Raw genomic sequence first — 120,624 nt, forward strand, 5'->3', positions numbered from 1 at the left:
ATGCCCCTGACCGGAATCGAACCTGGGACCTTTCAGTCCGCAGGCCGACGCTCTATCCACTGAGCCAAACCGGTTTCAGCTGATTATGCTAATGTTTTGCCTTATTGACTTTAGGTGCACAGTATCCAGGTATTCATCATATTACTCTTTCATTTCTGTATGTGTGAAATTTTTTAAATTAAAAAAGCTGTGAATAGCCGAAACCGGTTTGGCTCAGTGGATAGAGCGTCGGCCTGTGGACTCAGGGGTCCCGGGTTCGATTCCGGTCAAGGGCATGTGCCTTGGTTGCGGGCGCGTCCCCGGTGGGGCTTGTGCGGGGGGCAGCTGATCGATGTTTCTCACTCTCTATCCCTCTCTCTTCCTCTCTGTAAAAAATCAATAAAATATATATTAAAAAAAAAAGAAAAAAAAAAAGAAAAAAAAAGCTGTGAATAGCCGAAACCGGTTTGGCTCAGTGGATAGAGCGTCGGCCTGGGGACTCAAGGGTCCCAGGTTCGATTCCGGTCAAGGGCATGTACCTTGGTTGCGGGCACATCCCCAGTAGGGGGTGTGCAAGAGGCAGCTGATCGATGTTTCTCTCTCATCGATGTTTCTAACTCTCTATCCCTCTCTCTTCCTCTCTGTAAAAAATCAATAAAAATATATATTTTTTAAAAAAAGCTGTGAATAGTAGTTATACCCCTATTCTGTAGCAGGTACCTCACTGTCAAGGTGGCCTGGTAAGTCCCCCCATGGAGGCACTCCCAGGTAGGAGGGAAGCCTGGAGTGGGGAAGACGGACCATGTATGCTGGGGTGGAAAGATGAGGAACGGGATCAGGATTGCGATCAGGAAGTGACTGTAGGGCAGTGGAGGGCAAGGGGGCTGGGGCAAGGCACAAAAGCCTGTCTACTCTGTATTATAGGCGTTTTCTAGAAAATGATGGGAAACCATGTTAGAATGTGTTGTTGCTAATCCTCACCTGAGGATATTTTTTCCTCGTTGCTTTCCAGAGAAAGAAGAAGGGTGGGAGGGAGGGAGAGAGAAAACCTCCACGATGTGAGAGAGACACCTCAATGGGTTGCCTCCTGATTGTGTACTCTCCACCCCCAGGGCAGAGATCAAACCCACAACCCAGATAGGTGCCCTTGACTGGGACCCATTAGTGCACGGGCCAACACTCTAACCACTTAGAGCTTTTAAGCACAAGTAGTGACACGATCCAATCTGTTTTAGAAAACCTAGTTTGGATGGATAAATTTGTTCTGGGAGGAACTGGAAGCAGGGAAACCAGTTAAGAGGGAACACAGCAGTCCAGGCAAGAGGCAGTAAAGGCATGAACTGAGGCAGAGGTCATGGAAGGATGGGAAAGAAGCCAGAACCCAGAGGCATTACCAGGAATCCTACAGTAATTCTGGGTTACAGACACACTGCAATGGCAGTGCCCAGGGTCCATCTGGGGATACACCTGGCTAGTGTCACATGCGTAGCCTGGGGACCAGGAGAGGTGAAGGCCAGAGACAGGAGCCAGGAAGGCTTCAGCATGAGATACATATGTAACCCCCTGGGGGGCGCCAGCATGAAAGGAGGGGCCCCCAGAGCAGAGGCTGCTATTAGAGTTTTGGAGAAAAATGAAGATAAAATGGTGCCTTTGAGTCCAAGAGATGACCCAAATGCTGGGTCAAACGAATGAATTTTAAGTGCTCATTAGGGTTAACTAGTAGTCATTGATGACACTTAGAAGAAGCTTGCCAGGAGTGTTGACACATGATGGATCTAATGCTGAAAAGGCAGCAAGAAGGCAGAGGCCCTGAGAGTCAGTTATTGGTTCAAGGAGCTTGGTAGGGAAGGGAAAGGAACAAAGAATTAAAGGAGAGTTTAGACTTTAGGGTTTTTTTTTTAAAAGATGGGACTGAGGCTGATGGAAACATCAAGAAGGGAGAAAGAACAGCTGATAAGACAAGGTCCCTGAGCCCTGGCCAGTGTGGTTCAGTTGGTTGAGCATCGTCCCATGGAACAAAGGGTTGCCAGTTCAATTCCTGCTCAGGGCACATGCCCAGTTACAGGCTCCATCCCCAGTAGAAGGCGTGCAGGAGGCAGCTGATTGATTCCCTCTCATCATTGATGTTTCTCTCTCTCTCTCCCTCTCTGAAGCATTTTTTTTTAAAGTTTATCATAAATACCTTTCCTTGTCAATAGATGCCTTTGAACAATATCTATTATTTGTTAAATAAACAAATAAAGGGCCGTTTTCTCAAAACAAATGTAGTGAGTACACTGGATTATAGTAGACTTTTATGCTGCTAATATACAAGTGAGGAGTCCATCAGAAAATCCTACAATAAACATACTCGCTACCATTAATTACTCCAATTTAATTTGGAGTTTTCTAGTGCGTATTTGCACCTGATTTCGGTACATGTTTTGAGCTAAACTGAAAGTTGAAACTCATGTATAAGAAATACACATGAGTACATACAAGAAGCAAGAACTAAATAAGATACACATCGACATCTCGAATAGCGGGACATACACGACCCGTGTCTGGACGGAAACGGATGGGGTCATCTACGGACTTGCCCAGCCCAGGACACCCCCTCACATCTCCGTCTCCACTCGTGCGGCAGCAACTCGAGTGAGCCTCCGAGGTTCTCCCCTTAACGGCTGACAACAGGTCCTAGAAGGTGCAAGTCACAGCTGGCACTTCCTACATTGTTGGGGGGCGGGGGGTGCAGCGGGGGGTGCAGTTAGCATTCAGTTTCGTACGGCGAATGGGAAAGGAAATAACTGGATCGCGGCTCGGGGCCACCAGGCGACGGCCTCAAAGCGGAGGCACCGGGCGGCCCGGCACGCCGACCCGAAGGCCCCGCGGGGAAGAACAGACTTTGTCCCCGGACTCCACGGACCTCAGGAGATGATCCCGCACCAACGCCCGGGGACACACAGCGGAGCGAGGCGTCCGTCAGGCCGGCGCTGGGGAAAGCCCCCGCGGGCGGCGTGCCGCCGGAAGCCCGGCCAGGACCACGCCGCCGGGAGCCGCACCCGCTCCTCCGCGGCCCCCGCCTCCCTCGGAGCCGGCGTGCCCACGTCGGACTCTGGGACCCGGCGACGGGCTACCGCCCAGAGTCGGCCGAAGGGTCACACTACCCAGCGCCGGCCGCGACCCCGGCGACCGCGGGCCGACCCCGGGCCGGAAGTGACGCAAGCGCGCCGAGCACTTCCGGAGTTGCGGAGACCGCTCCGCCGGAGGAAGCAGCGCGGGCCTAGACCGGCGTCGGCCCGCCGCCTCCGCCGCCGCCGCGCCTGGCTCCGGTCCCTCTGGCCTGGCTCGACCCGGCCCGGCCCGCCCGGGCTCAGCGGCCGCGGGGCCGCGGCTCCCGGTAAGTGTGGGGAGCGCGGCGCGGCCTTGTTTACCCGGCGGCCGGGGAGGGGTGGGCTCTCCGCGCGCCTCCCCAGCCCGTCCGGGGCTCCGCCTTCGTCGCCGCCCGCGAGGCCCCAGCGCCCCCGGCAGCCGGTACACGGTCTTAGGTCCCGCTGCCGTGCGCGGGGGGCGGCTGAAGAGGAGGCCGAGGAGGGCGGGCGGGCGGGCGGCTCTGTCTTTCCTCCTCGAGGCGCCGCAGCTCGCGGAGAGGTCGGAGGCCAGCGCCTCTGACCGCCCGGCGCCTGGGCCTCCCCAACGGGCGCCGGGAAACGCGCCGCCTCCGGGCTCCCCACTCGAGTCCTTGCTGGGAGCCGTGGCCAGGCCGCCCGCGCGCTTAGTTAACGTCCGCCCCGCCGGGAAGGGTCCCCAGCGCGCGGGTCGGTGACCTCGCGGCTCTCCCGGCGCCTTGGAAGGGACGTGCGGCCCAGGAGCCGCCTCGCCCGTCGCCGCTGTGCCCGCGGGACAGGCGGCCGTGGGGTCGGGTGCCTTCCCCCTCAGGCCGATCGGTGGTCGCTCAGCCCCGTAGGACTTGCGGCCGCAGGACATGCTGTGTCCCTTTGCTGCTCAGTGGGCGAGCCACTAGCCACGTGTGGCCACTGAGCATTTGACCTGTGGCTGGGGCGACTGAAAAACCAAGTTTTAAATTTTATTTTTTTACGTTAAAATTTAAAAACCCCGTGTGGCTCAGCAGCTGCCGTATTTGACCGTACGAGACGTAGTGCGGAGTTTTGAAACTAAGTTGTTGGTTCATATTTCTGTGCCAAGTCGTTTTCTTCGGAGATGCAAGCTTGGTAAGTGGCCATTCGGGGCTAAATGCTGTATCTGGAATAAATGTCGTCGGACTCCCCAAAAAGCCTCTGTTCCTGTGGACTTTAAACTGAAAGGTCTTCAGTCTGGACCCTTGAGCCCAGGGTGGGTGTCAAGGTCTTTGGCTCTGGGGCAAATAATATATTTTACTCCTTTTCTGTCTAGGATGTCGGGATAACATTTAACATCTGAGGAAATCGAAGTTGTCATCAATTCTGTTCGCGAGGCAGTGACATACTGGCCCTTTGAGGGTTGTCAGCACTCTTTCAAGTAGACTAGGGATATTTAACTTTGGAAAGATTAAAACTGCCCTGGCCGGGTGGCTCAGTTGGTTGGAGAGTCATCCCATGCGTGGAAAGGGTCTCAGCTTAGATCCCCTGGTCAGGGTGTGGGCGGGACACAGCCAAAGCCTGCACAACCTCTGAGCCAGTGATGGCGAACCTATGACACGCGTGTCAGCACTGACACGCGTAGCCATTTCTGATGACACGCGGCCGCTGAGGTGGCCGCATGCCGAGGATGAAACATTTCCGAAATAATGTTTTTTCCTCAAAGTGACACACTACCCGAGTTATGCTCAGTTTTTTGGCGAAGTTTGACACACCAAGCTCAAAAGGTTGCCCATCACTGCCAGATCCTGGGAAGGAATTCCAGAGAAAGGGAAAAGCATGCTTTTTCATTGTGATTCTGGAAGTAACTCTGTAAGAGGGATGGGGGCCTGACCAGTGCGGCTCAGGGGTTGAGCATCATCCACCTATGAGCCAGGAGGTCATGGTTGGATTCCCAGTCAGGACACATGCCCGGGTTGTGGGCGCGATCTCCAGTGTGGGGCGGGCAGCAGGCAGCTGATCCACGATTCTCTCTCATCATTGATGTTTCTCTTTCTCTCTCTCCCCCTCTCTCCCTCCCTCTCTCCCTTCCTCTCTGAAATCAATTAAAATATATTTTAAAAAAGAATGGGAGTTAGGAGTCACCATAGGCCATGAATCTGGTGGAAGTAGGACCCTGGCTCTCTGGCTGCCAGCTGTGTGGTCCTGGGCAAGTAACTTAACCTTTTTGAACTCTAGCTTCCTCATTGGTAAGAAGAAGATGAAAGCTACTTTGTAGGGTTGTGAAGATTTACTGAGAATCATCTGACTTGTAATTGGCTCTCATTGCATGAGAGTTGTTATTGGTAGTGATATTTTGTAGATAGGGGCAATCAATATTCATAGGTTGTTTGCCTGGTAAGCAGTATCTCTTACATAAAAGGTCTGTGGCCCTGACCGGTTTGGCTCAGTGGATAGAGCGTCGGCCTGCGGACTGAAGGGTCCCGGGTTCGATTCCGGTCGGGGACATGTGCCTTGGTTGTAGGCACATCCCCAGTGCGGGGTGTGTGGGAGGCAGCTGATGGATGTTTCTAACTCTATCCCTCTCCTTTCCTCTCTCTGAAAAATCAATAAAATATATTTTTTTAAAAAGGGTCTGTGGCTGTCACGCCGTAATGCCGCCGTCATGACCAAACGAGCAGTGGCTCTCACAGCAGGCGGGCCATGACTTACTAGTGGTGGAGAACCATGTGCAGCAGAGAGCTATGAGCCGCAATGGGCGGGGCGGCCAGCTGAGGCAGGTGGCAGCGAGCTACTTGCGCACGATTTCGTGCTTGCTGGGCCTCTAGTTTTACATAAAAATACAAGTAAAAGAAAAAAGTGTTGTTTTTTAAAGTCAATCGTTCCTCTACTATTTTGAAAATAATCATCCACTATAGTTTGGACTTTGGTTTTCACTTAATTTATATTTGCCTGTCTATGTTTGAAAGTTGTAAGCTCTGGTTTTCCAAGAAATCCTAAAGGATAAAGAACTAGACATCCTATATAATATCCTCCTGTATAATAAAAGGCTAATATGCAAATCGACCAAAGGGTGGAACGACCTGTCTCTGTGATGCACTGACCACCATGGGGCAGACGCTCAACACAGGAGCTGCCCCTTGGGGGTCAGAGCGCTCAGCCAAAGCCAGGCTCACGCTGGCAAGCTCAGCAGTGGTGGCGGGAGCCTCTCCCACCTCTGGCAGCGCTAAGGTTGTCCGACTGACGGCTTAGGCCCACTCCCCACACAGGGCGGGCCTAAGCCGTCAGTCGGACATCCCCTGAGGGCTCCTGGACTGGGAGAGGCAAAGGCCAGGCTCAGACACCACCCCCCCCCCCCCCAGTGCACAAATTTCGTGCACCGGGCCTCTAGTAAAATTTATAATTGAGTAAGCAAGTAGTACTTAGTCTTGGATAGTGGGATCTGTATCTCTGTGACAGTTGGGTGGCCCTTGAGCATGTCAGAAGAGAGGTAGGGAATGGGTGTTAATACTGCCTAGCAGCATCCTAGAGGAGACATTTTTTAATTTATTGATTGTAGAAAGAGAGAAGTATCAATTCGTTGTATGCATTCCTTGGTTGCTACTTGTATGTGCCCTGATCAGGGATCGAACCGGCAACCTTGGCTTATTGGGATGGTGCGCTAACCAAGAGGGCCTGACATTTTTTATTTGAAAATAATTTTTTTTTATGAGTAACGTGAGATCTGAAATAGTGGCAGTATTCTGTGTTAGACTGCCACGGTGTAGGTGACTTTATAGTAAAAGTCCAGTTTTAATTCAGTCACAGTTTACTCTGTCAGCACTTAGAATTGAACAATACGAGTAAGGTGGTTGTCTTTCAAACTGAGGGAGGGAATTGGGTATACATTTCTATCACCAGTACCGCAGTTTAGATCACTGTCATCAGTTTACTTTGAATGCTTAGTTTTTTTAAGACCGTATAACTTGTCAATATAATTATGACAAGTGGATTTCTGTGGGGCATATAAGAAAATACAGTTGACCCTTGAACAATGTGGGGTTGACCCTGTGTGCAGTCAAAAATCTATGCATAACTTTTTATTATTATTGACTTTTAGAGAGAGAGAGAAATTGATTTGTTGTTCTACTTATTTATGCATTGATTGATTGCTTTTTGTATGTGCCCTAACCAGGGATTGAACCTGCAACCTTGGTATATCAGGACAGTGCTCTAACCAACTGAGTCACCTACCCAACCAGAGCTATGTATAACTTTTTACTCCCCAAGTACTTAATTGGTAGCCTACTATTGACCAATAACAAACATCAATTAATATGTTTTGTATGTTACATTTATCATCTATAATAATAAAAGCATAACATGCTAATTAGACCATATGTCCTTCAGGACGACCTTTCGGACAAAGCCAGGGCTGCGAGGGGAGCCCAGGTCCTGGGTGCCTGCTGGCAGCCAGAGGGAAGCCGATGCCGGCAGCCGCAAGAATGAAGGCCTACTCTTGCATGAATTTCATGCATTGGGCCTCTAGTATACTATATAGTAGTGGTCCAGTGCACGGATTTGTGCACATTGAAAGGAAATTAATTAGAAGAAATATTTTAATATCGCTATTCACCCTTTCTCTATAATAGAAATGTCAACCAAATTCATGATTGACAATGACAGATCGAAACACACACGTGATTGATGCCAGCGAGAGCTTTATATGTATGGCGTATGCATGAGTCAACTTAGCCTTTTATATATATATATATATATATATATATATATATATATATAGAATAAACTTGCTCAACTAAGCGCCAAGCCTGTTTTGTCTTCCGGACAGAAAGTATAGTGTCAGTCACCGGTGACTGACATGGTGCTTAACGTGTTAATTAGACCTGCTTTCTGATGTAGCTAAACTTTTCCCAGCCCAGTGAAGCACCCCAACTTCTCTTTCAGGTAGTTGTCAGCAACACAGCAATAAATATCAACATAAAGCAGATCATTATTATTATTATTATTAGGTTGCAGGGAGAACAAAGGGTAAATTATTTAACTGCAGCAGTGTTTGACTATATTCTGCGCAGTGAGAAAACCTGAAGTCATTTTCAGGGTCCACCATTTCTTCTTTTCAGTCGGGTCAAGTTTCTAAACTTTCTAAATCTTCATTTTCTGGCTAATGAAATGAAAATAGGATTCTACTGAGTCACATATCTACCTTCTCCAGGACTTCTGTGAGGATCAAATGAGATGAGGCACAGGAAAACGCTTCACAGATATTGGTGAAAGTGTAAAATGTTTCCACCTGGCTATAAAGCAAGTCGTGTTCCTGGTCTGAAGAAACTCCAAGGAGGCTAGTCGCTAGGGAGAGGAAGCTGGGTGTTGCTACGTGACATCATTACCTGGTGCCCACAGCAACTGTTTGCAGGCTGGATTGGGCTGTGGGCCACATTTTGTGCCATGGGGTCTTGGCAGCATTGGCTGCGATTTGGTGGGGTGTCTCTCAGGGGTGGTGGTGCGGCCTGTGTCCCACTTGGGGGAAGCCGAGTATTGCTTTGTCAGCACCAGGTCTCTGGTGCTGTTTCTTTGTAAATGGCCAGTGCGCATCACTCCTGCGTTGAGCATCTGCCCCCTGGTGGTCAGTGCACATTATAGCAACCGGTCGGATGGACACTTAGCATATTAGCCTTTTTTATATATAGGTTACTATAATAAAGTAAGCTAGAGAAAAGAAAATTATAAGGAAGAGAAAACATATTTACAGTATTTATTGAAAAACTCCATATAAGTGGACCTGTGCAGTTCAGACTCATATTCAAGGGTCAGTTGTAATTTCATAGTTACTCTGGTCCCTTGCTGCTTATCCTTTTAAATGTCTTTACTTTTAATTTTTAAAAAATATTTTTGTTGATTTCAGAAAGGAAGGGAGAGAGAGAGAAACATCAATGATGAGAGAGAATCATTGATCGACTGCCTCCTGCTCGTCCCTGACTGGAATTGAACCTGGGACCCTTCAGTCCGCATGCCAGTGATCTATCCACTGAGCCAAACCAGCCAGGGCTAAAATCTTTGCTTTTTAAAAATAAATTTGTAAAAGTAGGGTATCATTTTAAAAATATATAAATAGAATTCTCTTTTCATTTTAGATGGAAATTATATGACAGAATATTTGGGTAACATCTTCCTGAAAGATCTTCGAGGACTACAGGTATTTTTAATTTAGAAATTAACTTTTCTTCTAAAGGAAAAATATCATAGTTAGGTTCAGTTGTGAATTGGTGGTTCTGCCATATAAACCAGTTTGTTAAAAGTGAAATTGCAAGTATCCTATTTATTGTCCTCTTGTGATTTTTAAAAACTGGGCATTTATAGTTAATATCAAACAGATTCATTGATTTTTTAAAATTTATTTTATCATTAAAACATGGCTCTAACCTTTAGACTGCTTACATATTTATATGTATTCTAAATCTTTGTTTTAATTATGTTTTTTTTAAGAGAAATTATCTACTTCAAATAGCCTTTACATTTGTATTTAATCCAGATTTGGTTGTGTAAATTATTTACATACTATTCAAATGCTCTTGCATTTTAATGTTCTATTAATTTTTAGATGTAAGTCATTATTTGATACTGTTCTTTGCAAATGATCACTTGAAATAGTACTTGTGCAGACAAGTTAACGAGTATTTGCCAAAATCTTCTTTGAGTTGAAGTTAGTACTTGTGATTATTTTGCTTTCTCAATTAGTGTTCTCTGTTCCTTTATATGTAATTGAGTAACGTTCTGATCTGAGAGGGTTTTTCAGTAGCTGTTTTCATTTGAACTCTTCACCCTAAATGGATTCTGGTTTTCCCTAGCCTTGATCCTGCTAAGACAGAAGAATACCCATAGTTTTCCTTCTCTGTTAGGCCAGTTTCTTTTCCTCTAAGCACCGCTTTTAAAGGATCAGTAAAACACTTTAAGACTGAGTCAGGCCCTGGCCTGTGTGGTTCAGTTGGTTGGGAATTGTCCAGTGTACTGAAAGGTTGCCAGTTCGATTCTGGTCAGGGCACATGCCCGGGTGTCAGGCTTGATCCCTGGTAGGGGGCGTGAAGGAGGCAGCTGATCCATGTTTTGCTCTCACATCCATGTTTCTCTCTCCCTCTTCCTTTCTCCCTCTCTAAAAAATAGTAATAATAATAATAATAATAATAATGATAAATAAATCTTTAAAAAAAAAAAAAGACTGAGTCAGTTAACTTCGCTGACTAGAGGAGGGTGTTGAAGAGCTATGTGGCTTTTATTTTCCTATACTATCTATGCACCTGCTTTCCAGATATCTGAGAGCGATGTCTATGAAAAAGTCACATCCTTTCCCTCGTATTATACTTGGAACTGTGTCCCTGTTTGTGTGCTGTCTGTACCACCACTACGTGGGCATGACTAGCAACGAGATTTTAAGCTGTGGTAGTTCAGCCTTTCGGTGGCTTCCCCTGTGGGCAGCTGTGGGATGTGTGTCTCAGACTCTGGCAGGAAGGACAGACCCGTGGGAATGTGACATAGAGCAGACAGCCTTACTCTTCCATGCCAGGCCCTTCACGTGAAGGTACCACTGTCAGCCACCTCTGCCCCTCCAGGAAAGGGTTTCCCTGGGATATGCTTGGGCAGGGAGATGATGTTGAGGTTACCTGTAAGAGACCAGAGTTGGGAATAAGTTATAGTGGGGTAGGGTCAGGGCTATGCCATTTTGATTCTTGAATGACTTCTGTTACAACTTCTCACAGTGAAAATAAGTAACACACATTTTTTTCTTTTTCTTCCTTAGAAGACGAAAACACTAATGCATTTGAGAAAGTGGTAAAGTTGGGGGGGGAGGGGAAAAAACCCTGCTTTCCTGATTTGCAACTTGGCTGGATGCTAAGATGTCGGTGGACATGAATAGCCAGGGGTCTGACAGTAATGAAGAGGACTATGACCCAAATTGTGAAGAAGAGGAAGAGGACGAGGACCCTGGGGACATAGAGGACTATTACGTGGGAGTAGCCAGCGATGTGGAGCAGCAGGGGGCCGATGCCTTTGATCCTGAGGAGTACCAGTTCACCTGCTTGACCTACAAGGAGTCCGAGGGTGCTCTCAATGAGCACATGACCAGCCTAGCCTCTGTCCTCAAGGTGAGCAGTGTTGTCAGTTCCACGTGTAATCCTGCCCTCCTCCAATTAAAGCTAAACATGAGCTGTTGTTAACTAACTTTTCCTTCAGGCCGATGGGATGGCTCTGTAGCTTGAAGCCAAATTTGAGTATATGTTGCATCATTTGGACACATTTTTGATGCATTTACTTTGTTTTCTGGTATATGCATATCTAAGACCCTCAGATTCTCAGACTGCTAAGAATTACAAAGGAGGGGTGGGATGGATTCAAGAAAGATAGACCAGAAATATATAGAAGCAGAATTGCACAGATAACACTTGTTTAAGAAAGTGAGTCTTATGAAACTTTATTGGGTAAAGTCTGATAAGCATCAGAATCACCATCTTCTACACAACCATGTGTGAGTGACTGATAAATGTTTGCCCTAAATAATCAGTGCCTCTGGGCTAATGATCTCATTTGTTTCATACACTGGTGACTAATCTAATGTTGGAAGAAATCTTATAGCCGTAACTTTAAGAATAAAGTAAGTTCTCATAGCTTGTATTTCACTGATTTGAGGGGGTTGTTAATACGGAAATTTTAAGGAATTCACGAAGTTGGTTATTCCAGCAAGAATCTTATTTTTAACACTTAACTAGCATACTTTTCTCTTTCTTTAAATTTTTATTGGTTTTAGAGAGGAAGGAAGGAAGAGAGACAGAGAGAGAAATATCAATCGGTTACCTCCAATACATGCCCGTACTCGCCCCGTATGCGCCCCAACTGGGGATGGAGCCCAAAACCTAGGTATATGCCCTGACTGGGATGAACACGCAGCCTCCTGGTGCCTGGGATGATGCTCCAACCAACTGAGCCTCCCGGCGAGGGTGCATACTTTGCAGCGTCTTGCCCCTCAGCCAGTTCTTGTCCTCACTGTACATTTTGTCGTAGGTAATATTACACTCGTACGTAGTATGCTCACATAGGACACTGCACTATTTTTACGGTCCTTTAGACAATTTCCCAGCTTGTTTCTTTCCCTTATTGTGTTGCCCACTATGTGAAAATGGGGACATTTTTCTTATTTTACTGTTTTCACTGACTTTCTTTTGGGAACTATTATATGGACTTGGTTGTGTGCTCGAGGTTGAAGTCAAAGGTACATTGGCTTGATTTCAACCCAATAATCTTCTTGTTAGTATTGGTAAATGGAATTAACTGAGGTGTGCTGTGTATGATTTCTGTAATAGTTTTCCAGTTTAGGGATTTTTCCCCCAAGGTGGTCAGCAAAGCCTAATAATACCTTGGATTTAGATACTCAGGGGTTTATAAACAACTAGCTACAAGCTGAATGCTAGACTTTTTGTGTAACTCATTCCTAAAAGTGATTGCCGACTTTCTCTGTGCTCAGCAGAAAACTCGGGAGAATGGAGACCATTGGAAGCCCTGGGTTTGGCATTTCTGCACCATAGCTCCAGCACAGCTGCTGGGACTCTGCTTCTAGAGGCCATTGCCCTGGGAGAAAGGCGGATCGGGTTTCTTTCCTCCTCACCCTGCACACCTCTCCCTGCCTGGTCAGCTAGCTGCTTTTGCTTTAATCATATTGTCAGGTTACACACAGCGTTGGTATTTACAATTAGAAAAGGAATTGTGTGTGACTGTGAGTGGTCCAGTATCACTTGACTGAGTTCATCAGAATCTTTCCATCTAGGCATAGGAATTCCGTTTGCAAGCCCTGCTAGAGACAGCTAGCCGAGGGGCCCAGGCACCTCTCTTTCCATCTTTGTGTGTGTGTGTGTGTGTGTGGCGGGGGGGAGGGTAAAATATATGTAACGTAAAAGTTATCACTTTACACTCTCCCTTGTTAGGCTGACACATGGCCAGCCCTCTGAAAAGCCCTTTCTCCCTAGAAAGCTCGCCTGACCTTGTAGGACCCTCCGGGCTCCTTCAGAGTCCAGCTTGTGCTTCCTCTGAGCGAGCTGGTTAAGAAGCCCTAGAACACAGTGGTGGGGCGCTCTGTTGGTCTGTGCCCCGAGGGTGCAGCCCCTTGTATGAGGTCACACACTGTCGTCTCCTGGCCACTTTGTGTTGTTTCACCTTTTACACATATTTTTGCATGGTCTCTCCAACTAGATTGTTACTTCCTGGAGGGCAGGGACCGCTTTGCACATTATCGCCCCCATCCGTCCTGTCAGTATTGCAGCCATAGTAGGTATTAAATAATTTCTTGGATACTTGTGGGTTTTGTCAGCTGTTGAGAACAGCTGCTGATGCTATTGGTGTGAATTAGATTCCCTAGACTCTGCTGTACATCCTTGTCTAATGTCAGGAAAGGCATGTTCTGGCCCTCAAGGTCATGAAAATAAGGAAAAAGAACTTAGAATGGAGATGAAAGGATAAAAAGAGAGGAAGAAGTTAAGACACAAGGAAAGAGGTCAAGCGAAAATGGGGCAGGCTCTAGCTGGTTTGGCTCAGTGGATAGGCCATTAGCCTGCGGACTGAAGGGCCCCAGGTCCCATTCTGGTCAAGGGCACAGGCCCAGGTTGCGCCTGAGTCCCCAGTAGGGGGCGTGCAGGAGGCAGCCAGTCAATGATTCCCTCTTGTCGTTGATGTTTCTACCTCTCTCCCTCTCCCTTCCTCTCTGAAATCAATTAAAAAAAAAAAACACTAAAATTTTAAAAAAAAGATCCTCTCTCATCATTGATGTTTCTATCTCTCCCTCTTCCTTCCTCTCTGAAATCAATTAATATATATCTATACACACACACACACACACACACACACACACATTTTTTAGGAGAAAATGGGGCAAAAAGGAAAGTAATCCATGGAAGGTAGATGATGCTAGAACATAGGTTTCCCCCATCCTGGACTTCACCGAGGCGCATGTTCAGACCACTTTCTCTCTGGGGCTGGGCCACGAGGGGCCTGGCTCTTCTGGTGGCTTGGCTGCCCATGAAGGACGCAGTGGTGTGCTAAGTGGTTTGGGGATTTGACCCAAGAGGCCAGGCAGAAATCGCATGTTTACTAATAAAGGAGATGCATGGGCTTGGGTGGGTGGCAGGCCCGTCCCCGGGTCTCATGCCCCAGCGCAGAGCAGGTCGTGGCCTTGAACCATGCCCAGCCTCTGCCCGCAGGTTGCAGGCCCTGGAATGGGTTACACGGTGGAAAAGAGAAAGAAAGAAGGAAGGAATCACACGTAATCTTCCTCTCAGGCTGGCTAAAAACTAGCCTTCCTATTTTTATGATGAATATTTTTGAGACAGAAGGGAATGCTTTAAGTGTTGAGGTGACAGAATGGTGTTCACAGGTGTTCTGGCTGCTGTAGCTCCCCTGCTGCACGTCTGTCTGGAGATCATGACTGATTTCCCCCTTGGTCATGGCACTGTACAACTCTGTGACACACAGGTCTTTCCTTCTTTCACATGTTCAGGAGCTGTTGGGGCCGGTAGGGAGTGTCACAGGTGTGGCGTTGAACATTACAGTTCGGGAAGAGCTGCCTGTGAACAAAAGCTATTAACTTCGAGGCGTGGCTTCAGTTTGTCACTGTTGTTCAGGTCTGTGTGCCTCCTTTTGTGTGTCTGGCAGTTGCCTATGCATGCGCCATCGTCCAGCATAAAGTTCAGCCTTTTGCTGCCTTTTGGGATTGGATGTCTCGTAGGTAGAAAAACCCCAACTGTCTGACACACTGAGCTTTTGGTTTAGTGCGGACCTCGGGTGGGAGGATAACTTCCTGTGTGTGTTCTGGACTAGTCCATGAGTAACATCATTAATTGAGAAAGGAAAGCGGCAGGAAATCAGACGAAGGACTGAGGCTGGACAACAGAGAACATGCTTATCTGTTATTGAGGGGAGACTACTCCTGTTCCCATCATGGCAAACAAGGGGCAGAGTTTGGAAAAGGAGCTCATCGTACACCAGTGTAGTGGAGATGTGATGATTGCCCATGGAGTGTTGTAGGAGGGAGGAACATCTCTGACAAATATTCTAAGCCATCATATATGAGCTTTTAAAGAAAACAAGGTAGGCCAGCCGGCGTGGCTCAGGGGTTGAGCATCGACCTATGAACCAAGAAAACAATGTTACCTTTTTTACACACCACATTTATTTCTACATGAAACTTATACAAAGATTAGTTTATTGTTATTGTTATAGATGAGAGAGGCCCTTTCTAGTAACAACAGGCATTTAAAATGCAATACGTGGACTAGTTAGCCGAGAAGAATTTTGTCCTTCGTTGAATCCTGTCAGTACTGCGCCGTGAGCCTCCTGAGCCATTTGCTATCAGGCTGCTCAGAGAGGGCTCGCTTTCCCTGGGATGGGCCCGCTCCTCCTCAGCAGCATGTCGGGGTGTGGGCAGAGCGGGGGGATGCTGTGCTGGGCCCCACCCGCTGCTTAAGAAGGGAGAAGAGCGAGCTTACTCTGGGCTCGGGCTCGTGTGCAGTGACTGAGCTTTGTGTGGACAGGAAAACCTTGAAGGTGTGATCGGAGGGCAGTGCAGGTAACAAATGCGGACCCAGCGGTTTGAAAGCAGGAGGGTGGGAAAGGGACTTTCCGGCTGGGGTGGGGGACGAAGACGCACAGGAATAAACTGGAAGGTGGTCGTGCGGTCGGTGTCTTTACCACCGAAAGGAAGGGACAGATGTTTTTAAACTCCTGACGCCGAACGGCCTGCTCTTCTCAAGTCTGGTATTCCCGGATAGGACGGGAGAAATAAGCTGGTGACTTTACGTGTTTTCACCACAGTTCCTGCTCTTTGAATTGCTGTGTTAACTGCAATAGAACAGGGAAAATGTTCTCTAGAACACTATTCTGCCCCTCTTACTTGGATTTGTTTTAGAATCTAGTGTTTGTTAGTCAGCAAACTATGGCTGGGAAGTGTCCTAAGGCTCTTTGGTGGGTCATCACTCCCCTTGTGGGCGGATTACAACGAGAGTCAGGGCTTCTGACGCGTCAGCGCCGTCTATGGTCCCAATTTTAATCCTGGTTTCGATGCATTGGCCACTTGTAACAAGCAATTGATGTTCTTGTTTATTTTTAATTTATTTTATTTTTAAAATATATTTTTATTGGTACAGAGAGGAAGGGAGAGAGAGGGAGAGAGAAACATCAGTGGTGAGAGAATCATTGATTGGCTGCCTGCTGCAGGGCCCCTACTGGGAATCGAGCCTTTAACCTAGGCATGTGCCCTGACCAGGAATTGAGCCGTGACCTCCTGGTTCATAGGTTGGTGCTCAACCACTGAGCCGCACTGGCCGGGCTGTTTGTTTGTTTTGTAATAGATTTTTAGACAGAGAGAGGAAAGGAGAGAGAAACATCAATTTGTTGTTCCTTTTATTTATGCATTCACTGGTTGATTCTTGTACATGCCCTGACTGGGGATAAAACCCACTTGGCATATCAGGATGATGTTATAACAGACTGAGCTACCTAGCCAGGGTGAGCTATTGATGTTTTTAACACCAAGTACCTCTTTTTAGCCTTTCTTTTTAAGTGGCACCATGTTTTTTATATACTATCTGACAGTGACTTTGATTTATTTATTAAATTAACTTTTTAATATCCTGATTTAGCAGAATTTTAATACTTTTATTTATATAGTGATTAATTAACTAAGTAATGGTGTTTTTTTGTTACTACTTACGGGAAAGTGTCTTTAAGCTGGGCATAGTAACACTGTTTATGTGGTGAGCAGCCATCTGATTTCTATTTTTATGACTTGATGTCAGGTTTCTTTGCATGCCTGTATCTTAGAATCTAAATGAAATTCCTGTGTTCCAAATTGTGGGTGGTTAGTGGGTGTGTTTATATACTCACGATGCTATAGTCTGGAAGTCGGGTGTGTTGCACTGATATATAACTTTATTTTTAGAAGGGAGATGAGAAATGTCCAGAGTGACATTGAGAATTGCCTAAGCACACCTAGTGCTGGAGTTGTCCCTCTCTTGCCAGCTTACAGAGGTTATTGTCATCACTGACTTCGTGTGCTCACTGTGGACTTGGCACGACATACAGCCTGCTCACCGCCCTCCAGACAGAAAGCTCTTCATCAGCACCAGGGCAGCTTTCCTCGTCTCTGTTGTGTGTTTACCCACCTTAGGGACCATGTCAATCATGTGTAATCAAGGGATGATTCTAATCCACACTTGTGTTCTAGTCCTGGATTTATTTATATTTAAATGTTTTTGTTGATGTTACTGCAATATTAAAGAAAGAATATCATTCTTAATTCCATTAACCTAATATAAGTTTTTTTCCTTGTTTATTATCCTTCAGGTATTATCCATATTCATACATAATATTACTGTGCTGCAGTTCATTCATTCAACCAATGTTATTGGCTACCAACTATGTGCCAGGCACTGGAAAAATAGCTGTGAACAAAATAGATAAAAATCCCTATACTTGTCCACATTGACTCGTTACAAAATAGATAAAAATCCCTATACTTGTCCACAATCATTATGTACATGTATTTTCATGTACATTTCAATGTTTCCCAATTTTTACTGCACTGTCATGGATTCCTGTAAGTGGCTGTATTGTACACCATCTTACTCTTGAACCGTCCTTTTCTCAGGTTCCCCGCTGGGCTGCAGGTGCTGTTTCTGTGTCACGGCTGTGGGGACGGTTGTGTTGCGATGAGCGTGCTCATGGACTGTGGCCTTTGTCTGCTGGGACTTGGCCAGAGCCGTGGCTGGTCCCTTTCTGCGCTCAGTGTGACACGGCCTTGGGCAAGTCCTCAGCATCGTTACACTTCCGTTCTCTCATCTAGAGAGCCATGATGGTAATACCTTCTTCACGGCATTCAATGCGATCATGCATGTCAAGCATCTAGCACCTGAATGTTCAGGTAAATGGTTATGGTGGAGGCAGGGCAAGAGCAGAACAGCGGGAATGTTGTTTCCACATGTTGGCTCTGGTTCCTTCTCAGGATTGTGTGCTTTGAGTCGTAGAGGAGAAGCCACGTGGAGGAAGGATCTAGATGGCATGTTGCTGCTGCTGCCTCTGCGTGTGCATGGAGTAGTTGGGTCATGTACTTTGGGTTCTGTTGCCTTCATCCGGAGCCTCTGGTGCCCTTCTCCTTGGCCCCACTAATAAGAGAAGTAAAAACTATGCAAAATGAATTTTGAATTGGGACCAGGAAGGAGATACAGGGACATATAGCCTGTCTGTTGTTCCTACATTTCTGGTTGACTACAGTGTGTTTTTTTTTTTTGTGTGTGTGTGTGTGTGTGTGTGTGTGTGTGTGTGTGTGAGTGTGAGTGTGTGTTTACTTTGTCTTTGCCCCTATTGCTCTAGGAAAAATTTAAAGGATTTTAGATTTTTCTGCCCAAAAGAGGGAAGATTTGAGAAGGGCACAGAGTGAGGCAGCAAGAAGTTTCTTATGTTGCTCCTTCTGAAATGTGTCTGCTCTGTGTCTTGATTACTTAGACTGACATGAATTGTCAGAATTTGTAGCTTATGTTGTGTTCCCTTGTCTTTGAACTATCACAAACCTTTATAAACATGAAATGTTTTCACTGTGAGAATCACAAGTTTACCAACCATAAAGAGAAAAATACAGGCAGGATGAGTGAGAGGTTTGTTTGAATATTTTAACAGGAGAACAAAGCTGTTCTTATAATACTGAACAAAGAGTGGTCCCTGTATCTGGGAAAAATGTTCTCTTTGACTTGAATGCTGTCTCTTTTCTGGCCAGTACTTGCTCTACCCACTTTCATTTATCCCTTATTTTAGGCTTTTACCAGTCTCTTCAGTGCTCTCACAGTCATTTTCCAGAGTCTGTATTTAGCTTTGCATCCTTTTACAAGAAATAGCTCCAATGCTATTAAACTTCGCTTCCAGATTCTCTCTCCTAATTGGTGATACCACCATTCACCAAGCTGTAAACTGAAGATTTACCCTTGACTGCTTCTACCATGAAGCCCTCCCTGATCCCCAGGCAGAGTCCGACACTCTTGTCTCTGTACCACTGTGTGCATGTTTTTGGTATGTACTTGAACTAATTGCAAATTAGTTGTTTGTAAACCAGGGCTTGAAATCTTTGAGATAGAGGTCTACATTTTCCTCTTGGCATATAGCACCTAGCAGAAATGTCTGGTTATATTTTGTTCTTACTAAGTGTTGTTTATTGTTGATCTGTGTAAACCCAGTCAATAAATGCAAAAGTTGAGAATTAACCCCAGAACTCTATTTCTGCGTGCTCCCATTTGTAAATAGAGGGCATGCTTGTCAAAGGGCTTCATGAAGGGAGCTGACCTCTAAGGAGAGCTAGGATATACTGGTACCTGCTGGACGTGTGGTTCCCAGCTTGGGGTGCACGTCAGAATTCGTCTTGGCAATTCTGATACTTGATGCAGATGTAATGACAGACGCTTCAGAGGCGAGGCCAGGTGTTTGACATTATACTCACGGGGACATACAGGAAATGGGTGCAGTGATGCAGTATCACCGTGAGGAAGGAGGAGGGCGTCCTTGCTTTGGCTGCGGAAAGGATGTGTCCAGCATTCAGAGGCACTGGCTTGTACCCACAGTGGCAGGGGGTGTCTGCTGCCAGCTGTCAGGTGGGAGAGGTTTCCTGTAGCATTTCTGTCATTGATGAAGGTAAAAGTGGGTTCTTAATCCATGTTGATAATGAGTAGCACTAAAAATGACTGATAGTACATGCAATCATAAACCCAATGTGAATGTTTTAAAAGTTGTGAGTTTATGACACTGGAGTAGAGCAGGTCAGATCTTTTTTGCTTGCTTATTAACATTGGCTTCTGATTCAAAATGATTGGCTGCCCTCACCTGCCTTTGGCCTCCCTCCATTTGTTTTTATTTTCCTGGTATTCAAATGTCTGTAGCAGTTTTATTAATGTAAGAGCCCCAAACTGGAAACAACTCAAATATCCACAAACACGAATGGACATGTAGTGGTATGCCTGTAGAACAACATACTTCCCACCGGTGTAAAGAGAATGAACTGCTTGCATAAGCATCATTGATAGATCACAAAATATACTGCATGCAGGAATTCAGAAGGAGTAAAGAGTAAACACTATGATTTCAATTATATGAAACTCTAGAAAACGCCAACTAATCTATTGAAAGGAAAGTAAATCAGTGGTTACCTGAAGAGTTGGGGAAGGCAGGGAGAGAGAGAAAGATTATTAAAAAGCATGAGGTAGCCCTAACTGGTTTGGCTCAGTGGATAGAGCGTCGGCCTGCGGACTGAAAGGTCCCAGGTTCGATTCCGGTCAAGGGCATGTACCTTGGTTGCGGGCACATCCCCAGTAGGGGGTGTGCAGGAGGCAGCTGATCCATGTTTCTCTCTCATCGATGTTTCTAACTCTCTATCCCTCTCCCTTCCTCTCTATAAAAAATCAATAAAATACATTTAAAAAATAATAAAATAAAGAGCATGAGGTAGCCCTAGCTGGTTTGGCTCAGTGGATAGAGCATCAGCTTGCGGACTGAAGGTTCCCGGGTTCGGTTCTGGTCAAGGGCACATGCCTGGGTTGCGAGCTCAATCCCCAGTAGAGGGTTTGCAGGGAGCAGCCAATCAGTGATTCTCATCATTGATGTTTCCCTCTCTCTCTCCCTCTCCCTTCCTCTCTAGAGTCAATAAAAATATTTTTTTAAATGTGAACTTAGTTAAGGATATAAAATGCAAATTCTTAAAAAAAGAGCATGAGGTACATACGGGGTGCTCCTCCATTTTTAAATATGATGACAAGGAAAGGAAAGGCATAGACATGTTACTAACCACAATAACAAAGAGAACAGGCTGTGGGCACGTCATTGCACAGATGACGGCCAGTGTGTCCGACATCTTTGAAGGGGCTGTGGGCTCTGCTCTATAGGACTGACCAAGGCTGGAAGAGAGAAGTGTGCTGCAGTGGGGCATTAATTAACGTCTGTCTGGAGGACAGTCAGCTCAGCCCCCGCTTTGTGGGTACAATGATCTCCTTATTTTTATAGAATAGAACCACCAGGGAGAAATGGGGCCCTTGGGTGTGTGAGATTTGGCCGACCTCATTGGTCATTTGGAGGGTTCTTGAGTAATAGCTGTCCCTGAGGGTCACCCTAAAGAGAAGGCCGCTCACAGACTCTGTCCCTGTACTAGTATACAGAGTGAGGCTCGTTTTCCTGACACACACAGCCTCCCCTGCCTTTTAAAATTGTAATATTCACTTAAAATTAACCATTTCAAAGTATACAATTCAGTGATAGTTAGTACATTCACAGTGTTGTGCAACCATCATCTTGATCTAGTTCAGTGGTCGGCAAACTCATTAGTCAACAGAGCCAATATCAACAGTACAACGATTGAATTTCTTCTGAGAGCCAAATTTTTTAAACTTCTAACGCCACTTCTTCAAAATAGACTCGCCCAAGCCATTGTATTTTGTGGAAGAGCCACACTCAAGGGGCCAAAGAGCCGCATGTGGCTCGCGAGCCGCAGTTTGCTGACCACGGATCTAGTTCTAATATCCCAAAAGGAAGCCTGGTACCCATTAAGCATTTACTCTCTACTCCCCCCTAACCCCTGGCAACCACTAATCTGCTTTTTGTTTCTGTGGATTTACTTATTTTCTATATGTCATATAAATCATGCAACATACGGCCTTTTATGTCTGGTTGCTTTAACATAGCATTATGTTTTTGAGGTTTATCCAAGTTGTAGTGTGTATCAGTATTTCATTCTTTTTTTGGTGACCCTTAGTTTTTTTTTGTTTGTTTGTTTTTAATGTGAATGGCTAATCAGGAATCACTAGACATTGAGGAAAATTGCAAAATGAAAGAAACAGAAAAATTGACCTTAGCTGAAACAGACCATTAGATAATTTTACTTGTTTTTAAGAGCATACTATTTAGTATTCTCCCAAAATATTCAAGAAGATGTGGCATCTATAAAACAATAACATGCCATCAAGAAAAAACAATTAAAATAAAAAGAGCTTGTGAAGATGAATTATGGGCTTGCCAAGTTAAAAAAAATTCTGTAGATAGATCAGAAGATAAATCAAGAAAATCTCTCGAAATACAGCCAAAATAACAGGCAAATAATGTGTGTGGGAAAGACATAGAGGATCAATCTAGAGATCCAGCATCTACTGGAACTTACGGGAAGTGAGAACAAGGAATTGCAAGGAGGAAAACACTGGAAACTGTGAGAAGAAGAACATTTCCAGGTGCTAAAGAAGAGAGCAGCCTGTATCGGAAGGGTCTGTCCATGGCCCAGAAGAATAAAGACCTGCTGCTAGAATTGTCCCTGATGCTGCAGAGAACAAGGACGGACAGAAAACCCGGGAAGTTCCCATAAAGACGTAAGGTCTTCTGAAAGACCTGAGAACCAGCGGGCGCAGCACGGTGACAACCAAAAACAGCCCTGCAGCGTCTTCTCGAGATGAGTAAAGTGGTTTTGAACCTAGAACTCTGTCATTGCAAAGTAAGCTCATCTGCAGACATCGAGGACTTTCGATATTTCCGTCCCTTTGAACTGTTCTGATGTATTTACTTACAGATGAAAATTTAAAAAGAGGAAAATAAAGATTCAAGAAGTGGTTGAACTAATCCAGTAGTCGACTGAAAAGTCTCATGATGCTGCCTGTGCCCCAGGCGTGCAGAGGAGCCCACATTTGAGCAGAACTTTGGTGGGATCCAGGGAAAACCTCTTCAGGAACACGAGTGGGGTAGGTTCCAGGCAGTAAGAACGAAGCAGCTGGAAGATGGTTGGGATACGGTGAAGAAACCACAGAACTCTTTTCAAGGGATGAGGGAATTAGAATTCCCATGCAAAGCAGAAAAACTGCACACGAAAAGTCATGAGCCAGGTGTAAAGCAAACACACGTGGCACAGGTGTGAATAATTGGCGTGACTAAAGATAATGTGTGAACATTCTCCTTTGAGTGGCCCAAGGGCAGTAGCATTGGAGGCACAAAGGGAAAAAATGCAATTCTGGTCTTGTAAACAATGTCTTAAAGTAATCAGCAGAGGAACTGGAAATAGTGATTTAAACATTAAAAAGTGGGGCTTGGAAGGGGGAGGTAGGGAGTGGTGTAGGTGACCTGCACCTGGCAGTGAACTGTGTGCCTGCTCAGTGACGTTGGTGCCAACCAGAAGGACCTAGACCAGTGATGGCGAACCTATGACACGCGTGTCAGCACTGACACGCGTAGCCATTTCTGATGACACGCGGCCGCATGCCGAGGATGAAACATTTGCTGCTCCTGAGGATGAAACATTTGCGACTAGAGTCTTGGAGTTAGTTTTTTCCTCAAAGTGACACACTACCCGAGTTATGCTCAGTTTTTTGGCGAAGTTTGACACACCAAGCTCAAACGGTTGCCCATCACTGGCCTAGACAGAGGCTGGCAGAGCTTTCTCCTGGATAGGAGGACTGGAGGGGGGGGGGCGGGGTTGGGGGGCAGGTGTTCTCTTTCATAAAGTGCTTTTTATGAGCCATTTGGGTTTCTTCGTTCATGAGTAATTGGGATAGGTTAAGAGTTTGTTTATTCCCAAGAAACAAGTGTCATCTCTACCGTAAAATAACTTAGGTATCTCTGCCTTTAGCTTCTGCCCCTTCTTTTTTAGAATGGAGAAAGAGGAGGTATAAATAAGTGAAACTTGCTACTTCTTTTTCATACTTTTCCTAGATATCCGCGAAAAGCACTACGTTGATGATCTTGCTCTGTTGAAAAATTTCAAGGAGGTCTTCAGCCTGACCTCCTTCCTGACCCATGGTTCGTTTTCGCTGCCTCCAACCTGTCAGCATTGCTGGCCTTCCTGCCACCCTTTTCCTTATAACCTTCCTCAGAAGAGCTGTGGTGGCCTCTTCCTGCGGCCCCTGCACCGGGAAGACCGTGGTGTCCGCCTGGGCTATGGCGAGCATTTGGATGTGCCGTGACGTGGTTAACCCACAGGACACAGGCACAGGGTAGGGTCAGCAGGTAGGACCTAGTGCTTGCACAGGCATTGTTCCAGGTGCTTGGGTGTGGCAGAGAAGGAAAGTGTTCTTGTGTTTTGTTTTTATTGATTTTATAGAGAAGAAGGAGGGGGGGAGAAATATTGATCTGAAAGTGAAACGTCGAACGGCTGCCTCTTGCATGTGCTCCAACCGGATTGAATCTGCCACCTTTTTATTTTTATTTTATACTAGAGGCCCGGTGCCCAAAATTTGTGCATTGCCGGGGGCGGGGGCAGTCCCTCAACCCGTCCTGCACCCTCTCCAATCCAGGACCCCTCAGGGGATGTCTGACTGCCAGTTTAGGCCCGATGCAGCCGCAGGGTGTCGTGGGCGGGTGGCTTTGCCTGGGCCTCAGCTGCAGCCGCTGGCGCCCGGGACCGCGGTGTGGGCAGCTTGTCCCTCTCCTGGGCCACAGCCGCTGGCGCCTAGGACTGCGGGGTGGGCTGCTTCTCCTGGCCCGGCTTTTGTCAGGATGTCTGGAAGGTCATTCGGTCTAATTAGCATATTATCCTTTTATTAGTATTAGATTTTTATTGATTTCAGAGAGTCAGGGAGAGGGAGAGAGAGGTAGAAACATCAATGATGAGAAGAATCATTAATTGGTTAGCTACTGCACGCCCCCCCCCCCCCCCCCCCCCGCCACTGGGGTTGAGCCTGTAACCCAGGCATGTGTCCCTTACCAGAACCGAACATGGGACCCTTCAATCCGCAGGCTGACGCTCTATCCACTGAGCCAAAGCAGCTGGGGCAGAACTCGCCACCTTTGTTTGATGTAAGGGATGGCATTCCAACAGGGTAGCCAAACTGGCCAGGGCAGGAAATTGTGAGCCAGGAGGTCATGGTTTGTGCTCAATCCCCAGTAGGGGGTGTTCAGAAGGCAGCAGATCAGATTCTCTCTCATTGATGTTTCCATCTCTCTCTCCTCCCTTTCTCTCTGAAATCAATGGAAATATATATTTTTAAAACTCCACCCTCAAGGAGCTTCCATTCTGATGGACATTTCCATAAACAGAAAGGTTATAAAAATAGCATTATGTGCTTTGAGCATAGTGGAGGACAGCAGTCACTAGCTCTGCCTTTGAAGCACGCTGTTGGAGTCTGTGGCTGTGTCAGTGAGGTGTGCTAGCCTCAGGTGTCCCCAGGAAGGGGGACCTGGGTGGCATTTGGTGTTCCTGCTCCTTTGCCTCTCTCCACAGGAGCAGCAGCCAGAAGAGACCATTCTTGGGCAGGATAGGCTTGTGGCTGTAGGAGCATGGCAGGAAACTTGGCTTTTAGTCCTGCTGTGTGCAGTTTATTGCATATCAACCCTTGTGTGCCTTTACTTAGGCTGTGGTTACTGGGCATGCCCTTAGTTTGCAGAAATGATGGTCATCTTGCTTATATGGCACCCCCCACCCTGAAAACTTTTCAGAATTCTAGAAGGCTGTTACCAGCATTTTGTACTAAATACTTCCCCGAGGATTTTCATGGAAACGCACCTGGAAGATATGCCGGCTGGGATTTACTTCGCATTAACCTAGAGGGCAGGGACGGGTGAGGCATAGTTATAGCAGGTTTGGCCATGAGCTGATGTTGGAGCTGGGTAATGAGTACGTGGTTTCATTTCACTCTTCACTGTGTGGTTTCTTGGAATTTTTCATAATTAAAAAAAGTACCCTCGTGGTCAAAGAATGATGACGTTCATATTTTTTGCACAAACAACTTTGTTATATGAGGTCTTTAGTTTTTTTAATGATCAGAGACCATATTATGTTTATTAATAGATTTTTTTTTAAGAGCACGTATAACATGTAGGTGCCTCGATTACATGTCAGCCCTCCCTCCATGGAGACCCTTAAAGAAAAAGTGAAAGGAAACAGTTATGATCATGTGCCAAAGAGATGACCTTTTAGAGGCTGAGAGCGTGTAGGTGCGAAGTATGGGCGAGGTGAAGGCCTCCCCGTTAAATTAGACGTTAGGGGTGAGCCTTGCCTCAGGTCAGAGCCTGCTGGAACCACTCGCACCGTTTTTGCCGATTTTGCCCCATTCTAGGGTGGTGTCACTTACTCCTTTGTCTCTGCTGTACCCTTGTTTCTTCCTCTTGCCCCTTTAGTACCGTCTTGCCTCACCCCTGATCCCCTGAGACCTGCCTCCTTCCATCTTGATCTCATTAGACTGGTTTTTCTGTGTCTGTCCCTTTCTACCCCAGTTCACGCCTTTCCTTCATCTCTGCTGTGTAGTGAGTGACTCCGAGTGTGAACAGATGTCATTGGGCCACAGAGTGGCTTAACACAGGCTGAGACATGGAGACCATTCCTGTAGCCTTAAAAGATTGCAGGCAGTTGGCAAGTAAGAATTCTAAATAAAAATTGAAACTACCACCTGTATTTTTTCAGGCCGTTGATGCTCACTGCCATCAGCTGCACCCTCCCTGTGGCGCTGGTAAGTGTGGGACGGGCTGTGACAGTGTTGGCGGGCTGCTGTCTTCTCTCTGGGGAGAAGTCTGTCTGCAGGCTGTGTTGTTAGCTTGTTCCCATGGCCGGACGGGTGAACCAGCTGTAGGAGGCCGACAGAGGAAGAAGCCGCTGACTGTACTCGGGTGTCCGTGGGGAGGGCAGAAGCACAGGCTGTGCGGGAGGTGCCTGATCCGTGCACAGTTAGCCTTTCCTGGGCGTTATGTTGAACAGTAAACACACACTATCCAAGTGCTCCGGGGTGTCAGCAGCCACGGTTAAATTTCCTGAGTTCTTAAAACATTTTCTTCAGAGGTAGATGGCTGTGCAGTAGACAGGGTCCAGATGCCATGTGTGCTTACTTTTCCTTCAGGGGAAGGATTCCTCTCCCTCTGGTACTTTAAGTTCTTTGTGGTCAGGGGATCAAAAATGTTTGTTCCAATGATGCATATGAAATTCTGATAGAGACTTGACTTTTTGGGGGGCGAGGATTGGTGGAAACTAGAGAAGAAATTTGTGGCTCCTTGACTAACATACTTCAGGAGGACTTGGGGACTTGTGATTTGAAAAATTATTTTACCACAGTGCTTCCTGCTTAGGGACCTAACAGAGAAAACACACACAGTGAAGTTGAAACAGAGCGGGGGCAGCAAGTCCTAGAATTGCTCAAGTGTGAGCTGATCACCTGATTGCTTCTGGAGTTGCCTTATACAAGCTCTTAAAGTCCTTCTGCTGTTTCCTGCTAATGAGTGGCTCAGAGGCCACACAAATTCAGAAGATTTATCTTACCAAGGTGGTCTCCATTCCAAGCCAACAGTTAGATGTTTAGACTATTTCATTTCTCTAGTCACTGAAGCACTTAGATCATAAAAGAAAATGCCTCCAGAATAGCTAGTGAAATGCTGTGGACTTGTGCTCTGTTAACCACATCGGGAACTGCTTGCTGGTAACAACAGCAAATGCATTCATAAATACTGAGCATCATTGATCCCTATCCTGGATTTCCCCTAATTAGGAAGGAGAAGTGTGCGGCACATTTACTACATTATTTTATTATTATTATTATTACTAGTAGCCCGTTTGCACGAAGATTCGTGCAATAGACCTTCATTCACCTGGCTGCCTGTACCAGTTTTCTGCCTGCACCAGGGACCCAGGCCTTGGCTGTGGCCACCGCCTTCTGCCTTCTTTCAGGGTTGGGACTTGGCCCCGGGCAGTGGCCTTGGGCTCGGCCGCACCCAACATCCCTGCTAAGGATCACAGGAGCCGACCCCCAGTGGTTTCCTGCGATCGTGCAGGCTCCCCTCTGGTGCCCAAGGCCGGGAAAGCCGCCGCCCCGAGGCTTTCCCGGCCTTGGGCTCCGCCACACCCCAACGTCCCTGCTACGGTTTCATGGTGGGCGTGGCTTGGTTGGTGGGCGTGGCTTGGTTGGTGGGCGTGGCTTGGGCATAGCGAAGGTGCGGTCAATTTGCATATTTGTCTATTATAAGGTAAGATTATTATTATTTACTTACTGATTCTAGAGAGAAGAAGGAGAGGTGGAGAAAGAAACATTGATTTGTTGTTCTGCTTATTTATGCATTCATTGGTTAATTCTTGTATGTGCTCAGACCAGAGATTGAACCCGCAGCCTTGGCATATTGTGACAGTGCTCTAACCAACTGAGCTACCTACCTGGCCAGAGCTCCTGCGTTCTTTTCTTTAAACAAATAAACAAACAGCCAAACAAAGGAGAACCTGACTCGCCAGCATCTGTCTCTCCTAGGTATCTATGCACAGGTAGTAACTACTGAACATGTCTGAGGGACTGTGTCAGGGAAATATCTTTTAAGTGTCTGCCCTAAACACAGAATATAGAGGATGACATCAGATGTTACATGCAACCTTTGGGAAATACTACTGACCAGCAGCAAAGTCCTTTTTGACATGCACGTAACCAAGTGCTGCTCTCTGAAATAAAGATCTGGGAATGTCTGAGAGTGCTGAGGTTTTGAATGCAATGGCAAAACAAAACCAAATTGTAAAAACAAAACAAAACACACACAAAGCTAGCGACCCTCCCAGATGAGCACAAAGGAAAGACAGATTGGATGGGAAATGCAGAGCAGTGTCCGGGCAATGACAGCAGGTGATGCCCGGAGCCTTTCAGGCTTCCCCAGAGGCTTCCGGCCCGGTGGGGGTCAGGTCCTAGGGCCCCGGGGGAGAGGGGGAAGGGCTGAGGTGCGCTGCAGTAGGCCTCTTTTCTGACCCGTCTCTGACTGCGAAAGCCTTCTCTGGACCACCCAGAGACTTGAGGGCACCCCTCCTTCTCTGGACCACCCAGAGACTTGAGGGCACCCCTCCGTCTTGGTGAGCTTTATACCACAGCTCGCCCTTCCTTTCCCACCCTTTTCAGCTCTCGGGGAAAGCAAGAGGAATTTTTATCTTTGGGGCTTACATTTACACTGACCCAAGCTTCGAGGGAATGTGATTGCTGTTAGAGGCGGGCCTGAGAGCTGTGCCCTGTTTAAAGCAACATCTAAGGAGCTGACAGGCTGAGAGCAGAGCACCCAGGGGACGCTGGGAAGGCTGGTCTGGGAGGTCGAGAGAGAGAGAGAGAGAGAGAGAGAGAGAGAGAGAGAGAGAGAGAGAGCGCGCGCGCGCGCGAGCGAGCTGTGAAGTCATCAGCATTACAGATTCTCATGGCAGTTTTATCTATTTATTCTAAAAGTCATGTCGGATAATCAGTTAACCTTTGGTCAGAACTATGTTAAAACTCTGGATGGGAGTTTGTCATTTTGAGGAATAAGCAAACTATTGAATGCAGTAGTATAAGGGCCCGCCCTTTTTTACTGTGGTATTTGTTTATGCAAATGATTTCCATTGAAGTCAGTTTACCAAACTTTCTCCCTCTGACTTCTATTATGAAAAATTTAAAACATACAAAGAAGTTTAAAGAATTGTAAGGCTGGCCAGTGTGGCACAGTGGTTGAGCGTCGACCTGTGAACCGGGAGGTCATGGTTCAATTCCTGGTCAGGGCACCTGCCCGGTGTTGCTGGCTCGATCCCCAGTGAGGGGTGTGCAGGAGGCAGCCGCTCAGTGATTCTCTCTCATCATCGATGTTTCTATGGCCCTCTCTCTCCCTCTCTGAAATCAGTAAATATATATTATTTAAAAATTGTACAAAGGGCATCCATATTCCTGTCATCTAGATTATACAATTGCTAGACTTTTAAAATGTTTTTAAAATATATTTTTATTGATTTCAGGGAAGGGAGAGGAAGAGAGAGATAGAAACACCAATGATGAGACAGAATCATTGACTGACTGCCTCCTGTGCTCCTCCTACTTGGGGATCGAGCCTGCAACCCGGGCATGTGCCCTGACCAGGAATCGAACCTGGGACCCTTCAGTCCTCAGGCCAACTCTCTATCCACTGAGCCAAAACAGCTAGGGAACAATTGCTAAGCTTTTGCTACATTTGCTTTATCCATCAATCACTTTTATTTTTATATAACTATTGAAGTATTATTTACATTTCATTAAATTCACCCGTTTTAAAGTATACTTGTTAGGTGAGTTTTATTAAGTTAATGCAACTGTGCAGCCACCACCACAGTTTGAGTTACAGAACATTCATCTCCCTCAAGGTCCCTTCTGGCCGTTGGTAGTCAGCCCCTGCTCCCAGCCCCAGGGGACTCCTGACCATTTGTCTGTCTCTGTGTGTTTTGCCTTTTCTAGAAGTTTCATATAAATGGAATTACACAGTATGTGGTCTGTGTCTGGCGGCTTTCACTTAGCATAATGTTTTTGAGGTCCATCCATGTTGTATGAGGTCAGTAGTGCTCTCCTTGTTACTGTGGAGGAATGCTTTTCCATTGTATAGACGTACCACGTTTTATTGATCCGTTCACGCAGTAGGTAATGGATATTTGGGTTATTTCCAGTTTGGGGCTATTATGAAATATGCTGCTATGACCATGTCCAGGGTTGTAAATGGAGATATGTTTTTACTTTTCTTGGATAGATATCTAGGAGTAGGAGTAGCATTACTAGGTCAGATGGTAAGTATATGTTTAGCATTTCAAAAACCTGCCAAACTGTTTTCTGAGGCGACTCTACTATTTTACATCCCCACCAGCATTAAAGAGGGGTTCCAGTTACTCCACACCCTTGCTCGCACTTGGCATTGTCAGTCTTTTGGAGTATAATCATTCTAGGGTGTGTGAAATGGCATTTTGTGGTTTTAATTTGCATTTCCCTAAGGATTAATGATGTTGAGGATCTTTTCTTGTGCTTATTTCCTATTCATACTTCTCTTTGATGAAGTATTCAGAACTTCTACCCATTTAAAAAAAAAAGGAGTTTGTCTTAAGTTGCATGAGTTCTTTGTATAGTCTGAATTAAGTCCTTTATCAGATAAATTATTTATAATTATTTGCTCCCAGTCTGTGGCTTTTCTCTTCCATTCTTAATGTCTTTGAAGAATAAAAGTTATTTTGATGAAGTCCAGTTTATTGATTAATTTCCTTTTAAGGACTGTGCTTTTATTATATCTGAGAAATCTTTGCCTAAACCAAGGTCACAAAAATTTTTTTAGACGTTTTAGAGTTTTCAATTTTACATTTAAATATATGGACTATTTTGAGTTAATTTTTGTGTGGTATGGAGTTAGCATCTATATTCTGTGTTTTGTATAATGTTTGGTTATTCTAAAACCATTTTTTGAAAATACTGTTTTTTCCTCCATTGGATTATCTTTACACCTTTGTTGAAAATTAACTATAAATGTATGAGTTTACTTCTGGATTCTCTTCAGTTTCATTGATCTGTCCTTAAGCCAGTAAGTACCCCATTGTCTTGATTACTGGAGCTTTATGGCAAGTCTTTTTTTTTTTTTTTTATAATATATTTTATTGATTTTTTACAGAGAGGAAGAGAGAGGGATAGAGAGCTAGAAACATCGATCAGCTGCCTCTTGCACACCCCCCACCGGGGATGTGCCCGAAACCAAGGTACATGCCCTTGACCGGAATCGAACCTGGGATCCTTGAGTCCTCAGGCCGACGCTCTATCCACGGAGCCAAACCGGTTTCGGCCATGGCAAGTCTTGAAGTCAAGATGATAGAAGCCCTCCAGCTTTGCTCTTCTCTTTCAGGATTGCTTTGGATATTCTGGGTTCTTTTTTTTTTTTTTTTTTTTTAATATATTTGCATTGACTTCAGAGAGGAAGGGAGAGGGAGATAGAAACATCAAGGATGAGAGAATCATGGATTAGCTGTCTCCTGCATGCCCCCCACTGGGGATCGAGCCCACAGCCTGGACATGTGCCCTGACTGGGACTTGAACCGTGACCTCCTGGTTCATAGGTTGACACTCAGCCACTGAGCCACACTGGCTGGGCTATTCTGGGTTCTTTATATCACCACACATTTTAGGATTAATTTGTACCAAAAAAACCCCTACAACCCTGCTTTGAGTTTGATTAACTTTGATTGCTGTGTTTAGCCTATTAGCTGTGTTCTCCAGTATGGTAGCTATGACCACATGTAGCCATTGGGTATTTGAAATGTGGTCTTTTTAAATGGATGTGTACTGTAATTCTAAAATAACACATTGGACTTTAAAGACTTAGGTTAGAAAGGATGTAACATAATTCATTTTTTGTGGATTGCATGTTGAAATAATATATTAGATATTTGGGGTAAAGTAAAATATATTAGTAAAATACATTTCACCAGTTTAAAATTTTAGTTTTCATTTGTTTGCTGCTGTATAGAAATACATCTGATTTTTGTATATTGTCTTTATATTTTGTTTTGCCTTACTAAATTTATTTATTCTAGAAGTTTTATAGATTTTTAGGATTTTCCACATAAGCAGTCATTTTATCTGGGAATAGAGACCGAATTGCTCCTTCATTTCCAATCTTTTCTTACATCTGTCATTTTGCGCCTTTTTTTATTTTTCCTTGCTTTGTTGCCCTGGCTAGGACCTCTAATGTAATGTTAATGAGATGGTGAGTGGTCATCATGACATTTTCCTGATCTTAGCATTCACTATTTCATCGTCGAGTAAAATCGTTTTCATAGACGACCTATATTAGATTCAGGCAGTTTTCTTCCTAATTTGGTGAGAATTTGAATTTTGTCCATGGATTTTCTGTATCCACTGAAGTGATTATTGGTTTTTCTCCCCTTTATTTTGTTGACTTGGTGAATTACATTAAGAGTTTTCAAACATTAAACCAGCCTCAATTATGATACATTGTCCTTTCTCTAAATTGGCTGGATTTAATTTACCAAAATATTTGGATTGGTTTTTTGTGGTTATATTCATAGGAGATACTGGTCTGTAATTTTCTTGTTTTTTGTTTGTTTGTTTTTGTAATTTTTGTCATATTTCGTATCAGGGTTATGTTAGCCTCATAAAATGACTTTGAAAGTAGTATTTCTTCCTGTAGATTCCAAAAGTGTTTGTGTAAGATTATTGTTGATAGATTTCACTAGTAAAAACTTCTGGGCCTTGAATTTTGTGAGAAACATTTTTTTTTATCATGAATTCAATGTCTTTAATAGATAAAGAGATGTTCAGTTTTTCTTTTTAATTATGTGTCAGTTTTGGTAAGTTTTTCAGGGAATTTGTCAGTGTCATCTAAGATACCAAATTTATTATAATTAGATTATTCAAAATATTACCTTATTTTTTGTGTAATATCTGTAAGATGTTTAGGGGTAATCCCTCTTTCATCCCTGTTTTTATAACTTGTATTTTTAAGTTCTAACTAAAGTTTGTATCAACTTTGTTGAGCTTTTTAAAGAATCAACTTTTAGACTTAAATTTTCACTTTTTAAGTAAAATTTATTGATTTATTAAGAGAGAGAAACATTGATTTGTTGTTCCACTTTATGCTTTCATTGGTTGCTTCTTGTATGTAGTTTAATATGATTTTGGGGGGGATAGATTGTCTTTGTTTTAAATTTATTATAAGTGTCTTTGACTCATGTTTTGTGGAAGTTCAAAGTGGCCGTCAAAGACAGGTCTCACCAGGTTAGGGTTTGCAGTGAGATTCCAGGCATGCTAGAAATAGTGACCCATTCCCATCGAGAAAAGGGAACCCTGTTGGTCCCGGAGGTGGAGAGAATGGTGGGCTCTATGTTCTATCTCTTTGAGTTAAAAAAGCTCAAATTAACCTGTGAGTAAATACCTTGGGAGTACAAATTTTTATATAAGAAACTTCCTAGTTCTTGCTGAAACCGGTTTGGCTCAGTGGATAGAGCATCGGCCTGCGGACTGAAAGGTCCCAGGTTCGATTCCGGTCAAGGGCATGTACCTTGGTTGCGGGCACATCCCCAGTGGGGGGTGTGCAGGAGGCAGCTGATCGATGTTTCTCTCTCATCGATGTTTCTAACTCTCTATCCCTCTTCCTTCCTCTCTGTAAAAAATCAATAAAATATATTAAAAAAAAAAAAAAAGAAACTTCCTAGTTCTTAGTTTTTAATCTTTTCTTCAATTAGTGTTTCCAGAGGTAGAAAAGGGACTCAAATAAATAAGACTTGTAATCTTATTACCTGCTGATCTAATAGAACTGCAAATTGATCTTGACTATGACATGGTCATATGTATTCCGTCCTCGGTCATTGGTCTTTCTGGCTTTGAGTTACTACCCTGGGCCCGTTTTCTTTTTTGGAAAGGTTTGACCTTTTCATTGTGAGTCCTTGAGAATACAGTTGACCCTTGTAGGGGGTTAGGGCACAGTCAGAAATCAGTATAACTACACTGGTGTGAACTGGACAGGTCGATTGAAAACCCCTTATGTGAGTGGATTGTGCAGCTCAAACCCGTGTAGTTCAAGGGTCACTGTATATGACCCTAACTAGGAACAGTTGTTAGTTTCTTGATCAAATCCGATCAGCACGAGTTCATCTTGATCTGGCTGACAGACTCGTTCCCACAGGCACACCCACAGCAGGAGCTGGAGGACTTCGCCAGCGGGAAGGGTTGGTGGATGGAGTCACTAGGGGTGCTGAGCTCCCGGAGCCCCACAGTGGGGGGATGAATGCTCAGGGGCTTACATCTTGAGAGAGCTCAGCTGTTGCACCCTGAGAGAGACAGATTTTTATCTTTAATGTTTAAATGTCAATCACAATGTTTGTCCCGGCCCACCTGCTGAAGATGACTTAACTATCTCCCCCCCCCCCCCCCCGCCCCGTTCTGCCCCCATATTACACCTGAGGCGCCTGGAACTCCTGGGTGTGTAGTCAGCTCTCGCTTGTGACCCAACTCAGGGAGGGGCAGCTTCCCTGCCGAGTCGTCTTTCAGCGGAAATATTCCTCCGCCAGCCTGGGCTGCTTGTGCTCAGTTTGGAACCTGACTTCTCTGGTGTTTGTTCCTGAGCAAGGTACAGTCCCACTGCGTTTTGCTTAAAGTAATGGTCTCAGAATTCCTCAGGTTTCTGTGGTATACAGTGGCCATTACAGTGAGCCTTTCTCACACCCCGTCTGTGATGTGTGAACCCCAGGAGCGCCTCCCGCAGGCGGCTGGTGGGAAGTGTGGACACCTGTGCGCCTACTAGCTTGTTTACATGGTTATTCTTCGGCTGTTGGCACTGAAAGAACAGATTCCCGTCGCTGCACTTCCAGTTTTATAAAGTGCTGGATGCATCCTTCTTCACATGACCTGATCTCAACCAGAATCGAGCTGAGATACTCTGAGTTGGTCATTCATGGGCTTACGGTCATTCCGTTTCCACAGGGCGTGTTGTTCCCATCGGCGGCTGCGCCTGGTGTGTGAATTCGGAGGCTCTGTTGCTACTGTTAGTGCTGTGGAGACCAAGGGCTCAGACCACGTGTAGTTAAAATTCTATTTCTTCAGGGAGGTCAGGAAATTACATTTTGAAAACACATAGATTAAAGACATGATGTAGTTTAATGATCAGGAAGTACTGAGTGGCACACTGTGACCAGACCGGTTCTGGGTTCTGTGGATCTGTGAGAGGCAGCCTGACCCTGGTTCTTACCGTAAAGGCTGCGCCTAAGCCACCTGTGGTGATAGGGGCGGTGGCTGCCAGACATGGCCAGGAATCCTCTGGCTTTCCTGATCGTTCATTGCCTTTTATAGGACCCAGTAACCACTGCGTGGCCAGACATTTAGAATTTGAACAAAAAGCAGTGGGTACAGACTGACAGAGCCCCACTGGGTCAGAAATGAAAGGTTCTTTAGGACGAGCTCCAGCGAGGAGCTTGTCCCAAACAGTATCACTGTCTGGCTTTTAAAAAAGATTTGTACCCTAGCTAGTTTGCTCAGTGGATAGAACATCAGCTCGCCGACTGAAGGGTCCTGGGTTCGATTCCGTCTGAAGGGCATGTACCACAGTATGTACCACAGTTGTAGACTCAATCCCCGGCCCTGGTAGGGATGTGGGCGGGAGGCATCAATTGATGTGTCTCTCACATGGATGTTTTGCTCTCTCTTTCTTCCATTCTCTAAAAACCAATGGAAAAATATCCTCGGATGAGGGTTAACCAAAAAAAACCCCACCAAATTTTGTAGCTAAAAGCTACATTCAAACAGTCATTAAAGTTTAAACCAAATGTTTTGTGTGTTTTCATTTCGTGATAGTGGTCTGTTGTGGAGGAATAGTTGGTTATGGCCACAGTTAGAAGCACTGTCAGCTCTAGTTCAGGAGTCCTAGACCTGAAGTCCCCATGGGCCTCACAAGAAAAGACCACAGAAGGGGGGGCGTTGATGACAAATATGTGATACCTTAATCAATAAAGTAATTTTAAAAAGAAAAAGAAAAGAAAAGACTACAGCAACATGCATGGGTCAGCAGCCTCTTGTCTTGCATGGAAGGGAGGTGGGTCCCCTCCCCTTGGTGAAGTAAGCTGTCTGGAGTCCTTGGTTTCCTCCAGGTGTGCTGGGCTTTAGGACAGGCAGGCAGTCACTCACTGCACAGCCTTGGACACGGGTGTGCATGGCACGGGCCATTGTAGTAGAGGCGCACCTGTCTTCTTCCAGGAGTGGCTTGGGCTCTGCCTCACAGATCCGTGGATCCTCTGTACACAGTCCTGCGCGCAGAACGCCAAAGCTCTGTGAGTGCTCGTGGCTCCTCAGCCTGCGTGCTCCTTGTTTCTCCGGGGTCAGGAGCACCGCCGTGCGGCGTGGTGTTCTCTCTGGGAAGCCTGCTCCAGGCATCCAGACACATCTTCATCTTCTGTGCCCCTCCCCCCCAAGTCCTGACACTCGAGTGGCCTGGTTTATAACTAGCTTACTTCCCCAATTAACAAGATATGGCGGCTATAACATACATTATACATACACCCTCTCTTACTACTGGCTTCTTTAGCATAACATTAAAATGTCAACTTGCTCAGCTGGTGTGGCTCCGTTGTTGAGCATCGACCTATGAACAGGGAGCTCACAATTTGGGTTGCTGGCTCTATCCCAGGTTGGGGGCGTGCAGGAGGCAGCCTATCAATGATTCTCTCATCATTGATATTTCTCTCTCTCTCTCTCTCTCTCTCTCTCTCTCTCTCTCTCTCTCTTCCTCTATGAGATCAATAAAAAAAAGTGAACTTTCCATGTCAATACACTTTCTTCTGCAACATCCTTTTTAATGACTACATAGTAGTCCATTGCATGAATCGGTCACATATTTCCTTTTTGGTAAGCATTTATTTTCATTTTTTTACTCCTATAAAAACACTATGGTTCTCATATACCCTATCATTTCCTCAGAAAAATTCACTGAAGTAGAAGAGCTTGCTCAAAGCACCTTCTGGGGCTTTAAAAGAGAGAGCAGGTGCCAGGGAGGCAGCCACAGGGTTCTAAATTACCTTTGCAATTAGGGCTCGCTAGCTGCCGGGCACTTGGAGATTTCAAATGGCATTTGTGTTTGTTTTGTTTTGTTTTGCTGGGTTTGTACGAGAATTCCAAGCCTGGAGATTCCTGCCGGTAACAGGTGTATCAAGAGGCGCACTTCCCGGGTGTGGCCTCCTGCAGCAGCTCGAGGGAGCATGCGTCAGTCAGGGAGCCCATCGCTGTTTTGCTTAAACTCGATGCTGAGGAGTTATTGACGGTATACAGAGTGGTTTGGCTTAAGTTGCCATTTAAACTAATTTCCTAGGGTCATTCATGAAAACAAAGACAGAAAAATAAAGAGACCCAGGGGATCACTGGGTCATAGGGTCTGAACTGAAGAGACAAAGCAGAGCGCCGAGAAGCGGCATTGGAAACCGCGCCTGCGCCTGCGCAGACAGGATGTGCGCGCTCCTCAGTGCGGCGCTCTGAACAAAACGACAGTGGTCATTTGACTTTTTCTTTCTTCTTTCTAGGTGTCTCATTCAGTTGCTAAACTTATATTAGTTAATTTCCACTGGCAAGTTGCAGAGATATTGGACAGGTAAGCTGTTGGGGGGAGGAGAGATGGCATCACCCATAGCTGCTTTCTGCCCGCCCGCCCCGTGGTGTTGTTATTTACGTTTTGGAGTATATCCTACAGTGTGCGTATTATATTTTAAAGACACTGGATCATATTGTATATGTTTTTTCTCTCAATATATGGTGAACGTTTTTCCATCTATTTTTCAGCATATTCTTTCTACTGGTTATTTGCTGGCACAGTATCTTATAGAGATGTTTCTTACTTTGTTCAAACCCCTGTTGTTGGACAATGAAGTTCAGATTTTTTGTGCCCTTGTTAATTAATTTGTAGTCAGTGCCCTTCTAGATAACACTTGCCAACATCTCTGGTTATTTCTTTTGGATACATCAAGTTGGGAATGCACCATAGCATATCGCATATTAGCTTGAGAAAAGGTAATTGGCCAATTTACCACCCACCTCCAGACCCAGAGCTCTTGAGGCACAGATTTGGAGTCTCGAGACACTGGAAGTTGTGAGGAGGAGGGGTCTCTCCCCCGGCCCCCTGGAGACATTTCCTACACCCCACCCTTAGAGGCCAGGGCTTCTGTCTAGCCCAGGGTCTCTGTCCTCAGCACTACTGACACTTGGGGCTAGATGACTCTTGTGGGGAGACGGTGCTGTGAATTGTAGGAGGTCTGGCAGGTGCCCTCAGCTCTACCCTCTTCAGGTCAGCAGCAGGAGCATCCAAAGTCCTGGAATAAAAAATGTCTTCAGGCCCTGCCCAGTGCCCTGGAGGACAGCATTTCCCCGGGAGAAGCACGCCGCCACCGGCCTTGCGCACCCCGGGCACCGTTCTCTGCGGTGTGATCCCCTGTAAATGCAGAGCACGGTCATGCCTTCCCTCCTCGGCCGGGCAGCTGGGGGCCTCGCCCGCCGAGCGCTCGCTCACTCACCACTCACTCCTCAGCCCGAGCCGGCTCGTGCAGAGTCCAGGTGAACTGCCAGGCCTGCACCACTGCCCCTGCTGCCCACACTCTGGGACCACATGGGCCCGGGCTCTCCCGGTCCAGACTGGGGGGTAATTGGGGGTGGAGAGTTGGGTGGCTGACGACGTCAAGAATTGTGGAGTGCGTGGTAGGCACGAGAACACTTGAAGGAGGCATTCTGACCAGGGCGGGTAAGGACGACACCTGTATGAGACACAGCCTTCCCTGCTCGGGCTCCTGGTGTCTGGGAATGCGTTTTCCCGGGCTTTGGGTAGCACTTTTATTGCCACGTGATCATTGTTCTTATTTCTAAGTGTATTTATGCCATACCTCGTTCCAGAAGGGATTAAATCGTTATGATGAAATCGTGCTTTTTCAGAAGTTTGTGTGTGTGAATGTGTGCGCGCACATGCGTAGGTGCTGTGTGTAGGCGTTAAAGAGGAATAAAGCAAATGCTCTTCTAAGTGCTCACCAAAACAAACGCTCTGGCCTTCACTAGGAGGGAGGCCTCTGGCGGTAATGCTGCCTGGCCACACCCCTCCTTCCGCTCCAGGGCACTCGTATCTTCAGTTTGTATTGACCATTTTCTTATTTTTTCTTAAATTATGTAAATTTTAGTTTAGTATGTTTTTAGAACTCTACAGACATATAATCATGCTGTGTTTTAAGTTTTAAAATTACAAACAAGGTTGCATTTTATGACATCCTATGAATCCTTTCAGAAAACTATTTGTGAGGGTTGTTTTTTGTTTGGTTGGGTTGATTTGCTGTTACAAGTAATGCAGCTTTGAAAACTTGTTGGAGACTCCCAGTGTAACAATTTTTGTAGGGTTCAGGATAGAAAGCGAGTTACTGGTCTATCTGTGTGTTTCTAAACCTTGACTAATTAACGCCACAATGTTTTCCAAAGTGATCCACCGTGTTACATGCCCACCAGTGGTGTAGGCGTGTTCCCGGTACTGCCACGTTTAAAGGTTTACAATCTGGTGGGCGTACGGGGCATCTCATTACTTTTAACTTCAATTTTCTGGATTATTAAGGAGGTTGAGCATCTTTTCTTATGTTTAATGGTCATTTGTGTTTCCTCTTCTGTGAAATGCCTGTTCTCTCTTTTGCCCATTTTTATTGTTATTTTGTCTTTTGTATCTTGTATCTGGAACGAAGTGTGGCATAAATACATTTAGAAATAAGAACAACTATCATGTGGCAATAAAAGTGCTACACAAAACCCAGGAAAACACATTACTAAGACACCAAGGACAAATGGATTTTTAGGAGTTTTTGGGTTTTTTTATTCTGAATATCATCCTTTGCCATGTAGGTATTGAATTATCTTCCAGTTTATATCTTGGCTTTTTACTTTATGGTTTCTCCTGATGAACCAAAGTTTTTAAATATAACATAATTTTTCAGTTTTCCTTTATGCTGTGCATTTTTTTGTCTTAAGATATCCTTCCCTATTCTGATGTCAATGAAGAGATTTTTACCTTTATTTCCAGAACGGAATGTAAATCAGAAACGATCCTTCATGAGTATTGTTCTTACAGTTCAGTGCCTTGGAGACAGGGTTATTATTCTCATACAATTGAGAGCTAAAAAAAAATTGAAAGAGAAGCAGCATTTGCACTAAGGCCAAAGGAAGCTTGGCTGTGTGAGTGGTAATTAGAGACAAAGACATGTCGGTGCAGCTGCACACTGTTGGCTTGTACCGAGGTGAACCTGTGCGCCTTCCGTCTCCGCTGCCTTCATTTCTGCCTTTTGTTTTGTAGATACAAGTCTAATTCTGCTCAGCTGCTTGTCGAGGCTCGCGTTCAGCCCAATCCATCGAAACATGTGAGTGTGTCCTACTTGGTGAGGACGTCTCCCCAGGCACGTGGCTCTCGCTGTGGCTTCACAGCGCTGTGGAGAGCCCTCTCGCTTTGCTTCTAGTGTGACTGCCTCTCGTATTTGCTCCAGCCGAGGCTTACATCCCCTTTCCGTTATAGCTGGAACAGTTTCTCGTAGATGAAGAGCAAACCATTGCCGATCCAGGGGCCCGCCTCAGCCCTCTTCATGGGCACGCACAGCCTGCGCTCCGCCCCGCTGGGCGCCTCGTGTTCCCAGCGCCTGCGCGCCTCTGCCTCCGCGGCCCTCCCTGTCCCCATGTTTGTTTGTGGGAATGAAACTCACTTTTAAACACCCAAAGCCAAGCTGTCTCTCTCAAAGCCTGTCTCCTGGGATCACTCCCTGCAAGCTCCTCTGGTTATGTCTTTAAACCTTCAGTGTATGTGGTAGTGATTCAGCCATCTTTCCCCACCGCACTGTAAGTGCTCTGAGGGAGAGACCACATCCTGCAGTGCCTAGCCACTCCCTGTGTGTCTAGAAGTTCAACAAACATCTGTCAAATGAGCGAGGGCCGTGTCCACAGAGCCCTTAGGGAGAGATTTGGAGCTCAGGTCACCACAGAACTTCTGCAGCCTCTTACTTAGAAAACTTCCCGGCACAGACTGGCTGAACACGGGAAACCAGTCCTTTTTCTCAAATTGTTTGTATTTCCAGGGAACTAACAAGAACCTGGGATCAACTTGTAGGGGGCTTTTCCCCGGGTTGTAGTTTTGGCCTCGGGTCCCAGGTTGTCTGTCTGCCAGTTTGTGTAGCGTGGCCTCGATCCTGGAGCCCGGCTTCCGAGTTGTTGGCCCACGTCCTGGAAGAGTTTCTTGCCTAGTAGGCGTCTTCGTCGTCCTTCTCAGTTAATTGTATGTACACCTCTTCCTTGTGTTAAGGATGAGTTGTAAGTTGGAAAAAGAAATAACGTTTTGTATTTTGGGCGTATGGACATGGGAAAACAAAGGACCGTCTTTGACGGACACTGCGGCGTGGCCATTAGGAGCTTTACGCAGCCTCAGCCTCAGCCTCAGGGCTGGCTTTGTAGCACTTGCTGAGGGGCGGCTCTGGGCTCTGCTGAGCGGGGCTCCTCACAAAAGAAACCCAGTCGCCTTTAATGGGGGGACTGAAGGACCTCTAAGGGCCTTGACAACTCTGACATCCCGAGCTTTCCGCCCAGCATTCTTAGACTGCTGCCTGTCCTTCTGACGTCTCTGCTTCCCTGGGTCCTAGTGAAGCCACAGCCCAGTTCATGTGCCGCCTCCCTCAGGAAGCCTTCCTGAGAGGGGCTTTCTGCTCAGAGCTCCTGGGACTCCCAGAGCCCACACATTGCAGCTGAGCTCTGACACTTGTTGCCTCCCGTGCACCTAGCGACACAGGCACCCCTGTGGCCTCTGGGAACTGAAGTTTCCTCTTTGACTCATGGCTTTGCCTCTCTCCAGGTCCCCACAGCCCACCCCCCTCACCACTGCGCAGTGTGCATGCAGTTTGTGCGGAAGGAAAACCTGCTCGCTCTGGCCTGTCAGCACCAGTTTTGCCGCAGCTGCTGGGAACAGCACTGCTCAGTGCTTGTCAAAGACGGCGTGGGTGTGGGTGAGTGCTATTGAACTTACAAAGACTGACGTGAAGTATTTACCTCTGACTCTGCCCTTTCAGGGACTCAGGTCAACTGTGTATCTTTTTTGAAAACAGAATGTTTTCATTGATTTCAGAGAGAGGTAGGGAGAGAGAGATAAAAACATCACTGATGAAAGAATCATCGATCAGCTGCCTCCTGCACACCCCCACTGGGGATGGAGCCTGCAACCCAGGTATGTGCCCTGACTGGGAATCGGAACGTGACCTCCTGGTTCGTGGCTCAACCACTGAGCCACACCGGTCAGGTGACTGTGTCTTCCTTTAAGCCTGATTGACATTACTGTCAGAACCATTGCTTCCCAAACGCCTCAGTCTGAACAGGGCAAAGGGCTGCGGTTCGGTCACCTGTGGGTGTGGGTGTGAGCGCACGGCCACCTCTTGGGAGCGCCTTGGGAAGCACTGTCCCGTGAGCTGCCGGCCTGCCCTCCTGATTCCCCAGTGGCAGCCGCTGCTCAGCCAGCCAGAGGGTTCCTGCTACTCAGGGAACAGCACAGAGTGCATGGTGGGTGGGTGGTTACGGGAGTATTTGTTATACTATAACCTGATGATGTTGGAACGAAATTGGCCTCCCGTTAATTGTGTCTGCAAAACCTCGTGTTGGTGGTAAGCACTTGCACATAATATTAAACATTACAAAACCAGTTGTTAGTTAGGAACCATATAGGGTTTTTTAAACGAAAGTTTTAGTGGTGCCACTTGTGATGTGTATGTAATTTGGAACAATATTTTAGTTACATCACTGTGCAAATATATCAGTTTCTTTCTTTGAGTATGTTCTGTTGCTTCAAGGGTTTCCTATGTGGAACCGAATCTGTGGTTGAACTCAGTGGGCAAATATATTATTACTAGGGGCCCAGTGCACAGATTCGTGCACCTCGAAAGGAACTGTGGGCTGAGAGGCTGCAGTGGGCACAGGGACGGGTCTCGGCCCATCCTCCGCACCCCCGCCTGCCGGGGCCCCCAGTCCCCTGTCTGCCAGCCGCCCCACTCCCGTTGCCGCTGCGCCCATGCGCTGACAGTGCCGACCCCGCTTGCACCCAGTGACAGCATGGAGCATTTGGGGACAGCGCTGTCAGCAGGTGCGAGCAGCAGCTGCTACTGCACCAATCGCCCCTCAGGAGCAGGGGGAGGTGGAGAAGCCCTCAGGGGCGATTGGGGCGGCAGCCGGTGCTTGCACCCCTGTCTGCACCTGCCGATGGCGCTGAACCATCAGGACCAGCGCCGGGTGCCGGCAGCGGGTGCAAGCGGGGCCAGCACCGGCAGCGGGTGCGAGCGGGGGCCCTGGCGCCATCAGTGGGTACAAGCACCAGGCAGGACTACGGCACACGGGAGCAAAGAATTTCAGTAACCACCAGAGGCTCGCCCCAATGACAGCAACCGGCGATCCACCTTGGTCTGGCGCCCCTGCTCACCTGCTCCACCATCCCGCTGCAGCCGACGCCCGCCATGTTCCGCACTCGCCCCCTGGTGGTCAGCGCATGTCATGTGACCGGTTGTTCAGTTCTGCAGTTGGGTCTATTTGCATGTTAGGGTTTTTATATAGAGACACGTGGTGACTCCTGCAGTGCAGCTGTCAGTCAGGGGTCTTTGTTCAACAGGAGTGTCTTGCATGGCCCAGGACTGCCCACTGCGAACACCAGAGGACTTTGTGTTCCCATTACTGCCCAACGAAGAGCTCAGAGACAAATACAGGCGCTACCTCTTCAGGGACCACGTGGAGGTAGGACCCGCCCTGTGGGTACGCCCCTGCTTTCCTGGGCCTGCTTCCCCCCAGGTGCCCACTAGGGTTGCTTTATAGCCAAGGCTGCCATTAGGTGCTGGCATTTGAGGAAAGAGTTCCATGGCTGTAAAAAGGCCAGGAACCACTGGAGTGGTAGGGAAGAACACAGACCTGCAGCAGGCAGTCTGTGAATCCCAGGTCTGACACTCCCCGCTGTGTAACCTTCTACCCTGACTGTGCCCTCTGAGCCGTGGTCTCACCTTACCCACTTTGCTCCAACAAGCCACGCACGCCGAGGTGTGCGCACTCGGCAGGCCCTTCCAGCGTGGCTGTTCCTCTGGGTCGCTGTGTGGCAGCGGAGAGGGCCATTGCTGCCTGTGCGGCTGGACAGCTTGCCCGGGACTCCCGCGTGGCCATCTCAGAGTCCTGGCCCTCGGTCGGCGGCCAGTCAGGCTGGCTGGCTTTCTGTGACATAGTTCCGTCTGTGCCATGCCCAAGCGTATTGGCTGGTTGACGGTCTGGTCTCCTCAGGCGCAAGCCGCAGGGTCCACAGCGGCCTGGCTCCGCGTGCTGGTGGCTGCCTTTGGTGAATGCCTGAGGCTGCGGAGCTTCTGTGTGCCTTCCGGCCCTGGTCCCTTCGCGTCTTCATCTCCCAGATGCAGTTGGCATCCCATTTTGTAGTCTGATGTCACCGTTCTAGTGAGCTGGCCCTCAGAGCACCGAGTTGAACTAACATTCAGAGGTCTTCAGTGTCTGCCTAATGGCTGCCTTGACGACATTCACCGGGAATTCCTGTACCCTTCATGTCAGCCAGCAGCTGGAAGAACAGGAGGTGTTTGAGTGCTCGGGGGGTCTACTTGGGAGGCAGCGACTGGGGGTGGCCTCATGTTTCCCCTTGATGTGCACACAGAGTCACTACCAGCTCCAGCTGTGCCCTGGTGCAGACTGCCCCATGGTCATCCAGGTACAAGAGCCCAGAGCTCGCCGCGTGCAGTGCAGTCGGTGCAGCGAGGTCTTCTGGTAAGAGTGGGTGTGGGTGCCGAGCAGCCTGGGCTCCCGCTGCTGTCTTCACAGCGCCGCTGCTGCGGGGGGCGCGGGGGGGCGGGGGGCTGGGAGAGACGGGGCCTTGGAGCAGGAGAGCAGCTCCGCTGGGGGGGGGGGGGGCACCTCATGTTCCAGGTCATGTTGGGGAATGCTCAGTCTGCAGACTGGGACGGGGCAGGTGCTGTGGTTTGTGCTGCTAAGACTGTGACCCAGAGACTTTATTTCTCTGCCTGCACAGATAGTTTACACATTACTGTTCACATACTCAGCGTTTTAGTCTTTCTCTGTAATTCACCCTGTCATTCATAAACATGGTTTACATCTACTTGGGGTTTACTCCATTCAGTAAATAAGATGGGAGTAGCGAAATGTGCCGAAGGGTTAAGGCACTGTCCTGACCCGCGTGCCTCCATTTTCCCAGCAGCGTGTGGTCAGCACTGTTGTTACCCTTGTTGGGTGAGGAAATTGACGTGCAGGGTATTGGCAAGAGTCATCACTTAGGTCCAGATCTGTGTCCCAATCCCACCTCCCTGGGAGCCTCATGGAGGGACGGGCTTCAGGCACCGCGTGGGAAACGCGGCATGTGCACGTGGGCCTGCCTTTAAGATGTCGTTGAGGGAGTCTGTGGCTCTAGCCTCCGTGTCCTGCTTGGTGAGCTCTCCTGGGGCAGGGGTGAGGCCGGCCGCCTGTGCGCCTGTCCTGTCCTCACGCTGTGGGGCTGGGCCAGAGGGACAGGCAGGTCCTGGGGGCCGAGTCTGGGGAGCGTCCTCCGCTGCCGCCTGGACGAGCTCTGGCATTTGTGCGTCCTGTGTGCACGTGTGGCTGGAAGGTGAGCCACAGCTCCCACAGGGGGGCTCGTCCTGCTGCTGTCTGCGCTGAGGCGGCGGCCTCAGAGCACCTCCCTGTGCCTGCTGAGAGGCTGAATTCTGAACTGGACCTCCTTGTAGGGAGGGTTGGCACCACACAAGGTACTGAGACAGAACCTTTCGTTTGGGTTTATTGAAAGCGTCTGGGAAGGCTGAGACTGAGAAGTGAGCACAGTATTTCCGTATCATCTCGAGTCGGTAAAGGTCTGAAAGGCCTGGATGGGTGACTTCCCTCTGCAAAGCTCTTCTTCAGATCTGTTGGCTTGGACAGAAGGAAAATTAAAAGCCTGACCTAATGATTATTTGAGTGTTTTTCTTTTCTGGTTTTAAGTTTCAAGTGTCGTCAGATGTATCACGCCCCCACAGACTGCGCCACAATCCGGAAATGGCTCACGAAGTGTGCGGACGACTCTGAGACCGCCAACTACATTAGTGCTCACACTAAAGACGTAAGGAGCGTGTCTTCTCTGTCGTGGCTCTGCCCTCCTCGGTGCTGCCAGGGCCTTGTCCAGACCGGGCAGAGGGAGCAGCGGTTTATCATAGTGTGCATTGCTGGGTGCTGAGATGCCTGGGAAAGTTACGGAACGAGTTAGGAAAAAACGGTCTTTCTTGAATGCCTCCCAGGCTTTCATATCCCAGGAGGGAGGTGCTTGACACTGTAATAGTAATAATTCCCTAGTTTATAAGCTTGCAACGGAGTAAATATGGACTTCTTATATACAGAGAGCCACACCTAACAAATAGCAAGATTCTGCTGCCAGCCCAGCATGCCCAGTGCTTGTTCTGCACCTTCCCTGGGAAAGAGTGGCCCACAGCCCCTGGAGCCCGGGGTGACTCGGCACCCAAGGCGCTACCCCGTGCCCGTCACGCGCTAAGTTACCGCGCTCACAGTCACGCTGTGGCCAGGACGTCATTAAACAGGCTGCCTGGTGGCACAGCACCGCCCGGTTTCTGCAGTGCGTCCGCGGGCTGCTGTCGCCTCTCAGAGGAGAGCGAGCGGCTCCGGAGGCTGTTTCCTTGCCCTCTTCAGAAGCAGGAGGACGGGCAGCGGCCCAGGACTTGGCCCGCTCTGGCGCTCCCGCCCAGCGCAGGCTTTCTGCTGACTCCGCTGCTGCTGTAGCGAGCGGCCTGGCGGGGACGGGTGGCGGCAGGCTTAGTGGGCTCAGCTGGTGCGTGAGTGTTTCAGAGCCGAACGTGCTGACCTCATTTCCTTGGATTGCTGTTCCAGCCTCAGCGACCGGCACGTTTAAGTGAGATGCTCCTCCCAGCAGTGCTCGCACGATGAGTCACTGGGCACAGGTGCCAGGAGCTTTGTGTAATTTGTCTTAGCCCCGCCTGGTGGTGCGGGAGCCTAACGGCGCCCTTCTGTCTCCTCAGTGTCCCAAGTGCAACATCTGCATCGAGAAGAACGGAGGCTGCAATCACATGGTGAGCGGAAGCCCGTGCCCTGTGCATGTGTGACACAGAGCCGTGGTCAGCGGGCCTTTAACATGTTCTCTTCTGTTTCCCTCGACAGCAATGCTCCAAGTGTAAACACGGTGAGTCCGGGCTTGGTGTCCAGGCCCAGGGCACAGCCTGTCCTGTGCACGGTCTCCGCTGCTTGTTGAGGGAGCCCTTGTGTGGTGTTGTGACAAGACACAGGGCAGCCTGCGTCACTTACATCTGACATTTATGTGCTACTTTGGGGACCTGTAATCCCACTGCCATCCCGCTGCCACATGTAGTCAGAAGTCAAGTTGGGGGGGACTCTTAGACCCTCACGAACCCTCAGTCATCCGAGAAGAAGATTTTACCATGTCCTTTCTATTTTTGCCAAGGCAGGTGAGTAGCATGGGGCTGATCGGTGCTGCCGTACGGCTGGTCTTCCTGGAGGTGGTAAAATCACCCATTTCCCTTGAGGCTGCATCAGTTCCCAGAGGGGTTTTGATTGGGCCTTTCAGGCCTCCTCCATCTGTCAGGAGTTGCTTACGTAGAACCTGTGGGGTTTGCTTTCCTTCCTGCCAGATCAGTAAAGAAGGAAAAGTCCTTCAAGTAGGAACTGTGTGCACATGGGTCTCCCGACAGCTGCTGAGATGCTGAGTTTCTCTTCTCTTCGGAAGGGCCCGCGGGGTCTATTCCTGTGTTTTCCCAGGAGCTCACTGTAGTCAGGGTGGATATGGCAAGGTCCTAGAAGGGAACAGTGACCCTGAAGTGTAGACAGCGTCTAAAACAGCAGCAAGCACAGCCTCGCTGATGGGGGAGAGCAGTGTTGCCATGGTCCAGGGAAGACGACCAAGAGGAGGGAGGGGGTGGCTTCTGGTCTCTGGGTGACTTCAGCTTTCCTCAATGTGACAGGAGCGCCTTCTGGGAAGTCAGCCCACTCCTGGGCGTGGGTCCGGGGGAGCAGGGCTTCCCGCCGCCAGGTCTCTGGCAGAGACAAGTGCACACTGTGCTGGGCCTCCAGCAGGCGGCGCGGCCCTCCTTCCTAGACCCCGGTCGTGGTTGGGATGTGTGCGTCCATAGGGGATGTTTGGTTTTCCTCTGCTTCCCCTGCGGAGGCCGAGCCGGAATTCTGAGTGTGACTGCAGGGTAGCTGTAGGTTTAGGGAAATGTGCTTTTTAAACAAGAAGAAAGGGAAAATGCCCTATTCCCAGCTTCGTGTACAGTCTTCCTAGGAGAGTGTAAGGGCGGGAGGCAGGCAGGAGGTGTGTGCGTTGTGAATGAGCCTCCATTGGACAAGTTCCGCCGGTGCTGTTTCTCACAGTGGCACGGACACAGCCGGCCAGCGGCGTTTCCTCTGTGCTTTACAAAGTCTTACTTTTCAGTTCCAGTCCACATGCAGGATTATTTGGGTTCGTTTCCGGTGTGCCGCATAGTGGTTAGACAGTTACATACTTGACAGTGATATTTTTACTACTGCCTGGCCCCATACATCGCTGTTACTGACTATATTTTCTGTGCTGTACTTTATCAGACTAGTGGTCTTGTACAGTCACATCTGCCTGCATTGGGTTTACAGGCACAAAGCTTATATGCTCACGGAACTGTCGTTTAGATCGGCAAGGGCAGCTACAGGGACTGGGATTCGGGGAGACAGGAGGTCCTCGTTCCTCTGGGAAGGAGGCATCCTTGGGAAGTTCTGATCAGGTGACATCCCCCCCCCCCCCCCCAGCACAATCTGTCTGTCCCCACTGCTTTGCCTTAGGAGGACTGGGGGCTTGTCCTGGGGTGTGAATCCTCTTTCTCTCTGTGCAGACTTCTGCTGGATGTGTCTAGGGGATTGGAAGACCCACGGCAGCGAGTACTATGAGTGCAGCCGGTACAAGGAAAACCCCGACATCGTCAACCAGAGCCAGCAGGCGCAGGCCAGGGAGGCCCTCAAGAAGTACTTGTTCTACTTTGAGAGGGTAGGCTCTCCTCAGCTGCTCCGGCCTGCTGGGGTGGCATCCCAGTGACTGGTCCCAGGGCCACGTGCACACAGAGGTCAGGGATGGGCTCCACAGGGCGGCGTGGCTGACAAGGAAGGACTTGGTGTGAGGGCTGGATGGAAGGACGGGAAGGGACCATCAGTGCCGTCTTAGTCGTCAGATTTTGAGGGCAGTTCCTCCCAGGGGGCCCTTCAGCAGCCCGCAGAGCGTGGCACGCTTGGTTTCTGAGCACGTAGACCAGTGAGTGCTTAGTCCTCAGGCTGGAGCCTGCTGCCCCAAAGGGCTCGCGTGCTCTGGCAGGCAGGCAGCTGCTCTGGACACTCGCCCTCGTTGCCCTCGAGGTCACACAGTCCCCGTAAGTTAGACGAGGCTGTGGCTGGGCCCTGCCAGCCCAGGTGTCTCTTCTGGGCCTCTGTGCCGCCCCAGGGCTCCTGCAGCTTCCTCCTTCCTCTGCTGCCCGCAGTGGGAAAACCACAACAAGAGCTTGCAGCTGGAGGCACAGACATACCAGCGGATTCACGAGAAGATCCAGGAACGGGTCATGAACAACCTGGGAACGTGGATCGACTGGCAATACCTGCAGAACGCTGCCAAGCTCTTGGCCAAGGTCTGTACCTCCTCCCTCTCCTGAGCCCCTGTCCAGTGCCTGGCCCTGTCAGACCCCGACCGCAGGGTGGGAGACACCGAAGGGGGCTGGGCGTTAGCACCCTGTGCAGGCCGCATACTTCTGCTCACGGGTGGACAGTCCCCTGGCTGTGCCCACTGAGGACCAGGCCTCTGCTGGTGTCCAGGGGATTCCACCAAGAGAACACTGCTCTGCCTGCAGGAAGGAGCTGCGGGGAGACTAGAGCCCTGTTCTTCTTTTGTCCCATCATGCATCACTCAGGAAAATAAGAGCTTGTCTTTGGACAGTTATTGAGATAGATGTGTGGACTCTGATGTCCGACTCAAGAGGGAAGAGCCATTGAGGCAGCTGCTGGTAAATAAATCCCAGTTTGGAAAGGAACTGGGGGTGTTCTGTGGCCACTTTTGTTTCCTTTTTCCATGCTGTCCCACTTCATCCTTTATTTGGCTTGGCCGCATTCCTTCAGGCCCATCCCTGTGGAGCCAGGCTGACTTGCATGGTGGGGAGAGAATTGCAGAAGCCACCGAGATGCATGTGGCTAGAATCACGGACACAGGTCCCTTCTCTTCTCCCCGTTGCAGTGCCGCTACACCCTGCAGTACACGTACCCGTATGCGTACTACATGGAGTCTGGGCCCAGGAAGAAGCTGGTAAGGCGAGGCAGCCCCTCTCCACTCTGCCCTCCGAGCGCCAGAGGTGCCCTGGTTATTTGGAGGCCAAAATTAAAACAAAACTGTCCGTCTTCAAATTGTATTTCTCTTCTAGGCATCTCCAGAATAAGTCTCATCCCCAAAAGCTGGCATTTTGTGTAATAACAGCGCCTGAGTGCCCCCAGTGCGCAGGGAACCTGGCCGGAAGGTCTGGGCCATCTGAGAGGCCAGTGCCCTGCTGTGGGCGGAGATCAGCCTGCCCGGCTCTCTGTGTCTCTGTCTTAGCTGTGAACTCCCTGCTCCCCGCGCCATTGTAAAGGAATTCACACTGTTGTCTAGACATAGAAGAGCAGGGCATTTATTTATTTATTTATTTTTAATATATTTTATTGATTTTTTACAGAGAGGAAGGGAGAGGGATAGAGAGCTAGAAACATTGATCAGCTGCCTCCTGCACACTCCCTACCGGGGATGTGTCCGCAACCAAGGTACATGCCCTTGACCGGAATCGAACCTGGGACCTTTCAGTCTGCAGACCGACGCTCTATCCACTGAGCCAAACCGGTTTTGGCCATTTATAGCACCTGTAATCCCACTAGAAGGAAATGACCATCGTTAGTATTTTCTACCTTTTAAAATTAATATTATTTTTGTAGAGCATTTTACTTTCGTCATAGCAGTTTATTGTTGCAGCTGTCATTATTTACCAGGCTGGTTAATACCCCTTTAAAAAATTTTTTTTTTTTATTGATTTCAGAGAAGAAGGGAGAGGGATGGGGAGAGACAGACACACACAGAAACATCCATGATGAGAGAGAATCATGGATCGGCTGCCTCCCACACGCCCCACACGGGATCGAGCCCACAACCCAGCATGTGCCCTGACCAAGAATCTAACCATGACCTCCTGGTTTATAGGTCAATGCTCAACCACTGAGCTACACCAGCCAGGCCTGGTTAATACCATTTTTTAATAGTTACATAAATGAAAAACAAACAAACACAAAAACGTTTGAGTTGCATAAATGTTTCCATTATATGGGTAGTCCATCATTGGGGGCATTGTTTCTGTTTTTCACTATTATAAATAAGACGTTCAGGAATATCTTTGTGCATAAAGCTTGGATGTACAATTACTAAGGCAACTGGCTCAACTATTTTAAGAGTTGATTTGCAGCCCTAGGTGGTTTGGCTCAGGGGATAGAGCGTCGGCCTGAGGACTGAAGGGTCCCAGGTTTGATTCTGGTCAAGGGCACATGCCCGAGTTGTGGGCTCGATCCCCAGTAGGGGGCGTGTAGGAGGCTGCTGATCAATGATTCTCATCATTGATGTCTCTCTCTCTCTCTCTCTCTCTCTCTCTCTCTCTCTCTCTCTCTCTTATCCCTCTCCCTTCCTCTCTGAAATCAATAAAAAAAAATGTTTTTTAAAAAAAGTTGATTTGCAGAAGGGCTAAAAAAACAGTATTCAGGGAATACAATGTCTGTGAATAGCCATTCATCCATTTTTAAAGCATTTGTTTCCCTATATGCTGGGAGCATTGTCTTAGGTAGCCATTTTTAAAAATATATATATTTTTATTGATTTCGGAGAGGAAGGGAGTGGGAGATAAACATCGATGATGAGAATCACTGATCGGCTGCCTCATGCATGCCCCCACTGGGGATCGAGCCCACAACCCAGGCGTGTGCCCTTGACCGGAATCGAATCTGGGACCCTTCAGTCTGCAGGCTGACGCTCTGTCCACTGAGCCACACTGGCCAGGGCTAGGTGGCCTTTTAATTGGGTTCTGGCTCCTGGTACAGGGACTAGCACTGCCCTCTTGAGGACAGCTTCAGGGTTGTCTGCTGCTCATGCGAGCCTGAGGTGCTGCGTCTGCCCCCCGACCCCCATCTGCAGGCCCTGCCCCTCTTCTTTGACCCTCCTGCTCTGCCCATACAGTTTGAGTACCAGCAGGCGCAACTGGAGGCTGAGATCGAAAACCTGTCGTGGAAAGTGGAGCGCGCGGACAGCTATGACAGGGGGGTAGGTGCTGCTTTCTTCCTGGACCTGCCGTTGCAGGGAGGCTGGCAGGGTTGCTTGTGGCTGGAAGCTGCTGCTGAGAAGGGTGGGGACGGCTGTGCTCTGACGCCCGGAGCCCGTCATGGCGGCGTGGCTGTGGCTGCTCACGGCTGGGCCGTGCAAGCACAGGTTTTGCTTCCCTGGTGCAGGACTTGGAAAACCAGATGCACATCGCAGAGCAGCGGAGACGGACCCTGCTGAAGGATTTCCACGACACCTAGGCTGGGCGCGGCGAGCTGGAGTGAGGAAGAGGCGGCTGGAGGTCTCCCGGCGGCTGTTCTGCACGACGAGGCTCTGCCTTTCACACCCCTGGCGGCAGCCAGACCACTCCTGAGCGCCCCGGCCACACACCTCAGTCCATTTCTCTTCTGTCCATCTTGCTTCTTGTTTCTACTACGGTAGAGGCCCTGTTGAATTGGCCTCTTCAGGATTTGAAATTCCCCCTGGATGGTTGTTGGGAGGGAGGGAACGGTTTTTGAATGACTATTAATAGTATTAGCTCATTACAACTTATGTAATTTTTAAAGGTTGGGCAATTGTACCAAAAAAACAAAACAAAAAAAGGAAACCAACCATAGAATTACACAGAACCTTTAAAAAATAAATTGGCATTGGAGTGTTTGCCCTCTAGCTATTGTCCTCAGAACGCAGCTCGCTCCTGCCTACCCTCCTCTGAAGGGGCACTGAGGCCCAGGTGGCCTCTGCTTCCAGATACGCTTGGTGTTTGGGGTCCCAGGGGAGGAGCATGGGTGGCAGGTGGGGACTTGGTTTGCCTGTGCAACGGGTCTGGCACAAGGAGTCGCCTGCCTCCTGCCCGCTCCTGTAGGCCTTGGTCAGGTGCCCCTGCCGTGGGTGGCCCTGCGTGTCTGTGGGCTCACCTTGATTCTTGAAGGTGAGGCTTACCTGGGTGGCTCCTGAGGCAGAGGCCACAGAGCGCAGAGTGGTCTTGGGGCCTCCATTCCGGGGACAGGAGGTGAGCACAGTGTTTCCTTTTGTCTCCTCAAGGTAGAGATCCACTCGCAAAGGGATGGTCCCCCAAACAGACGTGTTTTATTTGGTCCCTTCTCCCGTGGCAGTCTGCAGACGGTGTGACTGCCCACGTGCTCACGCACCATCCGGCCGTCCTGCACCCTCTGGCGAACCTCGGGTCAGAGGCAGCGTGGCCTTGCGAGGGCCCCAGGCGTCCTGTTGGCACAGGCGGTTTCCATGTCCGCTGGGTGTGTCCGCGGCTCTGGGGCTTGGGCGCTCCCCCCACCTGACTTCACATGTCGGAGGGCTCCACCTCCAGGGCCTGGGGGTCTCAGACAGGGGAGCCCTTACTCTGGCCCCTGCGGGAGGAGGGGCTGGCCAGGGAGAGGGCCAGGGTTTGCACAGCGGAGCCCAAAGGAGCCGGTGGTTCGCGTGGCGTCTTGAACCTGGTCCCGTGGGCCCCTGGGAAGTTCAGTCTGGCCTCGGGGTTCCTGTGGTTTTAACACCTGCGGGGAGGCTGCCAGAGCTGTCTGCTCCACCTCCTCGACTGCTGGGAGAGGTGCTGGGAGACGTATAGATGTTGTGTGGAAATTCTTTGATATTCAAACATTTTCACCTCAGCGGCTCCCAGGCACCACGGCTGTAAACAACTACTCTGGAGGCCCACGTACAGAGCTGGGGGCGGGTTCCCTTTCTCTCCGCTTAGGTCTTGTCTGCTCCTGTTCTCTCTCGCAAGGGGGGCGGGGGACTGGGTTGGGGAGGGAGTAGAAGTGTAGCCATGAGCCCAGGATTGGACGGGGCGCTCCCTGAACCAGGAGAGCCTCTGGGGCCCGGTGGGTGTGTACGCTGCGCTGGCACGTGGATGGGCCGGCGTCTTGCTTACCTCCTGTCTCTGTCGCCGGCGTGGCCCAGGAGCCGGCACGTTTGGGACTGCACGGCGGCTGTGGGCCCGACCTGGATCCAGCTGCAGCCCAGCCGCTGGCGCAGAGGCGGCTCTGGGTGACCACAGCCTGCGGCCTGGACTGGGGCTTCCCTTTGCCTGGCGGCGTGGTTCTGCCCGAGAAGGGTGGAAGGTGGAGAAGGCACTGTGTTCTCATGAATTCGCCGTATATCTTTGTTTTATTCAAAGAAAAAGTTGAGGTAATGTCATCTGCTCCAAGTTGAGTAGTTTATTCAAAATAAATGGAAAGTTTCTGATTATAAAAATACGTGTAGATTCCTTTCTTCAAAGGACCCTTCACGGAGCCTCCGGAGGCAGCAGCCGGGTAGGGGCCCCGCACAAATGCGGGCGGCCTTTGGCCAGCCTCCGCCAGGCCTCCTCCGGGGGGAGGACACTACGGAGGGAGGTGGGGTAGCTGAGCTCCTTTCCATCCCGTACAGGCCAACCGCCCTGGCCCCAGCCGATCCCTGGCTCGTCCACAGCCCCTGCTGAGGCCCTGAGCCCCTTAATCAGCAGACTCCTGGGTCCCTCCAGAACGGATGTGGAGTGTAGGGTGCGGAATGTGGCCGGGGCGGGGCTGGGTTAGACGGGTCCTGGTTGTGAAGATGTTGGGAGTGACACCAAAGGCTGCGGAGCTGGGGCAGCATGCACGGGCCGTCGGGGCCAGCGGCCCTGGACACTGAGCCTCAACTCCACGGCTGCTCCCCCTTGAGCCTCAGGTGCCTCCCTCCTGGGGACGCGGAGGGAAGTGGTCACCGGTGAGTTTTTGCTCCGAGGCAGCAGGGCCAGCGGCCACTCCTGTAGGTCAGTGGGCAGAGTACCATGGCCTGGCATCATATCCTCTGCCATCTTAAAGAGAAGCCCTAGCCGGTGTGGCTCAGTGGATAGAGCGTCGGCCTGCAGATTGAAGGGTCCTGGGTTCGATTCCGGTCAAGGGCACATGCCCGGTTGCAGGCTTGATCCCCAGTAGGGGGCCTGCAGGAGGCAGCCGATCAATGATTCTCTCTCATCATTGATGTTTCTATCTCTTGCCCTTCCTCTCTGAAATCAATAAAAATACATTAAAAAAATAAATGGTTCCTTTCCCCCTTAAAAAAAAAAAGCCTAGGGGCGGGACTTTTCCACGTGGTCGGCATTTTCTATGGACGGCTCTGGGGGGAGCACTGAGGGCCTGCGTGGACCTGGGCTTGTTAAACCAATCCTGTCCCCACGAGCCAATCACACTGACGCCCTGAGCACGCGCCCGGGCAGTCCTCACTGCAGCTCGTTCCACAGCTCACCTCGAGGGAAGTGCACGTGTTCACGTTAGAAACTGGGAAGACCCGTTTTGTAACAACACGGCGCCCAGAGGTGGCGGTCAGTGACTGATGTGGGACTGCCCGCCATCCCAAGGAGAGGTTTGGGCATCAAAAGGGTGGTAGGTTTTAAAAGGCCAAGAAATTGTAGTTCATGACCTGATTGTGAAATTCCCACAGCCAACAGATGCAGCAGAAATGGGGTGACGCAGCACCCCTCCTCCCCTCAGCTGCTTGCTGCCTGCTGTCTGCGGATGAGCTAGCAGAGCAGGAGCTGTGCATGACAATGGGCATAACTGGATAGGGAAACAGAAATGTAGGGGCATGGAGTTCGGAAAAGGAGTAAGAGAGACAAACACCAATGAGAATCATCGATCGGCTGCCCCTGCACACCCCCACACTGGGGATTGAGAGATGACTGGGGAATCAAACCTTGACCTCCTGGTTCATAGTTCGATGTTCAGCCACTGAGCCCCACCAGCCGGGCTAATTATAGATTTTAAAAGGCTAAAGAAGAGCCCTAGCCAGTTTGGCTCAGTGGTTAGAGTGTCGGCCTGCGGATGAAGGATCCTGGGTTCGATTCCAGACTCGACCCCTGGCCCCCGTCGGCTCGTGTGGGAGGCAACCAATCCATGTCTCTCTCACATTGATGTTTTCTCTCTCTGTCTCTCCCCCTGCTTCCACTCCCTCTAAAAATCAATGGAAAAAATATCCTCGGTGAGGATGAACAAAACAAACAAAAGGCTGAAGAGGAAATGGTCTCAATACTCATTCATGGACACCAGAAAACCATGCCATCCTGGTAAAATAGTGACGAGCAGAAAATGCAGACTCTACTTTTCCGGGAAGAAGTGGAGGGAAAGGGGGAAACCTCCAGTGGGACTCCCTCACTGGCGTTACCTGGGCACGTGCATCTCCGCCTAAGGATGGCCCAGCCCTGGAGAGCTGGGAGCTTAACAATGCCCCGCAGGCGCCTCGCCACCCCCGACGTGGCAGCGTCCCCCGGCGGAGGTGTCTCAAGGATGGACAGTCGTTTCCTCGTTTCCTCGTCCGCCGTGAGCCGGCTTGGAGGCAGGAGAGGTCCGTGCGCCTGAGCACCTGCTGCACCTGGGCTTACCTTTGGGATCGGAGGCCCTCTGACCAGCCCTGGCCGGGTCTCTCCCCCGCCCCGCCCCCCGGGTCTATGCGGCCCCGCACATCTGGCAACTTCTTCCTGAGGCTTGACTCCTGCAGGCCTCCCGGGAGGTCCAGGCCGACCACAGAGCGGACCCCCAAGGCGTCCTCCTACCGCCCCCCCCCCCCCAGGCGACCTTGACCTCCTACCCTGGCGAGTGTCGGCGCCAAAAGCTATGGGTCCTTATTCCATCACGTGCGCAGTCACCTGCGGGAGGGCGCCGCACACTGGCGCGGCACTGCGTCATCCTTTGGCGCGGCCTCCTCCTTGCAGCCACCGCACTCCCGAGCGAGGAAATGCGGACCCCACTTCTCGGGGGGAGGGAAGTGCGTCTTAACCAGGAAACAAACTCCCCCTTGCCCGCGGCTGCTCTGGTTGGCATTCACTGGAGGGCGTGCACCCCTCCCTGCGCTAACCCAGCTCGGGAAGACACCCCGATGTGGGCCGCATGTGGGCCGCGGTCCGGGGCGCAGAGACGCGGGCCAGCGCGGGCGGCTTGGGGCTGGCGGGCGCAGCATCCCCAGGCGCCGTCTCCTAGCGACCGCGGCGCGCGCGGGCTCGGCGGTTGTCCGGGCAACGGCGCGGCGCGGGCATCCCCGCGGCCCCTCCCCTGGGCGCGCGCGCGACCTGGGCGCCATGGCGGCGGCGGGCCTGAGGCCTGAGGCCGGGAGTCCGCAGTGGGCGCCGGCGGAGCGGGAGCCGGCGGGGGCGGCGGCCAGGCAGGGGGACGGCGAGGACGCGCCGGTGCGGCCGCTGTGCAAGCCCCGCGGCATCTGCTCGCGCGCCTACTTCCTGGTCCTGATGGTGCTCGTGCACCTGTACCTGGGCAACGTGCTGGCGCTGCTGCTCTTCGTCCACTACAGCGACGGCGATGGCGGCGGCCACCCCGCGCCCCCGCGCCGCGCCCCCGGCCCGCAGCCCGCGCCCACCCCGGCTCCCCTCGCCCGGCTCGAGGGCATCAAGGTGAGGCCCTCGCCTCGCGCGCCCCGGGCCAGGCCGGGGCCTCCGCGCTGCTCCCCGCGCGGCCCCCGCCTGTGCCCTCTGGCCGGGGCCGGGGCGCTTTCCCCCCGGCCTGGCGCCCGAGCTGCCCGCGGTGCCCTTCCCGTAGGTGGGACACGAGCAGAAGGTCCAGCTGGTGGCCGACCGGGACCACCTCATCCGAACCCTCAGCCTCAAGCCGCTGCTCTTTGGTAAGTTCGCGGGCGCCCTGGGAAGGGCCAGGGGCTGCCCGTGGGCGGCCGCCTAGAGGCTCCTGTTGGCCACGTGACTTTGTTTTGAAAATGGCTGTTTCCAGCCCGCCCCCCCCTTCCCCCCCAGCTCTTGGTTTCCCAAAGTGAAGCGCCCGCCCCCACCTCCGTCCTGGGGTGACCTTTCCGCACTCGCCGCCCTGACCCCTGTTCTCTGCCGCCGATGCTCCCCTCGCCGGAGGGCAGTGTGACCCTGAGGCTAAGCCGCCTGCGGACGCCCCATCGCCGTCAGTTGTCACGTCTGTAATGGGGCGGGAGGGGCTGATAAGCGGCCCAGCTGACTGGGCCTGTGGTCTGATGAGAAACAGGCCGTCCAACTGTGGATAAAGGGGTGACCCACACCGCCCCCCGAGCCCGCCTCTGCTCGCAGCATCAGCTTCTCCGGGCCGCAGGCTGGTGCTCAGCCACAGCGGGCGCGGCCTTGCAAGGCGGCCTCATGGAGCGGCATCTGGGCCCCACGTGACCCTTTCCGTCCTCACAGCCTGTCCGTGAGGTGGGTGTAGACACCCCTCCGGGTGGAGGGTGAGAAAGGAGGCGCAGAGCTGCAGCTGCTGGCGAAGCGGGGCCCTGCTGCCTGAGCCCGTGTGCTGGCGGGATGACTGACAGCCCTCCGAGACCCCCAGGCAACAAGGCGGGGCCCCGACCCATGCCCTGGCCCAGCCTGAGACCCAGACCGCCTGTCCCCGGCCACTGCAGGGGGGAGTGGGTAGGAAGACTTCAGGAGGGGGCTGGGCACCAAAGCGGAACATCTGAGCTCATGCCATCGCCCCTGAGCAGAGGGCCGGGTGGGGGATGATGCCTGGGCCCGGGAGGGTGCCTCACTGCGTGCTGTTTGAGGGGAGACAGGGTGTTGATGTCAGTCCTGTGTAAGGTGGTGGTTGCTGTTACATTGTTACTATTGCACAGGGTTAAAGTCTGTGCTGGAGACAGCACTGAACAAAATAGGAAACAAACAAAAACGCCTGAAGCTGACATTCAAACGAGGAGACAGACAATAAGGAAGCTAATCCTACAGAAAACCCTGATATGCAAATCGGCTGAACAGCAGAACCACTGGCAGAATGACCAGTCGCTATGATGCTCACTGACCACCAGGGGGCAGCTCCTGCATTGAGCGTCAGTGCGCTCCCACAGGAGGAGCGCCGCTCAGCCAGAAGCCCGGCTCAGGGCTGGCGAGCGCAGCGGCCAGGGCGGGATCCTCTCCCGCTCCTGCTCGGAAGCACTAAGGAGCAGCGAGCAGGCAGGCCATAAGGAGTGAGGGGTCCCGGACTGCGAGAGGGCGCAGGCTGGGCTGAGGGGAACCCTTCCCCCCCAAGGCATCCTGGGGCCCGTCTGTACTCCATCAGCCGCAGGTTAGGTTCGCTGGAACCTGAGGACTTAATTCCTAACCCGGAGCCCCGAGCATGCGGCCTGTTGCATCAGAGTCCTACGCAGAGCGAGGAACCCAGAGGCCAGGCCCCGAGGGCAGATGCAGGGAGCAGGAGCCACGTGACCGCAGGTGAACTGACCCCTGGGTCACAAAGGGCGCCATCAGCAGAACTTCCTGCCGATGCTCACTCCCCAGACTCGCCCTTGCCTTGGAGTCTGTTGGTGGAAGATGTCCCGGGCTTTACCCAGAAAGCCCTGGGGCTGGGGGACAGGAGGCCGGACGGGATGGGATGTCCGGTTGTGAGGGAAGCCAGGGCGGGGCTGTCCGAGGAGGGGCAGGTCCGGGAAGCTGTGGTGCTGGATGAACCCACAGACGGAGGCCCGCCCCAATGTCTGCCTGTCCTCTGTGCCTGCTGTCCATCGTCTGGTGTCACCCGAAGAGGCAGGGAGGCCCAGGGCATGTCCCGCTGTGGGCTCTGCCCTGCTGCTCTTGGCTCCTGGGACCCGCCAGCCTGAGGGCCCGAGATGCCGGGTTCAGGACAGAAGCTGGGCTGGGGGGACTGGGTTCTACCCAGGGCACCTCCGTCTCCAGCGGACGCCACCCCATTGCTTCACAGGGAGGGCCCCATGCAACCTCCCTTTGGGGAACATTTCCTGTTTCCCACCCTTGTCACTAGACAAGTAGGACTGGGCCACAAAAGGTCCCATCCCGAGCCCCAGCCAGTTTAGCTCAGTGGGTAGAGCATCGGCCTGTGGACTGAAAGGTCCCAGGTTCCATTCCAGGGCACACGCCTGGGTTTCAGGCTCCATCCCCAGTGGGGGGCGTGCAGGAGGCAGCGGATCAGTGGTTCTCTCTCATCATTGATGTTTCTCTCTCTCCCTCTCCCTTCCTCTCTGACATCAATAAAAATACATTTTTAAAAAGGTCCCACCCCAAGTTCCTGGCGCACACCCGCCTGACTGGGTTTCCCACGGATCCGGACCTCCCCGATCTGTTGGGCTCAGAAGGCAGAGACCGCAGTTCGGAGTTGTCATCTCGCTGGGAACAGTTTCCTCCCGGCGCTCACTTCTCATTGGCAGGTTTAGCCGCGTCCCTCCCTTCCTGAAAAGTCCCCCGGGTCCTCATTTCCCTTCTAAGTCTCATTTGGTCCCCAGGCCCTCTCCCCTCCCCGCGCGGACCTCTCCTCCTGCCACCCCCCGAGGTGCTCCGAGCTGATGCTTGGAGCCAAGATCGTGCAGCCTGGGGCCTTCGCAGGTGCTGTTCCCTCCGCGCCTGCCCTCGGGCGGGTCTTAGGGGCTCGCGGGCACCGAAGCGGTGGCGCCACCTGCTGGCGCCCTCGGCACCGGCCGCTTCGGAAACGCCTTCTGTGTGTGTGTGTGTGTGTGTCACTTGCCCCTGAAGATGAGCTGCCTGCGCGGGGGGCTGGGCCGGGGGAGGGGTCCCGGGCACCCAGCCAGCCGGCACCCGCCTGCTCGCTCAGCGTGGCCTCCCCAGCACCCGGGCGGCCCAGGCCAGCCTCCCAGGAGGGCTGCGGCCGCAGCGGAGGACCCTGGGGGGAGGGGTGGGGCGCTCAGGACCGGGTTCCCTGCACCGCAGGCAGGGTGAGGCGAGGCCACTACCTCCACGGTTGCTGAGCAACGACACCTGGTCACCTAGCAACACCCTGGCTTTTCTGCTCGCTGGGATCTCTGCCCTTTCCCTGCGCCCCTCGCCCAGCTCTTTTGTCTTCTCGCCGCCCCTCCTCCCGGGACCAGGCTGCTTCCCCCCCAGCGCCCCTCCTCCAGCTCCTGGAGGGGAGACCGGGCCCTCCCTCGCGCCCCAAAGGCCTGCGGACGCCGGGTTTCTAGCCCAGGGGCCTGGCGCAGGGACCAGGGGCCAGTTCAGCCAGGGGCCAGGCGGGAAGGACGAGCCCTGCGTCTCTGGGCGGCGGCCCCCAGTGCGCCTGCTCCGTCTCCACGCCCCGGGAGGCTCCAGCCCCAGCCCGGAGCGCCTGCCCCCGGGCTTCACCTTGACGTTCAGGAGCCCTTGCTGATTTGTGGGTGCTCACCGTGGGTGGTCCCCCCGACACCTGCTCCCTCCTCCAGGAGCCCTGCCCCCCCCGCCCCCAGCACCAGGCACTGATGGGCGCCCACAATGGTTAGCGAAGAGCTGCCAGCACAGGCCCTGGCTGAGGAGCCCCCTCACCTGGGAGCCCAGCCCTACCTGTGGAGGCACCTGGGGCGGGGAGGGCGGGGAGGGAGAGGCGGGCATCAGGTGGCACTCCCTGGCCGGCAGGGGCAGCCGCATCCCCTGGTAGCCAGTGTCCTGGCACGGTGCCGTGGCTTGAGGGACGGGCATGCATCGCGAGGGGCCCCAGGGAGCCCCCATCCCACTGTCACCCCACAGCACCACCAGTGCCACCAGGACCCACAGCCCTCCAGCCACCCCTTTCTCTGCCTTGGCCTTAATGGGCTGAGGTGGAGGCTTTACAGCCCCCCCCCCCCCAGGAGGCTCCAGCGCTGACCTGGGCCTCTGCATGAGGCTGTCCGCTGGCGGCCTCTCCTTGGGGCTGGCGGTCACAGCGCCTGATACGCGAGGAAGCTGGGCCTCTGCTTGCTTTTGGCTTTTCCCGTTTATTTTTCAAGCTGTCAGGAGGCGACTGGGTTCATCGGCCGTTTGCTCTAAGTCATTGTCCCTGTGGGTGGTGCTCGCCCTTCCTGGGTTTGCTGGGGTGTGGGGGGGTCTTGGTCCTGTCCCCGGTGTCCTCACACTGAGTCACCCACCCATGGGAGCCGAACATGGTCGTGAACATGGATGCTGGAGTGTGACAGCCTGGCCTGGGGCCCTTTGGACTCCATCAGGGTGATGTCTCTGTGTGGGGTTGCTTGTGGTTAGGGGGGAATTTAATGGGGCTGGCTGCTGAGGATAAGTGTGCAGACCAAGGCCTGAGGGGGGCCTGGGACAGGACGATTCCCAGTCAAGGGCCCGTAACTGGGTTGCAGGTTCAATTCCTGGCCCCTCGTTGATGTCTCTCACGTCAGTGTTTCCCTCTCTCTCCCTCTCCTTCCCTTTCTCCCTCTCTCTAAAAATCAATGGAAGGAATACCCTGGGGGGGGATTAACAGCACACACACTGGGATCCGGCCGAGTGCCGTGTCCCTTCCTCTTGGCGATGACCCGGAGAAGCAGCGGACGCTCAGGGTCTCGGGAGCCCTGGGTGGTGGAGGGCCGTCCTCCGGTCGGGCCTTTTGTCCTGTGACTCAGGAAGTCCTCTCTCCCAGAAACAAGGGGATGCACAGGGCCCAGCCTCCCGTTCTGGAGGTGCCTGGCCACCGAGATGGGGCTCCCCGGCCCTGAGGCCCATGTTCCAGCTCCACCGGGCTGCTGTGGGGCCCCAGCCCCGGCTGACTCAGGAGCTGAGAGGCACGGAGCAGGCATTCAGTGAACATCTGTCCCAAAGCAAAGAACCTTCTGAGCTCCTGCCAACAACTTGCGTGACCCCCATTGGCCTCCCGGCACCGGGCAGTGGGCCCGGTCCGCTGACCAGCATCCGCTCGTGCAGCAGCAGGAGGGCGAGGAGGGGCCTGGGAGCTGCGTGACTTGCTGTTTGTTTGTTCTTAGTGAATGAGGCTGAGAAGTAAAACTGAAAGCAAAAGCCAGCCACCCCCCTCCATTTGTAAAATATGTACCCCTGCCCGGCTGGGGCGGCTCCGTGGTTGAACGCCGACCCATGGATCAAGAGGTCACCATTCGATGCCTGGGAGGGCACATGCCCACATAGGGGGCGTGCAGGAAGCAGCCGACAAACGATTCCCTCTCATCATTTGACTTTTTTAAAAAAAGAGTATTTTTATTGATTTCAGAGAAAAAGGGGGGGAGAGAGAGAGAAGCATCAATGATGAGAGAGAAAGAATCATGGATCGGCTGCCTCCTGCACGCCCCACACTAGGGATTGAGCCCGCAACCCGGGCCTGTGCCCTGACCGGGAATCTGAACCATGACCTCCTGGTTCCTAGGTCGATTCTCAACCCCTGAGCCATGCTGGCCGGGCTCATCGTTGAAGTTTCTAACTCACTCTCCCTCTCCCTGCCTCTCCCTGAAATCAACTAAGAATAATAAAATGAAGTAAAATATACACCAAGTAAGAAGTGGAGGCCACGCTCTGGCCTCTGGTTCCCTCTGAGGGCGGTTGGCCCAGGCCCAGCTCAGCCCCGCCTGCCTCCCAGGACCCCCCTGGGAAACGAGCTCTCAGCATCAGAGAGAGAGGCCCACCCCCCACATGCTGCCCTCCTTGCAGGGCGACCGGAGCAGACGTAAAGGGGGTGAGGTGTTCTGACCTGGAGTTCCCCAGGGCGTGCGGGGACCCCTAGAGAGGAAGGTCCCCGGCTCTGGTGCCCTGGCCGGGCCCTGGCCTCACCCTCCTCCTCTCCCGCAGAAGTCCCCGGCTTCCTGCGCGACGAGGAGTGTCGGCTCATCATCCACCTGGCGCAGATGAAGGGGCTGCAGCGCAGCCAGATCCTGCCCATGGAGGAGTACGAGGAGGCCATGGGCTCGATGCAGCTCAACCAGCTGGACCTCTTCCGGCTGCTGGACCAGAACCGGGACGGCCGCCTGCAGCTGGGCGAGGTTGGGCCTGGAGCAGCGCGGGGAGGGGGTGGTGGTGCGGGGAGGGGGGGTGGTGCGGGGAGGGGGGGTGGTGCGGGGAGGGGGGGGTGCGGGGAGGGGGTGGTGGTGCAGGGAGGGGGGGTGGTGCGGAGAGGGGGGTGGTGCGGGGAGGGGGGTGGTGCGGAGAGGGGGGTGGTGCGGGGAGGGGGGGTGGTGCGGGGAGGGGGGTGGTGCGGAGAGGGGGGTGGTGCGGGGAGGGGTGGTGGTGCGGGGAGGGGTGGTGGTGCGGGGAGGGGGGGTGGTGCGGGGAGGGGTGGTGGTGCGGGGAGGGGGGGTGGTGCGGGGAGGGGGTGGTGCGGGGAGGGGTGGTGCGGGGAGGGGGGTGCTGTGGAATGGTGTCTGTGGCCAGGGTGCCTGTCCTGCTCAGCCCTGGCCCCAGCAGACGCTCCCTCAGATCAGCATGCCCAGGCCCAGGCCCTCCTTCCGGGAGAGGTGCTTGCTGCCCGGGAGCCCCAGAAGGAGCAGGAGGAGCACCTGGCGGTGCTGCACGTGTTGCTACAGCTCCCGTGTCCCGCCCGTGGTCTGCATCCCGGCTGCCACGCTGGGAGCCCACGGAGCTCGTGGTGCGTGGAGTGGCAGCGCCGAGGTGGCCAGGGTCTGCCTCCCTGCACGCCCCCCCAGCTTCTGAGAGAGCGCCTGGGAGGTGGGGGCCCTCCTAACAGGATGCCCGCGGTCCTCAGGCTCTTGGCCACCTTCCTGGCCTCCCGGGCCTCTCTGCCTACCGCCATCCGCAGAGGGGCCGAGGCCTGTCCTGTGTCCTCACCCATGTCCTACCCCGAGCCCCCAGCCCCACAGCGACAACTGGGTGGCTGGGCGCTGGGGCTCCCCGTCGCTGGGGCCCCCTCATGGAGACCCTCTGTGCCCAGGTCCTGGCCCAGACTCGCCTGCGGAGCGGGCGGTGGATGACTCCGGAGACGGTTCAGGAGATGTACTCCGCCATCAAGGCCGACCCCGACGGGGACGGTGAGCTCGGCCCGCCGCGCTCTGTCCTGGGAGCGTCCCGCCGGGCTGCCCTGTGCCGCCTCTAGAGCAGCCGGAGGCCCGTCCCCTTGGGGACCGTCCAGAGGGCGGTTCTCGGAGACCCTTTCCACCTCGTCAGTCCGAGTCTGGGGTGCAGGAGGTGGGGCTGCTGGCTGGCAGAGGGCGGAGGGGGGGGGGGGGGAGCGAGAGCGAAGGGACAGTGATGCCAGCTTGAGCTCTGTATGCCTCCAGCCAGCAGGGTCTGCCCCAGGTCTCCCTGGCCTCCCTCTTGCTCCCTGGAGCCATTCTACCTGCGGGGGCAGGTGTGGGCAGGGAGCTGTCAGACACGTGCCCCCCGCCCCCCATACACACACACACTTTGGCCATAACTCTCTGGAGGCTTCTGAAGTGTAATCATCACTCTCGTGCCCAAGTTCATGCCCAAGTTCGGAGGATGCAGCAGTCAGTAGGGCTTGGAAGAGTGCCCGGTGGCTGGTGAGCCCTGAGCGAAGAGCCCGCCGGACCCGCGGCAGAGCGTGGGCGTGCTGCTGCCCGTGCGGAGCTGTGCCAGGCTCCCAGCCCTCGAGTGCCCCCCATCCTGGGAGAAACTTCGCCAAAGGGTGGGGAGTGTCTCCTTGGGGTCAAGCAGGACAATGTGGAGCCAAGACAGCAGCTCCTGGCCCAGGACCCCCGAGGGTGGAACCCCTGCCTGTGCGTTGCGGGCGGCATAGTGTCCTCACTGGGGAGAGCGCTTTGGCCAGTGGACAGGACCGACCCGGTAGGTCCCACTCAGGATGGGACCCGAGGTCATAAAGAAGCTTCTGGGCCAGCCCTGGAGGGCAGCCACACTCTGCCTGAGGCCCTGGTGGAGTTCACACTTCCTTTGGAGACCCTGCTCTGGCCAATCTCATGGGGGAGGGGAGCCCCTCCTTCTGGGGCCCAATCAGGGCTAAACATGGAGAGGAACTTGTCTAGGTCTCCATGACAGACTCTAGGCTCATCTGACCCAGGAGTACAGGGAGGGGGACCAGTGCCCGTGGCCCCCGGGGTCGGGAGGAAGATGCAGCCTGCCATGGCCCCCCCGCGGCTCAGTGGGCACTGCTGGTGGGTGCCTTGTGCAGGCGTGCTGAGCCTACAGGAGTTCTCCGCCATGGATCTCCGGGACTTCCACAAGTACATGAAGAGACACAAGGCGGAGTCCAGCGAGCTGGTGCGGAACAGCCACCACACGTGGCTCTACCAGGGGGAAGGCGCCCACCACGTCATGCGGTCCATCCGCCAGAGGTGAGCGTCCTGCTGTCCTCCGGGGCCGGCCCGCAGTCCTCGGCTGGGAGGAGAGGACGGAGCTGATGAGCCAACTCAGGACTAAGTTCCACTGTTGGACCCCAATGGGGACCCATGGAAAGACCGGCAATTAGCAAAGGCAAATTAGCCCTTACTGTGGGCACACTACATTGGGGATTAGAATGTTTGTTTCCTGCTGATTAGAGAAATGACCTATCATCTCTGTGCGCAGGATGCTCTGCAGGGGGTTTACTTTTAATTATTTTTTCATTGATTTCAGAGAAAGGGAGAAGAGAGAGATAGAAACATCAATGATGAGTCATTGATCGGCTGCCTCCTGCACACCCCCTACTGGGGACTGAGCCCGAAACCTGAGCATGTGCCCTTGATTGAACTCGAACCTGGGACCCTTCAGTCCGCAGGCCGACGCTCTATCCACTGAGCCACACCAGCCAGGGCCCCTGCAGGGGTTAGATAACCTTCCTCCTGGGGGAGTGTCCCCACCTAATTTAGTAGAAATCTCATCTTTCCCACCCAGTGGGTGTCTCTGGCATCATGATAACCTCTTCCTGCTCCCATAGGGCTGGGCCGGGGTGGCTTAAGGGGCTCCCAGGGGAGGTGAGCAGGGGCCGTGCTGTGGCCGGCTGGCTGGGTGCCACCTTGCATGAGGCTGCCCAGCTGAATGCCTGCTGCCCACCAGGGTGCTGCGCCTCACCCGCCTGCCAGCCGAGATCGTGGAGCTCAGCGAGCCCATGCAGGTCGTGCGGTACGGAGAGGGCGGCCACTACCATGCCCACGTGGACAGTGGGCCTGTGTACCCAGAGACCATCTGCTCCCACACCAAGCTGGTCATGAACGAGTCTGTGCCCTTCGAGACCTCCTGCCGGCAAGTACCTCCCACCTGGGGGCTGCCTGAGACTCCCAGACCAGACATACCCACGGCACCAGCACAGCCCTGCCCTGCGGGATACGCCCACCTCTGTCCTCCAGGTTGTTTACTAAGTGTCAGGAAAGGGGTGGCCATCTTGTCTCAGTGGCCAGACTGAGGTACCCCCAGACACTGAAACTTGTCCCCAGGGCTGTGAGGCAAGAGCGGGGGGGTGGGGAGGGGGGAGGCTAGAACCCCAGCTCTTTCTGCCGCTCCCTGGGTGCTGATCCTGCCTCCCCAGCTGGCCTTGGGCGGGGCCCTGTGATTTAAGTGCGCCTGGGATCTTGGCTGCCAAAAACTTTGTGAGGCACAGAAAGAGACTAGGTTTGTGGGAAGAATGGTCCTGACCTGCCCCTCTGGCCCTCGGGAACCTGGGCAGCTTGCCCTGCCCACGGAGGCGGGGGGCGGGGGGGGTTTGCTCAGTGCCCCTCCTTACAGCTACATGACCGTGCTGTTCTACTTGAACAACGTCACCGGCGGGGGAGAGACGGTCTTCCCTGTCGCCGACAACAGAACCTACGATGAAATGGTAAGCCTCCAGGCTACTGCACCGGCGGGGGCAGGGCGTTGGGCACGCGTGGCACTGCCCTCTAGACCTGGGAGGAGAGCGTGAGGTGGTGGGCGCCTTCCCCCGGGTTTCCCTCTGGCCACCTGGCCTTGGCTCCTGGCCAACCGGTGGGGGCAGCTGGAAACCTCCCCATCCTCCTGCCCACAGAGTCTGATTCAGGGTGGCGTGGACCTCCGTGACACCCGGAGGCACTGTGACAAGGGCAACCTCCTTGTCAAACCCCAGCAGGGCACAGCCGTCTTCTGGTACAACTATCTGCCTGACGGGCAAGGTGAGGGCCTCTGGCCGGCGAGGGTGCCTCCTGAGGGAAGCTCGCCTGTACTGGCCCCAGCTGCCGCCCTGGGGGGCTGTTTCTGCCCCTAGTGCCTCCCCGAAACCATCCTCAGTGGCTCTGCTGCAGCTTCCTGGGTTACCTCTACCCTTGGGACTCCCTGATGCCCTAGCCTTCAGTTCGCTGGGGCTGGGAACGCACCCCTTCCCCACGAGGCTGGGGAGGGCTCTGGACAGGCGGAAGAAGGCTGGGTTCAGAGGGCCAGTGGGGTGACAGAGCGGTAGCTGGTGAGAGGTGCTGAGCCCCCAAGGTGGCGAGGGCCAGAGGTTTGCCAGGGGAGGCTGTGTCCCAGGCCAAGCCCAGGTCAGTCCAGCCTCGTTCCCCCTGGGCCCCTCCCTGGCTCACACCACCCCCTCTCCTAGGTTGGGTGGGCGACATGGACGAATACTCGCTGCACGGGGGCTGCGTGGTCACTCGTGGCACCAAGTGGATCGCCAACAACTGGATCAATGTGGACCCCAGCCGAGCGCGGCAGGCGCTGTACCAGCAGGAGATGGCGCGCCTGGCCCGCGAAGGGGGCGCCGACGCGCAGCCCGAGTGGGCCCTGGACCGGGCCTACGGCGACGCGCGCGTGGAGCTCTGAGCGAAGGGTCAGGCTCGGCCCTGCAGTTCCCCGTCCAGCTTCAAGCCAAAGGTCCGGCCGACGTCTTGCCCCCCCCCCCCCCCCCACCACGCCTGCAGCCGCGATCCGACACCGCACCTCCACCCGTTATTTATTGTACAGACCCTGCCGCCCGTCAAATAAAACCAACCGGCTGCCAGCCGGGGCCGCGGAGCTCGGTCGGCGGGAGGATGTGCGGGTAGGGGGCGCGGGAGGGGGCGGGGGCGGGCTGCTGGCCGCGTCACGTGACGGGGCGGGGCGAGGCGGCCCGGCCAATCCTGAGCTGGGTTGCGTGGGCGAAGGGCCGCCATTGGCCGTAGCCGCTGGCGAACCTGCCCGGCGACCTGTTGCTAAGGGCGCCAGAGTTCGGCGGCGGGCGCCCGGGAAGGCTGGTCTCGCGAGAGCTCCGCTCCCTCTCCGTCGCGGCGGCCGCAGCTGCTGGCTGACCGGCGGGCATGGACGCTCCCGAGGACTACGCTTGGCCGCGGGCCACCTCCGAGCTCATGCTGCTCCCGGTCACGGGGCTGGAGTGCGTGCGGGAGCGGCTGCTGGCCGGTGAGGCTCCGATTGAGGCGCGAGTTAGCGGAGAAGCCGCGCGCTCCCGGGCGGCGTGGGGAACAAAGGGGAGCCCGGGGGAGGGATGTCCGGGGAGGGGCCGGCGGCGGGGGCGCCCGGGGTGGGCGGAGCCCGGAGATGCGGGACTGAGGCCCGGCCGGAGCGGCCCAGAAGGCACACCGATGTGGCTGCCGAGGCCCTTGCTCAGCCGCGTTAACGTGGACGGGCTGGGCCGCGGGCGGTGCGGGGAGCCCGCCGTGTCGGAGGCGGGGTGGGGGAGTGCGCGGCCCCGTAGATGAGCGGGGTGGGCTTGCTCCTCCCGAGGAGACGGGGCTGGTGTTGGGATGAGGCCCCTCTATTGGGGGGCGCGGGCGAGCCCTGGAGGAGGCGGGCCCAGGGGCGGGGCGGGGCCTGGAGGAGGCGGGCCCAGGGGCGGGGCGGGGCCTGGAGGAGGCGGGCCCAGGGGCGGGGCGAGCCCCGGAGGGGGCGGGCCCAGGGGCGGGGCGGGGCTTGGAGGAGGCGGGCCCAGGGGCGGGGCGAGCCCCGGAGGGGGCGGGCCCAGGGGCGGGGCGGGGCCTGGAGGGCAGGGAGGCGCCGCCCTGGAAGCTGGGGCTGCGGGGCCTCTGAGCGGGTCGGTGCGGGAGGCGGAGGCCGAGCCCCTCCCGAGATGGGTGGGGTCCAAGACATCATGTCCACGCTCCGCCGCGGGCCGGGCTGGGAAACAGGCCAGCAAAGGCCGGGGACCGAGACCCGAGACCCGGACGGCAGAGCCCTCCCAGGCTTCTCCGCCCCGCGCCACCCGCTTTCCCTTGGGTGCCGCTGCCGCCGTGGGGCGCCCTCGCCGAGGTGGCCTCCCTGGCTCCCCGGCTTGGGTCTCAGTGTCTCCCTGGACGTCCTGGGTCAGCATTGTTGGGAGCGGCCGCCTGCTCTGTCGGTGCCGCGCAGCACCCCTGCCTCCGCTCCTGGGACCATCACAAATGCCCCGCCTGGGGCAGGGCCTGAGGGGCAGCCCCCCCGCCCCGTGGAGAACCGCTGGGGCACACTCACCACTTTACAGGCTTAAAGCCGCCTGTGTGACCTCCTGGAACAAACCAATTAAACGGCATGGGTCACTGGTTCGCTGCTGTTCAGTGTCTGCTTAGTTCATAGAGCAGCGGCCCCCAGCCTCGTTTTGGCCCCGCGCCGCCTAAGCGTCTCTAAAATCCTGACCCCCCCCCCCCATATATAATTCTTATTATTCAAAAAGTGAACTCCTACTCACGAGGAGGAAGCCTGAAAGGCCATTAACTTGGTCTAAACAAGCTTCCAAAGAACATGGCATCCATGAGAGAAAAATAAAAGGACTGAGGAAGAAATCACTAAGAAATAGTTAAAAATAATATGAAGTGATACGGAAAAATAGCAAATAGTTTCAAAACATGAGAACTGAAATGCATAAATGTCACAATATACATTTATATACTGTATATGAGGCCCTTAGAACCATAAGAAATGCAAAAAATTCAGTTAATAACTCATTCTTGAATTGCCCCCCTTAAAAATCACATTGCCCCCTGAGGCGTGCGCCCACGTTGGGAACCACTGCCACAGAGCAAGCCCTGGGCTTGTCTTTCCACTGCTCAGCACACAGCTCATGGTCTGGTTTGTAATTGCTGCCCAGCCAATGCTGATTGAATGTGTGAAGATGGAGTGCAGACTAGGAATGGCATGAGACCGGTCCGTCATTTCCGATTCAGAGGTGATGTCCTGGACCAAGGACACGGGTGGGGTTTGCAAACTCAAGGCCATGAACTCCACACGCTTGGAGACAGAGATGTGGACAGTTGAGAAGAGGGAGCTGCGGGCTTCCTGGGTGGGGGTGGGGGTCGGGCAGAGGGTGGTAGAGGAGCTAGCAGTGAGGGAGGTGTCTGCAGGGCAGCCAGGAGGCCGCTGAGGGCCACAGGAGCCCTCCTGCCAAAGTGTGGGCTCCCCCCTCCCCCGTGCAGGGAAGACGCTCCTGTCAGTCAGGGGTGCGCTGTGGCCCCAGGGGAAGAGGTGGTCTTAGTGGGCAGCCTCGCCCGGTTGGGCGCAGGGGGAGACTTCGTGGACAGGTCGGTGAGGCTAAGGGTGCGGGGCTAAAGCTGAGGTTCCTGTCTGAAGCCAGAGGAGTGGGGTGGGTGAGGAGGAGGCTGAGGGAGGAATCTGGGTGAGCCTGCAGGACTGTCCCGCACATCCACAGGCCCCGGCGGAGAGTCCCCGCCCCGTCTCTCCTCGTGGCTCCTCAGCGTTAGGGGAGGCGTCCTGATGTGGCTCTTTGCTCCTGTCCAGGTGAGGGGCCGGACATGCTGGTGTACAGCCTGGATTTTGGGGGGCACCTGCGGATGATGAAGCGAGTGCAGAACCTGCTCGGCCACTATCTTATCCACGGGTTCCGGGTGCGACCAGAGCCCAAAGGAGACCTTGACGTGGAGGCCATGGTCGCCGCGTTCGGGAGCAAGGGCCTCCGAGTCGTGAAGATGAGCTGGGGGCAGGGCCGCTTCCGGGAGCTATGGCGCTCGGGCCTGTGGACCATGCCCGACTGGGTCTGGGACGCGCGCTGGCTCGAGGGGAACATGGCCTTGGCCCTGGGCCACAACTCGGTGGTGTTATACGATCCCGTCATCGGCTGCCTCCTGCAGGACGTCCCCTGCACGGACAGGTGCACCCTCTCCTCGGCCTGTCTCATCGGGGACACCTGGAAGGAGCTGACCGTCGTGGCAGGTGCTGTTTCCAACCAGCTGCTGGTCTGGTACCCAGCGGCCGCGTTGGTGGACAGTAAGCCCGTGGCCCCTGACCGGCGGGTCAGTGGGCACGTGGGTGCCGTCTTCAGCATGTCGTACCTGGAGAGCAAGGGCTTGCTGGCCACCGCTTCAGAAGACCGAAGTGTTCGCATCTGGAAGGTGGGCGACCTGCGGGTGCCTGGGGGCCGGGTGCAGAATATTGGGCACTGCTTTGGGCACAGCGCCCGCGTGTGGCAGGTCAAGCTGCTAGAGAATTACCTGGTCAGTGCAGGAGAGGACTGTGTCTGCTTGGTGTGGAGCCACGAAGGAGAGATCCTGCAGGCTTTTCGGGGCCACCAGGGCCGTGGGATCCGGGCCCTAGCTGCCCACGAGAAGCAAGCCTGGGTGATCACGGGGGGTGACGACTCGGGCATCCGGCTGTGGCACCTGGTAGGGCGGGGGCACCCAGGTTCCGGGGTCTCTGCTCTCTCCTTCAAGTCCCCCAGCAGGCCAGGTGCCCTCAAGGCTGTGACGCTGGCTGGCTCGTGGCGAGTATTGGCAGTGACTGATTCGGGCGTCCTGTACCTCTATGACCTTGAGGTCAAGTGCTGGGAGCAGCTGCTGGAGGACAAGCGCTTCCAGTCCTACTGCCTTCTGGAGGCAGCCCCCGGGCCGGAGGGCTTTGGACTGTGCGCCATGGCCAACGGGGAGGGCCACGTCAAGGTCGTCCCCATCAACACTCCCACGGCGGCCGTGGACCTGACCCTGTTCCCAGGCAAGGTGCACAGCGTGAGCTGGGCCCTGCGTGGCTATGAGGAGCTGCTGCTGCTGGCGTCGGGCCCCGGCGGCGTGGTGGCCTGCCTGGAGGTCACGGCCGCCCCCTCTGGCAAGGCCATCTTCGTCCAGGAACGTTGCCGGTACCGGCTGCCTCCCAGCAAGCAGCGATGGCACACGTGCAGTGCCTTCCTGCCCCCGGGCGACTTCCTGGTGTGTGGGGACCGACGGGGCTCGGTGCTGCTGTTCCCCTCCAGGCCGGCTCTGCTCCAGGACCTGGGGCTTGGAGGCCAGGCCGAGGCTGGTGCCGGAGACCTCGGCGGGGGCGGAGACAGTGGGGAGGGGGAGACCGCCGTGACTGAGTGGGGCCCCGTGTCCATCCTCCGGTCCCTGCACGGGAAGCAGGGTGTGACCTCGGTCACCTGCCACGGTGGCTACGTGTACAGCACGGGGCGCGACGGTGCCTACTACCAGCTGCTCGTGCGAGGCAGCCAGCTGCAGCCCGTCCTGCGGCGCAAGTGCTGTCGGGGCATGAGCTGGGTGGCCGGGCTGCGTGTGATGGCTGATGGGAACACGGTCATCCTGGGTTTCCACGCCAACGAGTTCGTGGTGTGGAGCCCCCGGTCGCACGAGAAGCTGCACGTGGTCCACTGCGGCGGCGGCCACCGCTCCTGGGCCTTCTCGGACACCGAGGCGGCCATGGCCTTTGCCTACCTCAAGGACGGTGACGTCCTGCTGTACCGGGCTCTCGGCGGCTGCACCCGGCCACACGTGCTGCTCCGGGAGAGCCTGCATGGCCGGGAGATCACGTGTGTCAAGCGTGTGGGCACCATCACGCTGGGGCCCGAGTTCGAGCTGCCCAGCTTCATGCAGCCTGAGGACCTGGAGCCGGGCAGCGAGGGGCCCGGCCTGATCGACATCGTGATCACGTGCAGCGAGGACACCACCATCTGTGTCCTGGCGCTGCCCACGGCGACGGGCTCCGCCCACGCGCTGACCGCCGTCTGTAACCACATCTCCTCGGTGCGCGCCGTGGCCGTGTGGGGCGTCGGCACCCCAGCTGGCCCTCAGGATCCTCGCCCGGGCCTGACTGCCCGCGTGGTGTCTGCGGGGGGCCGGGCAGAGATGCACTGCTTCAACATCACGGTCACCCTGGACCCCAGCGCCCCGAGCCGCCTCGCCTGCCACGTCATGCACCTCTCCTCCCACCGGCTGGATGAGGGCTGGGACGGTCAGCGCGGTCGGCGCCGCTTGGTCAAGGTGGACCCAGAGACCAGGTGATGTGCGGCCTGGCAGGGCGTGGGGTGCGGCAGGCGGGGCTCTGCGTGACAGCGTTCCTTCTGCAGGTACATGTGCCTAGCCGTGTGTGAGCTTGACCCGCCTGACCTTGGCCCCCTCGTGGCTGCAGCCTGCAGTGACGGCGCAGTGCGGTAAGCGTGGGCTCAGGTGGGGCCGGGAGGTAGGACGAAGGGCTGTGGGAATGGGTTCTGAGCTGACCCCCCCCCCCCCGCCCCAGGCTCTTCCATTTGCAGGACTCGGGGCGGCAGCTGCAGCTCCTGGCGGAAACCTTCCACCACCAGCGCTGTGTCCTCAAGGTCCACTCCTTCACACACCAGGCGCCCAGCCAGCGGCGGTGAGGAGGCTGCGTGGTGTCTGCCTGGGTCCCGGGGCGCCCTTGTTCCTTTCTGTCGCCCGACTGACCCAGCCGCCTTTCCCGCCTCCCAGGAGACTGCTCCTGTGCAGCGCGGCCACCGATGGCAGCCTGGCCTTCTGGGATCTCACCACGGCGCTGGACCACGGCTCCGCTGTCCTGGAGCCTCCCGCAGACCCCGGGCTGCCCTGTCGTGAGTAGCTGGCATGCCGCGGGCGGTCCCTCCCCACCTCCCACTCTCCTTCGCTGTGTGGCAGGCGGGGCTGACCACCTCCTCCTCCTCCAGGGCTGGGCCCCCCCTGCCTGACGGTCCAGGCTCACAGCTGTGGCGTCAACAGCCTGCACACCCTGCCCACACGCGAGGGCCACCTCGTGGCGAGTGGCAGCGAGGATGGCTCCCTCCATGTCTTCGTGCTTGCCGTGGAGTTGCCAGAGCGGGACGAGGCTGGGGGGGGTGCTGAGCCGGCGCCCCAGCTGCACGTGCTGGAGGAGCACTCGGTCCCCTGTGCACATGCTGCTCACGTGACAGGCCTCCACATCCTGAGCCCCAGCCTCATGGTCTCCGCCTCCATTGATCAGCGGCTGACCTTCTGGCGCCTGGGGCATGGCGAACCCACCTTCATCAACAGCACCGTGTACCACGTGCCCGATGTGGCTGACATGGACTGCTGGCCCGTGAGCCCCGAGTTTGGTCACCGCTGTGCTCTTGGGGGCCAGGGACTCGAGGTTTACAACTGGTACGACTGAGGGGCCCCGTGGTGGCTGGCACTTGGGTGTGGGGCCTGCTCACAGGCAGGGGAGCGGAGTGATGTCTGTGCCCAGGCCCAGCGTGCCGGGAGGGGTGGGGGCAGGGGGGTGTGCAGCCGCGGGCTCCCAACTTCAGAGCCGGCGTTGGAGGGGAGCTGAGTGCTGCCCAGGCCGACCAAGAACATGCCCACGCCTCGCACAGAACAGCTTTGTAGGATTTATTCGTCTCCACGTCTCCAGCCAACGGGGTTTCTCAGGTGACGGCGGCCTGTGAACATTCCCGGCGCCGCACCTGAGGCCTCAGAGGTAGCTCAGTGGAGGGAGGCCCAGCGTGGCCAGCCCCGCGTGGAGCACCTCCTGCACAGCCCGCAGGAGCTGCAGCCGGGCAAACATTTGACCGAACAGGTGTGGTCGAGGCTCCTAGGAAGAGAGCGGGCCTGCTGGTCTCGTCCTTTGCTCCCTCCCCGCACCGCCCACACCCCCTTGCTGTGCCCTTACCCCCAGGATGTGCACCCGGTTATAGTAGGAGCTGAAGTCCATGCTGAGCTGCACCAGGAACTTGCACACCTAGAGGCAGACGGAGTCACTGGGCCGCCTTTGCCCTGTACCCAGACCCAAATAAAGAGTGGGTGTGCGCACTGGCCTCCGCCTCACCATCTCTGTGCGGGCCGCGTCCAGGGCTGCGGTCTGGCTCAGCAGGTCGGGGAAGGGGAGGACGCTGTTGAAGAGCAGCAGCCACTCACCCTGTGGGAGAAAGGCTGCTGGAACGGCGAGTCCAGGCCGCCCCAGGGAGCCACTCCCGGGAGGGCACTCACCTCTTCACGGAGCAGAGAGAAATCCAGGCTGCTCACAGGTGGGAAAGTGGGGTACAGACCTTGGTCCACGCCGCGCTGGTAACCCTCAAAGAGTGTGGCGAGGCGGGCGCAGTTATACATGACAAAGGTGCCGCTCTTGGTGCCCTTGGTGGACATGCTGTCGGCCAGGTCCAGGAGGAGCTGCGGAAGGCACAGCTGCAGAGGGACGGTGGCCACCGAGCCTGACCCCTGCCCGGACTGTGGGGCACCGGCTCACCTGACCCTGCGGGGCCTTGCTGAGCATCTCAAACTTGATGGTCGCCGCAGAGAGAACCCGGAAGGTTTCTGTCCAGGCTGGGTCTGCGGGCAGAGGGCGGCAGTCAGGCTGCAGGCAGGAGCCAGGGGGGTGCGGGCAGCCGGAGCCCCCCAGGCGCACCTTGTGCCAGGTCCCTGCTGTGCTTCAGAGCTGAGGCCGCGCACACCTGTGCGAGCCGGAGCCTGCATTTCGAAAAGAGTGAGAGGAGGGCCGGGGCAGAGCCCCCACTTCGGCGTCCCCGCGGCCTTCCTCCCGCTCACTCACTCGTAGTACTCGGGTGCCGTCAGGGTGCGGGGCGCCCCGGCTGCTCTCACCGGGCCGCACACCAGGTGCTTCTGTCAGGAAGACAGTGGGGGCTCAGCCAGCTGGCGGCGCTCCAGCAGTAAACCCTCCAGGACCGAGTCCTGGTGCGGCTCCCAGCCTTTCCCCATCAGGCCCAGCCCCTCGGGAGGGTCACCTGTTCCCCCGTCCTCCAGACCCGCCTTCTCCCAGGACTGCACCTGCTGCAGGTCCCCTGCTGAGCCCGTCAGCTCGCAGCCCCCTTCAGGGTTTTCGAGGGCCCTGAGCCCACCCCCACCCCACCTGTGTGAGAGGCGCCTGCTCATCCAGCTTCCACCAAAGCAGGTCCAGCTGTTGTTGCTGGGACTCCTCCTCAGGGCTCACCACGTGCACGGCCACGCAGCTGTCCGCGGCCCCGGGGGCGGGAGCCTGCGGGGAGGACAGTCACTACGGGGCACCGGGCTCTGCCTTCGCCGAGGCCACAGGCGGGGCTCAGCTACTGACCAGGCCCGGGGAGCCGTCCTCCGGCGGGTGCTGCGCGGCCGCCTGCAGTTCCGCCAGCTGGGAGAGCAGGTCCTCGGTCACTGCAGGAGACAGCACGGGCTAGCGGCCCCGGCCCCCGCTTCTCCCGCCCGCCAGGCTCCAGGTCCTACCCAGGCAGTGGTCCAGGTTGGGGTCATAGCCGGCTGCGCGTCCCCGTCCCACCAGCTCCTTCAGGCACACTCTGCCCAGGACGCCGGCAGGGAGAGCTCCCGGGCCACCCGCCGAGGCGACCTCCGCGAGTGCGCGGCTCCTCAGGGCTTCGGCTGAGGCTCGCTCCGAGGCAGCGGGCCAGTCCACCCGCAGCTGCTGCAGGAAGGCGGACAAGTGCGGGTCCCGCACGGCGGGCACCAGGCGCACCCTGACCCTGCAAAGCGAGGGCGGCGCTTCAGGCGAGCGCCTGGCCCGGTTCGCCCCGCTTCCCACCCGCAGCCGCCACTGCCCACGGGCACGTCCTCGCCTCTCCGGCCCCGCGCGCACCCGCTCACCCGTGAGCGCGCAAAGCCCGCGCCAGGTGGTCGGCCACGAGCACGGCCCGCAGCTGGCTCAGGCGGAGCGCGCGGGGGGCGGCGCGCAGCGCAGGGCAGTGCAGGAGGACGCGCGGGGCCCCAGCGGCGGGCCGGCCGGGCGAAGCGTAGGCGCCCGCGGCCCCGAGCACCCGCTCGAAGACGGCCGCGCGCTGCAGCCGGAGCTCCAGCCCCGCGGGGGTCGGCTCGCAGCGCAGCACCGGGGCCACGCCGGGGCCCTGCAGGTCGACCACAGCACGGACCACGCGCTCCGGCACCTGCGGGACAACAGGCCGGTGAGCGGGGCGCAGCGCTCCCCGCGCCCCCCGCCCGTCCCCGCGGCCAGCGCGCACCTGGCCGTCCCCGAAGCGCGCCTGCAGCGCCCGCCGCGGCGCCAGGAAGTCGCGGGCGCGCAGGTGGCGGGCGCGCGTCTCCTTGAACCACACGGGGCCGCCCGGGCCCAGGGCCGCGTTGAGGGCCCCCAGAGTCTCCTCCAACCCGAGGCGCCCCGTCGCCATAGGGACCGGAAGGCGCGAGCGGAACCGGAAGCAAAATGTTGGAGGCCGAGCTTCCGGGAGAGCGACTGACGGGGCGGGGACCCGGCCCCGAGTGGGCAGGTGCACCGGAGGGGAACCGCGGCGGCCGCTCTCAACGACGGCACCGCCGCGGCCCGCCTGTCCTGCTCAGTCCTGGGTCCGCCGTCTCGGGGTTCCCCGGGGCCCGGGCCTCTGTCGCCATCCCCCCCCCAGCGGCCGGAGGAGGACCGTGACGGGGGCTCTGCGCCCCGAGTCTCACGCCCCTCACTTTGCGCACGAACCCTAGTTCCCAGCGAGCCGTCCCGGGAGGAACTGGGTGCCGCGGGGTCAGGTTATTTCCTCCTTGGGGCCCGGGCAGGCAGCCCTCGGATCGAGTGCGGGCTGCCGGTTTGGAAGCGTTTCCTTTAACCCGGTGAACTCCCGGCCTCAGCGGAGCACCCTGCGCCCCGCCGAGAGGAAGCTTTCGTCCGTGACGGCACCTGCGAGTTTCCGCTCCAGAGTCATCACCCCTTTTCCTCCCTGAAACTGAAACCCACGCCGCACGGGGCGCCGCCGCAGCGAATGCCGAACTCAGGAGGGGCCCAGGGCGGGGAGCCTGGCCGAACCCGTCCCTCGGCGGCGCGGGCTCCAGCCCCCCGGCCCCGGAGGTGCCGAAAGAGCACTGGGCGGACACGACGTCCCGAGGGCTTCCCGGGCGCCCGTCAGCGGGGCTGGTCGTGTCATTCCAACGCACTTTCCACGCAGCAGCGGTGCCCCCGGGCAGCTGTCACCAGGGCTGGCGCTGGGACCCAGCGGGGACTTCAGCTCCTCTCGGCACTCGGAGTGGTTTGTCCCCAGGAAGCGAAGGGCTGTCCTGAGCGAGCTGCGGGCTGGGGCGGCCCTGTCCGGAGGCCCTGGGCCTGCTCTCTCGCCTTCACCAAGGCTCCCCCGGGCTCCCCGACGTCTACCCGTTCCTTCCAGCCTGAGGGCAAGGTGCGCCCCAGCGAGGCGTCTGGGGTCGGGACCGCCCCCCCTTGTGGACCAGGGCGCTGCTCAGGCAGGAGAGCAGGGAACGAAATCCAAGCGCAGCTGGAATGCTCTGGAGACAACAGCTGCTTTTGGGATTCCGTTGCCCGCTGTCCAGCCACGGGAGGGGGTGCCCTGGGGCCAGGATCGAGCCCCCTATTTCCGACCCAGGAGGCACACCTAGGAGTAGGCGGTGAAACCCCATCTAGTGGGAATGAGCTGCTCACCTGGCCCCCAAACAATAGGAGGGGCGGGGGGGGGGCCTCCCCGGGGGCCGAGTCCCGAACCGGATTGCACCCGCGGGGAGGTTCCGTGCAGCCGGGGTGCATGTGGCTGTTGGTGCCAGGGAGCCAGAGGCACCGGCGAGGTGACAGTGTCGGGGCGGCTGCAGGACCAGCCAGGAAGGAAGCAAGCCGCGCGCCGGCCGTGGGGACACCCCGCCCCCGGGCCCTTTGTCCGGGGACGCTACCAGCTCGAGCTCGAGGGGCCCCAATGGCCCACGACGGCGACAAGACCCCCAGGAATCGACTGAGACGGTCTCTTCGGTACCGAGCCTGCCGCTCGCCCGGCCCCGCGGAGAGCAGACGCGGCAACATTCCCCCGAGGCCACGGCACTGAGCGCGGAGATGCCCGGACCCGCGAGGGCGCCCGAGGCCCTGGGGTCCGGCTCCGGCCGGGGGCGGGGCAGCTCCCGGGACGCGGAAGGAGCGAGCGAGGACGAAGCCGCGCCAGCCGCCGCCTCGTGCAACGTGTGGTCCGGTTCGGCCCGGCAGGTCCCGCCAGAACAGCCACTGCTGCCCGACCGCGACGTCCCCTTCCGCTCGCGCCGGCCGCAGACGGAGCCACTTTAAGAAGAAACCGCCCGGCCACGCCCCCTCGCGCTCCCGAAGAGCCAATCCACGCGCGGCCACGCCCCGCGCGATGCGCGGACGCGACGCCAACGGTCGCGCGGGTGACGGTTGGGAAGGGGCGTGATTCCGAGGGCAGCGGGGAAACCCGAGCCTCCCGCCGCCCTCGAAACCTGACGCCCCGAAGCCGGGATTAGGGGCCCGGGGGCCGGCGCCCCGCCCCGGCCAGGTGCGCGGCTCGGCCAGGTGCGCCCCGCCTGCCCGGGGGCCCCGCGGATGGCTGAGCCGGGCGCCGGGCCGCGGCCGGGACCCAGGTGGTGCCCCGAGGCCGGTCCCGCCCCCCGGGGTCCGGCGCCCCCAAGGCGGCCTGCGGGGCCCGGGGCGCGGCGGCGGCAGGTGCGGACGCGGGCCCCGCCTCCTGGGACTGGCGGCCAGGCGGCTCCCTAGCCCCCCGCGCGGGCCCGGCCGAGCTGCGCGGCGCCCTCCGGCCGCGGGGGGCGCTGTGGCCGCGCGGGGCTGGGCTCCGCCGCGCCCTCGCTGACCCCGCTCGCCGGTTCCCCATGGCGGCCGCGTTCGTGCTTCGCGGCCTGGGCCGAGCAAGGCCCGCGCTTCGCCCGCCGCCCGCGGAGCTGCTGCGGTGAGTCCGGGCCCGCGTTCTGCCCCCCGCCCCCCAAGAAGCCGGTCCTGCGGCTCCTCACTCTCGCGCCGAGACCTGACCGTGTCCCCCGCAGGGCCCCGCGGCGCGGGCACCGGCTCACGCCGGCGGACGACGAGCTGTACCAGCGCACGCACATCTCCATGCTGCAGCGCGAGGCCCCGCACGCCGCCTACGTCGAGAGCTACAGCAGCCGCGGCTTCGTGGTCAACGGGAACCGCGTGTTGGGGCCCTGCGCGCTGCTCCCGCACTCGGTGCTGCAGTGGAACGTGAGCGCTCCCCGCCGCCAGGACGCCGAGGCCGGGCCCAGGCTCACCCCGGATCCGTCCCTGCACACTGGGCTCCCGTGCCCCGGGGGAGCGGTTCTACGGGGAAACCAGCGGGCGTTGCTCTGTAACCTGTTCCCTCCCCACACAGGTAGGGTCCCACCTGGACATCACGGAAGAAAGCCTCTCTCTCTTCTGGATGCTGGAGCCCCCACTAGGTATGGGAGGAGGGAAGGGCCGGGTGATCCCAGCTCCCCAAAGCTCCCCAGAGCCCCGCGCGGCCCGTCAGCAGGCCTAGCTGTAGACCTGCCGTGTCCGTCCTGCCCTAGAGATCGTGGTGGTGGGCACCGGGGACCGCACGGAGAGGCTGCCGCCGCGGGTACTGCGCGCCATGAGGCAGCGGGGCCTCGCCGTGGAGGTGCAGGACACGGTCAGTCGGGACGTGGGGGTGCTGCGGGGAGGGCAGCGCGGCCTGGCCCTAGCCCAGCTGATGCTGGCTCTCTCCCTGCAGCCCAACGCTTGTGCCACTTTCAACTTCCTGTGTCACGAAGGCCGAGCGACAGGAGCTGCTCTGATCCCCCCACCTGGAGGGACCATGCTCGCACCTCTGGCCCAAGCTGCAGAGTGAACCAGGGACCCACCTGACCTTCCCAGAGCGCCTGGCACGTGCGGGGCAGAGCCCATCCCTGTAGCCATGCCAAATGTCTGCTTCCCGGTGAATTAAACACTGAATCCGCTCTGCCATGGGTGCGTTGCTGGCCAGGGGCCCTTCCATCTAGGCCGCATGGCCCTCCCCCAAACCACACACCTGTCCGCTGCTCACCTGCAGGGTGGAAGTGACCTCTCTTTTACCACAAGGCGCTTTATAGATACCATCTAGACATGCATGAGGGTCACATACAATCTAGACAACATATATGAGGGTCTCAACCTGGCCCATGTGGCCAAGCTTTGGGCCAGCAGATGGTTCTGTGGATGCTGGTCCAAAGCCCCATGGATCTGGCCCCTAAGCAGCTAGTCAGACGCTGAGCTCGAACCCTGGACCCTCACTAGCCGAGGCTGCTCAGGGCTGGCTTGTGAGCTCCCTCAGGAGGGACGTTTTGAATCGACCCCCTCCAGGTCCCTGGAGCCACCGGACCCCAGGGTGAGGCCCCCTGGGAACAGGGCGCTGTGCTTGGTGCTTGTGTGACCCGTGCAGCGGCAGAGCCCCACTGCCTGCCGACCTCAAAGACCAGGCATCACTTTTTTCAAATTTTTATTGAAAAACCAAGGAACGATGTTGGAATCGCCGTTCAGAAAAGCCGCTTCTCATACCTGTAGACAGAGGACCAGCTGTGAGACAGCTGTGAGGTGGGGCGGCAGCAGGCAGGGAGCCGACCCAGGACGGGCGGGAGGGGGTTGGTCACTTACGAATGGAGGCTGTGGACGCCGCCTTCCACCTGCGCGGAGGACGTTCTCTTCTCAAACTTGAGCTCCCCGGAGTACATCATGGCTCTGCAAGGGCAGGCAGCTGTGGGCGCCGGCCTGGGTCAGCCTCCCTGCCCAGGTGCACGCTCCCCCGCTTACCTGACTTGGGTCAAACTCTTAGCACCAATGTCCTGGCAGGAGTGTTGGATGCCGGCGATCAGGTAGGGGACAAACTTGTGGATGGACCCTTTGTCCTGCACCGCCCCAGACACCCCCTGGGCCACCTTGATTTTGTCCGCTTCACTGCAGTGAGGCAAGAGACAGGTCAACACAGAGGACGCTGGCAGTGCAGGGAGGGCAGGAGGTAACCGATCTTCCAGTCCCACCTGAAATAGCGGTTCTGGCTGCTGAGATGCTTGTCCATGGCGTCGAGAGAGCCCATGCCCCGGTATTTCTTTAGCCGGATCCCATCGGAGAAGAAGTACTCACCGGGGGCCTCCGTGGTAGCGGCCAGGAGGGAGCCCATCATCACTAGGGAGAGAGGGAGTGCTGGGCAGCCCTGCCTGGCCGCGGGCACGGAGCCCCACCTGCTCCCTCGGTGCGGGCCTCACCTGTGGAAGCCCCCAGGGCCAGGGCTTTGGCGATGTGGCCCACGTTTTGGATTCCTCCATCAGCGATGACGGGAACGCCAAAGCGCCGCGCGTACTCTGACACCTTGTACACTGCCGTGGCTTGGGGCCGCCCACAGGCCAGCACTGTGAAAAGATGGAGGAGCAGATGGGTGGGTGGAGCTGGTGGGGACAGGCACGGGGCCCTGTGGCCACAGCTGCGGCCAGCAGCTCTCAGCTACACCTGCACCAGGACTGCAGCCTGGCTGAGGACAAGTCACGTCTGGAGCGGCGGCACCTCTGTCTCAAACAGTACACACAGCTGTGATGGCCACCACTCACCCGTGTGCACGTGCACGTGTGCAGGGCCCGGGGGGGCAGCCTCAGGTACATGCAGTCAGCAGCGGGGAAAGCCCCCCCAACTGGCATCAGGTGGGGAGGGTCACTGTGCAGTTAGTACCCGAGGCCCGCCCTCCCTACACGGTGGCCGCTCAGGCGAGATCAGGGGAGCGGTCTCGTGGGAGGAAGAGGGTGCTCGAGTTGGTCCTGAGCTGTGCCCGACTGCAGCTGTGGGCAGAGCAGGGCCCACGGGGGAGAGGTCCTGCCCTGTAAGCACCCCGGGAAAAGGGGCTGAGTTTTTGAGGAGCCCCCAAAACCATGGTCTGTCATTCAGTCTGCCCTACCCGCCCCGTCAGCATCACAAACCCCGGGAGCTACAGCTACAGTCAACCAAGCAGCCGGGCAGTGGGCAGCTGGGCCGGGCCAGTGGGCCGGGCCGGACTTACTATAGCAGCCCGTGACAGTAGAAGGGCATTTGGGGCTGTGGGACTTTATGTCTGGAGGGATCTTGGGAGCTGCTAAATAAAACAAACAGACCAGAGTTTAGAGAGGGCGCAGAGCAGAGCAGGGAGGCCAGGCGAGGCGGGGGAGCGGCGAGGAGGGACCACGAGAGCTGTCTTGCTTCCAGCATGTCGCCCGTCCAAGGGGCCTGCCGGCCCGGGCTGCCCTACTCGGGACTCACTCGTGCCCCTGAGAGCACTTGGCTCCAGGCCTGTGGAGCTGAGGGTCCTGCTGGGCCTCGTACCTTCCTGGGTGATGCAGATGGAGCCACTGCCCATGCCCACTCGCAGGGCATCCACACCAGCATCGATGAGGTTCTTGGCCTGAGCAGCGGTGACCACTGCGACGGAGAACAGAGAAGGCTCAGGTGAAGGTCTAGGCGGGAGCCTCCTCCCCTCTGGGCCCCACGTCCGCAGTGCCATCGCCTCACCATTGCCTCCGATGACTTGGAGGTTGGGGTATTTCTCTTTGATGTACTTGATCATGTTCATCTGGAAGATGGAGTTCCCCTGAGAGGAGTCCTGGACCAGGGAGGCAGTGCGGGTGAGCCGGGCACGGCGGCAGCCCCTCCGCCCCCCCTGCCCGGCGGCAGCTCACCAGCACGACCACGTCCACGCCGGCCTGGGCCAGCAGGTCGAGCCGGTACTTGTCGTCTTGGTGCGTGCCGATGGCCGCCCCGCACAGCAGCTGCTTCTTGGTGTCCTTGGAGGCCAGGGGGTAGTCGCGGTTCTTCTTCAGGTCTGTCCGCGCAATGATGGCCACCAGCTCGTCGTCTTCATTCACGATGGGCAGCTTCCCTGGGGCAAAGCAGGACAGGCGTCAGGACCCGGGTGTTAAGGACCCGAGTTCGGGGACAGAAGCCTCCCTGCCCCAGGACTTACCCTTCTTGCTGCGCTGCAGGATCTCATTGGCTTCCTTCAACGTGACGCCCGCAGGGGCCACGACCAGGTCCTCTCTCTTGGTCATGATCTAAAAGGGAGGGGAGCGAGAGGAAGGGCCAAGTGGAGACCAAACCCCCCAACAGGGCCTCCCTTTACTCCAAAGACCATGTTCACTCACTCCCCAGACCACCCCCGCAAGGGAAGCCAGCCGTGTCTGCAGCAATCCAGAGGTGAGCATGAGAAGGGAGTAGAAAGGACACTATGGCCCTGGCCGGTGTGGCTCAGTGGATAGAGTGTTGGCCTGCAGACTGAAGGGTCCCAGGTTTGATTCCACTTAAGGGCACATGCCCGGGTTGCAGGCTTGATCCCCAGTGGGGAGCGTTCAGGAGGCAGGCGGTCAGTGATTCGTTCTCATCATTGATATTTCTATCTTTCTTTCCCTCTCCCTTCCTCTCTGAAATTAATAAAACGTATATTTTTTAAAAAGGGCACTATGGTGTGTGGAGCAGCCTGTTACAGTGTTAGGAGAAAGAAGGGCCGCACCAGATCAAGGACAAGACAATAGAAGAGGAGGCTGAGGGTCCCTGAGCCCTGCTCTCACCCTGGGGTTGGCAAACAACCAGCATGCATGCTGGCGAACATCTGGGCAGACCGAGAGCCTCCGGTGTGCGCAGGGGGGACGGGGTGGTGGAGCTCTATGGAAGGATCAGGAACGTGGCCAGGCACTCGTCTTCCCGGGACAGTAGAGACCATCAGAGCCGCCAGTGCACCTACCTCTTCCAAAAGCCGGTCGTGCTCCTCCTCCTTGAGAAAATCAATGTCCCGCGAGGAGATGATGCCCACCAGGCGGCTGCCCATCCGGCCCGTGTCGGTGATGGGGATGCCGCAGAAGCCATGCCGGGCCTTGGCTTCAAACACATCCCGCACTCGGTCCTTGGGGCTGAGCACCACGGGGTCTGTGATGAATCCCTGCTCGTATTTCTGGAAGGGATGAGAATGGGCAATTCTGAGTCACCTTCATCGGGCCCTTGGGCAGTGCCACGGGACCAATCAAACCGACACCTCACACCCAGGGACGGGAGACATGGGGGGTGGTAGGTGCTGTTCACTTGGTCCTCTTCTGTTGCCTTAAGACCCCCCTCAGGCTCTTATGCTCAGGAACTCAACTCCACGGTGGGAAAAAGTTAGGACCAAAATACCCCCCACCCCGCCTCAGTGCCATCCCAGGAACTCTTGCCCATGACCCTTGCCCTTCTGACCTTCACTTTCCGAACTTCGTTGGCCTGGAATTCAGGTGTACAGTTGTGGTGGATGAAGCCAATACCGCCTGTAAGCTGTAGAATGAAACAATGATGGGAAAACTGACAAGAATACGAGAGGCATGACTATGCCTTTGGGGAAGAGACCTGGCCCCTGCTCCTGCCCTTCCACCCAGGGTGCTCACCGCCATTGCTATGGCCATCCCAGCTTCCGTGACTGTGTCCATGGGGGAGGAGACCAGGGGGGTTTTCAGAGTGATCTTTTTGGTCAGAGCAGAGGTCAGGTCCTGAGGATACAAGACCAGCTAATGTGAGAACACAGCCCATACCACTCATGATGGTGCCACGTCTCCCACAAAACAGGAGCCCCTATGACCTGCATGCTAACCCACTCCACAGAACCCCCAAAGCCCAATCTGGGGAGGCAGACCGAGGTTCAGCAGCACCACACCCAGTCTTAATGCTAAGGACCCAGTTCCTGGCCATACTCACCACCTGGTCAGCAGTGAAGTCGATGTATCCAGGGAGAATGAGAAAGTCACTACGGAGGGCGGGGAGCGAATTGGGAGTGAGGCTCAGGCTTGGCGCAGCCGGAGACCCCATCCCACAGGCATGTGGGCGGAGGGCAGACCCAGCCCAGGGGTCCCAGGCCAGGCAGAGCACAGGGTGGAGTCAGCGACGGGCCCTGCTCTGCCACTAGCTGTCACCGGCCCTGGCACCCTGACAACTCCATGTGCCCAGGGAATGGCGCTCCCAGTCTGAAATCCCAAGCACCGCCGAGTGCCGCCTCCACCCCACCCCGCTTCATCTGTCAACGTGAGCCCGAGATGGTGGGAGATTTCCGGAACCCGTCCCCCACCGGCGGCTCCATGGAAGCCCAGCCCGGCCTCCCAGCGCAGCGCGCCAGCCCTCCCGCCCAGGTGAGCCCGCTGGCCCGCACTTGTAGGTGAGGCCATCCCCGCAGTTGAACAGCTGCTGTGCCGTGAGCCCGTCGTCAGGCACGTAGGACGTGCCCCCGCTAATCAGGTAGTCGGCCATGACCGGCGGGGAGCGCCGCGAGTCTCCGAGAACCACGCCGCAGAGGCCGCTGGCGTCAGGGCCGCGCCAATATACACACGCGGGTGTCGTCAGTGCGCCCTGCGCGTCGCTGACGTCAGGACGCAGCGCGCGGGCGGAGCCGGCACGCCCCTGGGCGGGGCAGCGCATGCGCACAGCCACGCACCAGCGCAGGGCGATTGGGCCGCGGCGTCAACGCCCCGCCCGCAGAGCCCGGGCCGTTCAGCCAGCATGGGAGGCTCGGCTTCCGGGGCTCAGCCAGTCTCCGCCCAAATAAAGAGGCATTGTGCACCAGCGTGTTGAAAAGACGTGCTTGTCATTCTTAATAAACAACTAGATTACGAATACATAAGAGAAACAGAGTGGTATCTTTATATGATACACAAGTGTATGTTACAAGAATTCCATCAGGCACAGGAGCCTCAGGTTTAAGGCCTCAATGTTGGGCCAAAAAAAAAAAGGGCATGGTAGAGTTTACTTTAACATCTAAAATGTCACTTGTCATAAAGGAGGGTGTAATAGAAATTGTCTTTAATAATAAATCATAATTGAAGTTCCCCTCATTCTCCTTCCAGTAAGATGCTAAGTTTACGTCTGAGCATAAAAGAAAAGACCGGTCCCCTGTGGCCAGCGAAGTCGCAGGCAGAGTGGAAGCCAGCGGGGGGAGTCCCTGCAGGGTCCACCCCTCGTGAATCCCATCTCTCAGGAGGAAGGGAAGGGCCACATTTCTCCAAACAGTCCAAGCCCTTTCCCCAGGCCCGACAAAGGAAAAAGCAGCCAGCCACGTTGTAGGACACCTGGCTCTCAGGAGCCGGAGCCATGGCTGAGCGTCTGCTGCAGCAGGTTTGTGAAGACGCACAAGGGGCAGAGTTTCCTTTTACAGTTTAAACAGAAGCAGTCGGAAAGGCTTCGTAACTACACCAATAAGAAAGAAAGACAAAATGGAGGCCTCTTCTTAGTGTGGAAGTCTGTCCTTTCTTCCTGGATGCTCTCCCCGGCACCATGGCTAAGGGGGCTCAGTGCATGGTGCTTGCGTTGGCCACTGCAATGGCCTCCTGAATTTCTCGTATCACCAGGATCCGAGTCAGCATCTGTCCCATCTGCTCTCTGCTGATTGGCTGAACCGAGTACCAGATTGGGCTGTTGGGGGCCACCACTGGCTCAGGCGTCAGGTAAAAGGTGTCATTCCGGCCTTTCACACTCTGGGGACTGAAGAATATGTCAGTAAAAGCTGGTGAAAACCACCATCTCAGCCCTCCCATCTCAAACTCCAGACAGACACCTGCAGAAGCTGGGAAGGCAGCGGCTCTGGCAGGGAGGTGGCACGGCCAGCACATGCCTCAGATGGCAGGGCCAGCTGCCTCTTGCTGCGCCGCCCTCAGATGCCAGCTGATTTCGCTGACAAACAGCTGCCTGGGGCTCCCGGGCTCACCTACTCGAGTCCAATCATGTCCGACTTGGAATAAGCTTTACCGCCCAGAAGGCCTGTCTTCCAAGTCTCGGCTCAAGTTGCTTCCTTTACCCAATCCATTGAGAAGTCTGTTCTGACTGAGGAACCTAACCTGGGGCTCCCCACCCCTCAATGCTGTGCTGTGCCTCTCTCAAGTACGACACCATCCTCGTTATTCTCCGTCCCCTCGGGGTCACCACGGGCTACTGTGGCAGTCCTGCATTAGGTGCTGATGGCAGGGAAATGAGAAGACCCCAGGGCCTCCCTCTGGAGCTTACAGAGAAGGGGAGGCAGACAGGAGTCACACACTCACACAGACACCCAGAAGGACAAACTGCGGCAGATGAAACACCTGAGGGAATAGGCAGGTCTGAAAGGCTTCCCCATAAGCTGCTTGAGAACCGGGGGCAGGAGCTGACGGCTAGTGGGTGGGGCGGGGGGCTGCCCAACAGGGAAGACCTGTGCCGAGGCCCCGAGAAAGGAAAGCACGAGGACCGTACGAGGAGAGGAGCTGGTGCAGCTCGAAAGCCAGAGCTGCCTGGATGCGGGGTCAGCACGGGGCGGGGATGCAAGGCCGGGCTGGCCACATTAGATCCCTGTCTTTGTAGAGCACAAGAAAGCCACTGAAGGTTTTAAGTGACACAAGACCTTCAATGTCGGAAGATCATTCTGGCAATGCTGTGAGTGTGACGGCCAAACTCCAGGTGCAACAGAGAACAAAAGCCAGGGAAAGGAGTCCCCCCCAGGAGGATGGCGGCAATGACAAAAGGTCAAGCCCCAGGAGACGCTCACCATGCGATGGAGGCAGCCTCTCTGTACCCGCCTCCTCCACCCTCCTCTCCTCTCCAGGAAAGGCCCCCAGGGAGCAGGGACCCCTTCTATCACCCCGGCTCAGCACCTCACATGCTCTGGGAACAGCAGAACGTCTGCTTCTGCACCTCGCTTTCATGGAAGTGTGTTTCTGCTCTCAGCTGGGGACTAGAGAATTCCTCTGCTCACAGGCACACCACACACAGGCACCCGCTTGGAATAAAATCCCCTCACCATTTAAAGAGGTAGAAATCGTACAGCTTGATGGGACATCTCAGTGGATTCTCTGGATTTTCCGTCTGTTCTGCATACATGTCATCTGTAACTACAAAACACACCAACCACAGACATGGCATCAGACTACTTTAGCTCAGGCCCAGCAGCCCAACTAGGACATATTGGAAGGAGAGAGCGTGTGAGGAATGGGCAGTGACTATGAAAGGAAGAGACGGCTATCTTTTCTGGGACATCTCTGCTTTTTTAAGAGTCTGACGTTTCTGGCGGAGGAGAAAGGAATGGAGAATTGCTATCCAGCAAATCCCAGCCCCAACGCATGGCTATCCCTGGGCACAAGAGCACGCAGGACTAGTAGCCCTGTTTCTGCAGGCCCTGCCTCCTTCCCCTACCTTTCTGGCCAGTCTGGTGTATCCCAAGGGCCTTCAGGTACCGAATACTCGTGCTTTTGTCCTTGGGGTTGGAGGGGTTCTTCTTTGTCTGTCGCAAGACCTTGGAGAAGGCCAGCTTCATGTGCTGGTCCACGGTCTTCAACAGGAAGTACCTGCACCGCAAGTGAGAGCCAGGCAGAGGGGAGGTGCCAGGAGGAGACCGTGACTTACCCTCTGCGGTCAGTGCTTTACAGAGCCATGCCCACACTCCCAGGACAGGGCAGGCCCACGCCCACACCCACTGTCCCGTGGAGAAGCCACATTAGGACTGGTGGTGGGGTCTGGCGAGGCTGCCTGCTTTCAGTAGCCCAAAGGCTCTCAAATACGTGTCAAAAGAACTCCAAGTCGGCCTGGAGAGTTTCCACCCTCTTCGCTGGGCAGCTGCCGGCAATGACTAAGTACGAGGCCTCTAGAACACTTACTTGGTGTTAAAGAACATGAGGGTGGTCAGCAGGGTGGAAGGGGAGTGAGCCCCGAGCTGCTTGCACTCCCACAGCATCTCCTCGGTCACGTGGCTGGGCAGCACATAGCCTAGGAGGAATAGAGGACTGCTACAACAAGGGGGTGGCAGGAGGGGGGTGTGCGGCACGACCAGGGCCACACAGGACCACAGGGTTAGCCAGAGGGCCTTCCTGGGATGGCAGTCACCGCGGAAGCTTGTTAAAACACAAATGGTTTGGTCCCAACACCAATTTCTAACATTTCCTGAGACCACGGCCCTCTACACGAGTGCTCTTACTGGACGTTAATTCTTCTTCATCCCAAGTCAACGTGAGACAAAAAGGCCTCAGGGAAAGTAAAACACCCCAAACTATGACCCGAACTCTGCACATAGCGCACTTCTCCGGAAAGAGGGCACAGAGCTCCCATCATCACTTCTAACGTGCCCAGGGCCCAAAGCACAGGTATGCATGCCTGCTTCCCTTGCTAACCCTTCTTTAGAAAGCAAGCCCTTCGCACAGGTGCCCCCTCAGGACAGGGTTCCCTGTAAGAGCTGGGCAGGGACCAAGGCCAGGAGTTGGGTCACCACGCCCCTCCATGTTCATTCCGCAGTCGGGGTGCAGTCAGTGTCTGTGGGCCGGTGCCATGTCGCAGCAGCCGGGAAAGAAGCATTCTGCCCCGTACACTCCTCTGCTCTCGCACAGCTGGCCCTGACTCCACCAGCGCATGTTCATCTCTGCGGGGCACTGCCTCTGCTCTTGTCTTTTGTGGTCCAGTGACAAAGAGCTCACCTTCGCTGCTCTGGGACGTGTTTGGAGCAGGGTGGGGGCAGAAGACAGCCGTCCCAGAGAAGGCCAGCCCAGGAGTGGTCCCAGGCACACGCGCATGCACTATTTTCTCGGGGTTCACTGTGCCACCTGGTGTCACGTTCCCCAGCTTTAACTGCTTCTTTAGCAACATGTCGCCTGAACCTTAGGAAAACTTCTGGCATGGGAGAAGGGTGACAGAGACAGGGCCATCACTGAAAAGCCTCAGAGCTCCGATTCTGAACTCCAAGGATCAAAATGATTGATTTTGTCTTTTATATTTTTGGTTCTGCCCACTTTAAAGACCTAGAAACAATGACAAGCACAGGAGCAATGAACACACCTAACATCCAGGCCTTGGTTTGGTACTGAACTACCATTTACCACTGAAAACCTCAGGACCCATGGAGAACACACTGATACCACACCGGGACCGGAAATGTCCGAGATGAGCCTGAAACATGTTGGCAAACCAGTTGTGCCAAAAGAACTTAAGGGCTAATTTAAAGAGACTCCAAATGATCAAAGATGGGACAATTTGCACGTCAGTAAAGATAACGACTGGGGGAAAAGGTAACTGCAATAGACTGAATCTTATTAAATATACTTACATTCATTAATTCACGATGATTCTTAAAAACAAACAAAAACCATACAGTTACTTGGTCATCACTGAGGGAAGCTGGTGAACCGAGTCATTCCTGTGAAAACTGCTAACACAGGAGAACAAACAAGCCCTGTCCTCCCTCTCCTATACAACTTACATCGCCAGGAATTCAAAAGGTTCGCAAGGAAAAGTTTCTCTGTTTTTCAGCTAATAATGAAGAAGTAATAACATTATTGCAACTAATGAATTAATGGATACAGACATTAAGGGCATCTGATGAAAATAACCCATCTATGATGTAACTTTGCCAAAAAGAAACACACACACACACACACACACACACACAAAACCCTGACTACCTATTAACTGTAAATACAGGGAACAGAAGAATAAGTCAAACTACACCCTGGGGATGTATTCAGCAAAAAGTAAACGGTGTGACAATTTAAAAGGCTAATTTCTCCCATAAATTGCAAGAAAAAAAAACCAAGGGGGAAACGAAAGATTAAAGCTAACCACTGAAAGGTATACCCAGCAATTTCAATTCAAGGTGGACTTTACACCTTGACTTAAACAAAATTATGACATTAGAAATTCAAAGAGGGTAGATTTTGATGACATTATGGAATTATCTTTTTTTTAAAGGTATGATACGGCATTGTGGTAGGTCAATAATACATATTAAAATATGTATGAATAAAGTGTCTGGAACTTACTTCAAAATAATGTGGGAGGGGGAGTAGTGTATATATGAAATGAGATGTACCATGAATAAACAGTAGGTACATGGGAGTGTCATTTATCTCGGTTGCTTTTATGTGTGCTTGAAATTCCACAACAAAAAGTCTTAGAAAGCGAATTGTACAGCGACAGTTGCCTTAAAAATCTGCCAATCATGTAGCGTGAGTCAGTGATCCCCTTACCAGTCTGTTCCAACGACAGAGAGGCCTCCCTCCTAATGCCCCAACATTCCACTCCCTGGTGCTCTGCTCTTCAAAGCACCGACTTAATCACAAATAATTTGGTGACTTCCTGTCTCGCTGTTAGACTGTAAGGTCCACTTTGTTCACTACAATATTATTATCTATACTAGAGACCCAGTGCATGAAATACGTGCACTCGGGGGAATCCCTCAGCCCGGCCCGTGCCCTCTGGCAGTCTGGGAGCCCTCAGGGGATGTCCGACTGACGGCTTAGGCCCGCTCCCCGTGAGTTGGACGTCCACAGCACTGCCCCGGAGGCGGGAGCGGCTCTGCCACCGCCACTGCGCTCGCCAGCCATGAGCTCGTCTTCTGAATGAGTGGCACTCCCCGTGGGAGCGCACTGACCACCAGGGGGCAGCTCCTGCATTGAGCATCTGCCCCCTGGTGGTCAGTGCATGTCATCGTGACTGGTTGCTCTGCTATCAGGTGTCCCGGATTGTGAGAGGGCGGGCACTGGTGCATGATCAGGGCTGGGGAGGAACAGAGGAGATTGGCCAGCTGTGGAGGGACCGCAGGAGGGCTCCAGGTTGTGTCTGGCCTGTCTACTTCAGTCCCGATCTGCTGGACTCCAGTAGCAAACTAACCCACTGGTTGGAGCATCTGCCCCCTGGTGATCAATGCATGTCATAGCAACTGGCTGAATGGTCAACTGTGTGCCCCCTGGTGGTCAGTGCACGCCATAGCAAGTGGTTGAGCAGCCTTAGCATATCATTAGCATATTATGTTTTGATTAGTTAATTGGACGACCGGACACTTGGCATATTAGGCTTTTATTATATAGGATAACTGGAATACTGCCTGGCACACAGTAGGCACTCAAAAATATGTAACCAATAATTTTTTTAAGGTTAAGCATGTAACAAACTATGAGTGGTGATCGATGTTAACCAGACTGTTTTCAACACAAATCCCAAGGAGCATGACTGCTGGATCATAAGGTAAGAAAAGGTTTACTTTTTTATGAAAATGCCAAGTTGTCTTCCAAAGCGGCTGTGCCACTTTACATTCCCACCAGCAGTGGATGAGGCTCTTTTTTTTAATATGTATTTTTTAAATTTTATTTTGTTGTTTCAAGTATTACAAGTAGTAGTACATATGTCCCCTTTTTTCCAGTGGGTGAGGCCTTGCTGCTCCCTGGCTAGCATCTGGTGCTGCCAGTGTGGGTTTCAGCCTTCCTCACAGTGGATAGCGGCTTCTCGTTATTTTAAATGGCAATTTCCTGGTGACATGTAATAAGCATCTTTTCATGTGCTTGTCTACCACCTGTGTATCTTCTTTAGTGAGACATCTGTTCAGATTTTTTGCCCATTTGTTAAATCAGGTTGTTTGTTTTCTTATTGTTGAGTGTTAAGAGTTCTTTGTATATTTTGGATACATTGGGTATGTGTTTTACAAAGATTTCCTCCCAGTCTGTGGCTCATTTTTTCATTCTCTTAACTGTTTCACAAAGCTGAAGTTTTTAATTTGAATGAAGTCCAATTATCAATTTTTTTCTTTCATGCATCACCGGGCTTTTGGTATCTTCTCTCTATATAAAAACCTAAGCGACCGGCTGACCAACCACCAGGGGGCAGACGCTCAACGCAGGAGCGGAAACCACGGGCATGGAAACATGGAATAGACTGATGAATCTTAGAGGAAAGGGGGGAGGGCAGGAAGATATTAACCAATGATCTTATATGTATACTAGAGGCCCGGTGCATGGATTTGTGCACCAGTGGGGTCCCTCGGCCTGGCCTGCGCCCTCTCACGATTTGGGGCCCCTCTGGGGATGTCGGACTGCTAGTTTTGGCTCAATTCCCGTAGGCCAGGCTGAGGGACCCCACTGGTGCATGAATCTGTGCACTGGGCCTCTAGTTGTATATAAAAAGTCATCACCAAACCCAAGGTCACCTAGATTTTCTATGTTATCTCTAGGAGGAGTTTTATAATTTTGCATTTTACATTTAGGTCTGTGATCCATCTGGAGTTAGTTTTGTGAACAGTGTAAGATCTATGTCTAGACTGATTTTCTGCATGTGGATGTCCAGTTCTAGAGCCTGTTGAAAGACTATCCTTTCTTCATTGAACTCCCTTTGTTCCTTTGACAAAGGTAAGTTGGTTATATTTTTGTGACTATTTCTGGGCTCTCTGTTCTGTTTCATTTATCTGCCTGCCTATTCTTTCATCCAAAACCTGCACAAAGTGTTTATAGCAGCTTTATTCATAATTGCCAAATTGGAAGCTATTCCATAGGTGAATGGATAAACAAACAGTGGTACATCCATATGATGGAATATTATCAGCAATAAAAAATGCGCTATCAGCCACAAAGACACACCGGGACGTTAATGTGTATTGCTAAGTGAAAAAAATCTGAAAAGGCCACAATATAAATTATTCCAATTATATGATATTCTGAAAAAGGCAAAAACTATGGAGATAGTAAAAAAGACCACTGGTTGCCAGAAATTCTAGGGGAGGCAGGGAGGGATAACTAGGTGGAACCTAGGGGATTTTAAAGTAGTGAAACTTGTGTAAGAGACAGTAACTGCAGACACATGTCCTTATACATTTGACAAAACCCACAGTATGTGTAACACAAGGAGTGAACCCTAATGTAAACTACAGGCATTTAATTAATAATGTATCAATACTGGTTCATCAATATTAACAAGTATACCACACTAATACAAGGTAATAATTGGGGAAACACTGTGTGTGGGGGGGTATATAGGAATTCTCTGTACCTCCTGCTTAATTTTTCTGTAAACCTAAAACTGCTCTAAAAAATAAAGTGTATTAGCCCGAGCTGGTTTGGCTCAGTGGGTAGAGCGTCAGCCCATGGACTGAAGGGTCCTGGATTTGATTGCAGTCAAGGGCACGCAGGCTTGATTCCTGGCCCTGGTCGAGCCCGTGCTGGAGGCAACCAATCCATGTGTCTCTCTCACATCGATGTTTCCCCCCCCGCCCTTTCTCCCTCTCCCTTCCATTCTCACTAAAAAATCAATGGAAAAACATCCTCGGGTAAGGATTAACAAAAAATAAAATAAGGTTTCTTAAAAACAAAACAAAACAAAACAACCTCAGACATTCTACTGCAAAACTCATGTTCTTTCCAATATAACATACTACCCAGGAAGTTACCTGTAGGTAAAGCAAAAATTATGTTCTATACAGGGTGGAGCAAAAGTAGGTTTATAGTTTTGAGTACTCAAAATAGTCTTTTCTTATATTTTTATTTAATAATTATTGAATTATTTTCCATACAAACAAGTGTAAACCTACTTTGGCCCCACTCTGTACACATAAAACATATGTAATGTGAGTAACCTACAGATAAAACAGTTAATAATTCTTATTTTCTGCAGTGATTCTAATTTTAATAGGAAAAAAAAAGAGTAACTACCCCACAGTCCACATGGCCCTGTTCTTGCCACACTGGGACCAGCTGGTCCTGTGCCTGGTAAGCAGTGCCCCTGCCACAGCAGGGCAAGCAGCACAGAGGCCGATGCTGGCGCCCAGGGTTTACAGCCCTCACCCACGTGCTGTACAGAGCCAGCCACACAAGCAGCCGGTCCTTCCTAAACCCCGGTGGGAAAGACATCCAAGTGCTAGGAAGACTCTTACCAAGTGGAGTGACTCGGGGCTGAACGTCCTTCAGAACTTCATGCAGCCACTCCGTGAATCGAACGTAATAAAGATCTGAGAAAATGTCATCAACCCGTCCATTTTCAAAAAGATACTAAAAGAAAAACAATCAACAAAAATTGTTGGTAGTCTCCTGAGTAAGACTTGCAGGGGAAATAAGCATTCTTTTACCAGTACTATCGCCTCTGCCTACCCATACCCCCTTAATAAACCTACATACCAGGTCAAAACCGTCCAGCACGTGACACTTGCCCAGTACACGTTGGATCATGTGAACCAACTCTCACACTTGGGCAGAACCTATGAATGCGAATTCACCCGGCAGGCTCTCACGGCAGCACAAACAGGGTGCAGGCTGAGGCCAGCCTCCTACTGGCTATGGTGTCAGTCAAACAACTCGTGTGAGTCTTAACTTCGGGGGCTCAGTTTCCTTGTCTGTAAGCGGAGATGACGGAGCCTGTCTTCCGGGACTCGGGAGAACACGGCATGAGAAGCACGTAAAGCAATTCCCCCGGCACCCTGAGTGGCCAGGAAGCAAGAGAACCAACTTGGAGGCAGACTTCTCTCAGGCCCAGGCCACAGGGCGAGTGCCACCAGCATGTGCTTTGCCCACCTCACTGGGGGTTCCCATAAGAGCATTCAAACCCTAAGAAACCCTCCTCGGCTCTCCCAGTCTACAATACATTTCTGTCATGCTTCACCTTAAATGTCCTGAAAACCTAAAATCAATAAAAACATTAAAAATAAATACATAAAATAAAAACACTTAGGTAATATACCAAATATTTGTGTGTGTAATTTTCTTTGTTCTTTTTTTGTTTTTTAAAAATATGCCTTAAAAAAAATTGATCTCAGAGAGAAGAAGGGAGAGGGGAAAAGAGAGAAATAGTAACATCAATGATGAGAGAGAATCATCATTTGGCTGTCTCCCATTGTCCCACCAACAGGGTTTGCACCTACAACCTGGGCATGGGCCCTGACCCAGAATCAAACTATGACCTCCTGGTTCATAGGTCGACTCTCAACCACTGAGCAACATCAGCTGGGCTGTTTGTTTCTATATAATAAATATAATATAATATAATATAATATAATATAATATAATATAATATAATATAATATAATAAACATAATATAATAAATATAATACTAGAGGCCTGGTGCATGAAAATTTATGTATTGAAGGGGGGGGGGGGTTCCTCAGCCAGGCCTGCCCCCTCACAGTCCGGAAGCCCTCAGGGGCGGGAGGTGACCTGGTGATCAGGAGAAGGTGATGCCCCATCACACCTCTGCTGCTGCCACTGCTGGCAGCACAAGCCTCAGGCGGCTCTGGGTAGCTGAAGCGACTGGGTGCCACCATCTCTGAGGGTGTGGAAGTCAATTAGCATATTCCCTCCTTATTGGCTGTGGGTGCTGCCATCTTTGAGGGCATGACAGTCAATCAGCATATTCCCTCTTTATTTGATAGGATAATATAATATAATACAATGTATATATATATTTATTTGATAAGAGAACATTTATTAGGTAAATTACAGAGGTAGAAGAAGTGATTCCTAGAAGATGGGCTTAGCAAACAAGTTGTAGAGATAAATGAAGAGCTTGGGAGCTGGGGCTGGGAGGGACGGGGGAGGGGAGGGAAAGGCACCTGCATGCTCCCTGGAGGGAGAGCCAATATACAAAACATTTCCACCGGAGTCTCTCTCGCTGGCAGGCAGGGTTAGGAATGATGCTTATTTTCTAAAGTGAACATGTAGATCTTTTGCAATGAAAAAAGAACATACTTAAACTCATTATACAGTTAAAAGAGAGAGTCCTAATTAAAACTCCTTGCTTGTCATTTTACTAATTTGAATATCCAGTAAATAGCTGACGGGACCAGCTCCGACGTGTCCCTGGGAAGCTGCTTCCTACCTTCTGGATGCACAGGAAAATGTAGTAGAGCACATCTGGGTCATAGGGTTCACCTTCTCCATTCCGAGCTTCCCGTGTCATCAGACAGAGCCCGTAATTCAGCTCGGCCACAGCCGAAGAGATGAGATCTTCCTGGAATCGCAGAAGCTGGCGCCCTACAACACAAACCCCAAAGGTGAATGGGAGTCCTGGCAACAGGCATCTCTTTATTGGTTGCTCACATCCCTGAAGTCAGCTCAGAGCAAATACTGCCCCGTCAGTGCTGGCATGGAAATGGTCACTTGCATTTGGCCCACTAAGGCAGCAACCTCTACTATGTCCTATTACACCAGGGTTTCCTTCCCACAGTCCTTCCACTTCACATTTCCTGAAGTTTTTATTAGGGCTATGAAAGGAAAGACACCCCACCCCCCGCCCCCTAATGCTAGGAAGTATATAAGCTTTGAACACACTCACTGGTTTCTATCTTCTCCCAGAAACTGCTCTGCCCACATCTAGGTCAACTCCAGAAATCCACGTATACAGAAATGCCTAGTCTTGCACAAATCACGCAAACCTTGCTCAGGCCTGCTTGCTGCTTGTCTTGAATTCAGCATACTACTTCAGATGGAGCTTCCTGGTCCCCAGAGCCAAGGGACACCACTTTCCTGCCGCCCTCCCCTCCTGCTGCTTCAGTGCCACTGTATTTCAGACAGAGTCCACCCCCATCCCTCCAGACACTCACTCCCAATGGGCGCCAGTCTGTTCTGAGCATCCTTCTCTAGCTCAGCGTTCTTGGTCTGGGCCCAGTTTTTCCATACTTCAAGCCCTTCTTCTGGCTTCAGAGAATTTGGAAGCAGAAGTTCTGGGGAAGGCTGTGGCTGTGACTGTGGTTCAACTTCAGCAACCTGGACAGTTTGAGCCTATGAGAGAGAAACCATCAAAATGCGTCAATACTCCTTCGCATCAGGCCCTTTGTTCAGCAAAACTGCCAGGAAAATGTTACTTGTAGTTCTTTCAATAAAAAAATTCTCTTCTCCATGCTGTCCTATTTTCAAGAATCTTGGAAATTCGACTCCTTACCCCAGGGATAGCAAAGCCTAGTACCGTGATTCTCCGCCCTGGCTGTACTTTTTTTAAAAAAACATGTTTTTATTGATTTTAGAGAGAGGGAAAGAGAAATATCAACTGGTTACCTCCTGCATGCACCCTAACTGGGGATCGAACCTGTCACCCTTTTGGTTTATGGCATGATGTTCCAGCCAACTGAGCCACACCGGCCACGACTGCATTTCTAAGAAGCTTCCAAGTGCCGAAACTGGTCTGCTGACCACACTCTGAGCACCAAGTCTCCAGAGCAGTGACTCACATGCCCAAGCCTTAATCACCGAGATTCTGACTTAATTTGTCTAAATTGAGGGCCTGCTGCTATCGGTATTTTCAAATCTCCCAGGTGATTTCAATGCCAACCCCGGTGAAGAACCATCATTTAGAGAAAGGAAAGGACAACAAACAAGCCACATCCCTGTCCCTGCCCTGCAGGTGAGGAGGGTGAGCCTTCCCCAGCTATCCAGAGGCCCTATCCCCCGTCCCCTCCCAATAACACTGCGACAGGAGGCCCCGCGCTAGCTTCCTGCCTCCAAAGGAAGGATGCTCCCGCCCTCGGCGGGCTGAGAGCCAAGCCCTGCAGACCAGCGGGCAGAGAATACCCAGGAGTCTGAACCACCGTCCCCGGCAGGCGGGGCAGACACCACGCACAGGCTCTGGGGCTCACACACCTGTCCACACTCTGAACAAACTTCCTTGAGCAATTCTCCTGAGGAATGCCAAACCATCCCAATCAAAAGCAAAATCCTTTGTCCATGACACACAAACCTGCTGTCATCCAATACAAACGACTGTACAGCGTTGATGATACACACGATTAAGGAGGTAAAGCAATACCAGTGCCAGGCCCCGGCATGCCTGCCAGCCCCGGAGCTCCACTCTGACCCCTTCTTAGCTCAGCTCCCACCCTCCTTGAGTCTCACCTGTACGCGCAGGTAGGTTTCCGTGTTTGCAGCTCGCAGCGATGCTAACTCTAAGGAGACCTCCCCGTAACCCCCCGTGGGACGAAGCATCTGCAAGTGGACACCTCCCTGCGCCCTCACACTAACCTCTACCGAGAGAACTCACCCCTCTCTCCACCCACAACTACTCTCCTGAGAGATCCCCCCTCCCTTGTTCAATGGCTACACCATCTCCTCAAGCTGGAAATCTAGGAATCGGACTGGGTAAGTAGGTGGGGACTGCTTCTCTGCTGGCTTCCTGGTGAGGCCCCTCTGTGTGCCTCTATCCATTACGTGTAACATTCCCAAGCATCTTGACAACCAAAATTCTCCCACACGTGTCCAATGCCTGCCAGTGGAGATGGGCAGTACCCAGGCTGGAAAGCACTGATGTAGGAAGACCTGTACACCGTGGTGCAGAGGACTCTTTCCTATTGATAATGGAGCCCCTTGGATAGTTTTAGGCTGGGAAGTGACATAATCTTACATAAAAAAAACTAATCGATTATTCTTGCCCTGGCCAGTATGGCTCAGTTGGTTGGAACATATTCCCATATACTAAAAGGTTATGAGTTCGATTCCCAGTCAGGGCACATACCTAGGTTGCAGATTTGATCCCCGGTTGGGGCATGTATGGAAGGCAACCAATTGATGTTCTTTTCTCTCTCCCTCTCCCTTCCCCCTCTCTAAAGTCAATGAGCATACCCTAGAGTGAGGATTAAAAAAAATTAGCTCTGGCCTGTGTTTCTCAATGGTTAGACCACTCGGCCTCCGTATCGGAGGGTCACAAGTTCGATTCCCAGTCAAGGGCACATACCTGGGTTGCAGGCTTGATCCCCAGCTCCGGTCGCGGTGTGTGTATGAGGCAACAAATTGACGTGTCTCTCTCACATCGATGTTTCTTTTTTTACAAAAAAAATATTTTTATTGATTTCAGAGAGGAAGGGAGAGGGAGAGATAGAAACATCAATGATGAGAGGGAATCATTGACTGGCTGCCTCCTGCATGCTCCCTACCGGGGATCGAGCTGCAACCTGGGCATGTGTCCTCGACTGGAATCAAACCTGGGACCCTTCAGTCCGCAGGCTGATGCTCTATCCATTGAGCCAAACCAGATAGGGCACATCGATGTCCGTCTGTCTGTCTGTCAAAGATGAGTTACATACTGTAACACAAGGTTGGTGGGAGAATTAAATGAGTTACAGTATGTAACCGAAGATGAGTTACATACTGTAACACAAGGTTGGTGGAGGAATTAAGTGAGTTACAGTATGTAACCGAACAATGCTGGCAGATAGTGTCGGTGAACATCTCTAGCAGGGGCACCATCTGGAGCAGGGGTGGGAACCTTTTTCTGCCCAGGGCCATTCACATATTTATAACATCATTCGAGGGCCACACAACGTTATCAACTTAAAATTATGTTGCTATGAAAAAAAGCTCCTAGATTTCTTGAATTTCAAGTTCTGTCTGTGGTTGCCTTGGCAGGGCCCAATCAAATGATATGGCCCCGGGGCCAGACGTTCCCCACCCCTGATCTAGCTGATGTGAAAACCACACCAAAGGACAGAAATTCCTGAGGGAGAAAAAAGGGCTAGTGCTGCTCTCTGAGGAACATCAACATGGATGGTGTGGATAAAGGAACAGGCACGCGTTTCCTGAGCAGGGACAGAAGCAATGGCCAGGAAGACACCAGGAGTGTAGAATGAAGCCCCGCAGAGAGGTTCAGGAAGGCCGTGCTGTGTGTTGCTAAGATTACAAACAGATGAGCCTGCTGGATCTGGCCACTGCTGGCCTTGCCTGACAAGAGCACGCTGTTGTGTGTTGAGAACTGGCTAGCAAGTGCAGTCAGCTTGTACATAGAATCCTTTTGAGGATTCTGGGAATAACGTAGAGCGGAGAAGTACGGCAAGCGATGGAGGTGGATGAGAGGTCAAGGGAGGGAGGTTTTGCCATAAACATGGCGGTAAGAGTTTTCCTAAAGGGATGGCAGGTAAAGGAGCACAACCCTCTCCGAGTCCAGCTCACTCCACAGCACAACTGCCTTCCCCCAGGCTGAGTGCCCCACGGGCAGAGACTGGTCACTCTGCTCCTTCGCCCAGAACCTGAGGAGGAGGCAAGGGAGTGTTTGTGGGGCACGTGGACAAACTGATCTTTCCTGCAGGAGGAGTACTCTTCCCAATGGTTCTCTTTCTGTAATAACGCCTGATGTAAGTCCCCAGGAGCCTTTCCCAGAGGAGACATGGCATGAAGAGCACGGGCCACTGAAGTGAACTCCAGGAAAGATCTTCTGCTGAAGGGCCCGAATGTGCAAACTGTTATTTTTTTTTTTAAATACATTTTTTATTGATTTCAGAGAGGAAGGGAGAGGGAGAGACAGAAACATCAATGATGAGAGAGAACCACTGATTGGCTGCCTCCTGTACGCTCCCCACTGGGGATGGAGCCCACAACCTGGGCCTGTGCCCTGAATGGAAATTGAACTGTGACCTTCTTGTTCATAGGTTGATGATCAACCACTGAGCACACCACCCGGGCTGATTCTTCTTCTAATCACACTCCTAGGAATCTGAAAAACTGCCCACCCCAAACCCTCAGATCAAGTTCAACTCTTCACGCTGTGAAGGTAACTCCTTTGCCCCCGTACTATCTTCTCTCCCACAGCCCCCACTCATGCTGCCCAAGGCCATGTCCCTTCTTCCCACCCGACTCTGTACTAGTGCTGCTCCAGTCTCTGTCACCGTGAGCTATAAACTACAGTACACACACCACTTCCCCACAAGGATGCCACTGCTGACTTTTAACCTGGAGTGATTTCTGAAGTCCCAGCTTTTCTGTGTGTGGCACACAATGTCACACTTCCTTCTGCTGCCTTATAGTAATTCAAAGAAACAGAAATTACGTGTTCTCACTCCTACCACGGACTACAAGCTACCTGAAGCAGCGACTGTCCTGTGCTACTTCTGGGCCTGCAGCTGATTCCGTAATAGTTCCTCAATGAGGTCACCTAAGGTCGCGTACTGGTGCCTGGTCAGCTTTTGCCTAATCAACATCATTTACTGCCCAAGTTTCTGAGCGTGGTCCCGGGTCCGCCAGTGCTTTGTTTGTCAGCTCCCTCCCATGCAGCCCAGGAGCCCTTGCCCTGCGAGGCACACTGTCTTCGGCAGATCCACAAGACCAGAGGCTCTAGATCCACTCTAAAGCTCTGCTAGACAAGGACCGGGAAGTTCACTAATAGTCTTAAAAGAGGATAGCCTCGAGAAGCTAACTATTAGAAATGATAAAAGAGCAAAACAATTATAAAGTTAAAGTTTCAACAGAATTATATTTTTGCATCTTTCATATAAATCTAAATGATTTCAAAATAAAAAGCTTTAAAAAAACTTCAATGTAGCTGTCATAGAAGAAAATCCAAGTAACCAAGGCTTATCTGTATCACTAGAGGCCCGGTGCACAAAATTCATGCACCGCGGGGGTGGTGGTGGTGTACGGGACGGACCCTCAGCCCAGCCTGTGCCCTCTTGCAGTCCGGGAGCCCTTGGGGGATGTCTGACTGACGGCTTAGGCCCACTTGGGTCTAAGTTGGCAGTGGAAATCCTTAGCGCTGCAGCAGAGGCAGGAGGCTCCTGCCACCGCCGCTGCACTTGCCAGCGTGAGCCTGGCTTCTGGCTGAGCAGCACGCCCCCTGTGGGAGTGCACTGACCACCAGGGGGCAGCTCCTGCGTTGAGCATCTGCCTCCTGATGGTCAGTGGGTGTCATAGTGACTGGTCATTCCACCGTTCGGTTGATTTTCATATTAGCCTTTTATTATATAGGATTTTTAAGGACCATAAAAACACCTTTGCGAAATCCCACTGCATAAATGGCTTGTTCAAGGCTCCCAAAGGTGATAGGCCAACCAGGAGGTATTTTAGACCTTCTAATTCACCTACACTGTGTCCACAGATGACAATGAAACAAGGAACAATCACACGTCCGCTCCACCGAGCTCGTTGAGAGTCTGTGCTAAACTACTAAGGCTCCACTAGATCCTTTCCTTTGTGATATAGAAAGGAGCTCCCGGGATGAGGATACCACTTAGGGTAGCACTAGTCTCTACTTAGAACTTTACTCTTCCAAAGAGAGATTAACAATGAAGCACCCCAGGTAACCCCAAAGCAGTTACTGACCATTTCATTTACCTCCAGGTACCAGGACAGAACTCCTGTTTCATAGCTTCACCTGCTGCTTCTGTCCCCACCCCCCCACCCCACCCCACCTAGAACAGTAAGCACTATCCTACTTCAAGACTAACGTCACGGCATGAACCACCAGAAGGGCCGGGGGCTGCCAGGCAGGTTGTGTGTTGGAGTGGGTCCTGGGGCGCAGGCTGCCCAGAGGAGTCTGTCTCACTTACTGAACAAGTGACCTGGAGCTGCTGCTGCTGCTGAGGCGGCGGTGGCGGTGGCGTCTGTTCCTGGGGGGTCTGTGGCTGTGGCTGCTGCTGAGGGTCCCATATATGGACAGTCTGAGCTGTGTTCTGGTACGTGCCTGCCACGGCCTGCACAGCCACTGGAATGTGGATGTTGCCATTCATGAACTGTGCTGGAAAGAGAGAGTTCGCCAGGGTCTGCACGACCTCTTCATGGGAGTTTTTCACTACTGACGTGCCCACCATCTTCTCCTTGTCGTCCTCCAGCTTTACAGCTGTCAGGGCCGTGGGTGAGCCGCTGACGTGAACTGCGTTGTAGGCCTCCTGGGGAATGGCAATGTGGGTGATGCTCTGCTGCTGAGGGTCGCCCCGGGGCTGGGCAGAGTAAACAGGGATGGTCCAGGTCTCTCCGGTGGGGCTCGTAATGGTCCCAGTGGCACTGTACAGGTGGGCACTGTCCACTGTCAGTAAGTCTGGCCTCAAAGATACGTAGCTCTGCTGCTGGCCCTGTGGAATGGCCAGCACGGTGGCCACCGGCTGCCCTGAGATGGCGTAGGACACAGTGATGGGCATGTCCACTTTGCGCTTCTTCACCGGCTGGAGAACACTGGCTGTGCCAACCCGCCGCTCCCCTTCCCGCGGTGAGCCCTGCTGGGACGGTGGTGGGGAGAGGGCGCCCACGGTCTGGATTTGGATCTGCTGACCCCCAGCAAGAGACTGGCCAGCCACCAACTGCGCCTGGATCTGCTGATGTGGGATGTGCTCCTCGGGGATCTCTGTAGCTTGGATCTGCTGTGCTGCCTGCACGTGCTGCACCTGGATCTGGGCTGCCTGGAGCTGTGAGGGGCTGGGGCTCTGCAGAGCTGGGGTCTGGATGGAAGGAGCTGCCGGTTGTGGTGCTTGGCCTTGGATCTGCACCTGGACCTGGAAGGGCTGCTCAGGAGGCTGGTGAACGGTGAGCTGCGGGGAGAGCTGCTGGGCGGAAACCTGCTGCGGAGACTGCTGTACCTGCACTTGTACCTGCGGCGACAAGATTCCCCAGTGAGTAAGTGAGGCAGCACTGAGTGAGACCCAGCCCCGCAGGGAAGAGGTGTCAGGCGGAGGGCCTAGGCAACGTGAGGAGGAAGGACTGCCGGAACAGGCTTCTCAGGAGGCCACCAAAACCATGGCAAAATTCTCCAGATCACACTGCATTCACAGCAACATACACCCACGTGAGAGCAACTAGACTATCAACTGGGGCCTACAAAGGAAGTATCAGAACTTTTGCTCATTTTTCACTCTTTTTTAAAAATGTGACCCCCTTTGTCCTGGCCGGTTTGGCTCAGTAGATAGAGCGTCGGCGGACTGAAGGGTCCCAGGTCCGATTCCAGTCAAGGGCACATACCTCGGCTGCAGATTCGATCTCCAGCCCATCGGAGTGTGTGCAGGAGGCAGCCAATCAATGATTCTCTCTCATCATTGCTGTTTCTATCTCCCTTTCCCTCTCCCTTCCTCTCTGAAATAAATAAAAATATATTTAAAAATAAAAAAATAAATAAAATGCAGGCACTATTTAACAATTCCTTGGAGTGCCTTTAAAAAAAGAGGAAAATTGGTGTATGACCTAAGTTTCAGGTAAATAACATTGTAATTCGACATCTGTATACACTACAATGTAGTGATCAACACCAAAGCCTAGTTAGCAACTCTCTCCACACCACTGACCCCTTCACCCATCTGCCCTTTCCCCTCTGTAACCACCAATCTGCTCTCTGTATATATGAATTTGTTTTTGTTTATTCGTTTGTTTTGTTAGAGTGCTTATTTAAGACATCCTTGTCCTTAAAAACCCAACAAGATTCCTGAATATTTAATTTGAGGAAGGTTACTCTATCCTGGATCACACATTTCTGATAATGCAACTCATCTTATTGTTGTTACTTCAGCAGCATGGAAAGATGCTATGCAGCCGAAACCGGTTTGGCTCAGTGGATAGAGCGTCGGTCTGCGGACTGAAAGGTCCCAGGTTCGATTCCGGTCAAGGGCATGTACATTGGTTGCGGGCACATCCCCGGTGGGGGGTATGCAGGAGGCAGCTGATCGATGTTTCTCTCTCATCTATGTTTCTAGCTCTCTATCCCTCTCCCTTCCTCTCTGTGGAAAATCAATAAAATATATTTAAAAAAAAAAAAGATGCTATGCAAAGTGTGAAATTTACAAAAAGGAAAGATTTGCCCTTGCTGGTTTGGCTCAGTGGATAGAGCGTAGCCCTGTGGACTGAAGGATCCTGGGTTCGATTCAGGTCAAGGGCACATGCCTGGGTTGTGGGCTCGATCCCCAGTAGGGAGCATGCAGGAGGCAGCCGATCAATGATTCTCTCTCATCATTGATGTTTTTATCTCTCCCTCTCTGAAATCAATAAAAATATACATATATAAAAAAACAGGAAAGATTTGGGAGCATTTGAGATCTTGCTTTATGGCATATGTCATCAGTTGGGCTCAAATAAACTTACAAAATTTTTTTAAAAAAAGGAAAGATTTTTTCCATCAGACACACATATCTAAATTACTTTAAACACTGCTAGAAATTAGGAAAGAAAACAAAAAGGCAGATGTGGGAGTATATCTATCTATTAGCGGAAGGAGACAGCACCAAAGATAACCAAGGGTGGAGCTAGAACAACTGGCTATCCATATTAAAAGAATGAAGTTGGACCTCTTCCTCATATCATACATAAAAAATGGGAGAGCATCTGAATAGACATTTATCCAAAGGAGACATGCAAATGGCTAATAAGCACATTAAAAGTTGTTCAACATTGTTAGCTATCAGGGAAATGCAAAACAAATCACGAGATACCACTTCAAATCCACTAGGATGGCTACAAAAAAAAAAAAGACAAATAGCAAGTGTTGGTGGGGATGTAAAAAAAAATTGGAATCCTCATACACCACTGTTGGTGGGAATTTTTAATTTTAAATAGAGTAAAAAACTACTCTTGCACATATCATATATCCACTTGCAGTCCCAAGAGGCAAAGGGGCTACCTTCTATTTCACCAGAACATACCTCACCACACTCCTGCCTCTTCCTCTCCCTTTTCTACTTTGTCGGTGGGAAAAAAAGCATCAAGGGCAAAATGAAATGCAACCACAATTCAGTAGCAAGAAAGCAGCATTTGTAACTAGAGACTTAGTTTCACATAAAGAACCCTAAAGAAGAAAACTTACCACCCAGCAAATGTATTAGTTTCTGTTTCGGAAAGCTCATTATGCATTAGCATTATTAATTCTTGAGGCCTATAAATAGCAAATGCAGACCTAGAAATCTGCAGGTGACCCAAGTCATACAACTAGATGAAGATCACTAGAACACACCAGCTTTTCCATTTTAAAGTCAGTTCTAAATGTCATGCTTTTAGTAATGAGCCCAGGCTAACCCTCCTGGGTTCCTGATCTGCTTAGGGCAGTGATGGGCAACCTTTTGAGCTTGGTGTGTCAAACTTCGCCAAAAAACTGAGCATAACTCGGGTAGTGTGTCACTTTGAGGAAAAAAACATTATTTCGCAAATGTTTCATCCTCAGCATGCGGCCGCCTCAGCAGCCGCGTGTCATCAGAAATGGCTATGCGTGTCAGTGCTGACACGCGTGTCATAGGTTCGCCATCACTGGCTTAGGGAGATAGGACAGAAGGGAACTTCAGTCACATCAGTGTGTCACATCCAAATAGTCCCAGAAGACCTCTGATTTCCAGACTCTTCAATTCTCCAAAGCAAACGGCAAGCATCTGTGGTCACTGACAGTTATTGCAAATATTTTAATCTGCATGAACTATGAAACTTTGTACTAAAGAAAATGCTTAAAAGAGAGTATTCCTCTTGGTGAAAATAACCTCTGAGACTGTATAGATGTGACCCCTTAAACACAACCATGGTGGCAAATAGAGCCTGGGAAGTAGGATGCACCTCAACACTGCCCTTTACCTGGACTTGCTGTGACTGCTGAACCTGGATCTGCTGTTCCTGCTGCGTCTGTGGCTGAACACTGGTGGTGACTGGACAGGCAAGTTCAAGCAAAGAACCGGCCACTTCGGTGCTGTCGGTGTAGATGCAGTTCCCGCCCTGCTGGTACACCATGGTCGTGGTCGTCGTCTGCTGGAACTCCTGCAGGGCTTCTGGCCCCTTAGAGGCGAGTGAGTCCAGAAACTCCTTCATCCTGTGCTGCGGGACAGACCGCGCCTTCACGCGGATGTACTCTTCAAAGGAGATGGTGTTCTCCAGAGAATTATTCATATTGCAGAGGCCTCAGGGTTCCTGGTTATAAAAACAAATGGCCATAAGTCAACATTATGCTATTATTTTTGTATCTTGAAATGCACAGGGCAATCACGCTTGCATCAGAATAGAATAGTCGGGCAACTGTATACATCTGGAATCCAAAGTAAAGTTTTATTATACCACCTTCTTTTTTCCAATTAATGGTATCTGAAAATTGTTTCCATAAACATTTAATCAAACTATCACACTGAAGACAAAAAACCAAAAGCATGCGTCACAGTACTGGATGAAACAGGCTAAAAACACACTCTCCCCCCAGCACTCGGCCAATCCCATCTTTTCTGCAGAGCCACGCACTGGACAGTAAGTCACATGCAAAACTGCTCGGTGACCACCACAGAGAGGACTAGGAACAGGGGTCCGACTGACCTATTCTCTTTCCACCGCCAACTATGTGCTACGGTGCAGGGACAGCACACCACCTCGCTATGGCAAGACCCAAGAGACAGGGGATGTGTTCTTGACCTCTCCACCTCTCATCAGGAGCACCCCAAATTCCATGTTGCCACATACTGCTCATTCTTTTGTGACACAGCTTACTGAATACGAGCTTGGATTTTGGAGCCAGACTACCCAGGTTCAAATCCTACCTCAGTTTCTCCTTTGCTGTGTAATCCCGGACAAGACAGTTGACCTTAGTTTTCTTGTCTATCAAATGGGGGATAAAATAGTATGTACCTCACAAAATTGACATGAGGATTAAATATATGTAAAGCACTTAGGAAATATCTGACACAGAGGGGGCTACATAAGTATTAAATACTAAAATAAGCGGAGGAGGGAATTGAATGATGTCTTCAATAACTAGGTCACTACCACAATTCAGAAATCAATTCCACAAGTGTCCCACCAGGGCCTTTACCTTGAGAGTGACCTGCAGGAGTGGGGAGACGGCCCAGTTCCTGAAGGACAACCAGGCAACCTAGGACGCACGGGCGCGCTGCCCTGCCGCCGCCACCAGCCTCCCCGGCCGCACCACCTCCAGAACGGCTGAGAGCAGCGCGGGGTGTGAGTGAGAGTAACACAGCCAGGGAACCTTTCTGCCAAAAGGACTCTGTCAATCTCAAATGTCTGGAAAAAGTAGGTGTTTCTCGAGCCATCGGGCTGAAACATCCGTCTTCCACTGCCCACGTTTTGCCTTATGTTACAGATACAGGTGTCTATATCATCCCTTTCAACTGGCAGACAAAACTGTGTCCAGGTCCTCTCTGAACGGCTGACACATAATAGGTGCTTTGTTGCATTTGGAATTCAATGTAGAACAAGAAGCATTAGGACTCTTTGCTCCATAGTATCTATAACTTACAACCACAAATGTTATGCTTTTCTCTAGTAAATGGTTAGTATATACCTTGGGGGAAAACCCACAGCCAGAGTGAGACCAAAGAAAAAATATGACTTACTGCTATTAATTTGATGGACCCTGGCAATATTTCTGTGGGTGCTGTAAGTATAACACAGACTATATTCAGGTGTTTCAAACAGAATAGCCCCAGCAATGAATCTCCTGTGATGACGTACGTAATACATTGTAAACGTATGTCCCACAAGTAAAAGGCAGCAGGCCTCCCCGTCTAACCCAGGCTCCTCGGAAACCGCGAGCACGATGGAGTGCAGAGCACACGGAGCGCAGGCCAAGGCCGCGCAAGGCGGGCGCTGCTGCTGGCCTCGCCTTCTGAAGCCTAACGTCCGTCCCCTCCCCCGCCCCTCGCCCAGCTCTTCCTTCTCTACGGCAGGGCCCAGTTATCTTCTCTGCGACTTCAAATTAAGCTGTCAATGCTGTCCACGTGAGAAAGAAGATCAAGGCCGAGCACCCACCCTTCCGTTACAGTCAGGGCAGGCTCCTCCAGTGCAGGTGACCCGCAAACTCACATCGGCACGGCGCGTCCAAGCTTCCCTTTGTAAGAACATCACAGCTGGAATTCCCTTAGAAGGCACCTCTCCTAATAGCGGCTCCACGGCTTACAAAGTTCACAATATGGGATCCTGACACCTAATGACATACACTCCCCTGCTCCAGAGGGGACAGGGGAGAGATGCCATCAGCAGCAGGGAACTGGTTCTCTACCATGCGGTGCGTATTTCAGCTTTTTGGTGTGTTGTTTTTTACCTCCATTATAAAACAACAGCAGAGGTCAACTGAAATTTGTATTTCCTCAAATTTATTTCCTTCATCAATTAGTTGCATTCCTGTAAAATACTGAGAGACCGCTTGAATTCTGAAGATTGCCTGTGCAGGAAACACAGCTGCATGTCAAAGCAATAAAAATAAATTATAAGGAATCTGCCGAGACCGGTTTGGCTCAGTGGATAGAGCGTCGGCCTGCAGACTCAAGGGTCCCGGGTTCGATTCCGGTCAAGGGCATGGACCTTGGACTTGGTTGCGGGCACATCCCCAGTGGGGGGTGTGCAGGAGGCAGCTGATCGATGTTTCTCTGTCATCGATGTTTCTGACTCTCTATCCCTCTCTCTTCCTCTCTGTAAAAAATCAATAAAAAAAAAATATATATATATATATTTTTTTTTTTAAAAAAATTATAAGGAATCATGCAGCAAAAACTGTGTCTCAAATCTGAGAGAAGATAAATATGAGCAAACAGCACGTACAAAGCAACACTGCAAACTGAGTCTATAGAACTAGAAGCCTTCCTACAAACACTGCTTGGTAAAGGCAGTCCCTAGTCTTCCTAGTGACCATATTTCCGCTCACCTTTAAAGTTTCAGTACGTGCAGAGACTCATCTCAAGTCTGATATGAAGTACAAAGGAGAAATGCACCAGCTTTCTTCCTAGAAACGAGCTCTCTTCAGTTTTCAGTGTATTTTCCACTTTGGTTTTCTGGTGTGTTTTCTGTGTTTTTCTTTTTGGGGGGGAAGTAGGTAAAAGTAATACATCCATTTTCTAAGAAAAAATGTTCAAATACTATACGAAGATATAAAATGAAGAAATCACTAAGAACACTTTGACCTCTGGTTCTTGATCTACCAATTTTATTTTAGAGAGGGAGGGAGGAGTGGGGGGGAGAGAAACCTCAATCTGTTCCACTTCTTTATTCATTCATTGGTTGATTCTTTTTTTAAAAAAATCCTCACCCAAAGACATGTTGTTTTTTTGTAAAGAAAGAGGAAGGCAGGGAAGGAGCGAGGGAGGGAGGTAAAGAGAAAAAGAGAAACATTGACTGGTTGTCTCCTGTCCTCGCCTGGGCCAGGGATCGAACCGACAACCTAGGCAAATGTCCTGACAGGGAATGGAACCCACAACCTTTTGGTGCACAGCATGATGCTCTAACCACCTGAGCCACCTGGCCAGGGCCACTGGTTGAGTCTTGTATGTGTCCTGACAGGGGACTGAACCTGCAACCTTGGCATATGCGGACAACACTTTAACCAACTGAGCTACCCAGCCAGGGACTCTTGATCTTCCAATTTTAAATAAACACTGATCTGTCCTTTAGGAATGGTGAGTTTCAGGCATGTAAATCATCTTCCTCTCACCAACTTCTGCCAATCACATTTTATTTTTGTCACAATCATTTTGATAGCTTTAAACCTCTATTTGTAGACTCATTAATTTGTATCTCTAGACTTCCCACTATCCTATCTAATAAAGAGGGAATATGCTAATTGACTGCCCCGCCCTCAAGGATGGCGCCACCCACAGCCAATAAGGAGGGAATATACTAATTGACTGCCACACCCTCAAAGATGCCGCTCCATGCGCCTGCCACCTGTCTCCGGAGTCCCCCAGTCCCCCAGTCGACCCGAGGCGCAGGCAAGCCTCGGACGTAGGCTGCCCAGCTGCCCACCCGCCCAGGGCCGCCCAGGGCCGCCGGAGGCGCAGGTAACCAGGCTGGCTGAGGCTTGTGCTGCCAGCAGTGGCAGCAGCAGAGGTGTGATGGGGCATCGCCTTCCCCTGATCTCTGGGTCGCCTCCCACCCCTGAGGGCTCCCGGACTGTGAGAGGGGGCAGGCCAGGCTGAGGACCCCCCCCCCCCAGTTCATGAATTTTCATGTAACAAAGAAATTAAAGTTCCATGACCTCTATTTTTGACAAACATTTAGCTAACTGAGTATAATTTCTGTTTAATAGATCTTTTAGTTTTAGAACACAGCATTTCATACCAAATCAAACTCGGAATTTTTTTCTAAGTCAAGATTTCAAAGATGATAAAAACTATTCTACTCCAAACAAATCCTGTCAGTATACCCAGAACACAACCTTCAAAAATGTCACTACAGGAAACTCTAAATATAAATTTATTCCCTGAGCTGAATGGCAAATAAGATGGTAGTCATCTCTCAAACAGAATGGAAAAAAGCTTGGAAAAAGGTATCTGCTATGAAGTCTCAAAGTTTATTCTTTAAGCTTTCATCAAAAAAGGGGGAAAAAATCTATAAAACTTAGAAAATGTTGATAAAGATGCATACACATGTGTTCATTATAATCTTCTCTATACTTGTGATAATATTTGAAATATTCAATGATAAAAACACCTTTTGGTTAGTAGCTAGCCATGTGTTTTAAGTAGTTTAGAGCCAAAAGTATAAAACCATATGCAGGTACATCTACACAATGGAATACTACACTGCTGTAAAAAAGAAGGAATTCTTACCATTTGCAACAGCATGGATGGACCTGGAGAGCATTATGCTAAGCAAAATAAGCCAGTCAGAGAAAGATAAATATCACATGATCTCACTCATTTGTGGAATATAATGAACAACATAAACTGATGAACAAAAACAGATCCAGAGACAGAGAAGCATCGATCAGACTGTCAAACCTCAGAGGGAAGGGAAGGGAGGGTGGGGAGAAGGGGGAGGGATCAACCAAAGGACTTGTATCCATGCATATACGCATTACCAATGGACACAGACACTGGGGGGTGAGGGCATGAGTGGGGCGGCGGCAATGGGGGGATAAGGACACATAGGTAATACCTTAATCAATAAAGAAAAAGAAACAAGATAAAGCAAATCAATTTTGTTTTAGAACTTGTCAATCAAGGTTGCATTGATGTGTGCCAGTATAAAACGAAAGCATGTAAAATTATTGTTCTGGGAAATAAATTTATTTAAAACTTGGAAAAAAATACCACACATATGCAGTACTCCCAGCACAGAGCCCACTGCTGGTGGGGCTTCAAGCAGAAGCCATTGCTTCCAAATGCTTTTTTCACTCAGCACCCGGGAGGGTCTTCACTGACTACACAAGTCCACAAAATCATTTGAAAACCACAGAATCAGAGCAAGCTAAAAAATATGTACAAATGATGTATTCAATGGAAAACTTAAAAAATTTAATGAAAAAGGCCAACTTCAAAGAACATTTCAAACTGTCCATTTATACAGACTGAAACACACACGGCTTCATTTCTTGTCCTTTTAACCTGCTCCCTTGGCAATATCCACCAGACTAGCACAGCCCAATAATGAAAGCGCCCAAAGTCAGCCTTTGACCTGACACAAAAGGGCTGTGTAGGGGAAAAAAGCTTTAGAAATACATTGAAATTTTTCACACTAGTCAGTAAAAGAAAAACACAGAAAAATTAAACAAAATCTCAGCAGTGGTGATGGTTTCCTCCTTTGCTTTTATGTTCAGAAATAGTCCTCCCTACCATAAGATCAGGTCATTTTTCAATCTACAATTTTTAAAATTTACAGTGTATTGTTTATATGCTTTGATCCATTTAGAATTTATTTTGCATTATGTAAGGTCCCAATATCAAACAACTTGTCCCTTTATCATTTATTGAAAGATTGAATTTCCTTTGCCCACTGACTTAAAATATAAAGGTCTGGCTTATAAGCTGTGATTCCATAGATTTTTCTATAACACAGTAGCTTCAAAAAAAGCATGTTGGTACCTGGAAGATTCTTGCTGACCCCTCTCCACCCGCAACACGAAGTTGACACATAAACAAGCTATGTGTGAAAAGGGAGCAAACACGATTGTATTTATTTACTAGAGGCCCGGTACACAAAATTCATGCACCGGCGGGAGGAGGGATCAGTGGTGTCCCTCAGCCCAGCCTGTGCCCTCTCACAGTCCAGGAGCCCTCAGGGGATGTCCGACTGATGGCTTAGGCCTGCTCCCAGCAGTCAGACATCCTTAGCCACGGCTGCTGCACTCGCCAGCCGTGAGCTCGGCTTCTGGCTGAGCAGCGCTCACCCTGTGGGAGTGCTCACCCTGTGGGAGCGCACTGACCATCAGGAGGCAGCTCCTGCATTGAGCTTCTGCCCCCTGGTGGTCTGTGCGCGTCATAGCAACCTGTCGTTCTGCAGTTGGAATGATTTGCATATTAGCCTTTTATTATATAGGATTCCAGTATCCTTTAATTATATACATAAGAAAAAGAGCTGGCAAAAATGCATCTAAACTTTAACAGTAGTTTTGCCGGAGTGGTGGAATCACAGAGGACTTAAATTTCTTCTTGTTTAGTACTCTCCTGTATTTTCCATAATATGTATTAAATAAACAAACAAACAAAAAGTAAATTTTTTTGCAGAGTAGTTATATAGCAATAACAATAATAGATACAAACAATTCTGGATGATTATAGTATGATTTTTCTCCCTCAAAATCTCAAACTCAAAGATAAACCCATCAAGCACCAGATGCTTGCATAATAACAAAGATTGTTAAATCCTTCCAGATGCTGCTCACAAGACACAAGATTGAGTCTTGAAACAGAGGAAGAGAAAGGAATAAACTCAATGAATCTACTCTCTATAACCCCAAAGAAACAAGATTCTTCATTAGCTCCAAGTCAAGGACTTGGTGAGGGGCAGTAAATATTAATTAAAATACTTACAAAAAGCTCTGGCTGAGTGGCTCTGTTGGTTGGAGCGTGGTCCCGTACACCAAAAGGTTGTGGGTTTGATTTCGGTCAGGGCACATGGCTGGGTTTCGGGTTCAATCCTTGGTAGGGTCACGTGTATGGGAGGCAACGATCTTACAAAGGTGTTTCCCTCTCTCAAGTCAATACACATATCCTCAGAGTGAGGATAAAAATTAAAATTAAAAAATTAAAAAATTTTAAAAAAATAAATAAATAAATAAAAATAAAAAAATTTGCCACTCTGGGGCTCAATGGAGTGGGGTGTGTCTGTAAACAAGCATTTGCTTTTGAATACTTTAAGAATGGCTGCTTTGCAAAACAATAAACAGACAACCAGCCCCACAACAAAGGACCCGAGAAATTTGTTTTTGTATGCACACCTTGATCACTAGTATTTCCCGTCCTTCCTTCTATCAGAGCTTAGCACAGCGCCTGACACAGCAGGCCCTCATATATGAACGTTATCATTATTTTATTACTTTCTCACTAGAACACAAGATGGTACCAAGGACAAAGGTTACTCCAAGCGGCCATCGATGACATTTCTATTGGTCTGTTTGCTAATTTCTTTCTTTTTTCTACTTAGATACTGAGGGAGGCCTTAAGTACTCCCCAGAATCGTCCTTTCTTGGGTCCCTCAAATATAATGACTCCCCACTGAGCTATTCATCTACCCCACGCCTTTACGAGGAGTTCCTGATACAGTTCCATTGTCACTGTAGTTCTATATTTGGACAACACACTTTCAACCAGGAACTTAACTGATGGGCTGTAAATTGGTACAGCCATTTGCAATATCTAGTAAAGTTGAAAATATCCATCCCATATGGTCCAGCAATTCTATCCTTAGGCCTACGTGACTCAGTATTAACAAGATTCCCAAACTGGGAGGAATCTAGATGTCTGTCAACAGTTAAATGGGTAAGTAATGAACTACAGCTGCAAACAACATGCGTGAATGTCACAAACACAATACTAAAGGAAGGAAGACATAAAATACAGCATGACTCCATCCATATAAAATTCAAAAGCAAGTAAAACTATGTCAGTTGAGGAATACAAGGTGGTAAAATTAAAAGGAAAACAAAGACCATGATTATAAGTCAGAAAAGCAAGTGTCTCCAGGGACTGAGAAGCTGGACGAGGAAGGCGCACAGGAAGGGTTCAGTTCAGGAGTGCCGGCACTCTACTTCTTGAGGAGGTGGTCGTTAGACAATGGGTCGCTTCATACTTTTTCACTGAACTGTATACAGATGCTGAGTTTATAGAAAGGCATTTCACAGATTTCTAGAAAGAAAAGAGCTTTCTGACACAGCCCACCAGCGCTATCTACAGTTTGCCCTTGCCTAAATGTGAAATCAAAGGACAATTCTTTCAGCAAAGAGGATTCACCTATCGTGTCTTCATGCAACCACAATCAGAAATCACAGTCAGAAATCAGAAATTCCAGTATGCCACTTAGGAAAAAAAATAAATGAAACCTTTAAGTGAAGGCAGGAGAGGACGTAAGACATTTGGAACAAATGTGGGACAACTAAATACAAAGGAACAGAAAGGAAAAGGTGTGTCCAGGCTGAGTAGCAATGACCGTTGCAGAGGAAGGGAGACCCGCAGGAGGCATAGCACACCCAGGGCAACGCACACTGACTGGAGGGGATGGCAGGCCAGCTTGAAGGAAGAAACCCCAGCCTCTGAAGCTGTCACATGGAGGACTTGGGTTACCTCTTCGGAGTGACTCAAATTTACAACTCGCACTGACTTACATTTTAAGAGGAGGAGAGCACCAGACTGTGACTGGATTCAAAGACGCAGCTCTCCCCCATCTTCGTTCCCCAGGGCCTAGTAAGTCCTGGCAGACGGCACCCAGCGTGATTGGCAGGATGTGTAACGTTTCAACGTTACCAGGAAAAACTGCACACATATTTCCGGCATATGAACGATTTTAACTCACCAGTCACCATGCTGCATGTATTTCTGCTGCTTGTCTTGAGTTCTTAAGACTTGTAACATTCTGAAGAAGATAGAACAAAGAAGTTCCTTCCATCCTCAGCCTCTTTCTAAGTTTTAACTTTGTTCTTAAAATAACACGGTATATTAGAAAGAACTACCGCCATCACTATCCAATTAGACTGCTAATTTTTCTTCCTCTTAGCTTCTTTTTCCTTAAACTTAACGAAGCAAAACTGTAAAACATAAACTAGAGGACGCTTTGCCTTCCCTGCTACCAGAACACAGTACTAGGGTTTAAGGGGGTGCGGGGGGGGTGCGGAAAAGGATTGAAATCTGTATCACAAGCGACCCCTGCAGAGACAGACGGGCAGGTTTGAGGAATTTCTTCTGCGGGTAACTTTTGAACTACAAAAAGGAAAAGCACGGATTCTCGGGTTGTTCAATTTTCTTCTGGGCAACTTCGTGGCCGTGGCATAGCGGGCCCTTGGTCTAACGGAGTACAAGTCCCTCCCATCCACACAGAAGGCTGCCTTTACGGATTTAATAAGTGGCATTCCGGGGCCCGGGCAGTTTCACTTTGTCCGCACAGGAGGATCCCCTTCCGGAGCGCACAGAGGTGACGTGTATGCATTGCGCTCAGGGAAGAATTCCTTTCTGATGACAGGAAAGCAGGTACCGCTGAAGGAAGGGCCTCCGGGAGTAACCTCCCCTCCGCTGCACAAAGCAGCAGAGCGAAGCCAAGCAACTCGAGGGGGCTCGCAGCCCGCACACACCGACAGGACTAGGTTTCAGACGCTGGGCAGCTCTCTCCCAAGCACCCACCCCGCACAGGGAACGCGGGGCACCGCATTCTTGCAGAACCAGCCATCTCGCCCGCCCCGCGGGGCCGCTAGCCAGACCGCAAAGCCGGCTGGCTTCCCCCGAGCGGCCCGGGGACGTCACCCGAGCAGGAAGGGCCCAACCCGCAACCTTCCTCGCACAACCAGCCTCCCGCCCGCCACCTCTCCGCGCAGCAGGGGTGTCCTGCGCGCCCTCGCGGAGGCGCCGCCACCCAACAGCAGGGCGCGCGCCCCGAAGCCCGGGTTCGCGGGCGAGTGCGCGCCCCGGAAAGCCGCCCCAGCCCACGGGCCGCAGCTCTAGGAACCGAGCAATCCGGCCGAGAACGCGCACGTCGGCGGCCACGCGCACCTGGAGGGCCGCACAGCGCGCGCGCCCCCGCGCGTATAAACAGGCCCAGCCGCGCGCGAGCACTAGCGCGCGTTCGCGCGCCGCGCCCACCCGACCCCCGACCCACTCCTCCCCCACCCAAGGGGCGAGGGCGCGCGAACCCAGGGACATTCTCCGCTCTGGAGCCGCCCCAAGGTCTCCAGGGCCCAGCGGCAGCGGCCCACCCGCCCCCGCCCGCCCGCCTGCCGTTGTGTGGGGTGGGCCCGCTGTCTCAGGCCCGCAGCCTCGCCGCACCCCTTCCCCCACTGGAGCCCTCACCCGGCGACGTCGCCGCCGCCGCCGCCGCCGCCGCTCTACCCGCCGGCCCCGCCGCACCGCTCGGGGGTCCGGTTCCGCCGTCGCCGCTCCAAGACCGACAGGATTTTCCCCTCACAGCTCCCTGGGCGCCATCTTACATTCAACCCTCACAGCCAATGGGTGCCGAATGCCCCTCTCGCGATATTCTGAGCGTTGGATCCCGCGAGAGTTGAGGCTGCCTCCTGGCCTGACTTAAAGGGAACGCTTCTGGTGAGGAGGTAGGCCCGGCCTGGGGCTGCGGTAGCGGCTGAACGAGGGGTATAGGGCGGAGCGCCCCGCCCCCAAACGCCCCTTCATGCGGGGCGGAGCCAGATCCGGAGCTCGACCTCGCTCTGGAGCCTAGGCAGGATGGGGGCTCAAAGCTTGCTCTCCAGGCCCACCTTCTGCCACCTGCCCGGCCTCCACCGGCCTCGGTTAAGGTGGCCCCCACAGCTGCTGACCTAGGCCTGGCGTTCCAGCCGCGTCCCACCTGGGACGCCCCGTGGTTACTGTCCTCGCAATACCCCTAGCTCCTGGGACCCTCCTTCCCCCCACTATATTCTGCTTTTGTAATTCAGCCCCCCGCAGTCCAGTCCACCTTAAAGTGGGCCCCTGCTAGCCGGTGTTTGTATACAGGGAAAATGTGGAGGGTGTTAAAGCTGCAGGCGCACGCGGGCCCCTCAGCAGCCCATGCTGCCCTAGAGGGCAATCAGCGCCACACTTCCCTTTAAAGACCTCTGGACCTTTGCACTTGTGCCTCCTGCACTGGCAAACTCCCTGTCCTTCATGATTCCGCCAAGAGTCACTTCCTGGAAGCAGTCTCGGCCCAGGCTGGGCCAAGAACCTCCTCGGGGCGCAGGGAGACCTCCCCTGCACAGTGCCTGGTCTGTCTGTCTTCCTCTTCTCACTGTGCCTGGCACATAGTAGGCACTCCATCATTTGCTCGATCGCTGGGCAGGCAGCCTGG

At 53.0% G+C, this 120,624-nt stretch overlaps 7 protein-coding genes across 10 annotated transcripts; 4 read left to right on the forward strand and 3 right to left on the reverse strand.

Moving 5' to 3' along the window:
- The first annotated feature begins 3,125 nt into the window (after positions 1 to 3,125).
- Positions 3,126 to 54,894, forward strand: ARIH2 (ariadne RBR E3 ubiquitin protein ligase 2). Its single transcript, XM_079794785.1, is given in 18 exon segments — positions 3,126 to 3,358; positions 9,167 to 9,228; positions 10,828 to 11,173; positions 26,470 to 26,502; positions 26,504 to 26,515; positions 37,843 to 37,910; positions 40,629 to 40,692; positions 42,165 to 42,315; positions 43,959 to 44,080; positions 44,991 to 45,100; positions 46,322 to 46,439; positions 47,368 to 47,418; positions 47,507 to 47,528; positions 49,225 to 49,376; positions 49,861 to 50,004; positions 50,604 to 50,672; positions 52,611 to 52,694; positions 52,880 to 54,894. Coding segments are annotated over 16 exon segments (1,521 nt in total). The 5' UTR covers positions 3,126 to 3,358; positions 9,167 to 9,228; positions 10,828 to 10,924; the 3' UTR covers positions 52,952 to 54,894.
- A 2,819-nt stretch (positions 54,895 to 57,713) lies between these two features.
- On the forward strand, positions 57,714 to 69,207 carry P4HTM (prolyl 4-hydroxylase, transmembrane). Its single transcript, XM_079794494.1, has 9 exons — positions 57,714 to 58,071; positions 58,217 to 58,298; positions 64,138 to 64,328; positions 65,234 to 65,330; positions 66,449 to 66,611; positions 67,312 to 67,497; positions 67,978 to 68,068; positions 68,255 to 68,378; positions 68,801 to 69,207. The coding sequence occupies exons 1-9, from the start codon at positions 57,745 to 57,747 to the stop codon at positions 69,019 to 69,021; spliced, it is 1,482 nt and encodes a 493-aa protein (XP_079650620.1). The 5' UTR covers positions 57,714 to 57,744; the 3' UTR covers positions 69,022 to 69,207.
- Positions 69,208 to 69,395: 188 nt separating this feature from the next.
- WDR6 (WD repeat domain 6) lies at positions 69,396 to 75,565 on the forward strand. Of its 2 annotated transcripts, XM_079795503.1 has the most exons (7): positions 69,396 to 69,594; positions 71,902 to 72,992; positions 73,224 to 74,383; positions 74,453 to 74,536; positions 74,623 to 74,739; positions 74,832 to 74,950; positions 75,044 to 75,565. In XM_079795503.1, exons 1-7 carry the CDS (start codon positions 69,495 to 69,497, stop codon positions 75,502 to 75,504), a joined length of 3,132 nt encoding a protein of 1,043 aa, XP_079651629.1. In that variant the 5' UTR covers positions 69,396 to 69,494; the 3' UTR covers positions 75,505 to 75,565. The 2 variants fall into 2 exon arrangements, with proteins under 2 accessions (XP_079651629.1, XP_079651628.1); XM_079795502.1 differs by having other exon boundaries at positions 71,902 to 74,383.
- A 142-nt stretch (positions 75,566 to 75,707) lies between these two features.
- DALRD3 (DALR anticodon binding domain containing 3) lies at positions 75,708 to 79,563 on the reverse strand. Its single transcript, XM_079795509.1, has 12 exons — positions 78,293 to 79,563; positions 77,922 to 78,217; positions 77,547 to 77,800; positions 77,398 to 77,477; positions 77,197 to 77,322; positions 76,879 to 76,949; positions 76,735 to 76,796; positions 76,576 to 76,658; positions 76,320 to 76,499; positions 76,159 to 76,248; positions 76,003 to 76,071; positions 75,708 to 75,924 (listed from the first exon to the last, which is right to left on the reverse strand). Exons 1-12 carry the CDS (start codon positions 78,455 to 78,457, stop codon positions 75,805 to 75,807), a joined length of 1,596 nt encoding a protein of 531 aa, XP_079651635.1. The 5' UTR covers positions 78,458 to 79,563; the 3' UTR covers positions 75,708 to 75,804.
- A 1,177-nt stretch (positions 79,564 to 80,740) lies between these two features.
- On the forward strand, positions 80,741 to 81,993 carry NDUFAF3 (NADH:ubiquinone oxidoreductase complex assembly factor 3). The gene is made up of 5 exons (XM_079795510.1): positions 80,741 to 80,965; positions 81,060 to 81,252; positions 81,401 to 81,467; positions 81,579 to 81,679; positions 81,761 to 81,993. The coding sequence occupies exons 1-5, from the start codon at positions 80,889 to 80,891 to the stop codon at positions 81,875 to 81,877; spliced, it is 555 nt and encodes a 184-aa protein (XP_079651636.1). The 5' UTR covers positions 80,741 to 80,888; the 3' UTR covers positions 81,878 to 81,993.
- Positions 81,994 to 82,098: 105 nt separating this feature from the next.
- Positions 82,099 to 87,568, reverse strand: IMPDH2 (inosine monophosphate dehydrogenase 2). 2 transcript variants are annotated; one of them, XM_079795507.1, is made up of 15 exons: positions 87,185 to 87,568; positions 86,737 to 86,785; positions 86,430 to 86,531; positions 86,245 to 86,319; positions 85,760 to 85,966; positions 84,986 to 85,073; positions 84,702 to 84,901; positions 84,535 to 84,625; positions 84,349 to 84,444; positions 84,050 to 84,121; positions 83,268 to 83,411; positions 83,043 to 83,187; positions 82,816 to 82,959; positions 82,660 to 82,743; positions 82,099 to 82,563 (listed from the first exon to the last, which is right to left on the reverse strand). In XM_079795507.1, exons 1-15 carry the CDS (start codon positions 87,448 to 87,450, stop codon positions 82,542 to 82,544), a joined length of 1,785 nt encoding a protein of 594 aa, XP_079651633.1. In that variant the 5' UTR covers positions 87,451 to 87,568; the 3' UTR covers positions 82,099 to 82,541. The 2 variants fall into 2 exon arrangements, with proteins under 2 accessions (XP_079651633.1, XP_079651632.1); XM_079795506.1 differs by lacking the exon at positions 84,050 to 84,121 and having other exon boundaries at positions 82,107 to 82,563; positions 87,185 to 87,386.
- A 29-nt stretch (positions 87,569 to 87,597) lies between these two features.
- Positions 87,598 to 119,804, reverse strand: QRICH1 (glutamine rich 1). Of its 2 annotated transcripts, none has more exons than XM_079795504.1 (10): positions 119,640 to 119,804; positions 109,012 to 109,341; positions 105,030 to 106,064; positions 99,330 to 99,507; positions 98,606 to 98,760; positions 96,671 to 96,785; positions 90,648 to 90,756; positions 90,187 to 90,338; positions 89,795 to 89,885; positions 87,598 to 88,509 (listed from the first exon to the last, which is right to left on the reverse strand). In XM_079795504.1, the coding sequence occupies exons 2-10, from the start codon at positions 109,318 to 109,320 to the stop codon at positions 88,317 to 88,319; spliced, it is 2,337 nt and encodes a 778-aa protein (XP_079651630.1). In that variant the 5' UTR covers positions 109,321 to 109,341; positions 119,640 to 119,804; the 3' UTR covers positions 87,598 to 88,316. The 2 variants fall into 2 exon arrangements, with proteins under 2 accessions (XP_079651630.1, XP_079651631.1); XM_079795505.1 differs by lacking the exon at positions 119,640 to 119,804 and adding an exon at positions 118,156 to 119,290.
- Between the last annotated feature and the right edge of the window lie 820 nt (positions 119,805 to 120,624).

Source organism: Cnephaeus nilssonii (assembly GCF_951640355.1).
Source record: "Cnephaeus nilssonii genome assembly, chromosome: 17".
NCBI lineage: Eukaryota > Metazoa > Chordata > Mammalia > Chiroptera > Vespertilionidae > Cnephaeus > Cnephaeus nilssonii.

Bases quoted from the DNA above. Each gene is read 5' to 3' on its own strand.
- P4HTM (XM_079794494.1), top strand. From the start codon at position 57,745: ATGGCGGCGGCGGGCCTGAGGCCTGAGGCCGGGAGTCCGCAGTGGGCG. The intron at 58,072-58,216 runs GTGAGGCCCTCG...CCCTTCCCGTAG, and splicing joins CCCGGCTCGAGGGCATCAAG to GTGGGACACGAGCAGAAGGT. The intron at 65,331-66,448 runs GTGAGCTCGGCC...TGCCTTGTGCAG, and splicing joins GGCCGACCCCGACGGGGACG to GCGTGCTGAGCCTACAGGAG.
- WDR6 (XM_079795502.1), top strand. From the start codon at position 69,495: ATGGACGCTCCCGAGGACTACGCTTGGCCGCGGGCCACCTCCGAGCTC. The intron at 74,537-74,622 runs GTAAGCGTGGGC...CCCCCGCCCCAG, and splicing joins TGCAGTGACGGCGCAGTGCG to GCTCTTCCATTTGCAGGACT. The intron at 74,951-75,043 runs GTGAGTAGCTGG...CTCCTCCTCCAG, and splicing joins AGACCCCGGGCTGCCCTGTC to GGCTGGGCCCCCCCTGCCTG.
- DALRD3 (XM_079795509.1), bottom strand. From the start codon at position 78,457: ATGGCGACGGGGCGCCTCGGGTTGGAGGAGACTCTGGGGGCCCTCAAC. The intron at 78,218-78,292 runs GTGCGCGCTGGC...GTTGTCCCGCAG, and splicing joins CGCGCTTCGGGGACGGCCAG to GTGCCGGAGCGCGTGGTCCG. The intron at 76,797-76,878 runs GTGAGTGAGCGG...TTCGAAATGCAG, and splicing joins ACGGCACCCGAGTACTACGA to GCTCCGGCTCGCACAGGTGT.
- NDUFAF3 (XM_079795510.1), top strand. From the start codon at position 80,889: ATGGCGGCCGCGTTCGTGCTTCGCGGCCTGGGCCGAGCAAGGCCCGCG. The intron at 80,966-81,059 runs GTGAGTCCGGGC...TGTCCCCCGCAG, and splicing joins CCGCCCGCGGAGCTGCTGCG to GGCCCCGCGGCGCGGGCACC. The intron at 81,468-81,578 runs GTATGGGAGGAG...GTCCTGCCCTAG, and splicing joins GATGCTGGAGCCCCCACTAG to AGATCGTGGTGGTGGGCACC.
- IMPDH2 (XM_079795507.1), bottom strand. From the start codon at position 87,450: ATGCGCTGCCCCGCCCAGGGGCGTGCCGGCTCCGCCCGCGCGCTGCGT. The intron at 85,074-85,759 runs GTAGGTGCACTG...CCTCCCTTTTAG, and splicing joins ACGACCGGCTTTTGGAAGAG to ATCATGACCAAGAGAGAGGA. The intron at 82,744-82,815 runs GTAAGCGGGGGA...CTGCCCTTGCAG, and splicing joins AAGAGTTTGACCCAAGTCAG to AGCCATGATGTACTCCGGGG.
- QRICH1 (XM_079795504.1), bottom strand. From the start codon at position 109,320: ATGAATAATTCTCTGGAGAACACCATCTCCTTTGAAGAGTACATCCGC. The intron at 89,886-90,186 runs GTAGGGGAAGGA...TGTGTTTTGTAG, and splicing joins ACACCAGACTGGCCAGAAAG to TTACAGATGACATGTATGCA. The intron at 88,510-89,794 runs GTGAGGGGATTT...CATATTCTTCAG, and splicing joins GATTTCTACCTCTTTAAATG to TCCCCAGAGTGTGAAAGGCC.